The sequence below is a fragment of the Megalobrama amblycephala genome, linkage group LG2 (genome assembly GCF_018812025.1).
Source record: "Megalobrama amblycephala isolate DHTTF-2021 linkage group LG2, ASM1881202v1, whole genome shotgun sequence".
In the NCBI taxonomy this organism is placed as follows: Eukaryota; Metazoa; Chordata; class Actinopteri; order Cypriniformes; family Xenocyprididae; genus Megalobrama; species Megalobrama amblycephala.
The window spans coordinates 13,483,590-13,627,768 of record NC_063045.1 but is presented as its reverse complement, the minus strand read 5'-3'; the positions used below and the strand labels follow the sequence as shown (position 1 = coordinate 13,627,768).

General features: G+C 37.6%; 6 protein-coding genes, 1 long non-coding RNA gene and 1 pseudogene across 11 annotated transcripts; 6 read left to right on the top strand and 2 right to left on the bottom strand.

The window, feature by feature from the left end:
* Window positions 1-3,042: 3,042 nt before the first annotated feature.
* LOC125263725 (calpain-2 catalytic subunit-like) lies at window positions 3,043-16,404 on the top strand. The gene is made up of 21 exons (XM_048182869.1): window positions 3,043-3,366; window positions 6,349-6,418; window positions 7,902-8,020; window positions 8,891-9,024; window positions 9,228-9,396; window positions 10,412-10,495; window positions 10,579-10,664; window positions 10,743-10,817; window positions 10,898-11,058; window positions 11,152-11,321; window positions 11,759-11,770; window positions 12,280-12,491; window positions 12,746-12,782; window positions 14,493-14,558; window positions 14,643-14,700; window positions 14,825-14,889; window positions 15,368-15,436; window positions 15,616-15,694; window positions 15,810-15,926; window positions 16,040-16,098; window positions 16,183-16,404. The coding sequence occupies exons 1-21, from the start codon at window positions 3,130-3,132 to the stop codon at window positions 16,204-16,206; spliced, it is 2,103 nt and encodes a 700-aa protein (XP_048038826.1). The 5' UTR covers window positions 3,043-3,129; the 3' UTR covers window positions 16,207-16,404.
* A 13,292-nt stretch (window positions 16,405-29,696) lies between these two features.
* On the top strand, window positions 29,697-41,912 carry LOC125263728 (calpain-2 catalytic subunit-like). The gene is made up of 12 exons (XM_048182871.1): window positions 29,697-30,017; window positions 35,264-35,333; window positions 36,935-37,053; window positions 37,469-37,602; window positions 38,085-38,253; window positions 39,537-39,620; window positions 39,704-39,789; window positions 39,868-39,942; window positions 40,023-40,183; window positions 40,277-40,446; window positions 40,981-40,992; window positions 41,513-41,912. Exons 1-12 carry the CDS (start codon window positions 29,781-29,783, stop codon window positions 41,741-41,743), a joined length of 1,548 nt encoding a protein of 515 aa, XP_048038828.1. The 5' UTR covers window positions 29,697-29,780; the 3' UTR covers window positions 41,744-41,912.
* Window positions 41,913-52,511: 10,599 nt separating this feature from the next.
* On the top strand, window positions 52,512-66,619 carry LOC125262644 (annotated as a pseudogene).
* A 6,243-nt stretch (window positions 66,620-72,862) lies between these two features.
* Window positions 72,863-88,241, top strand: LOC125263726 (calpain-2 catalytic subunit-like). Of its 2 annotated transcripts, none has more exons than XR_007183882.1 (21): window positions 72,863-73,154; window positions 74,623-74,692; window positions 77,434-77,552; window positions 78,720-78,823; window positions 79,027-79,195; window positions 80,355-80,438; window positions 80,522-80,607; window positions 80,686-80,760; window positions 80,841-81,001; window positions 81,095-81,264; window positions 81,783-81,794; window positions 82,497-82,708; window positions 84,436-84,472; window positions 86,341-86,406; window positions 86,491-86,548; window positions 86,669-86,733; window positions 87,218-87,347; window positions 87,462-87,540; window positions 87,656-87,772; window positions 87,886-87,944; window positions 88,030-88,241. XR_007183882.1 is itself a non-coding variant. In XM_048182870.1 (21 exons), exons 1-21 carry the CDS (start codon window positions 72,918-72,920, stop codon window positions 88,051-88,053), a joined length of 2,073 nt encoding a protein of 690 aa, XP_048038827.1. In that variant the 5' UTR covers window positions 72,863-72,917; the 3' UTR covers window positions 88,054-88,241. The 2 variants fall into 2 exon arrangements, 1 of the variants encoding a protein (XP_048038827.1); XM_048182870.1 differs by having other exon boundaries at window positions 87,218-87,286.
* Window positions 88,242-95,020: 6,779 nt separating this feature from the next.
* capn8 (calpain 8) lies at window positions 95,021-109,152 on the top strand. Its single transcript, XM_048182868.1, has 21 exons — window positions 95,021-95,339; window positions 96,375-96,444; window positions 101,266-101,384; window positions 101,579-101,712; window positions 101,923-102,091; window positions 103,658-103,741; window positions 103,825-103,910; window positions 103,989-104,063; window positions 104,144-104,304; window positions 104,398-104,567; window positions 105,078-105,089; window positions 106,728-106,939; window positions 107,180-107,216; window positions 107,309-107,374; window positions 107,464-107,521; window positions 107,637-107,701; window positions 108,183-108,251; window positions 108,353-108,431; window positions 108,547-108,663; window positions 108,777-108,835; window positions 108,924-109,152. The coding sequence occupies exons 1-21, from the start codon at window positions 95,103-95,105 to the stop codon at window positions 108,945-108,947; spliced, it is 2,103 nt and encodes a 700-aa protein (XP_048038825.1). The 5' UTR covers window positions 95,021-95,102; the 3' UTR covers window positions 108,948-109,152.
* LOC125263729 lies at window positions 96,353-98,418 on the bottom strand. The gene is made up of 3 exons (XR_007183883.1): window positions 98,226-98,418; window positions 96,655-96,739; window positions 96,353-96,487 (listed from the first exon to the last, which is right to left on the bottom strand). It is a non-coding gene; the product is annotated as an uncharacterized LOC125263729 (long non-coding RNA).
* Window positions 109,153-113,244: 4,092 nt separating the features above from the next.
* On the top strand, window positions 113,245-124,980 carry capn2l (calpain 2, (m/II) large subunit, like). The gene is made up of 21 exons (XM_048182867.1): window positions 113,245-113,537; window positions 115,837-115,906; window positions 116,802-116,920; window positions 117,985-118,118; window positions 118,207-118,375; window positions 118,530-118,613; window positions 118,692-118,777; window positions 119,662-119,736; window positions 119,860-120,020; window positions 121,304-121,473; window positions 121,608-121,619; window positions 121,763-121,974; window positions 122,067-122,103; window positions 122,186-122,251; window positions 122,341-122,398; window positions 122,758-122,822; window positions 122,950-123,018; window positions 123,132-123,210; window positions 123,299-123,415; window positions 123,488-123,546; window positions 124,862-124,980. Exons 1-21 carry the CDS (start codon window positions 113,301-113,303, stop codon window positions 124,883-124,885), a joined length of 2,103 nt encoding a protein of 700 aa, XP_048038824.1. The 5' UTR covers window positions 113,245-113,300; the 3' UTR covers window positions 124,886-124,980.
* Window positions 124,981-135,116: 10,136 nt separating this feature from the next.
* Window positions 135,117-142,457, bottom strand: LOC125263722 (beta-1,3-galactosyltransferase 1-like). 4 transcript variants are annotated; one of them, XM_048182866.1, is made up of 4 exons: window positions 142,306-142,457; window positions 142,088-142,178; window positions 136,717-136,794; window positions 135,117-136,556 (listed from the first exon to the last, which is right to left on the bottom strand). In XM_048182866.1, exon 4 carries the CDS (start codon window positions 136,535-136,537, stop codon window positions 135,524-135,526), a length of 1,014 nt encoding a protein of 337 aa, XP_048038823.1. In that variant the 5' UTR covers window positions 136,538-136,556; window positions 136,717-136,794; window positions 142,088-142,178; window positions 142,306-142,457; the 3' UTR covers window positions 135,117-135,523. The 4 variants fall into 4 exon arrangements, with proteins under 4 accessions (XP_048038823.1, XP_048038821.1, XP_048038820.1 ...); XM_048182864.1 differs by lacking the exon at window positions 136,717-136,794 and having other exon boundaries at window positions 142,306-142,456; XM_048182863.1 differs by lacking the exon at window positions 136,717-136,794 and having other exon boundaries at window positions 142,088-142,343.
* Between the last annotated feature and the right edge of the window lie 1,722 nt (window positions 142,458-144,179).

The following is a 144,179-nucleotide window of genomic DNA, read 5'->3' as shown; positions in this document are numbered from 1 at the left end:
TTGTATCCAGCTGTTTTGAGTTCTGTAATTAGTGTCTGTCTATTTAGTCTGTGTTTGTTCTGTTCTTGTCATGTTGGTTTAATTTACTGTCACGGAGTTCTGTTTGTTTTCCCTGCTTTTGACATGGACTGTTTTGTGGATTATGACCTTTGCCTGGACGACTTTGTTTTTGGTTTTTGCCTATTAAAAAGCTGAACTTATTGCCTATTTCTGTGACTCCCCATGACAGAAGGTGGACGTTTTCTGAAATTCAATGCTACGATTATTCCTTTCTTTATGAAAACAAAAAGGTGGACCAGATATATTGATGACATCTGTATGATTTTTGAAGGAAATGAAACCGAATTACAAATTTTTCATGCATTTTTGAACTCCATAAATACATGCACTGAGTCTTGAATATAATCAGGATAAAATAATTTTTTTAGACATTACTATTTATAAAGACCAAGAGGGACGTCTACGTACTTCACTTATCAGAAAGAATACAGACCTAACACCATCCTTCACGCAAAGAGCTTTTATCCCAAACATCTGACAGAAAGCATTCCACTGGGTCAATTCCAAAGATCAAGATGGATATGTGATCAAGATTTTATTTGTCTGACTGTGTCATTGGAACTGTTTTTATGTGGGCCAGACTAAGTGTAGTCTGCAAGATAGATTATGGGATCACAAAAATGCAATTTGTACAAGAAACAAAGATTACCCCATGGCAGTACATTATGCATCTGTACATGATTCTAATACGTCTACTTATTATTATTATTATTATTATTATTATTATTTCTCTCTCTTTTTTGATACATGTGATTACTGATTATAATTTGAAATATTTAATGATATTATTGGTCCCCCTGTTATGGTCTTTTTGGTTTCTCCCATTTCTACTGAGCAACTGATTATACCTACACCTGTGACTAATTTTGTACCTGACGCACTCTGAGGAATGCTGGATGGCCGAAATGCATCAGTGTGCAGTATTTTAGTCATTTTTTTAGAGTGAGCCATGTTTGAATAAAGGCTTTTTTAAAATTTTGGAACCGGAAGAAGTGCCTTGGATTCTTATTTATTATAGATACAAGCTTGAACCCAACCAAAGAGAACCTTCTGGGACTATTAAATATATGTATTAATATATATATTTAATATATATTTAAATAAAACATTAAATACATTTGTGTCATGACAACTCTTGAAGTATTTGGCATGGCAATGGGTATGACATGGTTGATGTGTTTGGTCTTGGTGGAATAGATCTGCTATGCTGCTGCTGTTGTACAATATACGTGAATTACCCGTAGCAGTTCTATACAGGTGGAGCTAGGGAAGGTGGATGGTTTCTGAAAGCATGCTGCAACTGCTACAGCAACTGCAGACCAGTATTTAAAGGTTGAGCAGCAAGATCATTGGCTACTGATACAGCAGGGACCAATCAGCTGTGCCCTATAGACAGGGCTGAGTTGTCCTAATGGGCAACATGGGCTGCAGCCCAGGGCTCCGAACACTAGGGGGCCCCCGAGACAATTCTCTTTTGCATTTTAAAATGCATCGTTGTCACACACCCTAATCAAGGGTCACAGGCACAGCGGACACACATGCAGGCATACAACCAGGACATTATCACCTCAACATGTCAAACGAAAATGTAAGAAAATATGACAGTGGCACCACATTAGAAAGCCAAAAGTTTGTTAATCAAGACATCAAGAACCAGCATATGAATATCAACAATGGTGATTAAAAAAACGCTTCACGCTGAAATGCATGCTGAGTATCACCATAGAACAAAACTCCAATTATGCACTGCAGTATGAATAATTATTGTCACCACTGTTGAGGATTGTATGCTACGTTTTCATCTATAAGCATGAGGGGTAATAGTTGCTTATTTTTAGTACTGAAGCATTATGTTGGAATTTGTTTGATGGATTTTTGTCAAGAGCCCAACTAAAACCAACCCTGACCACCATGATGGGTGCATAATTTTTGGACCAGTAAAACACCAACATCTAAACTGGGCCAGCCACAGTGAGCGGTAGGGAGACGTCCCTTCCGCTGCTCCACCACCAAGAGATGTTCTGAGATTAATGGGGCGAAACATCTGTGATGGGTAGCTCCCAGCTGATGACCTTGTGGCTGGCCCATTGGCACCGGCAGAGGTGCGACAGGCAAAAATGCCTTGCAGGTATTAAGGACCTGTGCTTCTATCTATCTTCAGTTGATTTCATCTAAGGCTGTGGCTGAAGTAAGTTGTAGTTCTTGTGTTTCTCTTTTCTTCAGTGATTCTGCTTGTTAACAGCAGGTGTTCATCATTAATGTTCAATCATCACTTAAATAACTGCTTAATTATCTCATTAACTTTAACTCTGCTTCAGTGTTACTTTAACACTATTTAGAGAGGGACCATATGTACTCTGAGCAGAGTTGATATAACTCTGGGGATTTTACTGTGCATGTCCTGAAACATCAGGTTATTCGGTACAACTGCTATAAAACATGGAAAATGTTGTAATATTTTAAAAAGTGTAATTTGGTAAAAACAAAATTTTGGTTAAACCAAATTAATGGTGACAAATGTTGTAAAAAAATGACAAAAACAGTGTTAATTGATTATAAAAACCACATAATCTCATTATTAACACTTAATAAAACTTCAAAATAAATGATCAATTATCTTGATTATGTTTTTTGAAATATTCACTGGACTAAAATTCTGAAAACCAGCTCTGGTCTCCCAACGAATAAAAAAAGAACAATAGAAACAAAAGAGGTCTGCATTTAGAGTATTGTAAGAGTGTATTGAGTCACACTTTACAGGACTCATGTTACAGTGCAAATACATTGGTAAGTACTAAAGTAGAGAAATGAATATACTTTAAAAATCATATGAAGCAATAAAGTAATGAAAAGTATAGACTTAAATTGCTTAAGTTTTCTTTGCAAGGTTACATGATGCTAAACCAGTGTGAAAGCAACACCTGCCCCTATGTGCTGACAGGTGAGTGTGACTCCACCCTTATGTTTATCATACAGCGGCTCTCAGTATAAAATCAGCATCAGTTTCACACAAACACTCACACACTATAGACAAGCTTCAGAGACACTTGAGGACGACTACAGGGCAGCATGTCTAATATTGCAAAGGTTCTTTCTAGGAGGCAGGACAGAGGAGAAGGAGTGGGAACAAACAAGAATGCGATTCCCTACAACAAGCAGGACTATCAGAGACTGAAGCAGGAATGTCTGGCAAAAAAAACCCTGTTCTGTGACCCTACCTTCCCTGCTGAATCCGACTCTCTGGGATACAATGAACTTGGGCCTCACTCCTTCAAGACCAGAGGAGTGGAGTGGAAGAGACCCAAGGTACTGTGATGTCCTCTGTGTGAGTCTGTGTGTGGTTCTGGTAAACCCTACACGTTATAGGGGCAAAATGTCCCCATGAAGATGGCAATATTCAAAATCCTTGTCCTTGTGGGAACACTTTTTGGTCCCTGTGAGGAAAACAGCTTATAAATCATATAGATTGATGTTTTGTTTTTTTTGAAAATGTAAAAATGCAGAAAGTTTTCTGTGAGGTTTAGGGTTAGGGGATATATTATACAGTGTGTTATTTTGTTATAATAATATTAAATGTTAATAATATTTTTCATAAGTTTTTTTTCATCCTTGTGTTTTATCTAACTGATTCACATTCACAAGGAACAATGGGAAGTGTTTTTATAATTAATAATACTAATAAATAAATCATTTTAAAAATGGTATAATTGCATGTTTAATTGCTGCATTTAAATTTTGATAAACCCAAAGTGGAACAAAAATTTCAATAGCTTAAAGTAAAAAGTTAATTGCACTTTTTTTAACTACTTAATAATAAAATAATAAAAAGAAATATAGCTGCAAGCAGCAATGATGGGCCCAAGCCTGGTGGCACTGCCAATCCGTCATTGAATACACCACATTTAGGTGCAGCAGTTGGTGCCCATATCATCACAAACCACAACAGCCTCATCCATGAGAGTGTTTAAATTTAGAATAATTTCATGTCATAGAATGTCATAGGTCAATTTCAAATGAGTGCAGAATATCATCCTAATCTGCAATGTGTGTGTTTTTCTCACATAACCTCTTTAAAAATTCCAGAGCAAATTACATATTGCTATTTGCACAAATTCAACAATACTCTTGAGAAATGTAATCCAGTCTTAAAGGGTTAGTTCACCCAAAAATGAAAATAATGTAATTAATTACTCACGCTCATGTCGTTCCACACCCGTATGACCTTTGTTCATCTTCGGAACACAAATTAAGATTTTTTAATAAAATCCGATGAGGCCTCTCTTGAGAGCAAAGTCACCGTCTCCTCTCAAGATCCATAAAGGTATTAAAAACATATTTAAAACAGTTCATGTGACTACAGTGGTTCTACCTCAATATTATAAAGCGACGAAAATACTTTCTGTGCTCCAAAAAAATAATAAAATAAAAATAACAACGACTTTTCAACAAAATCTAGTGATGGCTGATTTCAAAACACTGCAATGAAGCTTCACGAATATTTTGTTGTCCGGCTTAAAGGGATAGTTCACCCAAAAATGAAAATTCTGTCAGTAATTACTCACCCTCATGTTGATACAACCATGTAAGTCTTTCTTTCATCTTCGGATCACAAATTAATATTTTTGTGATTAAATATGAGCGGTGGAATACTCCTCCATTGGCTTTAAGGGGGCCCAAACTTGACCCTGAGAACTAAACTGACGACGATCTTCTTCTACTACTACTTGTTACTGGCTGCTCACTCCTTAGGAGTATTACCGCCACCTAGTGTTCAAGATGAAGTGCTGGCATAGCCGGAAGCGCTAAACTTTGTTTACAAGCAGGTGAACGCGCGCGCTGTATGTAATCTATTGAATTCGACATTGATCGTGCTTTTGGTCTCGCTCTAAGTAATTGTTTACAATGGTTAGAAAGTGTGCACTTCCTGGATGTCCGAATCGTGAAAAACTAACGAGTAAACGTAAAGGTGCCTTAACATTGCCACAAAATGAACGGCTTACCTTTCACCGTTTCCCATCAAATGATCGTGAGCGACTGAATCTATGGCTGCTGGCTGTTCAACGGGATGTTAATTTAACGATTAATTTCGTCAAGCACATGAAGTTGTGCAGTGAACATTTCTCTCCAGACGACTTCAAATCAGTTCAACAAAAAAGATTACTGAAATCAACAGCTGTGCCCAACTTGTTTATACAGACCAACAAGGTAAGTGGAAGCAGTATGTGGTAATTGTTAAAGTCATGATACATATGTTATGATATGTTCACCTGCTTGTAAACAAAGTTTAGCGCTTCCGGCTATGCCAGCACTTCATCTTGAACACTAGGTGGCGGTAATACTCCTAAGGAGTGAGCAGCCAGTAACAAGTAGTAGTAGAAGAAGATCGTCGTCAGTTTAGTTCTCGCGCATGCGTCATGGAGCTCTCGTGAACTAACGTCAGAGGCCTACAAGAGAGAAAATGAATAGTTGAATAAAGTCGTTCTTTTGTTTGTTTTTTTTCGCACGAAAAGTATTATCGTCGCTTGAGAAACGTACGGTTGAGCCACTGTAGTGGCATGGACTATTTAAACATTTTCTTCACTGACTTTCTGGACGGACAAGTTTGGGCCCCCTTAAAGCCAATGGAGGAGTATTCCACCGCTCATATTTAATCACAAAAATATTAATTTGTGATCCGAAGATGAAAGAAAGACTTACATGGTTGTATCAACATGAGGGTGAGTAATTACTGACAGAATTTTCATTTTTGGGTGAACTATCCCTTTAATGAGAACAATATGTGTACTGAGTTTGGTGACTAGGTTAAACTAACCCCCCACTTTTGTCAAAAGGTGGCACTATAGAGGCCCTCCTCCCCACCCATTTCTAAGGCTTTGCCCATATCTACTGGATGACAATCCTGACATGTCTGTCGAGTTTCATGCAATTTGAAGCATGCTAAGAGTCTCAAAAGCATCCAAAACAAATATTGAATTTTGATCTGTTGCTATGGCAACAGTGTTCGAAAAATATCAAAAATCTTTTCACAGGTCTACATTCGCCCGTGTCTTGACATTATTCTAATGAAGTTTGAAGCAAATCTGGTAAAGATAAGAGGGTTGATACCTACAACAAGCATACTCTCTGCTCATTGGTATCTCTATTTTTGTATACACTAGCCACCACACAATTGTTCAAATGAACCTTTTAAATGCACTGTTTGCTAATAAAATGTATTGTTACTCATGTGTACCATTGCATAACGTAATAATATTAGCTCTAATTGTGCTCAATTTTCTATTTTTAAAGGAGCTGTGCTCAAACCCTGAGTTCATTGTGGATGGCGCAAAGCGGACGGACATCTGCCAGGGAGAAATAGGTGAGAAAAGATCGTTTTGGTCACATTAGTGTTCAGGTGTGGCCTGTAGAGAAATACAGTCAATCATTTATGATTTTTGCTAACGTGGTGGGCAGTATAGGTGAAGACATTATTACTGATTTCAGCATCGAAAACAAGCTGAATATGGCATTTCAGGATCAGTTTAATTATGTATTATGATATGAAATGAGGTGTTTAGTTACATGTATCAGCTGGTGTGTCTGCTTTATGTTGACATGAGTACACTTGTCTTCCACCCCGAACTCACATAGACTCGTACTGTGCAGAGCTAACCACCATGACAAATGAATGTAAACTATATCAGAAAAGATGTGACACTTGAGCCATTAACACTATGGACCTATTTTGTTTGTTCAAACAAAAAGAGACATAAAATTGTACAGAGCCTCCATAAGGACATGCATGGAAGAAATAAATTATATTTTTTAATGCATTTGCATTCGCTCACAAAACTTTTTTGTTCCCCAAGAAATTCCCAGCAAATTAAGTTTCTCTAGGAAACGCAAGAGAACTTGTTTAGCTATAGATATCTTTTTGCAAGAGAACGCAAAAGTTGCGTGAGTGAATGCAACGTTTTTTCAAGAGAACACAAAAGTATGTAGCCCCTAAAGCAGGGGTAGGCAAGTTCGGTCCTAGAGAGCCGCTGTCCTGCAGAGTTTAGCTCCAACCCTTCAGCTGCCTATAGCCTTAGTAATCCTGAAGAGCTTAATTTGCTTGTTCAGGTGTGTTTGATTAAGGTTGGAGCTAAACTCAACAGGACAGCGACTCTCCAGGACCGAACTTGCCTACCCCCTGCACTAAAGGGACATCATGGTGGATGGGAGGAAAAACTATATGTCAGTGCTTTTGCATTCTCTTGCAAAATGTTGGCATTCCCCCGAGAAAGAGCTCAAAGGTTTTGCGTGTTGGGGGAATGCAAACATAATTTTTTTTCTTTACCATGTGCTTTTAGGGGCTCCTTCCTTACAAAAGTTGTGTGAGCAAATTAAAAGTTTCTCTGGGGAACATAATTGTTTTGCAAGAGAACACGCTTTTGTGCGAACAAATTAGAGTTTTTTGGGCGAATGTAAAATCTGCAAGAGGACACAACAATTTGTGAGTAGATGAAATACATGCTCAAGTTTTAGTAGTAAGTGGTTAACAACAAAGCATGAGCAACAATATGAGTGATTCTAGTTTTAGCAACCACTGATTAAAGTTACCTCACACTACAAGTGCTGTGGAAAAAGATGGGAGTGGTCAAGTCTTAAGCTTGAAGGTTGTAGGTTCAAACCCCACAATATTTGATCCATGAACCATGACTATTGAGCAAGACACATACACCCAGGATACTCCTTGAGCAAAACACTGAAGCCCAGGTTGATCCTTCAAGACTATCACTGTAATAAGTGTACTAGAAGTTAGTTTGCATAAAATGATCAGCTCAAGGCAAAATAAATAACTATGTTTGATACATTGGCAGGTGACTGCTGGTTGATGGCAGCCATTGCATCTCTGACTCTGAATAATGAGATTCTGGAACGTGTAGTTCCACATGGACAGAGTTTTACGGAGGACTATGCCGGCATCTTCCACTTTCAGGTCAGAACATACAAACAGACTGAGTTCACATTGAAGATCTGGGATTTAATTTAAACCTGGGGGGAAAGTCTTAATTTTAGGATAAAAACAAACAAACAAACATTCAAAGTGCTTTAAATCATTTTAATCAATAATTTTATAGGATTAGTTCACTTAAGAATTAAAATTTCCTGAAAATTTACTTAACCCCATCCAAGATGTTCATGTCTTTCTTTCATCAGTCGAAAAGGAAATATGGTTTTTGAGGAAAACATTCCAGGATTTTTCTCCATATAATGGACTTCAATAGCAACCAACAGGTTGAAGGTCCAAATGTCAGTTTCAGTGCAGCTTCAAAGGGCTCTACATGATCCCAGCCGAGGAAAAAGGGTTTTGTCTAGAGAAACGATCGGTCTTTTTCTAAAAAAAATAAAAATTGATATACCTTTTAACCACAAATGCTCGTCTTGCACTGCTCTGCGATGCGCCATGCATTACGTAATCACGTTGGAAAGATTTTTTTGCTTGACAAGACACTTATTCCTTGGCTGGGATCGTGTAGAGCCCTTTGAAGCTGCAATGAAACTGCAATTTGGACCTTCAACCCATTGGTAGCCTTTGAAGTCCATTATATGGAGAAAAAATAAATATTTATTTAAATATAATTTTAGCTAATATAAAATATTAGCTAATACTATATTGCAATAATTTTATTAAATGTAATTAAATGTAAAAATTGTATAATTTATTTAAATTTAGAAAAGTGGTAGGCAAGTTTGGTTTCAGACGTTTGGACTTCAAGTACTTCTAAAGATGCAAGATATGATCATATTATAATTTCAGTGATAAAGCTACACTGTCAGACTGATGGTGTTGTTCTCGTCTCTCCAGTTCTGGCAGTATGGTGAATGGGTGGACGTGGTCATTGATGACCGCTTGCCCACCAGAAATGGGAAGCTGCTGTTTGTTCAATCCGCCGAGGGCTCTGAGTTTTGGAGCGCTCTACTGGAGAAGGCCTATGCAAAGTGAGTGTGCGTGTTTATTCATCATAAATTACCTGCTACTACTTACCTGAACTGCAGTAGTGAACAATATTATACGGAGTCATCCGAAACGCTTGGTAAACACTGTGCCTACTGTACAACCACAGCCTTCAAAACACACAATGTTCATACAACATGTCACATACATACCAACCGGTGATGCAGATTTCTACCATATTTTGAAGGGTAAATGGCTCATATGAAGCTCTGGATGGAGGTTTGACCTCTGAGGGTTTTGAGGATTTCACCGGAGGCATTGCTGAGAAGTATGAGCTGAGCAAAGCTCCTCCGTACCTGTTTAAGCTCATGCAGAAAGCACTGACGCTGGGCTCATTACTGGGCTGTGGCATTGATGTGAGTCTCATTCCACTTCTGTTGGCTTTCTTTTTGTTGCATTTTGTTACATCTTTTTGTCTGCTATAGCTTCTCTATGGCAATAATAAATAGTGATTAATACATAATAATGCGCAAGTCTTCAGATAAATGTTTTGTTGGAGCTGTGGTCTACTTAACAAACACACTTTACAAATATCCAGATGAAAGGACACTAATTAGCTTTTGAGACCGAACAATTTGCATGTGCTTCAAGGATATTTTGCAGGTGATTTACTAAGAATACTTGCCACATATGCAAATAGGTTGGACTTTTTGTGTGGAAATATGAAATGTTAGCTCACTTGTGGCTCACACTAAATACCAGGAGTTTCAAGTGTGACTATTGATATCATTGCTGTAATAGATAATAATGAAGGATGTCAATGGGTGACATGTCCGGTCAGTATGCTGGCCATGCAAGAACTGGGCAGATGGCACTAACACAGATTTAGACAGATTTGTGAACAATATTTGAGAGAAATAGGCCTTTTTTGTACATAGAAAAAGTCTTAGATCTTTGAATTCAGCTCATGAAAAATGGGGGAAAAAACAAGTGTTGCATTGATAATTTTGTTCAGTGTAATAAGTAGTCTTATAATTTAAAATGTTTTATTAGAATATATGTTCATATGTAATTTATGTAAAGCTGAATTTTCAGCATCATTACTCCAGACTTCAGTGTCACGTGATCATTCAGAAACTATTCTAATATGCTCATTTGATGCTCAAGAATCATTTCTTATTATCATTGTTATTTTTTCATGAATAAAAAGTCCAAAAGAACAGCATTTATTTGAAACAGAATTATTTTGTAACTTTATAAATGTCTTTCTGTCACTTTGATTAGTTTAATGCATCCTTGCTGAGTAAAAGTATTCATTTCTTTAAAAAAAATAAAAAGTCTTATGGTAGTGCCATTGCTCTCATGTGGGAAATACAGGTTTAAATTAGCTACAGTTTTTATCATTAAAATGATATTTTAATTATTGAGCAGATTACCAGCTCATATGAGACGGAGGCGGTGACGAGTCTGAAGCTGGTGAAGGGTCATGCCTACTCCATCACAGCCGCAGAGGAGGTCAGATATCGCCATTGATGCTGAAATATGGATTTGATAGGAATAATCTGAAGAAGCTCTAATTATTGTCACCTTTCATGCAGGTTCACTTCATAGACAATCCGGTTGAACTGGTGCGTATCAGGAACCCGTGGGGTCGTGTGGAGTGGACGGGCGCTTGGAGTGATAAGTGAGTTCCCTAAACAGATCACACTCCTTCAACATCGGTCTTGAGAGTCCTGTAAAATGTTTCCCATCTCTTCCTCAGTTCCAAAGAATGGGATAGCGTCAAACCAGAGGAGAAAGTGAAACTGAATCATTCAGCTGAAGATGGAGAGTTCTGGTAAGAAAACTTGGGCTTTTTAACCTTTTAACCCTAAACAACGTAACAAACAACTTGACTAATCTTCCTCGTCCTGTTAGGATGGCGTATTCTGACTTCATACAGCAGTTCTCGAAGTTGGAGATCTGTAATCTGACTCCAGACACTCTTTTAAGTGACACTGTGAGCCGCTGGAACTACAACCAGTTTGAAGGAAACTGGAGGGTGGGCTCCACCGCAGGGGGCTGCGGGAACAACCCAGGTATATCGAATCAACATGAATGTGCTTGAAACCAAATTTGGTTTTAAAGTTGTTTTTGTTCCACCGTCCGACCATTTGGTTTTTCCTCTCCAGCTACATTCTGCTCAAACCCTCAGTTTGTGATCAAGCTGGAAGATGCAGATGATGATCCCTATGATGGCGAAGATGGATGCACATTCCTTGTGGGTCTGATGCAGAAAGATGGTCGTAAAGAAAAGCGGTTTGGACAAGAACTGAACACCATTGGCTTTACTATCTATAAGGTAATTGGTTACATACAATCAGTAATACCATTGAAACTAGAAACAACTTTATTCTCAACACCAAAAACAATTTCACAACCAACAGTACCACTGGTTCTAGAAGTGTCTTTCCAAGTCATTTTCTCCATAGAAATTAAAAACAAGTTCATGAAAGATTCATTAACCAAACCAACCTGTCAAGATTAATCACAAAATTACAAAATTTGATTTGAAACTGTATAATTGGCCTATTTGAAAATCATGGGTAGTGCAGTTCTTCACCTGTTTGACTACTTTTTTTAGAGAATTTTTTTCTGAAATGATGTTGAAATATTGATTAATAGCCTCTGAGCTCATGGTAGGTCTGTATTGAAATGCAAAAAAAAAAAAAAAAAAAAAAAAACACAGAATATATATATTCTATATTGAATAATATAATATTCTTTGATGTTTTTCAGGTTCCAGATGAGGTGTGTATGAGCTCTATATGTTTTGTACATAAGAGTAGCTGGACAACACAAATGTAAGGCAAGGTGATGCTAAAAAATGAGACTGGAGGAAAAAATTACATTTCAGTGTATCTCAATTCTTTTCAAAATTCTCTCCTTTTGGAGAGAATGCAAAGTTTCTTGGGTGAATGCAATCCTTAGAAAGAGAATGCAATTTTTTGGAGGAACACAGTCCTTTGGGAGAGAATGCAAAGTTTCTTTGGGGAACGCAATCCTTTGGGAGAGAAAGCAGAGTTTTCCGGGGATCGCAATTCCTTGGGAGAGTGCTCAGAAGTTTCTTGGGGGAACACAATCCTTTTTTGAGAGAATACAAAGTTTTTAAGGGGAACACAATCCTTTGTGAGCAAACACAAAAGCACTGAAATACAACTGTTCATCCAATTTTATATTTTTTCCATCACCAAACATTTATTTGGAATAAGCTGTGCAAGTTTTCAGATACAATTTATCCATCTGTGTTTGTGTTGCAGTTAAAGGGTCGCAACAATATTCATTTCGGTCCTGATGTACTGTTGTATCAGCGGCCTGTTGCAGGGAGCAAAACCTTCATCAATCTGCGAGAGATAAGTATGCGCTTCAAACTGCCTCCTGGTGAATACGTCATCATCCCCTCCACTTTCGAGCCGAATCGCAAGGGAAGCTTCATACTCCGTGTGTTCACAGAGAAAGAGGCTGCTGCCAGGTTAGTTCCAAGCGTGTAAAAATCATGGGTTTAAATAGTTCTAGTTTTAGACCACATGGTGACGATGTTGCACAGGTTCTGTTTTGTCTACTCTAGAGTTGATAGTAACACTAAAACATCTGTTTGTTCTGTGTTTGTGTCTGTTTAAATCAGAACAAATAAATCCTAACAAATAAATCATAATTGTTCTTTAAACATTCTTGTATTTGCACCCAAATGCATGATGGATGTAATTCTGACTCTCGTCCCTGCAGCCCGATGGATGCAGAGATCAGTGCAGATATAAAAAAGGTGAATTTAAGTTATCATTTAAACATAGCATATACTGTAATATTGTGAAATATTATTACAATTTAAAATAACTGTTTTCTATTTGAAAATATTTTAAAATGTAATTTATTCTTGTGATGGCAAAGCATCATTCCTCCAGTCTTCAGTGTCAATGTGTACAGTTGTACAAAATACTTGTGTAAAATATGTATTTTTTTCAGGATTCTTTGATGAATAGAAAGTTCAAAAGAACAGCGTTTATTTGAAATTTAATTGAAATATAATCTTTTGTAACATTATAAATGTCTTTACTGTCACTTTTGATCGATTTAATGCATCCTTGCTGAATAAAAGTATTAATATATTTTCAAAAAAACAAAAATTCTTACTGACACCAAACTTTTGAACGGTAGTGATAATGTTACAAAAGCTTTGCATTTCAGATAAATGTTCTTCTATTCATCAAGGAATCCTGAAAAAATTTACACAACCTTTTATTGATAATAATAAGAAATGTTTCTTAAGCAGCAAATCAGCATATTAGAATGATTTCTGAAGGAACATGTGACACTGAAGACTGGAGTAATGATGCTGAAAATTCAGCTTTGCCAACACAGGAATAAATTACTTTGTGAAATATATTCAAATAGAAAAGTTATTTTAAAATGTAATAATATTTCACAATATTACTGTTTTTACTGTATTTTTAATTAAATATTTGTGAGCAGATGAAACTTTTTAAAAACCTTAAAAATCTTAACGATCCCAAACTTTTGAATGGTAGTGTGTGTGTGTGTGTGTGTGTGTGTGTGTATACACTGCGTTCCAAATTATTATGCAATTGACATATCAGTAAGATTTCAGTACAATAAACATTCAGATTTTAGTTTTTCTAAGAAAATGTTTGTTTGTTTATTTATCCATGTCTTTTTAGATAACTGGTATCAATCTCAGACAAAATAATTTGCCAGATCTATGGAAACCCTACTTAGAGGTTGTTTCACATTATTAAGCAAGTCACAGTTCTCATGCAATATGGGGAGGAAGAAAGATCTTTCTGAAGATGAAATGCATGAAATGATGCAATGTTGTGCAAAAGGCATGAAAACAACTAATATTGTGTGAAACTGAATGGAGATTATCGAATTATCATAAGATTTGTGAGTGATTTAGAGCACAGCAGAACTCGGTCAGAAAAAGGCTTATTAATGAAAGTTCCTATCAAAAAAATGTATTGTATTAAAAGGGCAGCTATAAAAAAAGCCAGTGTTAAGCAGCAAACAGGTATTTGAAGCTGCTGGTGTCTCTGGAGTCTCAAGAAGCTCTTCGTGAAGGCTGGCAGTTGTGCATAAAGATGCATTTCAGCCACTCCAAACCAAACCTCACAAAGAGAAACAATATTAGTTGTTTTCATGCCTTTTGCACAACATTGCACCATTTCATGCTTTTCATCTTCAGAAAGATCTTTCTTCCTCTCCATATTGCATGAGAACTGTGACTTAGACCTGGCAAATTATTTTGTCTGAGATTGATACCAGTTATCTAAAAAGACATGGATAAATAAATGAACAAACATTTTCTTAGAAAAACTAAAATCTGAATGTTTATTGTACAGAAATCTTACTGATTTGTCTCTTGCATAATAATTTGGAACGCAGTATATATATACTATATGTATATTTATTTAATTATTTTATTTTTTTCATTTAAAGAACACTTTTTCTTTTCCAGCAATACATATCCGAGAGTGATGTGGACCCAGATTTCAAACCCCTTTTCAATGAGTTTGCTGGAAACGTAAGTCACATGACATCATTTTCAGTTTTGGGTCATTATCATTTTATTTTTCCCAGTATGCATGATCTTGTCTTTTCTCTGCAGGACTCAGAGGTATCTGTGACTGAACTCCAGAAGATCCTGGACAGTGTTATCTCGAAACGTAGGAAAAGACTTTTCCACTTTTATTCACATAAATATATAGATATTTGCATTTAAAAGCCCCTTGAAATAGTTTAACAATCTGTTCTGTTCATTCTCACAAAGTTTTGTGCTTTTTCACACAGGAACTGATCTGAAGACAGATGGATTCAGTATGGAAACCTGTCGCCAGATTATCAGCCTGCTAGATGTATCCTTACCTCACTGGATGATATGAATAGATAGATAGTTTTTATCAGCCAAACCTCTTTGTCCCTAAATATTTTCTTGAACTACCCCCCAACATTTTAACTTATATTTCGATAATTCTTATATTCTTATATTTCAGCACATTTGCATGTTCACGTTTCTCTGATTTCGGATGACTATTTTCTTTCGTGAATATTTTCATATAAAAATATTTTAAAAATATAGTTGTGTTATTTTGATTGTTTTTATTTTAAAAATATTTATTAATTTTATTGTACATTTTATCATTTAATTATTAGCTTTTCGTCAACTCACAATATGCCTGCGATTTGCAAACCTCATTTTGGAATTTAAAATACGGATTATCTAAATGTTTTAAGTGTGCTTTAAGATTCTCAACACTAGCATTCTTCCATTGGACGACTGCAGCAAACAAATTAATCATCATAATCCTGCTATAACCTTTGACCTCAGTTCAGAGAGATGGCAATGGCAAACTTGGCCTTGTGGAGTTTCACGCACTGTGGACAAAGATCCAGAAATATTTGGTATAATATATATTTTGGTAAAATAATTCAGATCAATCAAAAAAAATCTCAAACAACAAGACAAGGTACAGATATATCGTGCATCCCTATTACGACAGAGCAACAATTTTGTTCAGATCAATTCTTCATTTTTAGTGATGTTTATTATTGAATGTGGATTTTCTGTCGTACCTCACCAGGAAATTTTTAAGAACCATGATACAGACAACTCGGGCACTATGAGTTCCCATGAGATGAGAGATGCTGTGAAAGAAGCAGGTAATGAGTCTATGGTTAGACAGTGAATTAAGAATACATTTCTTCTAAAAGTGTGTAATAGCATATAGATCATAATATAGAGTGAAGTAATGCTTGTATGTGTTTTCCTCTACAGGGTTCCAGCTGAAAAACGAAGTACTTGAGGTGATAATCTTACGTTATGCCAATCAGCAGTACGCCATTGACTTTGATTGCTTCGTCAGCTGCCTGATTCGCCTGGAGATGCTCTTCAGTAAGTTTTACTGGAGATTATCCAGAATGTTTTAAATGACTGGAAATAAATAGAATTATGACAGTTTGTTTATAAGTGTTTTACTGTAATGTTTTCACCTGTGCTCTACACAGAAATGTTTAAAACGTTCGATAAGAAGAACACCGGGAAAATCGAGCTGGATATCCTGCAGGTGATGCACAAGTGTGACCATGGACGGTGATTTCATTTCTCAATGTAGCGTTATCATTTACAGATGTGTTGTTTTGTGTTGCAGTGGCTCTGCTTGGCTCTCAGTTGAAAATCCACTTACCAAAATTGCAGCAGAAGTCCATTCATTTCCTGCAGTTAAACTGAGGAGGACACAGCAGACCAGGAATACAGGGGTTGCTTAAGTAAAATCAGCTATACGGGTATTAGCTAAACTTTGCATTGCTTTCAAAATGCAATTTGTTTATGGTGCTTATCTGCTGAAAATAAAATCATTTGCAATAATAAAGATGACTAAATCACATTTTTCATATTCACAAAGTCTGATGATTTGATGTACATGATTTGATTTATCTGTTTACAAATAATTACCATAGTGTCCACCAAAATAACATTGTTTTTAAACTAATGACATTGAATTATACCATGGTATTTATTTACATGGTAGTACAATGGTACTTTATTGTTAGTGCATATACAGGTGCTGGTCATATAATTAGAATATCATCAAAAAGTTGATTTATTTCACTAATTCCATTCAAAAAGTGAAACTTGTATATTATATTCGTTCATTACACACAGACTGATATATTTCAAATGTTTATTTCTTTTAATTTTGATGATAACTGACAACTAAGGAAAATCCCAAATTCAGTATCTCAGAAAATTTGAATATTGTGAAAAGATTCAATATTGAAGACACCTGGTGCCACACTCTAATCAGCTAATTAACTCAAAACACCTGCAAAGGCCTTTAAATGGTCTCTCAGTCTAGTTCTGTAGCTACACAATCATGGGGAAGACTGCTGACTTGACAGTTGTCCAAAAGACGACCATTGACACCTTGAACAAGGAGGGCAAGACACAAAAGGTCATTGCAAAAGAGGCTGGCTGTTCACAGAGCTCTGTGTCCAAGCACATTAATAGAGAGGTGAAGGGAAGGAAAAGATGTGGTAGAAAAAAGTGTACAAGCAATAAGGATAACCGCACCCTGGAGAGGATTGTGAAACAAAACCCGTTCAAAAATGTGGGGGAGATTCACAAAGAGTGGACTGCAGCTGGAGTCAGTGCTTCAAGAACCACTACGCACAGACGTATGCAAGACATGGGTTTCAGCTGTCGCATTCCTTGTGTCAAGCCACTCTTGAACAACAGACAGCATCAGAAGCTTCTCGCCTGGGCTAAAGACAAAAAGGACTGGACTGCTGCTGAGTGGTCCAAAGTTATGTTCTCTGTTGAAAGTAAATTTTGCATTTCCTTTGGAAATCAGGGTCCCAGAGTCTGGAGAAAGAGAGGAGAGGCACACAATTCACGTTGCTTGAGGTCCAGTGTAAAGTTTCCACAGTCAGTGATGGTTTGGGGTGCCATGTCACCTGCTGGTGTTGGCCCACTGTGTTTTCTGAGGTCCAAGGTCAACGCAGCCATATACCAGGAAGTTTTAGAGCACTTCATGCTTCCTGCTGCTGACCAACTTTATGGAGATGCAGATCTCATTTTCCAACAGGACTTGGCACCTGCACACAGTGCCAAAGCTACCAGTACCTGGTTTAAGGACCATGGTATCCCTGCTCTTAATTGGCCAGCAAACTCGCCTGACCTTCTATGGGGTAAAATCTAAAATCTATGGGGTATTGTGAAGAGGAAGATGTGATATGCCAGACTCAACAATGCTAAAGGCCACTATCAGAGCAACCTGGGCTCTCATAACACCTGAGCAGTGCCACAGACTGATCAACTCCATGCCACGCCGCATTGCTGCAGTAATTCAGGCAAAAGGAGCCCCAACTAAGCATTGAGTGCTGTACATGCTCATACTTTTCATGTTCACACTTTTCAGTTGGCCAAGATTTCTAAAAATCCTTTCTTTGTATTGGTCTTAAGTAATATTCTAATTTTCCGAGATACTGAATTTGGGATTTTCCTTAGTTGTCAGTTATAATCATCAAAATTAAAAGAAATAAACATTTGAAATATATCAGTCTGTGTATAATGAATGAATATAATATACAAGTTTCACTTTTTGAATGGAATTAGTGAAATAAATCAACTTTTTGATGATATTCTAATTATATGACCAGCACCTGTAAACGGTCAAAGATTAGGCTATAGATAGGGACTTTGTGAAAGCTCAATACTCGTTCAGCTACACAAAAGCGCCACCTGTCTGATTTTAAAGGCGGTGCAGACAGAGCGTTGATTTATACACATGATGTATATGTTTTGATTAATGTTTATAAAATTACATGTCAATTAAGCAGATTTATTTTATTGCTTGAGCACTGAATTATATTTTTCACATATAGCACTCCTGGATACACCCATAGACTGTAAAAAAAAAAAAAAAAAAATAGGAAAGACCATGAAAATCCTCAAATTAAGTTTTGCTTTCCCTTGGGTGGAGCTTTAAGTCCTGCTCCCCTCACTGGATGCAATGGGTGGAGTTAGACGGTCCAACCACACCCTAACCCTACCCATAACCATATCGCTAAACATAACTCCACCCATAAGGTCGACAGAAGTGGAGCTTGACGTCATTTGGCTCTTCACAGTCTCTTGGCTCGTCATTGTGCCACTTCACAATCCCAACAAGGAAACGAAATTAGACTATGACAACACTTTATGTATCTATGTGGGAGGAGAAGTTAGTGTTTCAGCTGTGAAAGTAGTTAACCCTATACCAACAAAAATGCAATATGCATAATATAGCCTATAAAACAACCCAGAAAATTGGAAATCCCAAATGAAAAAACGTTTGATGTAATTTAAGCATATGATTAAGTATTTGGAATTTGTTAGGACAGCACAGTTTGTAGTAGGCTATCCATTAGGTTTTGAATCTGCATAAAGACATAAAACGCTTGGCCATGTCTATGGACACCCTTTTAATGGTTTTGCCCAGGCCCCTTAATTCCAATGAAGACAAATCTTGTTTCCTTCTCTGTCAATCCACAAATAAAGGTTTATATAGAAATGGTTACTGAATCCCACCAAATACCTTTAGGGTGAATTGCAAGTCAGTGTTGCGATCTAATTTTCAGGGGAAGTTGCTGAAGGAGGGTCGATTTGTTGCTGAATGACGTTGTGATGTCATTGCCTTATGACGTCAAACCATGACGCAAAACTGCGTTATTGCTTAGAATACACATAAAAATATGATTTGAAATATGTTAATATGGATTTGTTCATAAAAAATAATATAAACATTTTATTTGTAAAAGTAATATAAACAGATAAGATTTTTAAAAATGTTTTGAAATAGAATGTTGACTTATTGAACAGTTACACGTTTTAACAATTACATTTTATGTGTAGGCCTATTTTCTTATTAACTAGTAAAACTACACCTTTTTTTTTTTTTTTTTTAAATATAGTTTTAAGCAGTGTATTGGTAGTTAGTGTGCTACACTCTAAGGGCACACTGTACTGTGCTAATATGAAGGAATTATCCGTACTGATTTTTCACAGGTGTTTTAAATTACACATTTCATTTTGTGTTTTAGGGTTACACAGGATCACAACTTAATGGATAAGGTCCTAGCAGAAAATTACCAGTACCTTTTCCATTTTTCTGCAATTTGTTTCTTAAAGTGCATCTAACTGAACAACAACTTACATGCTGTATCATAAACAATTATTATTGAACAATTGCAACTATCAACTGTTAGGTTTCTTTCTTCAGCTCTCTCCAGGCTGACGTGCTGCTTGGCCTGCTATAGCTGTTCAGTGGTTTCCTCTTTTTGTGCAATTTATATGAAAATATGTGCCTTTTTAATAGATTGCATCACTGTGTTTGTTTTTTTGTTTTTTGTTTTTTAAAAAAAGTTGCTAGGGTAGTCTGAAAAGATGCTACAACTAGCAACAAAATTGCCTAGTTGGCAAAACTGCAGCAAGAAGAAGCTGTTAGGAAGGACTAACTGTCATGGCCTGTGGTTTTGACTTTAAATGTTTCACAAACATATATGGGTGTGATGTATGGGTGGTGTAGATCCAAACATAGTTTCACAACTTTTTGCTATAGTACTGGGTAAACAAGGGAACACAGTGAGTGAAGCCATTCGAGTCAACTATATAATGACGACTATATAATGACGACTAAACAACTTAACTTGGACCCACTGTGCAAACTGTCTCTTTAATACCATGTGGTTTATATACATGTTGATGCTGATTGGGCTGACATTTTTGACACACCCACCAAACAAGAGAAAATGTATCTCAAACCCCATTGCACACCATTTCCAGGAAACCTGTAATTCAACCCGGAAACCTGAGCAAAACATTCCACACCGGTTTCTGCTTGAACGTGCCCCAGTATTTGTAGGTTGAGCAGCGAACCCATTGGCTACTGATAGCGCAGGAACCAATCAGCTCTGCCCTATAGAGAATGATGTGATTGCAAGCAGGGGCACGTTCAAGCTCAAACCGCTGCGCAACATTTTGCTACGTTTTCCGGGTTGAACAACATGTTTCCTGGAAACGGTGTGCAACGGTGTGCAACAGGTTTGAGATGCGTTTTCTCTTGTTTGGTGGGTGTGTCAGAAATGTCAGCCCAATCAGCGGCAAGATGCATATAAACCACGCGGTATTAAAGAGACAGCTCGCACAATGTGTATTAATGTAACAGAAAAATACTATACTTATATATTTTGCTGTTGTATTGTGAAGTGACACTTTCATAAACTTTTCTATACTCCTCTGATTATATAATGGTAAATATTACAATATCATTGCACAACAACAAGATCAACACAGTCTCGGAGGTAAGAAGTGGACTATCCTTCACCTGAAATGTTTGTCTTTTCATGCTGAAATGCAAGGCAAGATCACAATAATAATTAGAAGTTCCCACAAATGCCTTCACTTGATTTGGGATGTTCTGTTTTATTCTGGATGACTGTAACATCAAGTGTATTTTGTAGTATACGTATTTATACCGACTGCAGGCTCCGAAAATTCTTCAAACAGAACACAAAGAATGGCCTTCTCAGCTGCCATAGTTGCAACTCTTGCGTCATCAAAACAGGGTGTTCAACGCACCACCGTTTCAGTTTAAAAAACGTTTTGCAACGTTTTGTCGGGGCTGAACGCAGCCCAGGTTTCTGTTTCATGACAGTTTCACGACAGAATTTTGTATTATATCTCAAAAATATTCATATAATAGTCACAAAAGGTCAATGTGTATTAAATAAACTGTATGTTTTGAGGGGGAAATAATGTTTACAAGGTATACATAGAATCTGCATTTCAAAAAGAAATATTCGCTTGCCTAAAATTGTAAAAACCAACCCTCCTGGTCTCCGAAAGAACAAAAAAAAAAAAAAATAGAAACAAAAGTGGTCTGCATTTAGAGCAGTGGTTCTCAACCTTTTTTGGGCCAACGCCCCCCTATCCATTATTCAGGTCCTTTACCGCCCCCCAAACACCATTAGCCTACATCATGAATCCATTTTCCAAACTCTGTTTTTGTCTTATCCTGAATCACTATGACACACCTATAATAAGAGTTTATATTATTATTATTATTATACGTTTATTTAACCAGGGAAGAAAATCACATTGAGATAGATATCTCATATACAAGTATTTTATATTTATATTGGGACTATTAGACTGGTTCGAGTCTGCAACGCTGCGGAGTACAGTACCTGCAAGACGCCTGCAATTTTGGTTATTTACCACTAGAGTCCAAAAGTTACGGACTGCAGCTTTCATAATTAAAAATGTCACTGAAAGCTAAATAACAGAACAGTGGCAGGCATCCGGGACAAGCTGGAACCGGAACCTCCGAAATCTGATCCCCTCTCATATAACACCAAAAGTGGTCCGTGCCGGGTTTTGTGTTTTCCAACAAGCAACATATAAAGCAGTGGCTTTTTTAAATTTTTTTATTGATGCGACCAAACTAAGTCAAGTCAAGCATAAGAATATTAGAATATATAATATACATATACAGAACAAGAATAAAAACTTGTAAGTAGCTATAAACAAGCCCAAACGAATTAATTTGAAGCAAAACTGAAAGTAAAAACGGGTGTTCTCAAGCAGCCTACCTCTCTCGTTCGGCACGAATTCAAATGTTTCCATATTAGCAATGTATCTGGATGCTGAACTTTTATTTATTGTGTCAAATAGGATTTGTACTTCACTCCCGTTTCAATATCAACGAAAAAAATCATCCTCTTCAAATGAGCAAAAATGTGTTTGGCAGGACCAGTTTCAGCGGTCACGCTGAACGGCACAGATAGGATTCTACGGAGTATGTAAAATGAGCAGTGTAATTTTTTATATGTTTGGCTATTTTATTTTGATAATGAACAGGCTGCAATGTCAAGTTTGCAACGAATATGTTGAGTGCGCACCAAGCGGCAACCTCCCCCTGTTTCTCGTGAAGCCAATACGGAAGTGAATTAAACTGCAATTCATCGACTGGCCGCTAGGGACAGGCTGCAGAAGTGAGCAGAATCTCATTGACCATCATGTTAAATTAGCCAAGTTTACAGCAGAAAAAAACATGTTTACAGTCTGGTTCATATTGTGGTTTTGGTCTATACTGCGAATTTGCCCTTCATGACAACTCTGAGGGGGGTGAATTTTTTATAGCTCATCCGTTTAAATTATATTAAGCCTTAAAGTTCTGCATAATTAAGGGCGTGGTCACTTGAGTGACAGGTATGCCGCTGCTGTCTGTGAGCCGTCATGTTACCTCAGCAGCTCATTTCAGCCGCTGAATTTGGCATCTCACTCGTATTTGTGCTTTTTTCTGTATTATTTTATACAATATATGGCTTGCTGCATACTCGAGACAGATGTCAGTCTGTGTACATGTGCTCGCATGCGGAACACACGTTGTTGGATCGTTGTGGCATTGGCTAAAAGTTTTGTTCCTGACATTTACTACAATGACAATACCAGGATAACGTATACAACTCCGACAGCACTGCTTGGATATAACTAAAACTGCTGCACTATTTTGAAAAATTATACTTTGGATACGTGCTCATTAGTTTGAGAGAACATTTGAGAGATATACATCTGGTACATATATATATATATTTTACCCAAGTGCCACGGATTGGATTCATCTCGCGATCTCATTATAAAGGTATGAAATCCCATTTGATTTGTGTTATTTGCACACCCCACACAAATTAATTAGCCTACTGGTGTTGGAGCATCTATAACGTTATCGTAAAAAAAAAAATCACCGTAGATTGACAGTAATCCTTTAGTACTTTCTAATGATATTGCTATCTTTATTAATATTTTAGATAGATAGCTAGGGCGGGCGTGGTTTCAGCAACAAGTCGTATGGGCTCCAACTTCGTCCCGCCTCTTTGCCCATTTTCAGTTATCCGTGAGTGACGTGCGGTCACGTGCAGCTAAGATGGCCGCGGCCTCATTTGCGCGTCAAAACTGCTATTCAGAACTCTATGGGTGACGTCACGGACACTACGTCCATATTTTTTTTACAGTCTATAGTGCGCACGCGAGGCGTCAGCGCGATCATTCAACTGGGCTGCGTTCAGCCCTGGCAAAACGTTTTTTTAAACGGAAACGGTGGTGCGTTGAACACCCTGTTCTGATGACGCAGGAGTTGCAACTATGGCAGCTGAGAAGGCTATTCTTTGTGTTCTTTTTTAATAATTTTCGGAGCCTGATGAAGTTGGTATTTAGGGTTTAATACTCCAAAATACACTCGATGTTACAGTCACTGCCCTTGCCGTCCGGAATAAAAGAGAACACCCCAATCGAGTGAAGGGATTTGTGGAATCTTCTAATTATTTTGATACAACACTTGCCTTGCATTTCAGGATGAAAAGACAAACATTTCAGGTGAAGGATAATCCACTTCTTACCTCCAAGACTGTTATGATCTATATTATTTTATTGTTTAATAGGCTTATCATTATTGCTGATCACTGTTGTTGTGCTTTGATATTGTAATATTTACCATGATATAATCAGAGGAGTACAGAAAAGTTTATTAAAGTGTAACTTCACAATACAACAGCAAAATATATAAGTAAAGTATTTTTATGTTACATTAATACCCAGTGTGCGAGCTGTCTCTTTAATACCGCGTGGTTTATATACAGGTTGCCGCTGATTGGGCTAACATTTCTGACACGCCCACCAAACAAGAGAAAACGCATCTCAAACCCGTTGCACACCGTTTCCAGGAAATGTGTCGTTCAACCAGGAAAACGTAGCAAAACGTTGCGCACCGGTGTGAGCTTGAACGTGCCCCAGTTCTAAATTTGGACCAGCGACCAGAAGATCAGACTCGCTCAAGAGACTGTGTTAGCAACAAGGGTAGAAGGAAATGACGACAACACTGGCTTCATCAGAAACAGGTAAGATGTATTAAAGGATGTCAATAATGCAATAATAAAAGGGAAAAAATAAAAATAAATAAATAAATAATAATAATAATGTCAGAGATTCAATACATCATCAAAACCAATAAACAAAAAAAAAACAAAAAAATGAATATAGTGACCAAAGGGGGGTAATGGAGGATGAAATAAATGAAGAGAGTAAAATAAATAAATGTATTTCTTCTTATAACCCTTATTTAAATTTTCTATTTATTTATTTTTCTATCTTATTAATTATTTGTTTATCTCTTTAAACCTATTTAGATTCAACCTAATAAAGCTAACAGACTCTTATTCTGCTAATATGGAATATAGATATATATAATAATATAAAATTTATTTTCACCTATTTATTCAATTTGTTTCTAATTGGCTTATTTAATATAGATAATAACTTTGAATTTGACTGGACACAATTCTTCCAATGACACTTTGAAATACCTTTTTCACTCTTGTTCTTCAGAAAAAACAACAACAACAAAAATAAAATAATAAAAACAAATAATTTGACAGTGGCAATTTGAGAGTATAAAATCAGTAGAGGAGAAAAAAAAAAAAAGGAAAACAAAAAGGAAAAAGAAATTACAATGGATAAACCTTAATGCTCACAATAAGAGTCCCAATGTGGATTAGGGTTTCACCAAACTTTAACTCAGTTCAGTGCTGCTTACACGAGATCCGTCTTCCGCCATTTAGTTCTGAGCAACACAGTTCAGTCAGAAAAACGAAGGAAAAGCGTGTGCACAATCCTACCACTTTTTTGATTCACGTAGCTCGATCCTTATATGGGCATTGGCTCGCCAGTTCCTGCTCGCAGGCTCTTTCTAGTGCAATGCAGGGACAGTTCAAGTTCAAAGTCTTCTTCGACGATCGTCCGATTCCAGAAAATATGCTGCACTCGACTCAAGAGATGATGGAAAACAGAAGATAGGGAAAAGAAGGACAGAGATGGGAAGGAAAAAAAAAAACAATCTTGCAAAAGACAAGGCCAAAAATACAATTAGACATTCCGTTCAAGATATACATCATTACAGCAGTTAATCTGCGAATAAACAAGATTTCAACATATTTAACTCCATGTTCATTTAACATTAACACATTGAAATTTGCATAAACATGCAAAGAGCATTTTTTTAAATGACGCACTTAGGCCTCATCTGCCCGTATCGCATGTGCGTCACGATCAGCCATTTCTCATAGCTCGAATACACGACAAAAACCCATTAAAATAACACTTGTAACTGCTTAAAGTAACTTTTAAATCTGAACATTAGTTATTTAACACATTCACTCGATATTCCTCCCGTTTTTTAACAGAGGATTAGCTTTTATACATCTTTTATATATATTACTGCACATAATACAACCGCATTTGATGGTTAAACACCATTTACAGAACATTTATACAAAACTACCTGTGTAATTGAGGATTTAATTACTTTACTCACCAAGAGAATTCTACTTTTCTAGTTATGAAGTTTCCAGACAGGCAAAACTCCAACCTCCGGAAGTTTCTCTCTCCTCTATAACAGTTTGCGCTAGCATCAACCCTGATAATCGACTGACGATGATCAATTCACATTTCTTCTCTCAAAATCTGTTATTTTTCTTAACACAACTGCTGATTTATATGTTCTAATTCTGTCTTCTTCTTCTTTTTCAGGACCGTGTCGTAACTGCTGCTTCTCTCTCTTGCATTCGCGCGTTCTCGCTCGTACTCTCTCTCGCACAGCTCCGATCATAGGGCGGGGCTAACTCCTCGCTCTCCTCATTGGACCAAATTTCACTTTGTTTCTATTTGAATAATTTTTCAAATTAGTTTTATTTCTTTTTGAATTTATGCATTTTCCTATTTTCTATTTCACAAATGTTATTAAAATAAAGTGCTGATTTACAGATTCACGAGTGTTATGGTTTTTATTCCCTTTTCTATTTTACATTAACAGGTCTCTCAGTAACCTGGGTTACACCAGTGTAATATTTACCATTATATAATCAGAGGAGTATAGAAAAGTTTATGAAAGTGTCACTTCACAATACAACAGCAAAATATATAAGTATAGTATTTTTCTGTTACATTAATACACATTGTGCGAGCTGTCTCTTTAATACCGCGTGGTTTATATACATCTTGCCGCTGATTGGGCTGACATTTCTGACACACCCACCAAACAAGAGAAAACGCATCTCAAACCTGTTGCACACCGTTGCACACCGTTTCCAGGAAACATGTAGTTCAACCCGGAAAACGTAGCAAAACGTTGCGCACCGGTTTGAGCTTGAACGTGCCCGTGTTGTTGGCAGGCCTGGACTGGTAATCTGGCATACCGGGCAAATGTCCGGTGGGCCGACGCACTTGAGGGCGGGGCCGCTATATGATATGATTTTTTTAATAAACATAAAATTGGCCAACGACCGGCCCATAAAGCAGGGACAGCGGCCCATTGGTTCATTTTCCATACTGACACTGGGCTGGCCCAATCACATCTCTTAACAGACTCCACCCCGTCCCCTCTGTTTCGCCAGAACATCTGTGGATTAGGAGGATGGAGAAACAAAAGCGCAAGTGCAAGGGGGTGCGGAGAAGTTGCGGGCAAAAAATAAAAAAATTTAGAGGTTGATGCCTCAACGTGCAAAAATTACTGGCATGTTTAGTGCGGTTACTGTAGCTTCAGTTTCCAAACCTACAGTACCTGACGTGCAAAAACAGGTGAACATAGAAGAACATGGAGGAGACACCTGTAAGGCAGAGGAGCAGCAGGTGTCTGACAGTGAAGCCAATGAGGGGCAGAGTAAGCAGGAGAGTATAATAGAAGCGGTAAGCAGGGTAGTTACATGTTTAACAGCGAGGGACTCATGATGCGACGACGACGACGATGATGCTTAAATTAATGAATATTATAAGACAACATAATCGTCGCCGTTATTATAAAGTCAGACTGTCACCTACTGCACTGGTCACTCAGTCAGCTAAAGTCAAATAGCACAGCAAAAGTTATTTTGCACTGTTTTTTGTAGTTAGCAGTGCCCTTGTAGCTATCAGAGTTCACTTATGCAGTAACGGCCCTTCTCATAGAAAATCCTGAAATGATGCAATTTGATTTTTCAAAAAAAAATTCAGGTTATTATTATAATGTAATATTACTGATGATGTGTTTATTTCACAACGAGACTATAGGTGTCTATTTATAGCTGTTAGTCGTGATGATGGTCTACTAGATCTCACTTTTCAGCTATAAAAAGTTATGTTTTGTAGCTCTTGTACCCTATTACTCTGGTATGAACACTTGGTTGTTTATGGCAAGTGAATAACATGAATATCATTTTATTAGGACGTTTTTGTGAGTAATTTGGTAGTATAGTTTTCTTTTTCATTGTTTTTAATGGAGAGTATCTAAACAATGAGAGGTAAATGTTTGACACTTAAACAGGGGTTTGTGCTCTTTAAAACAAAGTATTTTTGTAATTGTAAATTATAGTTTTTCTGCTGTCTGTTTCATTGAAAAAAAAAATAAAAAAAATTCTTTATAGAATTATCAGTATTCTACATCCACGTTCTAAGGGTTAACTAGCTTTTATATCATGGAGCACATTGTCCATCTAGAAATCCTACTCTTACTAAGTGTATTTTTAATAACTCTACCAATTAATTGTAATACTCTGGTGGGTGGTGTCCGACCGATTGTGGTGGGCCGGTCTGAGCAAAAATGCCAGGGCCATTTTTTTGTCCCAGTCCAGCCCTGGTTGTTGGACATCGTTTTATTGCAATGCTGTGAGGAGACGCAGAAGAACTGATGAAATACTGGTTAAACAAGTATATGCCCATACACTGGCAGTTTCCACATGAAACTGATGTCATCTGATGTCATTTAAACATCTGATGTCGAGGGCTGTTTGTCAGACTTTGTTGGGCCTAATACATAATGCCATGGTGTTTAACACACAAACGGTCACTACACACCACGAGTATGCCAATGGTTTCCATCACCTTAACGCGCATTTGAACTAACACAAAAGTCAAGATAATCTGCGTCTGCCTATTGAATTTCTTTGATAATTCTGGACAGTAAAAACGACCGTAGGCTGCTATACGGTCATTTCAGCGCTAATGTGTGCACTTAGGTTTTATTACGCATTTAGGAGAGTATTGCAAGAAGCTGCTTACATTAATCTTACTTTGGAAACCAAATAAATAAATACAATCATGATTTTTCATAAAGAATTATGTTATAATTATAGGCTTAAATACCGTGGTATCATCTTATTGTTATCATCAATGGTATAATTAATTCAATTCAAATTTATTTGGTTTGTCATGATTAATTTGTGTCCATAATAAGTAAAATAAAAAATATATATATTCTAACAAGAATAAACACATATGAACAATTATTAAATTATTAATGTATTATTAATTATTTTTAACTAGCCTATCTTGACATTATCCAAGCAGCGTTTTGCGCTCAGATGTGACGGCGAAATTACTTAAATGTGATTACAGAATATATTTAAATTAATTATCCATCAAATTGTCATTTTCTCCTTACAGTCTTGCGAGTTAACAATAATGCCAAGTAAATTACTTTGTGAACAAAGAAAACATTTTGGCATTAGGCATTAAAAATGTAAAAGTTTTACCTTACAAATAGAATTTAGTTTCATTCATTTTAAAATTCGTCACCGGAGTGAATGGGAACATGATTTATTGAAAATATTTGAAAATTTAAGTGGTTCTTAAGTCGGTACTTTTTTAAATGGCTTGTCAACTTTCTATTCCTATGCTGTGTGATTCTAGTCAGCGCTGAATTCAAGCCACCACCGGATAGTTGTCAGCGCGAAACACATTTTTGTGCACGTGAATTCTTGTCAGCGCTTGTTGAACGCCCCCGTTGAGAAACACTAATTTAGAGTATTGTAAGAGTGTATTTAGGCACACAGACTTACCAATGTAATTGCACTGTAACATGAGTGCGAGTCACACTCATGTTACAGTGCAATTACATTGGTAAGTACTAAAGTAGTGAAATGAGTATACATTGAAAAGCATATAATGGAATAAAGTAATGAAAAGCATATACTTAAATTGCTCAAGTTTTCTTCGCAAGGTTACATGATGCTAAACCAGTGTGAAAGCAACACCTGCCCCTATGCGCTGACAGGTGAGTGTGACTCCGCCCTCACGTTTATCATACAGCGGCTCTCAGTATAAAACCAGCATCAGTCTCACACAAACACTCACACACTATAAACAAGCTTCAGAGACACTTGAGGTCGACTACAGGGCAGCATGTCTAATATTGCAAAGGTTCTTTCTAGGAGGCAGGACAGAGGAGAAGGAGTGGGAACAAACAAGAATGCGATTCCCTACAACAAGCAGAACTATCAGAGCCTGAAGCAGGAATGTCTGGCAAAAAAAACCCTGTTCTGTGACCCGACCTTCCCTGCTGAATCCGACTCTCTGGGATACAACGAACTCGGGCAGCAGTCCATCAAGACCAGAGGAGTGGAGTGGAAGAGACCCAAGGTACTGTGATGTCCTCTGTGTGTGTCTGTGTGTGGTCCTTGTTAACTAGTGTTGCAAACCTTTTTGGAAATCGATATATAATCAGATTGAATGGAAAGAGGTCTGGAGTTTACCTAGTAAATACTGCCTCACTAATAAAGTTATAGAAATTACATATAAGGTTATTCATTTGATTTATCCGGCGAGACAAGTAGTCTCAAGATTTTTCAGAGACATGGAGACTACATGTGTCTTTTGTCATTCAGAAGAAGAATCCATTAAACAATTATTTTTTGAATGTGTATTTGCCCCGTCGTTTTGGATTGATATTGGATATCTAATAGGGGTGTGACGAGATCTCGTGAGACTAAACTGTGACGAGATTTCTCGTCGAGGCGAAAAGTAGTCTCGTGATATTGCCATGACAGAGTGGTTAGGATGATTAGGAAAGAATATGCCACCGCTACATTTACATTACGCCTCCACTGTCGTTTTGCTATGTATTTAAATAAAAAATATTTAATTCAGTTGGATAACGGACGCCGCCGCTCCATATTTACAGAGTTACGCGCGATCGCTGAAAGTGAAAGTAAACAGGAGCGCGCATTCAAACGCGATCTCAATACCCCGCATTTTGAAAGCGGCTCCCTGATGAATACAGATATCTCTCAATATGAAAGCTATTTTAGGCTGGGCAGTGTAGTTGTAACCATCTCTTAGCTCTGTATCAAAGAAAAATTGGTCTTATTTGCACTTTGAATATTGAGAGAGTGTGATTATGGTTGCACTTATTGTAAAGTGTTACCATGAAAACGAATAACAGTTTTCTCTTAATCTTATTAAGCACAAACAATAAGGTTTCATTTGTTAACATTAGTTAATGCACTGTAAACTATGAACTAACAATGAATGACTATTTTTATTAACTAACATAAACAAAGATTAATAAATACTGTAGCAAATATATTGCTCATTGTTAGTTGATGTTGGTTAATACATTAATGTTAATAAATGAGACCTTATTGTAAAGTGTTAACATTTTTATTTATGCTGTTTTTATTTCTATGATCAGTTTGTGGAAAGGAGTTCAGTTAGGAGGTCAAAAGTTGTAGAAGCTCATAAATCATGTACAGTAAGGTCTGAAGAGACTGAAATCATACAGAAGAGAAGTCAGTTGAGTTAGTGGAAAAACCTTTTATAGTGCTTTAAGTATTGTTGTCTTTTACTGCATATGATAATTCACACTCAGAAAGTAGAACTGAAATGACATTCATTACAAGATGATTAGTTAAAACATTTCAAATACACCTGCAGAATATTTTTTCTAGTCATGATTTCACCATTGAGGATTTCTTAAAAATAGTGTGTAAAAATCTTGTCTCGTCTAGTCTCGTGAACTCAGTCTCGATACCTGTCTCGTCACACCCCTAATATCTAATATTCAAATTAACAAAATTAAAGATTCAATTATCTGGTATTTTGTTATATAAAAATAGGATTTTGGAGCAAAATTTGATGATTAACTTAATAATTATCTATGGAAAATATCATATACACAAACAGAAATTGAATAATAATAAACCCAATATTATATTATTTAAAATTGAATTGAAGCATTATATTGAGGCCATAAAAGATGCAAGAAATAAAAAAGCAATACGGATGTATAGAATTTTTGAATCCTTTTCTTTTTGGAACACCCTGTAGGTTTTTTTTTTTTCCCCTGTATTTTATTTGATTTATTTTCTTCTTAGTTTTTTTTTCTTTTTCTTTCTGGTGTTTCCTTTGTTGCTATTATGAATGTATTACATAACAGTTGAACACATTGTGATCCTCTGTATGTATATTGTTCTTGTTTTGTAATAAAAAAAAAAAAATAATAATAAAAAAAAATCTTAACTAGTGTTTCTCAACGGGGGCGTTACCGCCCCCCAGGGGGCGTTCAGAGAACAACGGGCAAGATTTTTAAAAGGGGTGCGTTCAGGTGTTCTTGGGGGGCGTTCACGAGTTTACACCAAAGATCCAGGCAAGACAAGATTAAACGTGTAATTACTTGCAAAAGAATTGCCTCCAACATTCTCAAATCTGCCAGTTTAATGCAATATGTAAGCTAGGCTATGTATCGTTTCTTTTGCAACGATTATTTTTCCAGCGCTCAAGCGCTGACAAGAATTCACGTGCACAAAAATGTGTTTCGCGCTGACAACTATCCGGTGGTGGCTTGAATTCAGCGCTGACTAGAATCACACAGCAGAGGAATGGAAAGTTGACAAGCCATTAAAAAAGTACCGACTTAAGAACCACTTAAATTTTCAAATATTTTCAATAAATCATGTTCCCATTCACTCCGGTGACGAATTTTAAAATGAATGAAACTAATTTCTATTTGTAAGGTAAAACTTTTACATTTTTATAATGCCAAAATGTTTTCTTTGTTCACAAAGTAATTTACTGGGCATTATTGTTAACTCGCAAGACTGTAAGGAGAAAATGACAATTTGATGGATAATTAATTTAAATATATTCTGTAATCACATTTAAGTAATTTCGCCGTCACATCTGAGCGCAAAACGCTACTTGGATAATTTCAAGATAGGCTAGTTAAAAATAATTAATAATACATTAATAATTGTTCATATGTGTTTATTCTTGTTAGAAGATTTTTTTATTTTTATTTTACTTATTATGGACACAAATTAATCATGACAAACCAAATAAATTTGAATTGAATTAATTATATCATTGATGATAACATTAAGATGATACCACGGTATTTAAGCCTATAATTATAACATAATAATTATAACATAATTTTTTATGAAAAATCATGATTGTATTTATTTATTTGGTTTCCAAAGTAAGATTAATGTAAGCAGCTTCTTGCAATACTCTCCTAAATGCGTAATAAAACCTAAGTGCACACATTAGCGCTGAAATGACCGTATAGCAGCCTACGGTCGTTTTTACTGTCCAGAATGATCAAAGAAATTCAATAGGCAGACGCAGATTATCTTGACTTTTGTGTTAGTTTAAATGCGCGTTAAGGTGATGGAAACCATTGGCATACTCGTGGTGTGTAGTGACCGTTTGTGTGTAAAACACCATGGCATTATGTATTAGGCCCAACAAAGTCTGACAAACAGCCCTCGACATCAGATGTTTAAACTCGTAGTTATTTTGTGCGCGAGCGCGTTCATGTGGAAACTGCCAGTGTATGGGCATATACTTGTTTAACCAGTATTTCATCAGTTCTTCTGCGTCTCCTCACAGCATTGCAATAAAACGATGTCCAACAACACAAATAGCTCTCTCTGTAGTCACAAGTTCCCTTCATAATGCAAAGCATGCGACTTGCACGCTTAAGTTTCAGAAAACATCGTCATCGAAGTTTATATGTCTATAATTTATGTAATCATATAATTTATATGTATTCTTTATATCACAGGTTTTCAAACCCTGTGTCGCGAGACTTAAAAAATGGGTTGGCATTTTCATAAAAGCATAGTCTAAAATGAATAAATAAACAAAATATATTTGACTTAATATATTAACAAAGCGAAAGAAAAAATTGTGCCCAATAGTAGCCTATATACTGCTGAGTTTGATTCATTTTTGAGAGGGGCGGGACTCCACAAACAAGTTCAAGGAAAGGAAACCGAGATGGCAAAAAGCGCATCCTGTTTTCTTTATTTTGCAAAAACACAATGTTCTGTTTTAGTGTGAGTGTATAAAAGTAAACTTCGCAGTATCGAATAATGTCTTACTCATATCTGTAAATTACGGTATTTAAGTTGTTTCTGCTGGTAGGAAACCAGGGGCACGTTCAAGCTCAAACCGGTGCGCAACGTTTTGCTACGTTTTCCGGTAGGTTGAGAACCACTGTTGTAAACCCTACACGTTATAGGGGCAAAATGTCCCCATGAAGATGGCAATAGCCAAAATACTTGTTTTGGTCCCCATGAGGATAACAGCTAATAAATCATATAGATTGATGTTTATTTTTTGAAAATGGAAACATGCAGAAAGTTTTCTGTGAGGTTTAGGGTTAGGGGATATATTATACAGTTTGTACAGTATAAAATCATTATGTCTATGGTAAGTCCACATAAAACTTGACCATTACCTAAACTCTAAGTTTAGGTAAATATAAAGGCGTGTTTTTGTGATCTTTGTTTGTTTCTTTTATTTCTTTCTTTCTTTTTTTTTTTTTTTTTTAAATATCTTAAAAAGTACTTTTGTTATATTGTTATTTTGTCATAATAATATTAAATGTTAATAATATTTTTCATACGTTTTTTTGTTATCTTTGTGTTTTATAGAATCTAACTGATTCACATTCACAAGGAATAATGGGAAGTGTTTTTATAATTAATCATTATAAATGTAGTCATATCCATGTGATCGGACTCCTACAACAAACACAGTTGAAGTTTCATAAAAATCAATCAATGTATGCAGATGTTATAACACACTTCCTGTTTCCCTTTTCTCACCATAAATTCATTGCCTCACCATGGCCAAACCGTTTGAGATATCAAAAACCTGCTCGCATTACCAAGTTTGGTGGTGATCGAATTAATCTCCTAGGAGGTGTATATCAAATTCCAGAGCATGCGTTTTTCAAACAACCCATAATAGCTGACTTCCTGTTGAGCTGGCGTATAACTTAGAGCACGAAAGTTGTTAGGCCCGATGACGTATATATGTGTACCGAGTTTCATACCCCATTCAAGGGGGTGCTGTCAAGCCCCTGTGCCACGCCCGCGTACCAGCTTCTGCGGCGTCCTAATGGCCACAGATTCCAATGTGTGTGCCAATTTTCAAGAGTTTTTGAGCATGTTAAGGGCCCCAAAAAGTCCTGGATGGTTGAAAAAAATAAACATCCTTAGAAAAACAACAGGGCCCTGAGCCTTAGTGGCTTGGGCCCTAAAAATGTTGACACAATATAAAACATTTTTTACAGTTTAGCTGAGATGCAAAACATGTATTGTTCTGTCAATGTGCATGCATAGATATGCTCACTATGGTAACCGACGGAAGCTCAGGTTAGTCTTCAGGTGTGAGGAGGATCTTTGTATTTCTGTATTTGTGTTGATACTTACAACAAGCGTACTCTCTGCTCATTGGTATCTCTATTTTTTCTTTTATGTATACACTAGCCACTACACAATTGTTCAAATGAACATTTTACATGTGCTGTTTGCTAAGAGCAAATAAAACGTATAATAATATCTGCTCTAATTGTGTTCAATTTTCTGTTTTTAAAGGAGCTGTGCTCAAACCCTGAGTTCATTGTGGACGGCGCCAAGCGGACGGATATCTGCCAGGGAGCTTTAGGTGAGAAAAGATCCTTTTGGTCACATTAGTGTTCAGGTGTGGCCTGTAGAGAAACACAATGAATCATTTATGATTTTTGCTAACATGGTGGGCAGTATAGTGAAGACTTTATTTTACATCGAAAACAAGCTGAATATGGTATTTCAGGATCAGTTTAATTATGTATTATGATATCAAATGAGGTGTTTAGTTAGCTGTATCTGCTGGTGTGTCTGCTTTATGTTGTTTAAGTACACTTGTCTTCCACCCCGAAACTCACACAAACTCGTATTGTGCAGAGCTAACCACCATGACACACGAATATAAATACTATATCAGAAAAGATGTGACACATGAGCCATTAACACTATAGACCTATTTTGTTTGTTCAAACAAAAAGAGAGATAAAATTGTACAGAGCCTCCATAAGGACATGCATGGAAAAAATAAATTGTATTTCAATGCTTTTGCATTCGCTCACAAAACTTTTTTGTTCCCCCAAGAAATTCCCAGCGAATTAAATTTCTCCAGAAAACGCAACAGAACTTGTTTAGTTATAGATATCTTTTTGCAAGAGAAAGCAAAAATTGCATGAGTGAATGCAACGTTTTTTCAGGGGAATACAGTACTTTTGCAAGAGAACACAAAAGTATAGCCCCTAAAGGGACATCATGGTGGATGGGAGGAAAAAATATATGTCAGTGCTTTTGCGTTCTCTTGCAAATGTTTGCATTCCCCTGAGAAAGAACTCAAAAGTTTTGTGTGCAAACAATGTTTCTTGGGGGAACGCAAACATAATTTTTTTCCTCCCATCTCATATTTTTTTTCCATCACCATGTGTCTTTAGGGGCTCCTTACAAAAGTTGTGCGAGCAAATGAAAATGTTTCTCTGGGGAACATAATTGTTTTGCAAGAGAACACATAAGCTGAATGAAAAGCTTCTCCACCAAATGCAATTTTTTTCAAAAAAACGCAAATGTTGTGCAAGCGAATGAAAAGATTCTTCAGGAATGCAATATTTTTGCAAGAGAATGCAAAGACTGTGAGAGCAAATGAAAAGTTTCTCCAGGAATGCAATTTTTTGTAAGAGAACACAAAACTGAAAAGAGCAAATGAAAAGTTACTCTGGAGAACACAAAATTTTTGCAAGAGAACGCAAAAGTTGTGCGAACAAATTAAAAGTTTCTTCGGAGAAAGCATTGTTTTTGCAAAAGTTGTAAGAATGAATGCAAAGTTTCTTGGGCGAATGTAAAATCTGCAAGAAAGAGAAATACATGCCTAAGTTTTATTGGTAAGCAGTTTACAAAAAAGCATGATCAACAATATGAGTGATTCTAGTAATGGCTAATTAAAGTTACCTCACACTACAAGTGCTGCGGAAAAACATGGGAGTGGTCAAGTCTTAAGCTTGAAGGTTGTAGGTTCAAACCCAACAATGGTTGATCCATGAACCATCACCATTGAGCAAGATGCATATGCCCAGAATATTCCTTGAGCAAAACTCTGAAGCCCAGGTTGATCCTGCAAGACTATCCCTCTAATAAGTGTACTAGAAGTTAGTTTGCATAAAATCATCAGCTGAAGACAAAATAAATATCTAATTACGTTTGATACATTGACAGGTGACTGCTGGTTGCTGGCAGCCATTGCATCTCTGACTCTGGATAATGAGATTCTGGAACGTGTAGTTCCACCTGGACAGAGTTTTACGGAGGACTATGCCGGCATCTTCCACTTTCAGGTCAGAACATACAAACAGACTGACTCACACTGAAGATCTGGGATTTAATTTAAACCTGGGGGAAAAGTCTTAATTTTAGGATGAAAAACAAACAAACAAACATTCAAAGTGCTTTAAATCATTTTAATCACTAATTTTAAAGGATTAGTTTTCCATTATATGGAGAAAAAATAAATATTTATTTAAATATAATTTTAGCTAATATAAAATATTATCTAATACTATATTGTAATAATTTTATTAAATGTAATTAAATGTAAAAAATGTATTTAAATTTAGAAAAGTGGTAGGCAAGTCTGGTTTCAGACTTTTGAACTTCATTCAAGTACTTCTTATGATGCAATATATGATCATATTATAATTTCAATGATAAAGATACACTGTCAGACTGATGGTGTTGTTCTCGTCTCTTCAGTTCTGGCAGTATGGTGAATGGGTGGACGTGGTCATTGATGACCGTTTGCCCACCAGAAATGGGAAGCTGCTGTTTGTTCACTCCGCCGAGGGCTCTGAGTTTTGGAGCGCTCTGCTGGAGAAGGCCTATGCAAAGTGAGTGTGCGTGTTTATTCATCATAAATTACCTGCTACTACTTACCTGAACTGCAGTAGTGAACAATATAATACAATATGGGGGCAGTCGTGGCCTAATGGATAGAGAGTCGGACTTGTAACCCAAAGGTCATGGGTTCGAGTCTCAGGTCCGGCAGGGATTGTCGGTGAGGGGAGTGAATATCCAGCGCTCTCTCCACCCTCAATACCACGACTGAGGTGAGACCCTTGAGCAAGGCACCGTACCCTCAACTGCTCCCCGGGTGCTCCAGGTGTGTGTTCACGGTGTGTGTTCACTGCTGTGTGTGCACTTGGATGGGTTAAATGCAGAGCACAAATTCCGAGTATGGGTCACCTTTAAATGATACTGAGTCATCCGAAACGCTTGGTAAACACTGTGCCTACCATACTAACACACAATGTTCATTCAACATGTCACATACATACCAACCGCTGATGCAGATTTCTACCATATTTTGAAGGGTAAATGGCTCATATGAAGCTCTGATAGGAGGTTGGAGCACTGAGGGTTTTGAGGATTTCACTGGAGGCATCGCTGAGAAGTATAAGCTGAGCAAAGCTCCTCCGTACCTGTTTAAGCTCATGCAGAAAGCACTGACGCTGGGCTCATTACTGGGCTGCTCCATTAAGGTAAGTCTCATTCCACTTCTGTTGGCTTTCTTTTTGTTGCATTTTGAGCTGCTATAGCTTCTCTATGGCAATAATAAATAGTGATTAATACATAATAATGTGCAAGTCTTCAGATAAATGTTTTGTTGGAGCTGTGGTCTACCTAACAAACACACTTTAGACACCTAAGCTCTTATTTACAAAATATCCAGATTAAAGGATACTAATTAGCTTTTGAGACCGAACAATTTGCATGTGCTTCAAGGAAGTTTTGCAGGTGACTTACTAAGAATACTTGCCACATATGCAAATAGGTTGGACTTTTTGTGTGGAAATATGAAATTTTAGCTCACTTGTGGCTCACACTAAATACCAGGAGTTTCAAATGTGACTATTGATATCATTGCTGTAATACAGAATAATGAAGGATGCACTGATATGAACATTTGGGCCATGATGATAGTACCAATATATTGTCTAGTATATGTACACACACACTGCTGTTCAAAAGTTTGGGGGCTGTCAGATTTTTAATGTTTTTGAAATAAGTCTCTTATGGTCATGAAGGCTGTATTTATTTGATCAAAATACAGTAAAACAGTCTTATACACTAAAAAATTATAAACGCAGCACTAATTTTTATGAGATGAACTCAAAAATCTAAGACTTTTTCTATGTACACAAAAGGCCTATTTCTCTCAAATATTGTCCACAAATCTGTGATAGTGATCACTTCTCCTTTGCCAAGATAATCCATCCACCTCACAGGTGTGGCATATCAAGATGCTGATTAGACAGCATGATTAGTAGTCTTATAATTTAAAATGTTTTATTTGAATATAGTTCAAATGTAATTTATGCAAAGCTGAATTTTCAGCATCATTACTCCAGTCTTCAGTGTCACATGATCATTCACAAACTATTCTAATATGCTGATTTGATGCTCAAAAATAATTTCTGATAATTATCATTGTTGAAACTGTTGTACGGCATAATATTTTTAGACATTTTTTGGACTTTTTTCTCAGGGTTTTTTGTTGAATAAAAAGTCCAAAAGAACAGGATTTATTTGAAACAGAATTATTTGGTAACTTTATAAATGTCTTTCTGTCACTTTTGATTAGCTTAAGATTAGTTCATCCTTGCTGAGTAAAAGTATTCATTTCTTTAAAAAAAAAAAAAAAATCTTATGGTAGTGCTATTGCTCTTATGTGGGAAATACATGTTTGAACCTGACTAGCTACAGTTTTTATCATTAAAAAAGTCCAAAAGCCAAAAGAAATCATATTTTATTTATTGAGCAGACTACCAGTTCAAATGAGAAGGAGAAGAAGACGAGTCTGAAGCTGGTGAAGGGTCATGCCTACTCCGTCACGGCCGCAGAGGAGGTCAGATATCGCCACTGATGCTGGAATATGGATCTGATGGGAATAATAAGAAGCAGCTCTAATTATTGTCAACTTACATGCAGGTTCACGTCAGAGGCAATCCAGTTGAACTGGTGCGTATCAGGAACCCGTGGGGTCGTGTGGAGTGGACAGGTGCTTGGAGTGATAAGTGAGTTCCCTAAACAGATCGTACTCCTTCAACATCGGTCTTGAGAGTCCTGTAAAATGTTGCCCATCTCTTCCTCAGTTCCAAAGAATGGGATAATGTCGAACCAGAGGAGAAAGCGAAACTGAATCATTCAGCTGAAGATGGAGAGTTCTGGTAAGAGAACTTGGGCTTTTTAATCTTTTAACCCTCAACATTGTAACAAATAACTTGACTAATCTTCCTGGTCCTGTCAGGATGGCGTATTCTGACTTCATACAGCAGTTCTCGAAGTTGGAGATCTGTAATCTGACTCCAGACACTCTTTCAAGTGACACTGTGAACCGCTGGAACTACACCCAGTTTGAAGGAAACTGGAGGGTGGGCTCCACCGCAGGGGGCTGCAGGAACAACCCAGGTATATCGAATCAACATGAATGTGCTTGAAAGCAAATTTGGTTTTAAAGTTGTTTTTGTTTCACCATCCTATCATTTGGTTTCTCCTCTCCAGCTACATTCTACTCAAACCCTCAGTTTGTGATCAAGCTGGAGGATGCTGATGATGATCCCTATGATGGTGAAGATGGATGCACGTTCCTTGTGGGTCTTATGCAGAAAGATGGTCGTAAAGACAAGCGGTTTGGACAAGACCTGAACACCATTGGCTTTACTATCTATAAGGTAATTGGTTACATACAATCAGTAATACCATTAAAACTAGAAACAACTTTACTCTCGACACCAAAAACAACTTCACAACCAACAGTACCACTGGTTCTATTAGTGTCTTTCCAAGCCATTTTCTCCATAAAGATTAAAAACAATTTCAAGAAAGATTCATTAACCAAACCAACCTGCTAAGATTAATCACAAAATTACAAAATTTGATTTGAAACTGTAAAATAGGCCTATTTGAAAATCATGGCTAGTGCAGTTCTTCACCTGTTTGACTACTAAAGAATTTTTCTTAAATTATGTTGAAATATTGATTAATAGCCTCATGGTAGGTCTGTCTGGAAATGTAAAGAAATAAATTTCTATGGAGGATGTGATTTTACTCCCAGAACCTGACTGTTGTACAACACATTATGCAACACATGTTTTCCATTAACATAACCATCAACATTACAACATTACCGAGAAAAAAAAAAAAATTGTGTTGAATATGTCTGAATTTGAACATTGAATAATATAATATTCTTTGATGTTTTTCAGGTTCCAGATGAGGTGTGTATGAGCTCTATATATTTTGTATAAGAGTAGCTGGACAACACAAATCTAAGCCAAGGAGGAAAAAATATATTTCAGTGCCTTTGAATCTCAGTTTGTTCTTTTCAAAATTCTCTCCTTTTGGAGAGAATGCAAAGTTTCTTGGGTGAATGCAATCCTTAGAAAGAGAATGCAATTTTTATTTGGAGGAACACAGTCCTTTGAGAGAGAATTCAAAGTTTCTATGGGGAATGCAATCCTGTGGGAGAGAACGCAGAGTTTTCCAGGGAACGCAATTCCTTGGGAGAGTACTCAGAAGTTTCTTGAGGGAACACAATCCATTTTTCGAGAGAATACAAAGTCTCTAAGGGGAACGCAATCCTTTGGGAGAGAACGCAAAAGTTTTGTGAGCAAACACAAAAGCGCTGAAATATAATTGTTCATCCCATTTTATATTATTTCCATCACCATACATTTATATGGAACAAGCTTTGCAAGTTTTCAGATACAATTTTATCCATCTGTGTTTGTGTTGCAGTTAAAGGGTCGCAACAACATTCATTTCGGTCCTGATGTACTGCTGCGTCAGCGGTCCATTGCAGGAAGCGACGCCTTCACTAGAATTCGAGGGATGAGTACACGCTTCAAACAGCCTCCCGGTGAATACGTCATCATCCCCTCCACTTTCGAGCCAAATCGCAAGGGAAGCTTCATACTCCGTGTGTTCACAGAGAAAGAGGCTGCTGCCAGGCTAGTTCCGAGTGTGTAAAAAACATGGGTTTAGATAGGCTAGTTCTATTTTTAGACCACATGGTGGCGATGTTGCACAGGTTCTGTTTTGTCTACTCTAGAGTTGATAGTAACACTAAAACATCTGTTTGCTCTGTGTTTGTGTCTGTGTTTAAATCATAACAAATAAATCATAATTGTTTCTTAAACATTCTTGTATTTGCACCCAAATAATTCCGATAATACTAATACCAAGAAAGTGGCAAGATGAAAACCACTATTTTCTGTTTCAAACTTTCACATAGCATCTTTTGGTTATAAAAACATTAAAAATTCAAATCTATCTATTTTAAAAAGTTTATTATAAAAACGTATTCTTTTTCCCCAAAATGCAATAAATCCATGACTTTTTTTTTTTCAAAATGCAAATAATCCATCAATATAAAAGTTATTTTTCAAACTGAAAATACACAACAATATAAGTTGATTCACATATATGACGGAGTCTAAACTTTGCCAATATTTATCTTATATACAGGCATTTTACTAAAAATACATTCAGCCGTGAGCCGTCACTCCCAAAATGAATTCAACGGGTCATCTTAATGTTATAATGTTAATGTTATAAATTTTTTGTCATTAATTATTAAAGAGTATCTGGCGCCACCGCACAGTTAAATAAACACATTTGCCGAGTACATTGGTATTAAAAACGGCTTTTAACCCTTAATTGGCTCTTGGGGTCCAGCTGACCCCGACGAGGCTGAATCCAGCTTCTTATTCGCAGCTTCTTATTGACGCTATCCGGTGTTACAATATATTCGGCTCCTGAAATATTCTGTTCCACTGGGTGGCGCTTACGCGAATATTCATGATATCCTCATTTTGTGGGCGTGTCCTTGAGAGAACGCGCAAGCGTATGGAACTGAAAATATTAGTAGACGCTTCTCAAATCGCATCGGTTTAATGGATTATTTCGAAAAGGTAATAAAATATTCAATGTTAGTCAACAGTTCACATGTTCAAAGCAATGCATAGTTTGTGTAATATGATAAATCATCTGAGCTATTTTGCCTGATTGAGTGCAGGCATTCAGATAAACAGAAGGATGCAGCAGAGCAAATATAAGCGAATAACCTTGTTTTACACCGATGTGTTTTCTATTTAGCGTTTTTATTTGTGAGGCTTTAAAAAGTTTTTGAATAGTTTGATTAGTTTGCTTCCTTTGTTGTCATTCTGTGACTAGCTACTGCATAGTGTTGACATCTTGAAATAAACCTCTACAAATGTATCTGTGACCTAATAAAAAAGCTATAGCCATGGTGTGAATATTCTGTCATCCTTAATTTCTTGATTATTTTGATATTTTCAGTGTTTATCAACACAGTAAGGCTACCCTTATCAGCTCTAAACTACAAATATTTCCTGTTTTCTCATATTTTACTGGATATCATGACAAATTATCATTAAAGTCAAACAAGTAAATGCACACTTGATGTTATTTGTCACATATTTTTGTTGCAAAGCAACAACAAAATGTTTCGAAAAATTAGTTTTTCACTTTCAGCAATTTTTTTCCCCCAGCAAATTTCTTAAAAAAATATTTGTACAACCAAAAAGATTCAACAACTGAGACATAAACTGAACACATTTCACAGGCGTTTGATCAACAGAGTATTTGAAAGTCTGATGTGGCACCAGCTGCTTTAGAGCATCTCATCCTCAGCACCAGATTTGCAGATCTTGCTGTGAGATGTTACTCCACGCTTCCATCAATGCATTTCACATTTTCAAACATGTCTGGTGGGACTTATGTGGTTTGGCACTGGAAGGACAATCAGCTGTCCTACTGTCTCCCTTTACCAGTGTCTCAAGCATCTTACAGACATTGCTCTTTATTGCTCTGTTCACATTTGCAGGCCTCTTGTCTCCTGCAGCAGGACTAAGGCACGTTCACATTCAGAGACCCTGGACATCTTTATTCTGGTGTTTTTCAGAGTCAGTAGAAAGGTCTCTTTAGTGTCCGAAGTAATTGTAACTGACCTTGATTGACCTATAGGTGCATGTGAAATAATTGAAAAACATGACAGACATTGTTAAAACCCTTTCTAAAGATCTGTAAAGCTTTTGGATTGTGCTAAATTATCTTTAAAATATTATCCTGAAAATTGACTTTTCTTTTTTGGTGTTTTTTTTTAAACAAATCATATAAATACTAATTACATTAAATGTTATAACAAGTACAGAAGTAATTGCTCTATGAATGTAACTCAAATTGAAAAGACATTCAAAACAGTATGTGAAAAGAAGAAATGCTAAATGTGAGGGTCTGAGGTAAATATTAAAACGGGGCCTTGGCACTCGAGAACAGCCTTCATTATGTCTGGATCACACACTGCCAGAGCTACCCAATAGTTTATTTAAACTGTTTATTTTTTTGTGCTTTTTGTCTGTATTACCTCACAGAAATAAATTATATTATTATTATCAGAATTATTTTATTTGACTGCTTTTTAAATTGTTTTAAATAAGGTAGGCCTACATAAGGTTGTTTGAGTATGTGTTATGTTTGACACATTTCAGGGTTTTGTGCTGCAATGTCCTGCCTTGTCAAACTTTAAATATAATGAAACTAAACTATAATTTCCTATCATAATTATAATATTTTGAACAAAAATAACATTCTTTAAGTAGCTGCTGTCATGAAGACGGTCATCAAAACAAAGTTCCAAAGGTATATTCCAAAGGAATATTTTATTACCTTTTCGAAATAATTCATTAAACCGATGTGATTTGAGAAGCGTCTACTAATATTTTCAGTTCCATTTGCTTGTGCGTTCTCTCAAGGATACGCCCACAATAGGAGGATATCATGAATATTCGCGTAAGCGCCACCCAGTGGAACAGAATATTTCAGGAACCGAATATATTGTAACACCGGTTGTGGTCCATAAACAACGCCTTCTCCAGACAAAGAGGGAACTGCTCCATCTTTCAAGAATAATCTTTGTGCGAATCCGGCATTAAACTGATTGAGATTGAGGAAGCTGTCCTCAGCAAAATGTGCTGCACATAGTTTTACATGTGGATTATAATTTTCGGGAACCGAGTTAAACATAAATTGTAACCATTGATCTCTAAGTACAGCGTCCCTGGGAAGGCCAAACAAAGGTGATTGGACTGCGGGATGAAAATAACAGCGTTTCGACGACATGGCGACAAACACACTCTACAAACGCAACTCTTGCTCTTCTCCGTGGGAGCGCAACAAGACCACGCCCCCTTTTTTGTGTATTCCTGTGTGCGGAGGTTAGTCAAAAAACTGTTTTAGTGACGTCATTAAAGAAGGAAGTAGAGGGATGTAGTCCAAACTGGCCGTTCGATGTAGGCGACTTCTGTTAAATAAAATATCTCGCTTGGCATTGAACTTTGAGCTTTAAAATGTTACAGATTTTATTTATAGGCCTACTCTAACAACATTACACACTAACTAAAGTTTGAAACATGGGATCACGAAGAACGGGACCTTTATAGAAATGGTTACTGAATCCCAAATACCTTTAGGGTGAACTCCAAGTCAGTGTTGCGATCTAATTTTCAGGGGAAGTTGCTAAAGGAGGGTCGATTTGTTGCTAAATGACGTTGTGATGTCATTGCCTGATGATGTCAAACCATGATGCAAAATTTCCTTTTTTTGAGTAGAATACACATAAAAATATGATTTGAAATATGTTAATATGGATTTGTTCATAAACATTTATATAAACATATTTTAAATGTAATATAAACAGAAAATGTTGACTTATTGAACAATTACACATTTTTTAACAATTACATTTTATGCGTAGGCCTATTTTCTTATTAACTAGTAAAAGTATACATTTTTTTAAAACAAAATATATTTTTAAGCAGTGTATTGGTAGTTAGTGTGCTACACTCTAAGGGCACATTGTACTGTGTTAATATGATGGAATTATCCGTACTGATTTTTCACAGGTGTTTTAAATTATACATTGCATTTTGTGTTTTAGGGTTACACAGGATCACAACTTAATGGATAATAATGTCCTGGCAGAAAATTACCAGTACCTTTTCTGTTTTTCTGCCGTTTTTTTCTTAAAGTGTAAACCTAATAACCTGCTGTATCATAAACAATTATTACTGAACAACTATCAACTTAATTCACGTTTGATGTGTGTACTGTTAGGCATCTTTCTTCAGCTCTATCCAGTGCTGCTTGGCCTGCTATAGCTGTTCAGTGGATTCCTTTTTTGTGTCATTTAGATGAAAATATGTGCCTTTTTAATAGTTTGAGTCACTCTTCAAACGGTGCCAAATTATAGAAATAATTAAATTTGTTGGTAGGTGCTTTTTGAAAGGAAAAAAAAACACAGCAAGTAGAAGCTGTTAGGAAGGACTAACTGTCATGGCCTGTGGTTTTGACTTTAAATGTTTCACAAACATATATGTGTGTGATGTTTGAGTGTCTGGCTATAGTGTAGCTCCAAACATAGTTTCACAACCTTTTGCTATAGTAGTTGGGTAAACAAGGGAACAATAGTGAAGCCATTTGAGTCAACTGTATGATGAAGGGTTTAATTCTAAAGTGACAATGTTTTATTAAAGGCAATTTTACATGTTTCAACTCAATTACAATATCTGGTTTTAAGTAAAACAAATACATTTCTATCATGACAACTCTTGAAGTATTTGGCTTGGTAATGGGCAAGGCCATAACCATGTCTTGAACATTTGGAGGGGACCACAACAGAACAGTGAAGGAAATTCTAGGTCTAATTCTAGTTGGGAAATAATCAACTATTTGCAAATAAGATTTGCATTAAAATATGCAGACATGTACTTTTATTTTTTATGCCTGTTATGTCTAAGTCAAAAATGTTTCTTGTCTCGTCACACTCAGTTTGGAATTACATGAATCACAAAACCTAAATGCATATTTTAAAATTCAAAACATTTGAGAAAAAACATATTTGGGAAACATATTTCAAAACATATTTGAGAAAAAGTTTGAGTAGTTTTCATCACTGGATGTTTCTGTCAGTTCTATCGCAAAACAGCTGACATGTATTAAATGTTTTGCTATACCTCATCCTCTTTTTTTCGGCTGGTACAGTAAACCCCACCTTCTTTGATTTGATTGGCCATCTCAATCATTTTGACATTGACGAGTGCTGTTAGACTGCTGAGGCAGACCAGTCACCAGACTAAAAAAATGTAACTTTTAAACCTTTTTGTCATCCTAAAAACACAGAGCGCTGCGTAATGAAGTGCAGCAGAGCTGTGCAAGAATTTCACCTATTGGGGACATTTATAATTATTCAATGTCTATGGTGGTTACGGCCCTGGTAATGAGTATGACAATGTTGATATGATTACCCGTAGTAGATTTACAGGTGGAGCTGGAAGGTGGAGGGTTTCTGAAAGAGCGCTGCAACTGCTACAGTAAATGCTGACCAGGAACCATGCAGGTTGAGTCAAGGACCTATCAGCCTGTGCCATCTAGAGTTTCATGACAGAACTTTGTATTTATCTAAAAAATATTTATATAATTAGTCACAAAAGTTCAATGTGTATTCAATAAACTATGTTTTGAGGGGGACTTTTTTATAGCCAAGATTTTAAGGTATACATAGAAACTGCATTTCCAAAATAAATCTATTCACTAGACAAAAATTGTAAAAACCAGCCCTGGGGTCTCAATTATAAAGCGTGCGTACGCACAAAACGGGGCTGGAAACGTGTGTACGCCAGTTCCCACGCAAAGGTTGTGATCTATAAAAAGAAACTTGACGGGAGAATGTGCGCACCTTTAAGCAAACTTTGAGCTGTGCGTACGCACATTCTGGAGACAAAAGTGATATGAATTGAGATAGAAGATGTGATTCTTTGGATCACTTTTCCCCTGACACGCTGTTTTAATGACAGTGAGGAGCGCTGGGAGCACAATAATCCCTCTTTAAACTAAACTGCAGATGTTATGACAAAATATTTTTTGGAGAATGACGATCAGTGATGCACACTTAACTTAGATATTATGGAAGACACTGCTGGATTCGGTGGTCGATCGGTCCGTTGTCCAGTTTGAATAGGTCCAATAATATCTTACTGTACCACAGCTGCAGGAGGTGTTGATGTCTTGTGAAGGATTTTCAAACAATTACCATTTGAAGGATATAATTTGAGGAAAACGGTAAGATTTGCACGTTTCCTTTTTAAAATACTTCAGTGAAGCGCCGAGAAAGACAATTGTATTTACACTGCAATAAATAAGTAGGCCTATCTGTTTCCACTAAAAATAGCCTATAAACTTCCTAAAAGATATGTTCACCTTATCAGCAAAACTGCATAAATTTGATTTGAATTGTTTTATACTATTAAAATACTATTTGGCCAGTGGAAATGAATAAATCAACTGCATAATAAAACCTTTATCTTAAGTATTTAATACAATTTTGTTTTAATGGATATTTTGATATATTTATTCTAAAACATAAAGAGGATATTGGATGATTTTTTTATCAATGTAGTGTATGGCACAAATGGCATTTATAGTCTGTATCTAATATTTTCCAATATCTTGTACCTTTGACGGTGTTAACTATAGTGTCACGTGGATGGGAATATGCATGGAAATTATATGCAGATGAGGTTAGGCATAGTAAAACTAGGCGTCATAATCTCCATATATGGTGATTTCGGGGAGGAGACAGGGTGGAGATGCACGTACGCACAATCTTCTGCTGACTGGGATTTATAAAGGGATTTGTGCGCAGGTTCTGGCGTACGCATGGTTTTATAAATCTGAATTTTTTTGTGCGTACGCAGAATTTAGCTTTTGCGCGTACGTACAATTTTAGTAGGGATCCTACGCACAGTTTTATAAATGAAACCCCTGGTCTCCCTACACTGTAAGAAAAAATACACCATATCTACTCAATAAAAATGAGGCAACAGATTACAAGCAATATTATTAATTAAATTTCACAAGGTTTGGTATTGAGTAAATATTAATTAAATGTGACCCTTAATAGTTATCCATTTAATATTAGTAGATCTGAAAAGAAAACAATACAGAATTAATTAGAACCTAAACAAAAATATTGAGTTGATTTGAAAAAGATAAACTCCTTAATGTGTAAATAGTACTAATAAAAATTAATTTAATTCTACATTCTACTCAAACAAGAATTTTATTAACAATTCACTTTTGTGCTTTACACAGCAAAAAGTGCAGTGTTAAATTAACTCTCCTGGGAGTACATGTGAGACCATACTCAAGAGTGTTAAAGTGTTTAAATAAGAGTGTTAAATGAACACTGAAGCGACATCAAGAATCAGCCTGTGAATCTCAACGACGGTGACAAGTAACATATTCTGATCAACAGATCAACTCTGAACATTAGAAAACAAGCTACTAAAAAGTCGCATAAACAGAACAAAATAAAATATGAGAATAAAGGAAATTACTAAGACAATTCAGTTCATAATTTATTCATGCAGCAATGCATGATGGGAGCCATGGATTAATTTTGATTGGTGGCACACAGAATGCATGCGTTCTTCTTCCTAGCCCAGTGATAACAATAAGTTTTCTTACCTAAAGTCAACCAGTTAAATTTTGCAAGATGAGCAATGTAGAAGAAAACGAACATTCACTGTCTGTAGCCTAACGTTACTCTCTTCAAATGTCTTGTAGGCCAGCTGCATAAAAAAGGTGCACTTTGACAGGAAGTGCTTTTCAATTAAAAATTGCCTGATACATTAATTTGAATTCACTCAATATTCTCTCCATTTGGGATTAGGTAAATATAATGCTTAAGTTTTATTTAACTACAATGGGTAGATTTTATTCCAACCATTTTTATTTGAAATTTAATTAAATATTTGCCTCAAAATCATAAACACAATTATATTTGAATACATTTTAACCAAAAACATTAATTCAAATCTACATGACCACTGAATCATTTCGTACAGTGTAAGAACAAAAAAAGAAAAGAACAATAGAAACAAAAGAGGTCTTGTCACAGAGACGAACTCCGTGATTCCCTCCTCTGGCCATCGGAGGGAGCCCTCACCTGAGTACTAACATTTTTGCACACTACACTTCCCATCAGCCCTTGCTCTGGACTAATTAGCCTCCAGCTGTATCTTGTTAACTGGACTATAAAAGACTCTCATTTACCACAGTTAGACGTGAAGTCTTGTATTGCTGTGGTGTACAATTCTGAGCGTTATTCATCTGTCTGACTGCTTACCCGTTGCTGTATCTGCTGTTTATCGTTTACGAACCTCTGCTGCCTATCCCTGACCTGAGCCTTGTATTCTGACCTGTGAGTGTATTCTGCCTGCCCTGATCTGTGCCTGTTATCTGACTACGACTTTGCCTGCCCTGTATTATACCTGTCTGCTCCTGATCTACCCTGCCTGTATGACTACAATCTTGTCTAATAAAGCATGCAAATGGATCTCAGCCTGAGTGACGATTCATTACAGAAGACTTCGCCAGCACAAGATCCAGCTGCTTTCACCCACCTGTGCGCGACCATGTCAGCTCAAGCCAGCCAGCTCGCCGCCCATCAACATCAACTCAATCATCTCACCACTCTCACCGAGGAACTGGTAAAAGCACTGCAAGGGCTACAAACACCCGCTCCACCACCACGTGCTGCCGTCGCCATTAACCATGCGGCTGAAACGCCACCCTCGAACCATCCGCGCTTGTCTCTGCCAGAAAAGTTTGAAGATGATCCTTTGAAGTGCAAGGGCTTCATGTTACAATGCTCCTTGTATATCAACCAGCAATCTGCTCTGTTCTCTACTGTTCTCTACTCTTGAATGGATAACTGCTGTGTGGCGGGACGATGGTACCGCATTTCCCTCCTTTGAGTATTTTGTGCAGAGGTTCAGAGAGGTTTTCGATCACCCCAGTGATGGCAAAGGGGCTGGTGATCGACTGCTGGAGCTGAAACAGGGTCATAAGACCGCCGCCGAATATGCTTTGGCATTCCACACCCTTGCTGCACAAACAAACTGGGTAAGCGAGACTTTGAAGACATGTTTTCTGAGAGGTTTAACACACGATCTACAAGCTGAACTCGCCTGCCGGGACGAAGGTAAAAGCTTAGACCAGTTTATCGAACTCACCATACAAATTGATAACCTCCTCCGTTCTCGCAAGTCAGCTACCCTGCCCGGGGCTCGTACAGTCCATTCTATTGAACCTGATAATGCTGAAACCATACAGATTAACTCTTATCACCTGTCCGAAACAGAGAGAAGCCATAGGATGGCTCATCGCCTGTGTCTATATTGTGGTAGTCCTGGACACGTACGGAACAACTGCCCCGTCCGATCACGCCCCGAAGATCCACGATCGATGAGTGACAACAGTACAGGCTATCAACCTGACATGTGTGTTTCTGTTCCCATTACTCTACAACTTGATCAGTTGAAGTTCAACACTCACGCTTTGCTGGATTCAAGAGCAGCGGGGAACTTTGTGTCACAGCAGTTCGTTCAGCAGAATCATATTCCTATAATCACATGCTCTTCTTCTCTCACAGTGGAAGCAATAGATGGACACCCGCTGGGCACTGGAAACGTGAAGGCCATCACCCAACCACTCACCATGCAAATTGGTCTCTTTCACACAGAGAGAATTCAATTCCATGTCTTACCCACCTCCACATCCTCCGTCATCCTGGGGCTCCCTTGGCTACGCCCTCACAACCCACAAATCTGCTGGAGAGAAGGTCAGATAACTCATTGGAATGAACAATGTCAGTCTAATTGCCTGTGTCGTACTCCTTCATTATGAGGAAATACATTGAGGAAGAGCTTGAAAAGGGATTTATATGGCCGTCTACATCAACTGCTTCAGCGGGCTTCTTCTTCGTGGGTAAAAAGGATGGTGGTCTGCGACCTTGCATGGATTACCGTGGACTGAATGAGATTACTGTCAAGTTTCGATACCCACTTCCCCTCGTGCCTGCTGCTCTGGAACAATTTGGCACATCCAAATATTTCACGAAACTGGACCTTCGCAGCACTTACAACTTAATCCGTATCCGGGAAGGGGATGAGTGGAAAACGGCTTTCTCTACTGCTAATGGACACTACGAATATTTTGTTATGCCCTTCGGCCTGGTCAATAGTCCGTCAATATTCCAAGCTTTCATCAATGATGTATTCCGTGACATGCTAAACAAGTTTGTGATCGTTTACACTGACGACATCCTGATCTACTCTGACACCCTGGAGACACACATTCAACAGGTCTGGGAAGTACTGAAACGTCTGATCCAGTATCAACTCTATGCTAAAGCCAAAAAATGTGAGTTTCATCAGACTTGTGTATCCTTCCTGGGTTACGTGATCAGCCCCGACGGGGTAGCCATGGACGAAATAAAGGTTTCCACGATTCTGAACTGGCCACAACCCAAAACACTAAAAGTATTACAACGTTTTCTGGGATTCTCGAACTTCTATCACAGATTCAGCCACAATTTCAGCACCATCGCCTGTCCACTTATTAGCATGGTGAAAAAAGGTAATTCTGTTCTGAAATGGTCAACCTCTGTCACCCAGGCTTTTCAGGATCCCAAGAAACCCCTGACCCCTCTAAACCTTTCATGGTGGAGGTAGACGCATCCAGCACAGGCATCGGGGCCGTACTCTCGCAAAGAGAAGGTAACCCACCTAAACTGTATCCTTGTGCCTTGTATTCCAGGAAACTCAGTGCAGCAGAACGCAACTATGACATTGGGGACAAAGAGCTGCTGGCCATGAAGGCCGCATTTGAAGAATGGCGACATTGGTTGGAGGGGGCAACTCATCTGTTCACAGTACTCACGGACCATAAGAACCTCGAATACTTCAGAACCGCAAAGAGACTGAATCCCTATCAAGCCCACTGGTCACTTTTCTTCTCCCGTTTCCATTTCACCGTCACATACAGACCTGGCTCAAAGAATGTCAAGGCTGACACCCTCTCACGGCAGTTCGAAGGTGAGCTTGTACCTAAAACTCCAGAAACTGTGTTACCTAAATCTCTCATTGTTGCTCCCATACAGTGGGATATCACGACTGAACTCGAAGAGGCCAATTCCCACGCAGAAGTTCCGCCAGACTGTCCTCCTAACAGAACTTTCGTCCCGGAGAACTACAGAACCTGTGTATTAGAGATGGTACACAACTTACCTGCTTCTGGTCATCCTGGAATCACAGCAACCATACATCTCCTTCAGAACCGCTTCTGGTGGCCATCGTTGAACAAGGACACCATCAAATTCATCCATCGCTGCACCAACTGCAATGTTAACAAGTCTTCCCACCAGTCACCCGCTGGTCTTCTCCAACCGCTGCCGCTGCCTCAACGCCCTTGGTCCCATATCGCCATAGATTTCGTCACAGACCTGCCACCATCCAACCAATACACCACCATACTTACCGTGATTGACCGCTTCTCGAAGGCTTGCCGACTCATTCCTCTATCCAAGCTTCCAACTGCTATGCAGACTGCAGAACATTTATGCAACTGGGTGTTCCGTCTATACAGCTTACCTGAAGACATCGTCTCCGATCGGGGTCCCCAATTCACCTCCCGTCTGGGGTCAGCCTTCTGTCAATCACTCAAGATCAACGTCAGTCTCACCTCCGGCTATCATCCACAATATAATGGACAAATCGAACGTCTTAACCAAGAACTCACCCGCTTCCTTCGATCGTACTGCAACCAGCATCAGAACGATTGGGCCCGATTTCTCCTGTGGGCAGAATATGCACAGAACTCACTTCGAAAACCAGCAACAGGTCTGACTCCATTTCAATGTATCCTGGGATACCAACCTCCTTTGTTCCCGTGGTCAGGAGAACCTACCAATGTCCCCGCCGTAAACAATTGGATGAATCGTAGTGAGGACACCTGGAACAGAGCGCATACTCATCTACAGCACGCAGTCCGCAGGACTCAAGAACAAGCAGATCGCCACCACCGTCCCGGTCCCGCTTATCGTCCAGGTCAATGGGTATGGCTGTCAACAAGGGATCTACGTCTCCGGACACCCTGTCGAAAACTTAGCCCAAGGTACGTTGGCCCATTTCAAATCACTCGCCAAATCACACCAGTTTCATTCCGTTTATCATTGCCTGACCATTTCCGTATCTCTCCCACTTTCCACATGTCTCTGCTCAAACCCGCCGATGGCCCCTGCGAGGAGGGAGACGAGGTGTCCGGTGACCAGGGCCCCTACCCGTCATTATCGAAGGCGAGGAGGCTTATCGAGTCCGGGAGGTGTTGGACTCGAGACGCAGAGGAAGGGTCCTGCAATACTTGGTGGACTGGGAGGACTACGGTCCTGAGGAATGCTCGTGGGTCAATGCGGATGATATCCTCGACCCGAATCTTGTGAAGGAATTCCACCGAAGCCATCCTGAAAGACCAGCACCGCGACCCCGCGGTAGACCTTGGCGTTGCTTGCCTCCATGCGCCAGGAGGTGCTTGCGGGGGGGGGGGGCTCTGTCACAGAGACGAACTCCGTGATTCCCTCCTCTGGCCATCGGAGGGAGCCCTCACCCGAGTACTAACCCATCCCATCAGCCCTTGCCCTGGACTAATTAGTGTTTGATACATTGGCAGGTGACTGCTGGTTGCTGGCAGCCATTGCATCTCTGACTCTGGATAATGAGATTCTGGAACGTGTAGTTCCACCTGGACAGAGTTTTACGGAGGACTATGCCGGCATCTTTCACTTTCAGGTCAGAACATACAAACAGAGTTCACACTGAATTTAATTTAAACCTGGGGGTAAAAGTCTTAATTTTAGGATAAAAAACAAACAAACAAACATTCAAAGTACTTTAAATCAGTTTAATCACTAATTTTAAAGTATTAGTTCACTTCATAATTAAAATTTCCTGATAATTTACTCACCCCAAAGTTATCCAAGATGTTCATGTCTTTCTTTCATCAGTTGAAAAGAAATTATGTTTTTTGAGGAAAACATTCCAGGATTTTTCTCCATATAATGGACTTCAATAGTAACCAACAGGTTGAAGGTCCAAATGTCAGTTTCAGTGCAGCTTCAAAGGGCTCTACATGATCCCAGCTGAGGAAAAAGGGTTTTGTCTAGAGAAACAATCTGTCATTTTCTAAAAAAACAAAGTTATATACCTTTTAACCACAAATGCTCATCTTGCACTGCTCTGCAATGCGCCATGCATTACATAATCACTTTGGAAAGGTCATGCGTGACGTAGGCAGAAGTACTGCGTTAGGGCAAAAATCTAATTTTCTTCAACTTCAAAATCGTCTGACATCGTTGATTTACCTTTTTTTGTAAAGGCCGTTTGACTTAGTTTTGCACATTGGCTTTGTAAACACTTGCTCGGTACTTCCACCAATGTCACGTGTGACCTTTCCAATATGATATCGCAATGCATGGCGTATCACAGAGGTAGTGCAAGATGAGCGTTTGTGGTTAAAGTATATTAACTTCTTTTCTTTTCTTTTTTTGAAAATGACATTGTTTTGCTTGACATTCCTTGGCTGGGATAGTGTAGAGCCCTTTGAAGCTGCACTGAAACTGCAATTTGGACCTTCAGCCCATTGGTAGCTGTTGAAGTCCATTATATGGAGAAAAAATAAATATTTATTTAAATATAATTTTAACTAATATAAAATATTACCTAATACTATATTGTAATAATTTTATTAAATGTAATTAAATATAAAAAAATATATTTATATTCTAAATATATTTAGAAAAGTGGTAGGCAAGTCTGGTTTCAGACTTTGGACTTTTGGACATTTTGGACAAGTACTTCTTATGATGCAATATATGATCATATTATAATTTCAGTGATAAAGCTACACTGTCAGACTGATGGTGTTGTTCTCGTCTCTTCAGTTCTGGCAGTATGGTGAATGGGTGGACGTGGTCATTGATGACCGTTTGCCCACCAGAGATGGGAAGCTGCTGTTTGTTCACTCCGCCGGGGCTCTGAGTTTTGGAGCACTCTACTGGAGAAGGCCTATGCAAAGTGAGTGTGTGCGTTTATTCATCATAAATTACCTGCTACTACTTACCTGAACTGCAATAGTGAACAATATGAAAATGGGTCATCCAAAAAGCTTGGTAAACACTGTGCCTCCTGTACAACCACATGTCAGGGTTCTGTCACTTCTGTCTAGTTTATTTCTTGGTTTTGTGACAGAGCTCTGACACTCCCGTTTTTTGTCCTGTCCTTGTGTGAGCGTACGGTCTTGAGTGTTCTCGGGCCGTGCGCTCTCTTCTCTGCGTGCCTCGTTTCATGTTGGGAGCGTGGCGTTCGGATCCCAGAACTCATGTCTAGTTTGGTTTCGGTTTCGTGTCGGGATTCGGACACTCGCGCTCCCAGTCCTGTCTTTTTTGTGAGCGCACGGTCGAGTGTTATTTCACTTGCCGTGCGTTCTTGTCTCATGTTGTTTAGCGCCTGGTCGGTTCTTATCAGCCAGGCGGCTCTTGTATTGTCATGTTTTGTGTAGCACGCAGTCTGTGTTTCACGGGCTGCGTGCTCTCATGTTGTCTTGTTTTGTGTGACCACGTGGCTTATGAGTTTTCATAGTTGCGTGTTCATGTCTCGTCTTGTGTAAGCAGATGGCTTGTAATTTGTCTTCATTGGCCATGTGCTTGTGTTTTTGTTATGTTTGGTGTGAGCACATGGCTTGTCATGTGTTTCTTTGTGCCATGTGCTCTCATGTCCATTGTCTTGACCCAGCCCATCTTGGAACCTTGTTATTGGTTGATTTGCCCCACCTGTCCGCCCTCGTTACCTGCCTTGTTTGCTCTCCTATTTATTCTCCTTGTGTTTGCAGTCCTATGCTGGATCGTTGTCATTAAATGTTACCTTGTGTGTTTTCCAAGTCAAGTCTAGTCTGTTTTCCCCTCGGGGTAGTTTTTGTTGTGTTTTTTGTTTTATTTTTATCATTGAATAAAGCCTTTTCTTTCCTGCATTGAGTCGTCGCTCCTTCCACCACCACAACCTGACAGAACGATCCAGCCAATAGAGGACTCCGCAGAAGGATGGGCATCTTCCTATTTCCATCTCCTAGCCCCTCCGCTCAGCTGATGGTGGATCAGCGCAGCAAGCTCCTTTCTCTTCGGCAAGGCGGAGCCAGCGTGAAGGAGTTTGCTTACCTGTTCGTGTTCACAGCGGAGGGGCTCAACATCAGCGACGCAGCGCTCAAGGACATTTTAAACAGCAGCCTTAATGAGCCCATCAGCGCCTGGGAGATGGGAATGCTGGGGATTTTGTCTTTCTGGCAGTTTGTGGGGTTTGTTTACAACCGCGGAGAGGAGGGTGGTCTTCCCCCTCTTGGCCCACCTCCCATTCCCCTCACAAGCTGCCAAGTCCCCAGTCCTCTGATGACCCCTTCGGGGAGAGGGAGGAGGAAGAACAGGTCAGCCTCATCTGCCACCTGCCCAGAGGTGGCTGAACCCACTGTAGCCCTTCCAGTGATGGCCGTGACCGCTGCAGTCTCTCCTGAGGCGACCAAGGATGCTGCAGCACCCCCAGAGGCGACCAAGGAAGCCTCAGTGCCCACAGAGGTAGGCACAGTGCCACCTCCTCGCCCACATAAACGGAGGAAGAAGAGGAAGAAGTCTTCCTCCATTCCTGTAGGCCCGGAGGCCTTTCCAGAGCCCGCTGTAGGCCCGGAGGCCTTTCCAGAGCCCGCTGTAGGCCAGGAGGCCACCCCAGAGCCCGCTGTAGGCCCGGAGGCCACCCCAGAGGCCATTCCTGTGCTGCTTCTACATTATTGAGTCCTCGCTCCTTCCACCACCACAACCTGACACCACAGCCTTCAAAACACACAATGTTCATACAACATGTCACATACATATCAACCGGTGATGCAGATTTCGACCATATTTTGAAGGGTAAATGGCTCATATGAAGCTCTGACAGGAGGTTCGACCACTGAGGGTTTTGAGGATTTCACCGGAGGCATCGCTGAGAAGTATGAGCTGAGCAAAGCTCCTCCGTACCTGTTTAAGCTCATGCAGAAAGCACTGACGCTGGGCTCATTACTGGGCTGCTCCATTAAGGTAAGTCTCATTCCACTTCTGTTGGCTTTCTTTTTGTTTGCATTTTGTTACATCTTTTTGTCTGCTATAGCTTCTCTATGGCAATAATAAATAGTGATTAATACATAATAATGCACAAGTCTTCAGATAAATGTTTTGTTGGAGCTGTGGTCTACTTAACAAACACACTTTACAAATATCCAGATGAAAGGACACTAATTAGCTTATGAGACCGAACAATTTCCATGTGCTTCAAGGATATTTTGTCTGGTGAGTATGCTGGCCATGCCCATACCATAACCCCACCGCCACCATGGGCCACTCGATCCACAACGCTGACATCAGCAAACCGCTCGCCCACATGATGCCATACACGCTGTCTGCCATCTGCCCTGTACAGTGAAAACCGGGATTCATCCGTGAAGAGAACACCTCTCCAAAGTGCCAGACGCCATCGAATGTGAGCATTTGCCCACTCAAGCTGATTTCGATGACGAACTGCAGTCAGATTGAGACCCCGATGAGGACGATGAGCATGCAGATGAGCTTACCTGAGATGGTTTCTGACAGTTTCTGCAGAAATTCTTTGGTTATGCAAACCTATTGATGCAGCAGCGGTCTGGGTGGCTGGTCTCAGATAATCTTGGAGGTGAAGATGCTGGATCTGGAGGTCCTGGGCTGGTGTGGTTACATATGGTCTGCAGTTGTGAGGCTGGTTGGATGTACTGCCAAATTCTCTGAAACACCTTTGGAGACGGCTTATGGTGGAGAAATGAATTTTCAATTCATGGGCAACAGCTCTGGTGGATATTCCTGCAGTCAGTATGCCAACTGCACGCTCCCTCAAAACTTACAACATCTATGGTATTGTGCTGTGTGATGAAACTGCACATTTTAGAGTGGCCTTTTATTGTGGCCAGCCTAAGGCACACCTGTGCAATAATCATGCTGTCTAATCAGCGTCTTGATATGCCACACCTGTGAGGTGGATGGATTATCTCAGCAAAGGAGAAGTGCTCACTAACACAGATTAAGACAGATTTGTGAACAATATTTGAGAGAAATAGGCCTTTTTTGTACATAGAAAAAGTCTTAGATCTTTGAATTCAGCTCATGAAAAATGGAGACAAAAACAAAAGTGTTGCGTTTATAATTTTGTTCAGTGTAATAAGTAGTCTTATAATTTAAAATGTTTTATTTGAATATATGTTCAAATGTAATTTATGCAAAGGTGAATTTTCAGCATCATTACTCCAGACTTCAGTGTCACGTGATCATTCAGAAACTGTCCTTACAGTCCTTTGTTCTCAAACTTAGGGATTTTGGTCTGAACTTTGAGAAGTTAATTTTGCTGGTTCAAAAGTCATACATCTTACATAAATCAATTTTGCATCAAAATACTGGAAAGCATTCATCCATCACAACCATACCAAACAGTACACACTTGTATGGCATATTTTTAGACATTTTTTGGACCTTTTTTTCAGGACTTTTTCATGAATAAAAAGTTCAAAAGAACAGCATTTATTTGAAATTATTTTGTAACTTTATAAATGTCTTTCTGTCACTTTTGATTAGTTTAATGCATCCTTGCTGAGTAAAAGTATTAATTTCTTTAAAAAAAAAAAAAATTATGGTAGTGCCATTGCTCTTATGTGGGAAATACATGTTTGAACCTGACTTGCTACAGTTTTTATCATTAAAAAAGTCCAAAAGCCAAAAGAAATAATATTTTATTTACTGAGCAGATTGCCAGTTCAAATGAGGAGAAGACGAGTCTGAAGCTGGTGAAGGGTCATGCCTACTCCATCACAGCCGCAGAGGAGGTCAGATATCACCACTGATACTGAAATATGGATTTGATAGGAATGATCTGAAGAATCTCTAATTATTGTCACCTTACATGCAGGTTCACTTCAGAGGCAATCCGGTTCAACTGGTGCGTATCAGGAACCCGTGGGGTCGTGTGGAGTGGACGGGCGCTTGGAGTGATAAGTGAGTTCCCTAAACAGATCACACTCCTTCAACATTGGTCTTGAGAGTCCTGTAAAATGTTTCCCATCTCTTCCTCAGTTCCAAAGAATGGGATAGCGTCAAACCAGAGGAGAAAGTGAAACTGAATCATTCAGCTGAAGATGGAGAGTTCTGGTAAGAAAACTTGGGCTTTTTAACCTTTTAACCCTCAACAACATAACAAATAACTTGACTAATCTTCCTCATCCTGTTAGGATGGCATATTCTGACTTCATACAGCAGTTCTCGAAGTTGGAGATCTGTAATCTGACTCCAGACACTCTTTTAAGTGACACTGTGAGCCGCTGGAACTACAACCAGTTTGAAGGAAACTGGAGGGTGGGCTCTACCGCAGGGGGCTGCAGGAACAACTCAGGTATGTCGAAACAACCTGAATGTGCTTGAAACCAAATTTGGTTATAAAGTTGTTTTTGTTGCACCATCCAATCATTTGGTTTCTCCCCTCCAGCTACATTCTACTCAAACCCTCAGTTTGTGATCAAGCTGGAGGATGCAGATGATGATCCCTATGATGGCGAAGATGGATGCACATTCCTTGTGGGTCTGATGCAGAAAGATGATCGTAAAGAAAAGCGGTTTGGACGAGACCTGAACAGCATTGGCTTTACTATCTATAAGGTAATTGGTTACATAATACCATTGAAACTAGAAACAACTCTCAACACCAAAAACAACTTTGCAACCAACAGTACCACTGGTTCTAGAAGTGTCTTTCCAAGTCATTTTCTCCATAAAGATTACAAATACGGTGGCCTAGTAGTGCACAACACAACGAAATTAAAAAAGTAAACATAAGTTCACAACACAACGAAATCGAGCCACAACACAACGAAATTGAGCCACCACACAACGGAATAAAGCCACCACACAACGGAAATGCTCCCGACCACTAGGGGGCTCTCAGAGCTCAGTAAAGTTAGTTTTCCTTGCCAATGTTCTATAGAGTCGGCAGTAATATCAATACCACGATTAGTTTTAACAGTAGGCCTATGTAGCCACCGTATATCGACATGAAATATTAATTCAAAATCACCTACGTGCAAAATAGCTTCATATTTATACCTGTGAATGATTTGACGTGATACCATGGTGCATGGTGAAGGGAACGTCTGCCAATTCCACCAAGTGGTTAAAACGTATAATTTGTATTAATTAAAATTACTTATAACATTTAAAAACAGACATATTCAAATTCCAAAGCTTGTCAGTCTTACCAACAGGAACTAACAAGCTTTGGAATTTGAACATGTCTGTTTTTAAATGTTAAAAGTCAGTAGGCGTTTCTCAATGTCAAGGAAGGATCCTCGGAAGCCAGAATTTTGAGGATGCTACGTCATCGACATCCGTCGAAGGACTGTTCCAATGTCGAGGATCCTTGGAATTTCAAACAAGGACTGAGTCCTTCGTTCGAAAAATATCCTATATACAGGAAAGGATGCATATGTGTAGCCTTCGCGCTCTCAAATCACCCACAATCCTATGCGCGCAGCTTTGCGATCTTGTTAAAAAAGATGTCGGACGTTAGCGGGCAATATGCTTTCAAATGTAAGTATATTTACGTTACCAAACATTTGTTATAACTGTAGTAAATATGTCAGATAAATAAAGTTTAACGTTTAAATGACATTACAAATTACCACCATATTGATATTATAAATGATACAAATACAAATACAAATACAAATTACGTTATTGATGGCTAACTGAACCGGACCGTCATTTAACAATTGTTAGCTTGGTTGCCATCACCAGCATTTCTTTTATAAATAACTAGTTAAGTTGTCCAAAGTAATTTAACTTTAATATTATACCATTCACAGCATTATTCATAGCTTTCTCGTCTTTTTTAACAGGGACGTTCATACGTCTCTGTGTAGAAAACAAGCAGCTGTTTACCGAAAGCGGACCTTTTCACTGACGTAATGACACAATGATGTGCACTTGCTAGTCTGTTCCATTTACGTGTTCTCCGAATGCTAAAGAGGAGCCTCGCCTAGCCTCTGAAGGAAGTGACTTGGAAGGACCAGTCCTGCCAAGGAAGTATCCTTGACATTGAGAAACGCCTATTGTAATGAATACAAATTATACATTTTAATGACTTGGTGGAATTGGCAGACGTTCCCTTCATCATGCTTCGTGATATCGCGTCAAATTGTTCACAAGTATAAATATGAAGCTGTTGTGCACGTAGTTGATTTTTAATTAATATTTCATGTCAATATACAGTGTTTACATACTTAAAACTAATCGTATTGATATCTTTGTAAGACTGTCAACTTTATAGAACAGTGGCAAGGAATAACTTACTAATATCACCGAGCTCTGAGAGCCCCCAAGTGGTCAGGAGCAGTTCCGTTGTGTTGTGGCTTTATTCCGTTGTGTTGTGGCTTGATTTTGTTGTGTTGTGGCTTTATTCCATTGTGTTGTGGCTTGTTTTCGTTGTGTTGTGGCTTTATTCCGTTGTGTTGTGGCTTGATTTCGTTGTGTTGTGGCTTTATTCCATTGTGTTGTGGCTTGATTTCGTTGTGTTGTGGCTTTATTCCATTGTGTTGTGGCTTGATTTCGTTGTGTTTTGAACTTATGTTTGCTTTTTTAATTTTGTTGTGTTGTGCACTATTGGGCCACCGTATAAAAACAAGTTCAAGAAAGATTCATTAACCAAACCAACCTTCTAAGATTAATCACAAAATTTGATTTGAAACTGTATAATTGGCCTATTTGAAAATCATGGGTTCTTCACCTCTTTGATTACTAAAGATTTTTTTTCTTAAATGATAATATTGAAAAAAAAATACTGAAATATTGATTAATAGCCTCTAAGCTCATGGTAGGTCTGTCTGGAAATGGGAAAAAAAAAAAACAAAAAAAAAAAAACAGAATGAATATATATATATATATATATAAAATATTCTATATTAAATAATATAATATTCTTTGTTTTTCAGGTTCCAGATGAGGTGTGTATGAGCTCTACATATTTTGTACATAAGAGTAGCTGGACAACACAAATGTAAGGCAAGGTGATGCTAAAAAATGAGACTGGAGGAAAAAATTACATTTCAGTGCCTTTGTATCTCAAATTTTTCTTTTCAAAACTTTCTCCTTTAGGAGAGAATGCAAAGTTTCTTGGGTGAATGTAATCCTTTGAAAGTTAATGCAATTTTTTTGGAGGAACACAGTCCTTTGGGAGACAATGCAAAGTTTCTTTGGGGAACGCAATCCTTTGGGAGAGAAATCAAAGTTTTTGGGGGGAGGGCAATCCTTTGGGAGAGAGCGCAACGTTTCTCTGGAGAATGCAAAGTTTCTCGGGGAAATGCAATCCTGTGGGAGAGAACGCAGAGTTTTCCGGGGATCGCAATTCCATGGGAGAGTACTCAGAAGTTTCTTGGGGGAACACAATTCTTTTTCGAGAGAATACAAAGTTTTTAAGGGGAACACAATCCTTTGTGAGCAAACACAAAAGCACTGAAATACAACTGTTCATCCCTTTTTACATTTTTTTCCCATCACCATACATTTATTTGGAATAAGCTGTGCAAGTTTTCAGATACAATTTTATCCATCTGTGTTTGTGTTGCAGTTAAAGGGTCGCAACAATATTCAGCTCGGTCCTGATGTACTGCTGCGTCAGCGGTCCGTTGCAGGGAGCAACACCTTCATCAATCTGCGAGAGATAAGTATGCGCTTCAAACTGCCTCCTGGTGAATACGTCATCATCCCCTCCACTTTCGAGCCGAATTGCAAGGGAAGCTTCGTACTCCGTGTGTTCACAGAGAAAGAGGCTGCTGCCAGGTTAGTTCCAAGCGTGTAAAAAACCTGAGTTTAAATAGTTCTAGTTTTAGACCACATGGTGGCGATGTTGCACAGGTTCTGTTTTGTCTACTCTAGAGTTGATAGTAACACTAAAACATCTGTTTGTTCTGTGTTTGTGTCTGTTTAAATCAGAACAAATAAATCCTAACAAATAAATCATAATTGTTATTTAAACATTCTTGTATTTGCACCCAAATGCATGATGGATGTAATTCTGACTCTCTCTCTCTCTATATATGAAGAGTTTCGTTGCAAAACGAGATAAATCCGTTTTTTTAATTTTTCAAAAATCTTGTTTTTTGGTTGTGCATTCCAATTAATATCAATTCAACTGCAGTTGGTTTGTTTTGATTTAAACCTTCATAACTTAAAAAATACAGCTAAGTAGCACCATAAAACAAAATAATAACATGATAACATAATAATAAACATGTTTTGACAAAAATTTTAAAAACGGATTTATCTCGTTTTGCAACGAAACTCTTCATATATATATATATATATATATATATATATATATATATATATATATATATAAATGTCTTAACTGTCACTTTTGATCGATTTAATGCATCCTTGCTGAATAAAAGTATTAATTTATTTTCAAAAAACAAAAATTCTTACTGACCCCAAACTTTTGAACGGTAGTGATAATGTTACAAAAGCTTTGCATTTCAGATAAATGTTCTTCTATTCATCAAGGAATCCTGAAAAAATTTACACAACCTTTTATTGATAATAATAAGAAATGTTTCATAAGCAGCAAATTGGCATATTAGAATGATTTCTGAAGGATCATGTGACACTGAAGACTGGAGGAATGATGCTGAAAATTCAGCTTTGCCAACACAAAGAAATAAATTACTTTCAGAAATATATTCAAATAGAAAACAGTTATTTTAAATTGTAATAATATTTCACAATATTACTGTTTTTACTGTATTTTTAATTAAATAAATGTGAGCAGATGAAACTTCTTTTAAAAACCTTAATCTTACCGATCCCAAACTTTTGAACGGTTGTGTATATATATATATATATATATATATATATATATATATATATATATATATATATATATATATATTATATTTAATTAATTTTTTTCATTTAAAGAACACTTTCTTTTCCAGCAATACATATCCAAGAGTGATGTGGACCCAGATTTCAAAAACCTTTTCAATGAGTTTGCTGGAAACTTAAGTCACATGACATCATTTTCAGTTTTGGGTCATTATCATTTTATTTTTCCCAGTATGCATGATCTTGTCTTTTCTCTGCAGGACTCAGAGGTATCTGTGACTGAACTCCAGAAGATCCTGGACAGTGTTATCTCGAAACGTAGGAAAAGACTTTTCCACTTTTATTCACATAAATATATAGATATTTGCATTTAAAAGCCCCTTGAAATAGTTTAACAATCTGTTCTGTTCATTCTCACAAAGTTTTGTGCTTTTTCACACAGGAACTGATCTGAAGACATACCTCACTGGATGATATGAATAGATAGATAGTTTTTATCAGCCAAACCTCTTTGTTTCTAAATATTTTCTTGAAATACCCCCCGACATTTTAACTTATATTTCAATAATTCTTATATTCTTATATTTCAGCACATTCGCATGTTCATGTTTTTATTTTAAAAATGTTATTAATTTTATTGTACATTTTATGATTTAATTATTAGCTTTTCATCAACTCACAATATGCCTGCGATTTGCAAACCTCATTTTGGAATTTAAAACACGGATTATCTAAATGTTTTAAGGGTGCTTTAAGATTCTCAACACTAGCATTCTTCCATTGTACGACTGCAGCAAACAAATTAATCATCATAATCCTGCTATAACCTTTGACCTCAGTTCAGAGAGATGGCAGTGGCAAACTTGGCCTTGTGGAGTTTCACGCACTGTGGACAAAGATCCAGAAATATTTGGTATAATATATATATTTTGGTAAAATAATTCAGTTCAATCAAAAAAAATCTCAAACAAGACAAGGTACAGATATATTGTGCATCCCTATTATGACAGAGCAACAATTTTGTTCAGATCAATTCTTCATTTTTAGTGATGTTTATTATTGAATGTGGATTTTCTGTCGTACCTCACCAGGAAATTTTTAAGAGCCGTGATACAGACAACTCTGGCACTATGAGTTCCCATGAGATGAGAGATGCTGTGAAAGAAGCAGGTAATGAGTCTATGGTTAGACAGTGAATTAAGAATACATTTCTTCTAAAAGTGTGTAATAGCATATAGATCATAATATAGAGTGAAGTAATGCTTGTATGTGTTTTCCTCTACAGGGTTCCAGCTGAAAAACGAAGTACTTGAGGTGATAATCTTACGTTATGCCAATCAGCAGTACGCCATTGACTTTGATTGCTTCGTCAGCTGCCTGATTCGCCTGGAGATGCTCTTCAGTAAGTTTTACTGGAGATTATCCAGAATGTTTTAAATGACTGGAAATAAATGGAATTATGACAGTTTGTTTATAAGTGTTTTACTGTAATGTTTTCACCTGTGCTCTACACAGAAATGTTTAAAACGTTCGATAAGAAGAACACTGGGAAAATCGAGCTGGATATCCTGCAGGTGATGCACAAACGTGACCACAGACGTTGATTTCTGTATCTTTTCAATGTAGCGTTATTATTTACAGTGTTGTTTTGTGTTGCAGTGGCTCTGCTTGGCTCTCAGTTAAAAATCTGCTTACCATAATTGCACGAGAAGTCCATTCATTTCCTGCACTTCAAATGAGGACACAGCAGACCAGGAATATACTAAAGGGGGGTTGCTTGAGTAAAATCAACTATATGGGCATAAGCTAAACTTTGAATTGCTTTCAAAATGCAATATGTTTATGGTGCTTATCTGCTGAAAATAAAGCCATTTACAATAATAAAGATGACTGAATCACATTTTTCATATTTACCAAGTCTGATGATTTGATATCCTGTTTACAAATAATTACCATTGTTTCCACCAAAATAACATTGTTTTTAAACTAATAGGTATGACATTGAATTATACCATGGTATTTATTTACATGGTAGTACAATGGTACTTTATTGTTAGTGCATATAAACAGTCAAAGATTAAGCTATAGATAGGGACTTTGTGAGAGCTCAATACTCGTTCAGCTGCACAAAAGCGCCACCTGTCGAATTTTAAAGGCAGTGCAGACAGAGCGTTGATTTATACACATGATGTACAGGTGTTAGTCATATAATTAGAATATCATCAAAAAGTTGATTTATTTTATTAATTCCATTCAAAAAGTGAAACTTGTATATTTTATTCATTCATTACACACAGACTGATATATTTCAAATGTTTATTTCTTTTAATTTTTATGATTATAACTGATAACTAAGGAAAATCCCAAATTCAGTATCTCTGAAAATTAGAATATTACTTAAGACCAATACAAAGAAAGGATTTTTAGAAATCTTGGCCAACTGAAAAGTATGAACATGAAAAGTATGAGCATGTACAGCACTCAATGCTTAGTTGGGGCTCCTTTTGCTTGAATTACTGCAGCAATGCGGCGTGGCATGGAGTCCATCAGTCTGTGGCACTGCTCAGGTGTTATGAGAGCCCAGGTTGCTCTGATAGTGGCCTTCAGCTCTTCTGAATTGTTGGATCTGGCATATCGCATCTTCCTCTTCACAATACCCCATAGATTTTCTATGGGGTTAAGGTCAGGCGAGTTTGCTGGCCAATTAAGAACAGGGATACTATGGTCCTTAAACCAGGTACTGGTAGCTTTGGCACTGTGTGCAGGTGCCAAGTCCTGTTGGAAAATTAAATCTGCATCTCCATAAAGTTGGTCATAAAGTGCTCTAAAACTTCCTGGTATACGTTGCGTTGACCTTGAACTTCAGAAAACACAGTGGACCAACACCAGCAGATGACATGGCACCCCAAACCATCACTGACTGTGGAAACTTTACACTGGACCTCAAGCAACGTGGATTGTGTGCCTCTCCTCTCTTCCTCCAGACTCTGGGACCCTGATTTCCAAAGGAAATGCAAAATTTACTTTCATCAGAGAACATAACTTTGGACCACTCAGCAGCAGTCCAGTCCTTTTTGTCTTTAGCCCAGGCGAGACGCTTCTGACGCTGTCTGTTGTTTAAGAGTGGCTTGACACAAGGAATGCGACAGCTGAAACCCATGTCTTGCATACATCTGTGCGTAGTGGTTCTTGAAGCACTGACTCCAGCTGCAGTCCACTCTTTGTGAATCTCCCCCACATTTTTGAATGGGTTTTGTTTCACAATCCTCTCCAGGGTGTGGTTATCCATATTGCTTGTACACTTTTTTCTACCACATCTTTTCCTTCCCTTCGCCTCTCTATTAATGTGCTTGGACACAGAGCTCTGTGAACAGCCAGCCTCTTTTGCAATGACCTTTTGTGTCTTGCCCTCCTTGTGCAAGGTGTCAATGGTCATCTTTTGGACAACTGTCAAGTCAGCAGTCTTCCCCATGATTGTGTAGCCTACAGAACTAGCCTGAGAGACCATTTAAAGGCCTTTGCAGGTGTTTTGAGCTAATTAGCTGATTAGAGTGTGGCACCAGGTGTCTTCAATATTGAACCTTCTCACAATATTCTAATTTTCTGAGATACTGAATTTGGGATTTTCCTTAGTTGTCAGTTATAATCATCAAAATTAAAAGAAATAAACATTTGAAATATAACAGTCTGTGTGTAATGAATTAATATAATATTCAAGTTTCACTTTTTGAATGGAATTAGTGAAATAAATCAACTTTTTGATGATATTCTAATTATATGACCAGCACCTGTATATGTTTTGATTAATGTTTATAAAATTGTCAGTTAAGCAGATTTATTTTATTGCTTGAGCACTGAATTATATTTATTACATATAGCACTCCTGGATACACCAATAGACTGTAAAAAAAAAAAGAAAAAAAAAAAGGATAGACCATGAAAATTCTCAAATGAATTTTTGCTTTCCCTTGGGTGGAGTTTGAAGTCCTTCTCCCCCTTGCTGGATGCAACCACACCCTAACCCTACCCATAACCCTATCGCTAAACATAACTTTACCCATAAGGTCGACAAAGGTGGAGCTGGATGTCATTTGGCTCTGCACTGAGTGAGTGCCACTTCACAATCCCAACAAGGAAACGAAATTAGACTATGACAACACTTTATGTATCTATGTGGGAGTAGAAGTTAGTGTTTCAGCTGTGAAAGTAGTTAACCCTATACCAACAAAAATGCAATATGCATAAAATAGCCTATAAAACAATCCAGAAAATTGGAAATCCCAATTGCAAAAAACATTTGGTGATGTAATTTAAGCATATGATTAAGTATTTGGAATTTGATAGGACAGCACAATTTGTAGTAGGCTATCCATTAGGTGTTGAATCGGCATAAACACATTAAACGCTTGGCCATGTCTATGCACACCCTTTTCATGGTTTTGCCCAGGCCCCTTAATTCCAATGAAGACAAATTTTGTTTCCTTCTCTGTCAATCCACAAATCAAGGTTTATATAGAAATGGTTACTGAATCCCACCAAATACCTTTAGGGTGAATTGCAAGTCAGTGTTGCGATCTAATTTTCAGGGGAAGTTGCTAAAGAAGGGTCGATTTGTTGCTAAATGATGTGATGTTATTGCTTGATGACGTCAAACAGAATACACATAAAAATATGATCTGAAATATGTTAATACTGATTTGTTCATAAAACTTAATATAAACATTTGAAAAGTAATATAAACAGATCAGATATTTCTGTTTTTAAATAGAATGTTGACTTATTGAACAGTTACACATTTTTTAACAATTAGATTTTATATGTAGGCCTATTTTCTTACTAACTAGTAAAACTACACATTTTTTTAAAAAACAAAATATAGTTTTAAGCAGTGTATTGCTAGTTAGTGTGCTACACTCTAAGAAAAATCTGTAAAAATAGGGCACATTGTACTCTGTTAATATGAAGGAATTATCCGTATTGATTTTTCACAGGTGTTTTACCTGTGTTTTAAATTACACATTGCATTTTGTGTTTTAGGGTTACACAGGATCACAACTTAATGGATAATGTCCTGGCAGAAAATTACCAGTACCTTTTTCGTTTTTCTGCCGTTTTTTTCTTAAAGTGTAAACCTAATAACATGCTGTATCATAAACAATTATTACTGAACAACTATCAACCTAATTCACGTTTGATGTGTGTACTGTTAGGCATCTTTCTTCAGCTCTATCAAGTGGTTTCCTCTTTTTGTGTCATTTAGATGAAAATATGTGCCTTTTTTCAATAGTTTGAGTCACTTTTCAAAAGTTGCCAAATGCTTTTTGAAAGAAAAAAAAAAAAAGTTGCTAGGGTAGTCTGAAAAGATGCTAAATAGCAACAAAATTGCTAAGTTGGCAACACCGCAGCAAGTAGAAGCTGTTAGGGAGGACTAACTGTCATGGCCTGTGGTTTTGACTTTAAATGTTTCACAAACATATATGGGTGTGATGTTTGCAAATAAGATTTGCATTAAAATATGCAGACATGTACTTTTATTTTTTATGCCTATCATGTCAAAGTCGAAAACGTTTCTTGTCTCGTCACACTCAGTTTGGAATTACATGAATCACAAAACCTAAATGCATATTTTAAATTCAAAACGGCCATATTTGAGAAAAAGTTTGAGTAGTTTGCATCACTGGATGTTATTGTCAGTCTTTTATCATTTCTATCGCAAAACAGCTGACATGTATTAGATGTTTCGCTGTTTACATCTATTCTCTTTCAAAGTTAGATGGCTGGAATTCACGTTCTGCTTCTGTGAACAATAAGCCCCGCCTTCTTTGATTTGATTGGCCATCTCAATCATTTTGATGATGACATTAGACTGCTGAGGCAGACCAGTCACCAGACTAAAAATGTAACTTTTAAAGGTGCTACAGAGGATCTTTTCATCGACTGAGAAACCAAAGACTGTTACTGAGTTTTTGAAATGAGCGCATGCGTAAGAACAACCCCCCTCCTTCACAGCTCATTTCGAGGGAACGCCTCCCAAAACTCGTGCACGAGTATTGGAACATGAGTGTTTACCACCGGCATTCGCTGTGTCGTGTTAGTGGATTCATTATGTTGGACTCACCGCAGGTAACTCATAATCTGCAGTTGTTACTCCTGTCTCCTGACAAAAACATTGAACGCGGCGCCTGTAGAGTAGAGCCCTGCGCGGGACTGATTTCCTTAACCCGCACCCGCCCGCTCCCGCTGAATGTCTGACCAGGACCGCCCGCTCCCGCAACCCGCGTGTTCCACTCCTGCCCGCGCCCGCAATGTTTGTGTCCAAACCCGCCCGCTCCCGCGGACTTTCTCTCAGAGCTTGTGAAAACAGGCCTAAACAAATACTCTCAGACTAAATTCGTTCAAGTTAACATCCAGAATAACAGACTTTAAACATGATTGCGTTTATCAGAAAGTAGCCGCAAAAACAAAGCACCACACGTGATAAAAACATTGGGTATTTTTCTTTATTAGCGTTATAAAACATTAACCGTTAAAACGAAACCACAACTAGCGCCACCTCAGTTTTTGAACGCAGGCTACTGCATGCACACTCACTGAACGATTAACTAAACAAGCAGTTTAAATAACAGTTTAAGTAAATAAGCCAAAGCACAAAACGAAATAACTTTAACTTATTAAATAAACACCAGTACATAGGACTTACAAAGTAGACTAGATGTAGCCTACTTTAAACAAATTAAATATAAAACGAAATAAATAAAATAAATAGAATGCCTTAACAGGCTATTGCAAAAAAGAAAATAAATAATACTAATAAATAAATAAAAATAACGTAGCCTACTTAAACTAATGATCACTGGGCCTTGCATTAGGCTACTTACTCCAGGAAAAGTATATTACTGACTGACTGCGGTCGCAGACTTGTGCGTCTTTCTTCCATGATCCGCCCACACACACTGAATGCCCTCTCTGATGGTGCACTAGATCATGCGAGAATGCTCAAAATAGAACGCGCGAATTTTAAGAATTGTTTCCAAGTGTCTGACTTGTCTTGCTTTGCTTTTGTCATTAAAGAGCCGCTTTAATTTTCCTCTCAACTTAATTTGTTGACCGTTTCTATTACCCGCCAAATTCCACCATTCCCCGCGGGTCTCCCGCAAAGTTTTCTGACCGCCCACTCCCGCCCGCAGCAAAGGTAAAACCGCCCGCTCCCGCGAGATTTGCGTTGGGTCCCGCGGATCCCGCGGGAGCCCAAACCCAATGCAGCCCTCTACTGTAGAGTGTGGAAAGTTACTGTAGCACACAGCCACGCACGTCTCGCACAAGGAACGTCATGGCAGTGATTGACAAGCCAGAGGGCCAATCCAGGCACGTCTTTCACAAGGAATGTAATGGCAGTGATTGACAAGCCAGAGGGCCAATCGTTTACACAATGATTGCGTGAACGATTGGCTGATGTTTTTAAGGCCTTACCTCGTGCACAGATGATGTATATTAATATTATTCCTTTCAGTGCACCTAATAAATCTTTTATCAGTTAGTAAAGACAGTTTCAAGTAATATTGCAAAAATGTATGAAACAAAACATCCTCTGTAGCACCTTTAAACCTTTTTGTCATCCTGCAAGCAGGTTGAGTCAAGGACCTATCAGCCTGCGCCATCTAGAGTTTCATGACAGAACTTTGTATTTATCTAAAAAATATTTATATAATTAGTCACAAAAGGTCAATGTGTATTCCATAAACTGTATGTTTTGAGGGGAAAATAATGCTTTTTTTTTTTTTTGTAGCCAAGATTTTAAGGTATACATAGAAACGGCAGTTCCAAAAGAAACCCCCAAAAAATCTATTCAATAGACAAAAATTGTGAAAACCAGCCCTGGTCTCCCAAAGAACAAAAAAAAAAAAAGAAAAGAAAAGAAAATAACAATAGAAACAAAAGAGGTCTGCATTTAGAGTATTGTAAGAGTGTATTGAGTCACACTTTACAGGACTCATGTTACAGTGCAGTTACATTGGTAAATACTAAAGTAGTGAAATTAATATACTTTGAAAACTTAAATTGCTTAAGTTTCCTTCACAGGGTTACATGATGCTAAACCAGTGTGAAAGCAACACCTGCCCCTATGCGCTGACAGGTGAGTGTGACTCCACCCTCATGTTTATCATACAGCGGCTCTCAGTATAAAACCAGCATCAGTGTCACACAAACACTCACACACTATAGACAAGCTACACTTGAGGACGACTACGGGGCAGCATGTCTAATATTGCAAAGGTTCTTTCTAGGAGGCAGGACAGAGGAGAAGGAGTGGGAACAAACAAGAATGCGATTCTCTACAACAAGCAGAACTATCAGAGCCTGAAGCAGGAATGTCTGGCAAAAAAAACCCTGTTCTGTGACCTGACCTTCCCTGCTGAATCCGACTCTCTGGGATACAACGAACTCGGGCAGCAGTCCATCAAGACCAGACGAGTGGAGTGGAAGAGACCCAAGGTACTGTGATGTCCTCTGTGTGAGTCTGTGTGTGCTTCTGGTAACCTACATATTATAGGGACAAAATGTCCCCATGAAGATGGCAATAGCCAAAATCCTTGTCCTTATGGGAACATTTTTTGATCCCCATGAGGATAACAGCTTATAAATCATATAGATTGATGTTTATTTTTTGAAAATGAAAACATGCAGAAAGTTTTCTGTGAGGTTTAGGGTTAGGGGATATATTATACAGTTTGTACGGTATAAAATCATTATGTCTATGGTAAGTCCACATAAAACTTGAACATTACCTAAACTCTAAGTTTAGGTAAATATAAAGGCATGTTTTTGTGATCTTTGTTTGTTTCTTTTTTTTTTTTTTAACAATATCTTAAAAAATACTTTTATTATATTGTTAATTTGTTATAATAATATTAAATGTTAAAAATATTTTTCATAAGTTTTTTTGTTATCCTTGTGTTTTATAGAATCTAACTGATTCACATTCACAAGGAGCAATGGGAAGTGTTTTTATAATTAATCATTATAAATGTAGTCATATCCATGTGATCGGACTCCTACAACGAACGCAGTTGAAGTTTCATAAAAATCAATCAATGTATGCAGATGTTATAACACACTTCCTGTTTCCCTTTTCTCGCCATAAATTCATTGCCTCGCCACGGCCAAACTGTTTGAGATATCAAAAACCTGCTCGCAATATAGCATCCTCAATGTCTTGACTTCATGCTGACTGAGTTTGGTGGTGATTGGATTAATCACCTAGGAGGTGTATATCAAATTCCAGAGCATACGTTTTTCAAACAACCCATAATAGCTGACTTCCTGTTGAGCTGACCATAACTTAGAGCATGAAAGTTGTTAGGCCCGATGAGGTATATATGTGTACCGAGTTTCATACCCCATTCAAGGGGGCGCTGTCGAACCCCTGTGCCATGCCCGGGTACCAGCTTCTGCGGCGTCCTAATGGCTGCAGATTCCAATGTGTGTGCCAATTTTCAAGAGTTTTTGAGCATGTTAAGGGCCCCCCCCCAAAAAAAAAAATCATCCTTAGAAAAACAATAGGGCCCTGTGCGTTAGTGCCTTGGGCCCTAAAAATGTTGATGCAATATAAAACATTTTTTACAGTTTAGCTGAGATACAAAACATGTATTGTTCTGTACGTGTGCATGCATAGATATGCTCTCTATGGTAACCGACGGAAGCTCATGTTAGTCTTCAGGTGTGAGGAGGATCTTTGTGTGTATTTCTGTATGTGTGTTGATACTTACAACAAGCATACTCTCTGCTCATTGGTATCTCTATTTTTTCTTTTATGTATACACTAGCCACCACACAATTGTTCAAATGAACATTTTACATGCGCTGTTTGCTAAGAGCAAATAAAATGTATTGTTACTCATGTGTACCATTGCATAATGTAATAATATCAGCTCTAATTGTGGTCAATTTTCTGTTTTTAAAGGAGCTGTGCTCAAACCCTGAGTTCATTGTGGACGGTGCCAAGCGGACGGACATCTGCCAGGGAGCTTTAGGTGAGAAAAGATCCTTTTGGTCACATTAGTGTTCAGGTGTGGCCTGTAGAGAAACACAATGAATCATTTATGATTTTTGCTAACGTGGTGGGCAGTATAGGTGAAGACATTATTACTGTCACGATCACCGTCTGCTCCTGTCAGTTCCCGGACTACACTTCCCACAATCCTCCCTGCCAGTCACATGTTCACTCCACACCAATCACCTGTTGCCACATACAGCCTAGCACACTACACTAATCACCACACCCAGCTGCAGCTCATTACCAGGACTATAAAGGACTTCCATACACTCCACCTCACCGCGAAGTCTTGTTTCACATTGTGTACAATTCCGAGCATTTATTTCCTGCCTGTTACCCGTTATTGACCCGTTGCTGCCTGTCCTTGACCCTTGCCTTGTCTGCTGTTCTGTGAGTGATATCTGCCTGCCTCGATCTACTGCCTGTACCCTGACTACGACTCTGCCTGTCCCTTGCTGTTCCTGTTTGCTCCTGATTGACCCTGCCTGTATGACCACGCTCACCTTTAATAAAAGCTCGCAACTGGATCCCTGCCTGAGTCCCCATTCGTTACAATTACTGATTTCAGAATCGAAAACAAGCTGAATATAGCATTTCAGGATCAGTTTGATTGTGTATTATGATATGAAATGAGGTGTTTAGTTACCTGTATCTGCTGGTGTGTCTGCTTTATGTAGTTTAAGTACACTTGTCTTCCACCCCAAACTCACATAGACTCGTATTGTGCAGAGCTAACCACCATGACAAACGAATGTAAATACTATATCAGAAAAGATGTGAAACTTGAGCCATTAACACTTTAGACCTATTTTGTTTGTTCAAACAAAAAGAGAGATAAAATTGTACAGATCCCCCATAAGTACATGGTCATGGAAGAAATAAATTATATTTCAATGCATTTGCATTTGCTCACAAAACTTTTTTGATCCCCCAAGAAATTCCCAGCAAATTAAATTTCACAGGAAACGCAACAGAACTCGTTTAGCTATAGATATCTTTTTTGCATGAGAACGCAAAAGTTGCGTGAGTGAATGCAACGTTTTTTCAGGGGAACACAGCACTTTTGCAAGAGAACACAAAAGTATGTAGCCCCTAAAGGGACATCATGGTGGATAGGAGGAAAAAATATATGTCAGTGCTTTTGCGTTCTCTTGCAAATGTTTGCATTCCCCTGAGAAAGAGCTCAAAAGTTTTGTGTGCAAACAATGTTTCTTGGGGGAACGCAAACATAAATTTTTTCCTCCCATCTCATATTTTTTTTCCATCACCATGTGTCTTTAGGGGCTCCTTACAAAAGTTGTGCGAGCAAATGAAAATGTTTCTCTGGGGAACATAATTGTTTTGCAAGAGAACACATAAGTTAAATGAAAAGTTTCTCCGGGAACGCAATATTTTTGCAAGAGAACACAAAACTTGTTAGAGCAAATGAAAAGCAGGGGTCTCAAGTGTCACGCATTGAGCGTGACAGTCACTCATTTCGGTCTTTTGTCACGCACTCCCGCCACACATTGTATTTCTCACGCAGAAAAACTATTTATCATATATTTAATATGCCGCAGCGCCCAAAATGTATCTGGCCGCGCCGCTCTCTCTGGAACCGGGAAGGAATCAAGCGCGTCTCAAAACCTGCCACTTATCAGCCAATCAAAAAAAAAGAAAGAGGCTACACAATAGCCAATCAGAAAATAGCACTATTGTATCTGGGTAAGATTTAACGCAACAACCAATGAAAAAAAAGCATATCCTGGAATTGTTCATCATCATCCTCGTTCACCCACAGAAGAAACCACTGGAGCTCTGAGCATCACTTTGAGCACAGAGTAAGTCATGATCTCCTGTTTTAACGTTACAACAAATTCACAACTTGTTTGACACAAACAATGACAACTTGACTGCTGTTAGATAATCAGATAATCAGCATCAGTTTTTCATGTGTCTGAACTTAGCCAACAGTTTTACAGCCTGTTCATTGACACCTGCTCAGAACAAGTAGTCTAGGCCTAGTTATATTTTGCTATCACACGATGACACGATGCCTGTCTCCAAAACTTGAGAGCCCTGGAAAAGTTACTCTGGAGAACGCAAAATTTTTGCAAGAGAACGCAAAGGCTGTGAGAGCAAATGAAACGTTTCTCCGGGAACGCGATTTTTTTGCAAGAGAACGCAAAAGTTTTGCAAGCAAATGAAAAGTTTCTTCGGAGAAAGCATTATTTTTGCAAAAGTTGTAAGAACGAATAAAAAGTTTCTCTGGGAACAATATTTTTGGGCAAGAGAACACAAAAGTTGTGCGAACAAATGCAAAGTTTGAACGTAAAGTGCGAACAAATGCAAAGGCGAACGTAAAATCTGCAAGAGAACGCAAAAGTTTTTCGAGCGGATGAAATACATGCCCAAGTTTTAGTGGTAAACAGTTAACAACAAAGCATGAGCAACAATATGAGTGATTCTAGTTTTAGTAATGGCTAATTAAAGTTACCTACAAGTGCTGTGGAAAAACATGGGAGTGGTCAAGTCTTAAGCTTGAAGGTTGTAGGTTCAAACCACACAATGGTTGATCCATGAACCATCACCATTGAGCAAGACACTTACACCCAGAAAACACATCCTTGAGAAAAACGCTGAAGCCTAGGTTGATCCTGCAAGACTATCAGTGTACTAGAAGATAGTTTGCATAAAATAGGCATAATAAATATCTAATTATGTTTGATACATTGGCAGGTGACTGCTGGTTGCTGGCAGCCATTGCATCTCTGACTCTGGATAATGAGATTCTGGAACGTGTAGTTCCACATGGACAGAGTTTTACGAAGGACTATGCCGGCATCTTCCACTTTCAGGTCAGAACATACAAACAGACTGAGTTCACATTGAAGATCTGGGATTTAATTTAAACCTGGGGGGGAAAGTCTTAATTTTAGGATAAAAAACAAACAAACAAACATTCAAAATGCTTTAAATCATTTTAATCACTAATTTTAAAGGATTAGTTCACTTCATAATTAAAATTTCCTGATAATTTACTCACCCCAAAGTCATCCAAGATGTTCATGTCTTTCTTTCATCAGTCGAAAAGAAATTATGGTTTTTGAGGAAAACATTCCAGGATTTTTCTCCATATAATGTACTTCAATAGCAACCAACAGGTTGGTCCAAATGTCAGTTTCAGTGCAGCTTCAAAGGGCTCTACATGATCCCAGCCGAGGAAAAAGGGTTTTGTCTAGAGAAACAATCTGTCATTTTCTAAAAAAACAAAAAGTTATATACCTTTTAACCACAAATGCCTGTCGTGCACTGCTCTGCGACGCACCATGCATTACGTAATCACGTTGGAAAGGTCATGCGTGATGTAGGCAGAAGTACTGCGGTAGGGCAAAAATCTCATTTTCTCCTCCAACTTCAAAATCGTCTGACATCGTTGTTTTACCTTTTTTTGTAAAGGCCGTTTGACTTAGTTTTGCACATTCGCTTTGTAAACACTTGCTCGGTACTTCCGCCAATGTCACGCGTGACCTTTCCAATGTGATCTCGAAATGCATGGCGCATCGCAGAGCTAGTGCAAGACGAGTGTTTGTGGTTAAAAAGTATATTAACTTCTTTTTTCTTTTTTTTTTCTTTTTTTGAAAATGACATTGTTTTACTTGACAAGACCCTTATTCCTTGGCTGGGATCATGTAGAGCCCTTTGAAGCTGCACTGAAACTGCAATTTGGACCTTCAGCCCATTGGTAGCCGTTGAAGTCCATTATATGGAGAAAAAATAAATATTTATTTAAATATAATTTTAACTAATATAAAATATTATCTAATACTATATTGTAATAATTTTTTTAAATGTAATTAAATGTAAAAATTGTATAATTTATTTAAATTTAGAAAAGTGGTAGGCAAGTCTGGTTTCAGACTTTTGGACTTCAAGTACTTCTTATGATGCAATATATGATCATATTATAATTTCAGTGATAAAGCTACACTGTCAGACTGATGGTGTTGTTCTCGTCTCTTCAGTTCTGGCAGTATGGTGAATGGGTGGACGTGGTCATTGATGACCGTTTGCCTACCAAAGAGGGCTCTGAGTTTTGGAGCGCTCTACTGGAGAAAGCCTATGCAAAGTGTGTGTGTGTGTTTATTCATCATAAATTACCTGCTACTACTTACCTGAACTGCAGTAGTGAACAATATGAAAATGGGTCATCCAAAAAGCTTGGTAAACACTGTGCCTCCTGTACAACCACAGCCTTCAAAACATACAATGTTCATACAACATGTCACATACATACCAACCGGTGACGCAGATTTCTACCATATTTTGCAGGGTAAATGGCTCATATGAAGCTCTGGATGGAGGTTCGACCACTGAGGGTTTTGAGGATTTCACCGGAGGCGTCGCTGAGAAGTATGAGCTGAGCAAAGCTCCTCCGTACCTGTTTAAGCTCATGCAGAAAGCACTGACACTGGGCTCATTACTGGGCTGCTCCATTAAGGTAAGTCTCATTCCACTTCTGTTGGCTTTCTTTTTGTTTGCATTTTGTTACATCTTTTTGTCTGCTATAGCTTCTCTATGGCAATAATAAATAGTGATTAATACATAATAATGCGCAAGTCTTCAGATAAATGTTTTGTTGGAGCTGTGGTCTACTTAACAAACACACTTTACAAATATCCAGATGAAAGGACACTAATTAGCTTTTGAGACCGAACAATTTGCATGTGCTTCAAGGATATTTTGCAGGCGACTTACTAAGAATACTTGCCACATGTGCAAATAGGTTGGACTTTTTGTGTGGAAATATGAATCAGTGACATGTCCGGTGAGTATGCTGGCCATGCAAGAACTGGGATGTTTTCAGCTTCCAGGAATTGTGTACAGATCCTTGCAACATGGGGCCATGCATTATCATACTGCAACATGAGGTGATGGTTGTGTATGAATGGCACAACAATGGGCCTCAGGATCTCGTCATGGTATCTTTGTGCATTCAAAATGACATCAATAAAATGCACCTGTGTTCATTGTCCATAATATATGGCTGCCCATACCATAACCCCACCGCCACCATGGGCAACTCGATCTACAACGCTGACATCAGCAAACCGCTCGCCCACATGATGCCATACACGCTGTCTGCCATCTGCCCTGTACAGTGAAAACCGGGATTCATCCGTGAAGAGAACACCTCTCCAAAGTGCCAGACGCCATCGAATGTGAGCATTTGCCCACTCAAGCCGGTTTCAATGACGAACTGCAGTCAGGTTGAGACCCCGATAAGGACGATAAGGATGCAGATGAGCTTACCTGAGACGGTTTCTGACAGTTTCTGCAGAAATTCTTTGGTTATGCAAACCGTTTGTTGCAGCAGCGGTCCGGGTGGCTGGTCTCAGATGATCTTGGAGGTGAAGATGCTGGATCTGGAGATCCTGGGCTGGTGTGGTTACACGTGGTCTGCGGTTGTGAGGCTGGTTGGATGTACTGCCAAATTCTCTGAAACACCTTTGGAGATGGATTATGGTGGAGAAATGAACATTCAATTCATGGGCAACAGCTCTTATGTGGGAAATACATGTTTGAACCTGACTAGCAACAGTTTTTATCATTAAAAAATTTCAAAAGCCAAAAGAAATAATATTTTATTTATTGAGCAGATTACCAGCTCAAATGAGACGGAGAAGAAGACGAGTCTGAAGCTGGTGAAGGGTCATGCCTACTCCGTCACGGCCGCAGAGGAGGTCAGACATCGCCACTGATGCTGAAATATGGATTTGATAGGAATAATCTGAAGGAGCTCTAATTATTGTCACCTTACATGCAGGTTCACTTCAGAGGCAATCCGGTTGAACTGGTGCGTATCAGGAACCCGTGGGGTCGTGTGGAGTGGACGGGCGCTTGGAGTGATAAGTGAGTTCCCTAAACAGATCACACTCCTTCAACATCGGTCTTGAGAGTCCTGTAAAATGTTTCCCATCTCTTCCTCAGTTCCAAAGAATGGGATAGCATCAAACCAGAGGAGAAAGCGAAACTAAATCATTCAGCTGAAGATGGAGAGTTCTGGTAAGAAAACTTTGGCTTTTTAACCTTTTAACCCTCAACAACATAACAAATAACTTGACTAATCTTCCTCATCCTGTCAGGATGGCGTATTCTGACTTCATACAGCAGTTCTCGAAGTTGGAGATCTGCAATCTGACTCCAGACAGTCTTTCAAGTGACAGTGTGAGCCACTGGAACTACAACCAGTTTGAAGGAAACTGGAGGGTGGGCTCCACCGCAGGGGGCTGCAGGAGCAACCAAGGTATATCAAATCAACATGAATGTGCCTGAAACCAAATTTGGTTTTAAAGTTGTTTTTGTTCCACCATCTAATCATTTGGTTTCTCCCCTCCAGCTACATTCTGCTCAAACCCTCAGTTTGTGATCAAGCTGGAAGATGCAGATGATGATCCCTATGATGGCGAAGATGGATGCACGTTCCTTGTGGGTCTGATGCAGAAAGATTGTCGTAAAGAAAAGCGGTTTGGACAAGACCGGAACAAAATTGGCTTTGCTATCTATAAGGTAATTGGTTACATACAATCAGTAATACCATTGAAAACTAGAAACAACTTTACTCTCAACACCAAAAACAACTTTGCAACCAACAGTACCACTGGTTCTAGAAGTGTCTTTCCAAGTTATTTTCTCCATAAAGATTAAAAACAAGTTCAAGAAAGATTTATTAACCAAACCAACCTGCTAAGATTAATCACAAAATTACAAAATTTGATAATAATTGGCCTATATTTGAAAATGGCCTATATTTGAAAATCACGGGTAGTGCAGTTCTTCACCTGTTTGATTACTAAGATTTTTTTTCTTAAATGATGTTGAAATATTGATTAATAGCCTCTGAGCCTCATGGTAGGTCTGTCTGGAAATGTAAAAAAACAAACAAACAAACAAAAAAAAACAACCACAGAAAAAAAAAAAAAATATATATATATATATATATATATATATATATATATATATATATATATATATATATATATATATATATTTATATATTGAATAATATAATATTCTTTGTTTTTCAGGTTCCAGATGAGGTGTGTATGAGCTCTATATGTTTTGTACATAAGAGTAGCTGGACAACACAAATGTAAGGCAAGGTGATGCTAAAAAAATGAGACTGGAGGAAAAAATTACATTTCAGTGCCTTTGTATCTCAAAATGTTCTTTTCAAAACTTTCTCCTTTAGGAGAGAATGCAAAGTTTCTTGGGTGAATGTAATCCTTTGAAAGTTAATGCAGTTTTTTTGGAGGAACACAGTCCTTTGGGAGACAATGTAAAGTTTCTTTGGGGAACGCAATCCTTTGAAAGTTAATGCAGTTTTTTTGGAGGAACACAGTCCTTTGGAAGAGAATGTAAAGTTTCTTTGGGGAACGCAATCCTTTGGGAGAGAAAGCAACGTTTTTTGGGGGAGGGCAATCCTTTGGGAGAGAGCGCAACGTTTTTCTGGGGAACGCAAAGTTTCTCGGGGGAATGTAATCCTGTGGGAGAGAACGCAGAGTTTTCCGGGGATTGCAATTCCATGGGAGAGTACTCAGAAGTTTCTTGGGGGAACACAATCCTTTTTCGAGAGAATACAAAGTTTTTAAGGGGAACACAATCCTTTGTGAGCAAACACAAAAGCACTGAAATACAACTGTTCATCCCATTTTACATTTTTTCCCATCACCATACATTTATTTGGAATAAGCTGTCCAAGTTTTCAGATACAATTTTATCCATCTGTGTTTGTGTTACAGTTAAAGGGTCGCAACAATATTCAGCTCGGTCGTGATGTACTGCTGCGTCAGCAGTTCGTTGCAGGGAGCAAAACCTTCACCAGAATGCGAGAGATAAGCGAGCGCTTCAAACTGCTTCCTGGTGAATACGTCATCATCCCCTCCACTTTCGAGCCGCATCGCAAGGGAAGCTTCGTACTCCGTGTGTTCACAGAGAAAGAGGCTGCTGCCAGGTTAGTTTCAAGCGTGTAAAAATCATGGGTTTAAAGGGATAGTTCACCCAAAAATGAAAATTCTGTCAGTAATTACTCACCCTCATGTTGATACAACTATGTAAGTCTTTCTTTCATCTTCGGATCACAAATTAATATTTTTGTGATTAAATATGAGAGGTGGAATACTCCTCCATTGGCTTTAAGGGGGCCCAAACTTGTCCGTCCAGAAAGTCAGTGAAGAAAATGTTTAAATAGTCCATGCCACTACAGTGGTTCAACCGTACGTTTCTCAAGCGACGATAATACTTTTCGTGCGAAAAAAACAAACAAAAGAATGACTTTATTCAACTATTCATTTTCTCTCTTGTAGGCCTCTGACGTTAGTTCACGAGAGCTCCATGACGCATGCGCGAGAACTAAACTGACGACGGTCTTCTTCTACTACTACTTGTTACTGGCTGCTCACTCCTTAGGAGTATTACCGCCACCTAGTGTTCAAGTGCTGGCATAGCCGGAAGCGCTAAACTTTGTTTACAAGCAGGTGAACGTGCGCGCTGTATGTAAAAACCATTATTTGTAAATATGTCGGCAGATTTTGACGTAGATGAAGACTTGAATTTTTTTAACCAACCTTACTTATTCGAACCTGAATACACAGACATTGAAATGCAAGAGATGGAAGAGGCTGCCGCTGCAACACAACCACAGTCTCAAGCTTCCGAAAGACAGAGAGCATTGGAGAGCTGGTGGTGTAAATGTAATCAGTGCCAGGCGATGCCAACTGAACAGGAGAGCATGTGCTGCATCGATTGGGACATTGTCATGCCACAGCTTGAAAGTTTGGATAATGCAGACAATGGGACAAGTGTATTTCGCTGTATAACCGAGGATCCTGGTTTTCCGCCCCTGCTAAGTCGAAGTGTTTTAGTGCACACTTTCTAACCATTGTAAACAATTACTTAGAGCGAGACCAAAAGCACGATCAATGTCGAATTCAATAGCTTACATACAGCGCGCGCGTTCACCTGCTTGTAAACAAAGTTTAGCGCTTCCGGCTATGCCAGCACTTCATCTTGAACACTAGGTGGCGGTAATACTCCTAAGGAGTGAGCAGCCAGTAACAAGTAGTAGTAGAAGAAGACCGTCGTCAGTTTAGTTCTCGCGCATGCGTCATGGAGCTCTCGTGAACTAACGTCAGAGGCCTACAAGAGAGAAAATGAATAGTTGAATAAAGTCGTTCTTTTGTTTGTTTTTTTCACACGAAAAGTATTATCGTCGCTTGAGAAACGTACGGTTGAGCCACTGTAGTGGCATGGACTATTTAAACATTTTCTTCACGGACTTTCTGGACGGACAAGTTTGGGCCCCCTTAAAGCCAATGGAGGAGTATTCCACCGCTCATATTTAATCACAAAAATATTAATTTGGGATCCGAAGATGAAAGAAAGACTTACATGGTTGTATCAACATGAGGGTGAGTAATTACTGACAGAATATTCATTTTTGGGTGAACTATCCCTTTAAATAGTTCTAGTTTTAGACCACATGGTGACGATGTTGCACAGGTCTGTTTTGTCTACTCTAGAGTTGATAGTAACACTAAAACATCTGTTTGTTCTGTGTTTGTGTCTGTTTTTAAATCATAACAAATAAATCATAACAAATAAATCATAATTGTTCTTTAAACATTCTTGTATTTGCACCCAAATGCATGATGGATGTAATTCTGACTCTCGTCCCTGCAGCCCGATGGATGCAGAGATCAGTGCAGATATAAAAAAGGTGAATTTAAGTTATCATTTAAACATAGCATATACACTGCATTCCAAATTATTATGCAATTGACATATCAGTAAGATTTCAGTACAATAAATATTCAGATTTTAGTTTTTCTAAGAAAATGTTTGTTTGTTTATTTATCCATGTCTTTTTAGATAACTGGTATCAATCTCAGACAAAATAATTTGCCAGATCTATGGAAACCCTACTTAGAGGTTGTTCCACATTATTAAGCAAGTCACAGTTCTCATGCAATATGGGGAGGAAGAAAGATCTTTCTGAAGATGAAAAGCATGAAATGGTGCAATGTTGTGCAAAAGGCATGAAAACAACTAATATTGTGTGAAACTGAATGGAGATTATCGAATTATCATAAGATTTGTGAGTGATTTAGAGCACAGCAGAACTCGGTCAGATAAAGGTTTATTAATGAAAGTTCCTATCAAAAAAAAAAAATTGTATTAAAAGGGCAGCTATAAAAAAAAGCCAGTGTTGAGCAGCAAACAGGTATTTGAAGCTGCTGGTGTCGCTGGAGTCTCAAGAAGCTCTCCATGCAGGTTGTGGCAGTTGTGCGTAAAGATGCATTTTAGACACCACTAACCAAACCTAACAAAGAGAAACATTTACAGTGGGTGTAGAAATACATTTTCAAACAGTTTTATTGCTGTGGTGGTTTTTTTGCAGCATGGGATAGTGCATAGTGCATTGTACAATAGTGCATTGTACTATGCACTATCCTCCTTTTTATATCATAGCTGAAAATGGCCAGTTATAAACTCCATATATCTTGCAAAAGTCATTTTAATACCCTCCATCTCACCTCCCAGTATTCCAGCCCAAATCATCACCCACCAGCTCCTTGCTGACGTCACAGTCTTGTTGGAACGTGGTGGCCATTCACCAACCATCCAGAAATCCATCCATTTAGACCATCCATTGTAGTACGGCATTAGTCAGTGAATAAAACTATTTAAAAATTAGTCTTCATGTATTTCTGAACCCACTGTAAATGTTTCTCTTTGTGAGGTTTGGTTTAGGGTGGCTGAAATGCATCTTTACGCACAACTGCCAGCCTGCATGGAGAGCTTCTTGAGACTCCAGAGACACCAGCAGCTTCAGATACCTGTTTGCTGCTCAACACTGGCTTTTTTATAGCTGCCCTTTTAATACAATTAATTTTTTTGATAGGAACTTTCCTCAATAAGCCTTTATCTGACTGAGTTCTGCTGTGCTCTAAATCACTCACAAATCTTATGATAATTCGATAATCTCCATTCAGTTCTCACACAATATTAGTTGTTTTCATGCCTTTTGCACAACATTGCACCATTTCATGCTTTTCATCTTCAGAAAGATCTTTCTTCCTCCTCATATTGCATGAGAACTGTGACTTGCTTAATAATATGAAACAACCTCTAAGTAGGGTTTCCATAGACCTGGCAAATTATTTTGTCTGAGATTGATACCAGTTATCTAAAAAGACATGGATAAATAAACAAACAAACATTTTCTTAGAAAAACTAAAATCTGAATGTTTATTGTACAGAAATCTTACTGATTTGTCTCTTGCATAATAATTTGGAACGCAGTGTATATATATATATATATATATATATATATATATATATATATATATATATATACCCACATTTTTAAAGAGACTTCTTTTAAAAACATTATTTCTATTAGAAAATATTTTAAAATGTAATTTATTCTTGTGATGGTAAAGCATCAATACTCCAGTCTTCCAGTGTCACATGATCCTTCAGAAATCATTCTAATATATCATTCTATATATATATAATTTATTTAATATAATATTTATTTATTTTTATTTTTTTTTCATTTAAAGAACACTTTTTCTTTTCCAGCAATACATATCCAAGAGTGATGTGGACCCAGATTTCAAAAACCTTTTCAATGAGTTTGCTGGAAACGTAAGTCACATGACATCATTTTCAGTTTTGGGTTATTATCATTTTATTTTTCCCAGTATGTATGATCTTGTCTTTTCTCTGCAGGACTCAGAGGTATCTGTGACTGAACTCCAGAAGATCCTGGACAGTGTTATCTCGAAACGTAGGAAAACACTTTTCCACTTTTATTCACATAAATATTTAGATGCATTTAAAAGCCCCTTGAAATGGTTTAACAATCTGTTCTGTTCATTCTCACAAAGTTTTGTGCTTTTTCACACAGGAACTGATCTGAAGACAGATGGATTCAGTATCGAAACCTGTCGCCAGATTATCAGCCTGCTAGATGTATCCTTACCTCACTGGATGATATGAATAGATAGATAGTTTTTATCAGCCAAACCTCTTTGTCCCTAAATATTTTCTTGAAGTACCCCCCGAGATTTTAACTTATATTTCAATAATTCTTATATTCTTATATTTCAACACATTCGCATGTTCACGTTTCTCTGATTTTGGATGACTATTTTCTTTCGTGATTATTTTCATATAAAAATATTTTAAAAATATAGTTTTTGTAAGTGTTATTTTGATTGTTTTTATTTTAAAAATGTTATTAATTTTATTTTACATTTTATGATTTAATTATTAGCTTTTCATCAACTCACAATATGCCTGCGATTTGCAAACCTCATTTTGGAATTTAAAACACGGATTATCTAAATGTTTTAAGGGTGCTTTAAGATTCTCAACACTAGCATTCTTCCATTGGACGACTGCAGCAAACAAATTAATCATCATAATCCTGCTATAACCTTTGACCTCAGTTCAGAGAGATGGCAGTGGCAAACTTGGCCTTGTGGAGTTTCACGCACTGTGGACAAAGATCCAGAAATATTTGGTATAATATATATTTTGGTAAAATATTTCAGATCAATCAAAAAAATCTCAAACAAGACAAGGTACAGATATATCGTGCATCCCTATTATGACAGAGCAACAATGTTGTTCAGATCAATTCTTAATTTTTAGTGATGTTTATTAATGAATGTGGATTTTCTGTCGTACCTCACCAGGAAATTTTTAAGAGCCGTGATACAGACAACTCGGGCACTATGAGTTCCCATGAGATGAGAGATGCTGTGAAAGAAGCAGGTAATGAGTCTATGGTTAGACAGTGAATTAAGAATACATTTCTTCTAAAAGTGTGTAATAGCATATAGATCATAATATAGAGTGAAGTAATGCTTGTATGCGTTTTCCTCTACAGGGTTCCAGCTGAACAACGAAGTACTTCAGGTGATAATCTTACGTTATGCCAATCAGCAGTACGCCATTGACTTTGATTGCTTCGTCAGCTGCCTGATTCGCCTGGAGATGCTCTTCAGTAAGTTTTACTGGAGATTATCCAGAATGTTTTAAATGACTGGAAATAAATGGAATTATGACAGTTTGTTTATAAGTGTTTTACTGTAACGTTTTCACCTGTGCTCTACACAGAAATGTTTAAAACGTTCGATAAGAAGAACACTGGGAAAATCGAGCTGGATATCCTGCAGGTGATGCACAAGTGTGAACACGGACGTTGATTTCTGTATCTCCTCAATGTAGCGTTATTATTTACAGTGTTGTTTTGTGTTGCAGTGGCTCTGCTTGGCTCTCAGTTAAAAATCCGCTTACCATAAAGTCCATTCATTTCCTGCACTTCAAATGAGGAGGACACAGCAGACCAGGAATATACTAAAGGGGGGTTGCTTGAGTAAAATCAACTATATGGGCATAAGCTAAACTTTTAATTGCTTTCAAAATGCAATGTTTATGGTGCTTATCTGCTGAAAATAAAACCATTTACAATAATAAAGATGACTGAATCACATTTTTCATATTTACCAAGTCTGATGATTTGATATCCTGTTTACAAATAATTACCATTGTTTCCACCAAAAAAACATTGTTTTTAAACTAATAGGTATGACATTGGATTATACCATGGTATTTATTTACATGGTAGTACAATGGTACTTTATTGTTAGTGCATATAAACGGTCAAAGATTAAGCTATAGATAGGGACTTTGTGAAAGCTCAATACTCGTTCAGCTGCACAAAAGCGCCACCTGTCGGATTTTAAAGGCGGTGCAGACAGAGCGTTGATTTATACACATGATGTACAGGTGCTGGTCATATAATTAGAATATCATCAAAAAGTTGATTTATTTTACTAATTCCATTCAAAAAGTGAAACTTGTATATTATATTCATTCATTACACACAGACTGATATATTTCAAATGTTTATTTCTTTTAATTTTGATGATTATAACTGACAACTAAGGAAAATCCCAAATTCAGTATCTCAGAAAATTAGAATATTACTTAAGACCAATACAAAGAAAGGATTTTTAGAAATCTTGGCCAACTGAAAAGTATGAACATGAAAAGTATGAGCATGTACAGCACTCAATGCTTAGTTGGGGCTCCTTTTGCCTGAATTACTGCAGCAATGCGGCGTGGCATGGAGTCGATCAGTCTGTGGCACTGCTCAGGTGTTATGAGAGCCCAGGTTGCTCTGATAGTGGCCTTCAGCTCTTCTGCATTGCTGGGTCTGGCATATCGCATCTTCTCTTCACAATACCCCATAGATTTTCTATGGGGTTAAGGTCAGGCAAGTTTGCTGGCCAATTAAGAACAGGGATACCATGGTCCTTAAACCAGGTACTGGTAGCTTTGGCACTGTGTGCAGGTGCCAAGTCCTGTTGGAAAATGAAATCTGCATCTCCATAAAGTTGGTCAGCAGCAGGAAGCATGAAGTGCTCTAAAACTTCCTGGTATACGGCTGCATTGACCTTGGACCTCAGAAAACACAGTGAACCAACACCAGCAGATGACATGGCACCCCAAACCATCACTGACTGTGGAAACTTTACACTGGACCTCAAACAACGTGAATTGTGTTCCTCTCCTCTCTTCCTCCAGACTCTGGGACCCTGATTTCCAAAGGGAATGCAAAATTTATTTTCATCAGAGAACATAACTTTGGACCACTCAGCAGCAGTCCAGTACTTTTTGTCTTTAGCCCAGGCGAGACGCTTCTGACGCTGTCTGTTGTTCAAGAGTGGCTTGACACAAGGAATGCGACAGCTGAAACCCATGTCTTGCATACGTCTGTGCGTAGTGGTTCTTGAAGCACTGACTCCAGCTGCAGTCCACTCTTTGTGAATCTCCCCCACATTTTTGAACGGGTTTTGTTTCACAATCCTCTCCAGGGTGCGGTTATCCCTATAGCTTGTACACTTTTTTCTACCACATCTTTTCCTTCCCTTCGCCTCTCTATTAATGTGCTTGGACACAGAGCTCTGTGAACAGCCAGCCTCTTTTGCAATGACCTTTTGTGTCTTGCCCTCCTTGTGCAAGGTGTCAATGGTCGTCTTTTGGACAACTGTCAAGTCAGCAGTCTTCCCCATGATTGTGTAGCCTACAGAACTAGACTGAGAGACCATTTAAAGGCCTTTGCAGGTGTTTTGAGTTAATTAGCTGATTAGAGTGTGGCACCAGGTGTCTTCAATATTGAACCTTTTCACAATATTCTAATTTTTCTGAGATACTGAATTTGGGATTTTCCTTAGTTGTCAGTTATAATCATCAAAATTAAAAGAAATAAACATTTGAAATATATCAGTCTGTGTGTAATGAATGAATATAATATTCAAGTTTCACTTTTTGAATGGAATTAGTGAAATAAATCAACTTTTTGATGATATTCTAATTATATGACCAACACCTGTATATGTTTTGATTAATGTTTATAAAATTGTCAGTTATGCAGATTTATTTTATTGCTTGAGCACCGAATTATATTTATTACATATAGCACTCCATAGACTGGAGAAAAAAAAAAAAAGAAAAGAAAAAAAAATAGGATAGACCATGACAATTCTCAAATGAATTTTTGCTTTCCCTTGGGTGGAGTTTGAAGTCGTCCCCCTTGCTGGATGCAACCACACCCTAACCCTACCCATAACCCTATCGCTAAACATAACTTTACCCATAAGGTCGACAAAGGTGGAGCTGGATGTCATTTGGCTCAGTGAGTGCCACTTCACAATCCCAACAAGGAAACGAAATTAGACTATGACAACACTTTATGTATTTATGTGGGAGGAGAAGTTAGTGTTTCAGCTGTGAAAGTAGTTAACCCTATACCAGCAAAAATGCAATATGCATAAAATAGCTTATAAAACAATCCAGAAAATAGGAAATCCCAATTGCAAAAAAACATTTGGTGATGTAATTTAAGTATATGATTAAGTATTTGGAATTTGATAGGACAGCACAATTTGTAGTAGACTATCCATTAGGTTTTGAATTGGCATAAACACATTAAACGCTTGGCCATGTCTATGGACACCCTTTTAATGGTTTTGCCCAGGCCCCTTAATTCCAATGAAGACAAATTTTGTTTCCTTCTCTGTCAATCCACAAATCAAGGTTTATATAGAAATGGTTACTGAATCCCAACAAATACCTTTAGGGTGAATTGCAAGTCAGTGTTGCGATCTAATTTTCAGGGGAAGTTGCTAAAGAAGGGTCGATTTGTTGCTAAATGACATTGTGATGTCATTGCCTGATGATGTCAAACCATGACGCAAAACTGCGTTATTGCGTAGAATACACATAAAAATATGATTTGAAATATGTTAATATGGATTTGTTCATAAAAATTTATATAAACATATTTTATTTGTAAAAGTAATTTAAACAGATAGAAATTTTTGTTTTTAAATAGAATGTTGACTTATTGAACAGTTACACATTTTTTAACAATTACATTTTATGTGTAGGCCTATTTTCTTATTAACTAGTAAAACTACTTTTTTTTTTAAATGTAGTTTTAAGCAGTGTATTGCTAGTTAGTGTGCTACACTCTAAGAAATGTCTGTGAAAATAGGGCACATTGTACTGTGTTAATATGAAGGAATTATCCGTACTGATTTTTCACAGGTGTTTTACCTGTGTTTTAAATTACACATTGCATTTTGTGTTTTAGGGTTACACAGGATCACAACTTAAAGGGTTAGTTCACCCAAAAATGAAAATTCTGTCATTTATTACTTACCCTCATGCCGTTCCACACCCGTAAGACCTTCGTTAATCTTCGGAACACAAATTAAGATATTTTAGTTGAAATCCGATAGCTCTGTGAGGCCTCCATAGGGAACAATGGACACTTCCTCTCTCAAGATCCATAAAGGTACTAAAAACATATTTAAATCGGTTCATGTGAGTACAGTGATTCAATATTAATATTATAAAGCGACGAGAATATTTTTGGAGCACCAAAAAAACTAAATAATGACTTATTTAGTGATGGCCGATTATAAAAGAATACTTCAGGAAGCATCGGAGCACAGATGAATCAGTGTGTCGAATCTGCTGTTCGGAGCACCAAACTCACGTGATTTCAGCCGTTGGCAGTTTGACACGCGATCTGAATCATGATTCGACACACTGATTCATTTACGCTCCGATGCTTCATGAAACAGTGTTTTGAAATCGGCCATCACTAAATAAGTCATTATTTTGGTTTTTTTGGCGCTCCAAAAATATTCTCGTCGCTTTATAATATTAATATTGAACCACTGTACTCACATGAACCGATTTAAATATGTTTTTAGTACCTTTATGGATCTTGAGAGAGGAAGTGTCCATTGCTCCCTATGGAGGCCTCACAGAGCTATCGGATTTCAACTAAAATATCTTAATTTGTGTTCTGAAGATTAACGAAGGTCTTACGGGTGTGGAACGACATGAGGGTAAGTAATAAATGACAGAATTTTAATTTTTGGGTGAACTAACCCTTTAATTACCAGTACCTTTTTTCTGTTTTTCTGCCGTTTTTTTCTTAAAGTGTAAACCTAATAACATGCTGTATCATAAACAATTATTACTGAACAACTATCAACTTAATTCATGTTTGATGTGTGTACTGTTAGGCATCTTTCTTTAGCTCTATCCAGTGCTGCTTGGCCTGCTGTAACTGTTCAGTGGTTTCCTCTTTTTGTGTCATTTAGATGAAAATATGTGCCTTTTTAAAGGTGCCCTCGAATGAAAAATTGAATTTATCTTGGCATAGTTGAATAACAAGAGTTCAGTACATGGAAATGACATACAGTGAGTCTCAAACTCCATTGTTTCCTCCTTCTTATATAAATCTCATTTGTTTAAAAGACCTCCGGAAAACAGGCGAATCTCAACATAACACCTACTGTTACATAACAGTCGGGATCATATATGTACGGCCCCAATATTTGCATATGCCAGCCCACGTTCCCAACATTATCATTATGAAAAGCATTAGACAAGGGCAGCCAGTATTAACGTCTGGATGTGCACAGGTGAATCAATAGACTAGGTAAGCAAGCAAGAACAATAGCGAAAAATGGCAGATGGAGCAATAATAACTGACATGATCCATGATATCATGATATTTTTAGTGATATTTGTAAATTGTCTTTCTAAATGTTTTGTTAGCATGTTGCTAATGTACTGTTAAATGTGGTTAAAGTTACCATCGTTTCTTACTGTATTCACGGAGACAAGAGCGTCGCTATTTTCATTTTTAAACACTTGCAGTCTGTATAATTCATAAACACAACTTCATTCTTTATAAATCTCTCCAACGGTGTGTAATGTTAGCTTTAGCCACGCAGCATAGCCTCAAACTCATTCAGAATCAATGTAAACAATATAACAGTATACAATACTCACATAATATTATTATATGCTGCATGCATGACGAACACTTTGTAAAGATCCATTTTGAGGGTTATATTAGCTGTGTAAACTTTGTTAAGGCACCGTTTAAGGCAAGCTCGAGCTCTGTGGGCGGAGAGCACGGGATTTAAAGGGGCCACAGCATAAATCGGCGCATTTATAATGATGCCCCAAAATAGGCAGTTAAAAAAATTAATTAAAAAAAATCTATGGGGTATTTTGAGCTGAAACTTCACAGACACATTCAGGGGACACCTTAGACTTATATACATCTTTTAAAAACATAATCTAGGGCACCTTTAATAGTTTGAGTCACTCTTCAAACGTTGCCAAATTATAGAAATAACTAAATTTGTTGGTAGGTGCTTTTTGAAAGAAAAAAGAAAAAAAAACTTGCTAGGGTAGTCTGAAAAGATGCTAAATAGTAACAAAATTGCTAAGTTGGCAACACCACAGCAAGTAGAAGCTGTTAGGGAGGACTAACTGTCATGGCCTGTGGTTTTGACTTTAAATGTTTCACAAACATATATGGGTGTGATGTTTGAGTGTCTGGCTATAGTCTAGCTCCAAACATAGTTTCACAACTTTTTGCTATAGTAGTTGGGTAAACAAGGGAACAATAGTGAAGCCATTCGAGTCAACTGTATGATGAAGGGTTTAATTCTAAAGTGACAATGTTTTATTAAAGGCAATTTTACATGTTACAACTCAATTACAATATCTGGTTTTAAATAAAACAAATACATTTCTATCATGACAACTCTTGAAGTATTTGGCAAGGCCATAACCATGTCTTGAACATTTGGAGGGGACCACAACAGAACAGTGAAGGAAATTCTAGGTCTAATTCTAGTTGGGAAATAATCAACAATTTGCAAATAAGATTTGCATTAAAATATGCAGACATGTACTTTTATTTTTTATGCCTATCATGTCGAAGTCGAAAATGTTTCTTGTCTCGTCACACTCAGTTTGGAATTACATGAATCACAAAACCTAAATGCATATTTTAAATTCAAAACGGCCATATTTGAGAAAAAGTTTGAGTAGTTTGCATCACTGGATGTTACTGTCAGTCTTTTATCATTTCTATTGCAAAACAGCTGACATGTATTAGATGTTTCGCTGTTTACATCTATTCTCTTTCAAAGTTAGACGGCTGGAATTCACGTTCTGCTTCTGTGAACAGTAAACCCCGCCTTCTTTGATTTGATTGGCCATCTCAATCATTTTGACATTGACGAGTGCTGTTAGACTGCTGAGGCAGACCAGTCACCAGACTGAAAATGTAACTTCTAAACCTTTTTGTCATCCTGCAAGCAGGTTAAGTCAAGGACCTATCAGCCTGCGCCATCTAGAGTTTCATGACAGAACTTTGTATTTATCTAAAAAATATTTATATAATTAATCACAAAAGGTCAATGTGTATTCCATAAACTGTATGTTTTGAGGGGGAAATAATGCTTTTTTTGTAGCCAAGATTTTAAGGTATACAGAGAAACGGCAGTTTCAAAAGAAACCCAAAAGAAATCTATTTAATAGACAAAAATTGTGAAAACCAGCCCTGGTCTCCCAAAGAACAAAAAAAAGAAAAGAACAATAGAAACAAAAGAGGTCTGCATTTAGAGCATTGTAAGAGTGTATTGAGTCACAGTTTACAGGACTCATGTTACAGTGCAATTATATTGGTAAGTACAAAAAAAAAATAGTGAAATGAATATACTTTGAAAAGCATACTTAAATTGCTTAAGTTTCCTTCACAGGGTTACATGATGCTAAACCAGTGTGAAAGCAACACCTGCCCCTATGTGCTGACAGGTGAGTGTGACTCCGCCCTCACGTTTATCATATTGCGGCTCTCACTTTAAAATCAGCATCAGTCTCACACAAACACTCACACACTATAGACAAGCTTCAGAGACACTTGAGGTCGACTACAGGGCAGCATGTCTAATATTGCAAAGGTTCTTTCTAGGAGGCAGGACAGAGGAGATGGAGTGGGAACAAACGAGAATGCGATTCCCTACAACAAGCAGGACTATCAGAGCCTGAAGCAGGAATGTCTGGCAAAAAAAACCCTGTTCTGTGACCCGACCTTCCCTGCTGAATCCGACTCTCTGGGATACAATGAACTCGGACGGTACTCCTTCAAGACCAGAGGAGTGGAGTGGAAGAGACCCAAGGTACTGTGATGTCCTCTGTGTGTGTCTGTGTGTGGTTCTGGTAAACCCTACACGTTATAGGGGTAAAATGTCCCCAGAAAGATAGCAATATTCGAAATCCTTGTCCTTGTGGGAACATTTTTGGTCAGAACAGAAAAACAGCTTATAAATCATATAGAATGATGTAAAAATGCAGAAAGTTTTCTGTGAGGTTTAGGGTTAGGTTTAGGGGATAGAATATATAGGTTGTACAGTATAAAAATCATTATGCCTATGGAAAGTCCCCATAAAACATGGAAACCCAACATGTGTGTGTGTGCTTTCTTTACACAGGTGCAGTTTAGGTAAATATAAAGGCGTGTAATCTTTGTTTGTTTTATAGAATCTTTTTTATAGAATCTTAAAAAATACTTTTGTTATATACCTAATTTTGAAAAAAGTAAAATAAAAAAAGTTGTCGGGTTAATTCAAGACTATTAAGGTTAATTGAAAATATTAATATTAAAAAATTGCTTTAGTTTTACCCAGTTACCTAAATGTAATAAAAAAAAATAATGTTTTAAGGTTAATTCTATATTACATATTTTAAATAATAACAGTATTAAAAAAATAAAAACCAGTTAATTTAGATGCTACCACATGAAACACATTTTTAATTACATATTTTTGTAGTACATACAAAACATGTATTGTTCTGTGTGCGTGCATAGATATGCTCTCTATGGTAACCGACAGAAGCTCAGGTTACTATTCAGGTGTGAGGAGGATCTTTGTGTGTGTTTCTGTGTGTTTCTGTGTGTGTGTGTGTGTGTGTGTGTGTGTGTGTGTGTGTGTGTGTGTGTGTGTGTGTGTTGATACTTACAACAAGCTTACTCTCTGCTCATTGGTATCTCTATTTTTTCTTTTATGTGTACACTAGCCACCACACAATTGTTCAAATGAACCTATTACATGCGTTGTTTGCTAAGAGCAAATAAAACATATTGTTATTCATGTGTACCATTGCATAATGTAATAATATCAGCTCTAATTTTTCTCAATTTTCTGTTTTTAAAGGAGCTGTGCTCAAACCCTGAGTTCATTGTGGACGGCGCCAAGCGGACGGACATCTGCCAGGGAGCTTTAGGTGAGAAAAGATCCTTTTGGTCACATTAGTGTTCGGGTGTGGCCTGTAGAGAAACACAATGAATCATTCATGATTTTCACTAACATGGTGAGCAGTGTAGGTGAAGACATTATTACTGATAAAAAAAATAAAATAAATTAAAAAAAAACATTCTGAATATGGCATTTCAGGTTCAGTTTAATTCAAATATCAAATGAGGTGTTTAGTTACCTGTATCTGCTGGTGTGTCTGCTTTATGTTGACTTGAGTACACTGTCCTCCACCCCAAACTCACACAGACTCGTATTGTGCAGAGCTAACCACCATGACACACGAATATAAATACTATATCAGAAAAGATGCGACACATGCAGCTTCAATGATATTCAACACTATTAATATGACAAATCAACACCATAGAGCCATTTTGTTTGTTCAAACAAAAAGAGATGTAAAATTGTACAGAGCCCCCAAGAGGACATGGTCATGGAAGAAATATGAGGAGGGAAAAAATTATATTTCAATGCAATGGAACTCTTTTCGTAATAGATCTCTTTTTGCAAAAGAACGCAAAAGTTTGTGCGAATGCAACATCATAATTTTGACACAAAAAGTAGGGCTGGAACTAACGATTATTTTGAAAATCGATTAGTTAGCTGATAATTTCTTCGATTAATCGATTAATAAAGAGCACAGTTTTCTTTTTTAAAATTTTTATTGACAAAACACACTATTCCACATCCTGCCCAATGTTGTCATTCAAACAAACATACCAACTGAATGCTATGAAAACATATTGGTTATGAATATGTCTTTATGCAAAAGAGCTATAACACAGTTTAAATCCCTACATTAAAAATGAAGATAATAATAAAGATGATAAAGAAAAACAAAAACAAAAACACAAACTCAGTGTTAACAGATAAGAGGAATGTCCTGCAGGAACACACACATTCACTCTGGACACAGTAACCTGTTACTGTCATTTCTTTATCCTGTAAATGTAAGAAACGTCTTACAATTATATTCAATTACACACTGTTATCCCTTTACAGTTACCACTCTCATAAAATACTTGAATTACATGTTGACTTCTAAACCTAAATTTAACGTCCAACGTGCTGAATCAAAGACTACAGAATAACACAAGACGCGTCACTCATATTGTTTTGATGGGAGGAAGCGCAACGCGCAATATGGCGGAATAAGCCCCACCTTCTAAATAAGAGCCAATCGCCGATTGGTAAAGTCATCGCGTCACTGCAGTGGCCGTTAGTACCTCCGCAAGTGACGTCACTGTCGACCGTTAAGACTGCGGGCACGTCCACTGAGAGGCAAAAGACTGAGCGGCAGCAGTGGTTTTCAGCGTGAATGTCGCGAAAAACACACAAAACACATCCAAAACGGGAAAGAGCTTTGTAATTGACTGTACAAATAGCTTTGACACAAAACCGGAGGCATATATTTAAAAAAAAAAAATCAGAAAGCAGAAAAAAAGCAAATGGATCACTGCAATTCACAGAAACATCTGAACTCCAGGCAGAGAAACATGGATTTGCAGTTATCATTTTGTGTCAAAATGTTGGATTTTGAGGTAAAATCATACCGTATATACTGTATTGTTATATATTATGTTGACAACTCATCAATTAAATATTTTCGATCTTATATTCTGCATAATTGTGTGTTTTTAAATAAACAACACTGACAAAAACTATACTATAAAATTATATATATGTTTTAGGGCTGGACAATATGACGATATAACATTGATATAAGTGATTACGCGGATTTAAACCTACCTATATTGTAGTTATATAAAATATTCACAGGCAGATTTGCTTTATGTGTCTCCCCGGCGTTGAAATCAGGCAAATATAAATGTCAGGAAACACGACTCCTGGCAGCATGTCAATATCCATGGATTAGGTTTATTTGACAAGTTGTAAGAAACACTTTCGAGTCCAACCTTTAGTATTCGTTTGTTTTACTCGCGTTTTCGCAGTTTCCCCTATTAAATCCAGTCACGCAGCAGCTTCTTTTGCCACTCAGTCCAGCTGAGGGAGCGCGTTTTCGGCGGGAAAGTGACGTCGATGCATACCCTCTATAGAAATAGTCAGACGCGCGCCTCCGAAATGAGACACAAGAGACGCGCGTTTAGGACTGCGCATGCGCATTAGCTTGATCCATCCTGAAAAATACATTTTTTTGTCATGATTCGAGCTTTTAGAAACAAAATTTATGAGACAGTTGTTGTCATATTTCATTGGTGATTTCAAATATGAAATTTAATCGAAAGCTTGTCAAACAGCTTTTGAGAAGTTGATGTTTCTCCATTCAAATAAATATGAGCTGCACTTCAATGCCCGAGAGGCGTTTCAAAGATGGCCGCCGAGTAAAATGACTTGTCTTAAAGGGACTTTGGCTGAATTTTAAATGTCTCCCTTTCTATGCATCTGGTCTGTTTGATACGGTGGCCCAGTAGTGCACAACACAACGAAATTAAAAAAGCAAACATAAGTTCACAACACAACGGAAACAAGCCACAACACAACGAAATAAAGCCACAACACAACGGAATAAGCCACAACACAACGGAATTAAACCACAACACAACGGAATAAGCCACAACACAACGGAATCAAGCCACAACACAACGGAATAAGCCACAACACAACGGAATTAAACCACAACACAACGGAATAAGCCACAACACAACGGAATCAAGCCACAACACAACGGAATCAAGCCACAACACAACGAAATAAAGCCACAACACAACGGAATTAAACCACAACACAACGGAATCAAGCCACAACACAACGGAATAAGCCACAACACAACGGAATCAAGCCACAACACAACGGAATAAGCCACAACACAACGGAATTAAACCACAACACAACGGAATAAGCCACAACACAACGGAATCAAGCCACAACACAACGGAATAAAGCCACAACACAACGGAAATGCTCCCGACCACTTGGGGGCTCTCAGAGCTAGGTAATATTACTATTCCTTGCCACTGTTCTATAAAGTCGACAGTTTTACAAAGATATCAATACCAAGATTAGTTTTAAGTATGTAAGCATTGTATATCGACATGGTATATTAATTAAAAATCAACTACGTTCACAATAGCTTCATATTTATACTTGTGAATGATTTGACGCGATACCACGGCGCATGATAAAGGGAACATCCACCAATTCCACCAAGTGGTTAAAACGTATAATTTGTATTCATTAAAATTACTTTTAACATTTAAAAACAGACATGTTCAAATTCCAAAGGTTGTTAGTTCCTGTTGGTAAGACTGACAAGCTTTGGAATTTGAATATGTCTGTTTTTAAATGTTAAAAGTAATTTTAATGAATACAAATTATACGTTTTAACCACTTAGTGGGATTGGCAGACGTTCCCTTCATCATGCGCCGTGGTAGCGCGTCAAATCATTCACAAGTATAGGCCTAAATATGAAGCTATTTTGCACGTAGGTGATATTGAATTAATATTTCATGTCGATATGCAGTGGTTACATACTGTTTAAACTAATCGTGGTATTGATATTACTGCCGACTCTATAGAACAGTGGCAAGGAAAACTAACTTTACCGAGCTCTGAGAGCCCCCTAGTGGTCGGGAGCATTTCCGTTGTGTGGTGGCTTGATTCCGTTGTGTTGTGGCTTTATTCCGTTGTGTTGTGGCTCGATTTCGTTGTGTTGTGGCTTTATTCCGTTGTGTTGTGGCTCGATTCTGTTGTGTTGTGTCTCGATTTCGTTGTGTTGTGAACTTATGTTTGCTTTTTTAATTTCGTTGTGTTGTGCACTACTGGGCCACCGTAGTTTGACGCACATACGCATTAAACACACAAACACATTAAACAGCACATGTATCTGTCAAAGCACCTGACAGGGCAAGCCATGTTTAACATTACGCTAATGCATTAGCTTGAAACTTAAACAGAATTCTCATGTTTTGGGCAGCTTGGATCACGTACCTTTCCCGCAGCAGCTCACTCCATTTCCTCCACTATTTTTAGATGCATTTTGTCCATGGAAATGCGTTATTCGGTGCTGTAATTTGACGCGACTGGTGGAAGTTTTCCGTGCACGGTGGGCAGACACAACCATAATGACATACATTGTCGATGATTTTCATTATCGATTATTATCAATTAGTTGTTGCAGCCCTACACAAAAGTTGTGCGAGTGAATGAGAAGTTACTTTGGAGAACACAAATTTTTTGCAAGAGAATGCAAAAGTTGTGTGAGCGAATGAAAAGTTTCTTCGGGGAAAGCAATATTTTTGCAAAAGAACACAAAAGTTGTGAGAACGAATGAAAAGTTTCTCTGGGAACACAGGTTTTTTGCAAGAGAACCCAAAAGTTGTGCGAACAAATGCAGTTTCTTGGGCGAACGTAAAATCTACAAGAGAACGCAAAGGTTTTGCGAGCGAATGCAAAAGCATTGAAATATGGAGAATGTGATGTGGGAGGAAATACATTCTTAAGTTTTAGTGGTAGCTCAAGCATGAGCAACAATATGAGTGATTCTAGTTTTAGTAACGGCTAATTAAAGTTACCTCACACTACAAGTGCACATCTCCTGTTGTGGAAAAACATGGGAGTGGTCAAGACTTAAGCTTGGAGGTTGTAGGTTCAAACCACACAATGGTTGATCCATGAACCATGACCATTGAGCAAGACACTTACACCCAGGATACTCCTTGAGAAAAACGCTGAAGCCTAGGTTGATCCTGTAAGACTATCAGTGTACTAGAAGTTAGTTTGCATAAAATAGGCATAATAAATGCCTAATTACGTTTGATACATTGGCAGGTGACTGTTGGTTGCTGGCAGCCATTGCATCTCTGACTCTGGATAATGAGATTCTTGAACGTGTAGTTCCACCTGGACAGAGTTTTACGGAGGACTATGCCGGCATCTTCCACTTTCAGGTCAGAACATACAAACAAACTGACTCACACTGAAGATCTGGGATTTAAAATCAAATTTAAACCTGGGGAAAAAAGACTGGTTTCAGACTTTTAGACTTCATTAAAGTATTTCTTATGATGCAATATATGATCATATTATAATTTCAGTGATAAGCTACACTGTCAGACTGATGGTGTTGTTCTCATCTCCTCAGTTCTGGCAGTATGGTGAATGGGTGGACGTGGTCATTGATGACCGTTTGCCCACCAGAGATGGGAAGCTGCTGTTTGTTCACTCCGCCGAGGGCTCTGAGTTTTGGAGCGCTCTGCTGGAGAAGGCCTATGCAAAGTGAGTGTGTGTGTTTATTCATCATAAATTACCTGCTACTACTTACCTGAACTGCATTGTTGAACAATATGATACTGAGTCATCCGAAACCCTTGGTAAACATTGTGCCTATTGTACAACCACAGCCTTCAAAACACACAATGTTCATACAACATGTCACATATCCATGACATACTAACCGGTGACGCAGATTTCTACCATATTTTGAAGGGTAAACGGCTCGTATGAAGCTCTGACAGGAGGTTCGACCACTGAGGGTTTTGAGGATTTCACCGGAGGCATCGCTGAGATCTATGAGCTGAGCAAAGCTCCTCCGTACCTGTTTAACCTCATGCAGAAAGCACTGACACTGGGCTCATTACTGGGCTGCTCCATTGATGTAAGTCTTATTCCACTTCTGTTGGCTTTCTTTTTGTTGCATTTTAAGCTGCTATAGCTTCTCTATGGCAATAATAAATAGTGATTAATACATAACAATGTGCAAGTCTTCAGATAAATGTTTCGTTGGAGCTGTGGTCTACTTAACAAACACACTTTAGACACCTAAGCTCTTATTTACGAATATCCAGATTAAAGGATACTTGTGAGACCAAATAATTTGAATGTGCTACAAGGATGTTTTGCAGGTGACTTACTTAAAATACTTTCCACATATGCAAATAGTCTCACCAATATTTAAGGGAGGATTTTGTGTGTGGAAATATGAAATGTTAGTTCACTTGTGGCTCACACTAAATACCAGGAGTTTCAAAAGTGACAATTAATATCATTGCTGTAATAGATAATTAAGGATGCACATATATGAACATTTTGGCTGATAATGATGAAAATACTAATATATAGTATATGTACATGTACATGTAGTAATATATATGTACACACACTGCTGTTCAAAAGTTTAAAATCTAAGATTTTTAATGTTTTTGAAAAAAAGTCTCTTATGCTCATGAAGGATGTTTTTATTTGATCAAAATACAGTAAAACAGCAATATTTAAATAATAGTATTAAAATCAAAATAACAGTTTTCTATTTGAATATATGTTAAAGTCCCCCTGTAGTAAAAATCAAGTTTTTAATATTGTTTATATGTCTGTGGTGTTTTTAATATGCTTTAAGACAAACCATGTGCAAATTCATAAGTCAACACCATTGCTAAGTATTTTGTCTTTAAAACTGCAGTGATCTAAAGACAGTTTCAAAAATACGATTTGAAATCGCTGGTGTTTCTGACATCACACACTCCCATGTAACCAATCATGTCAACGTACTGGCGGGCTTTAACATATCATTAACTATCACCGCTCTGAGCCAAGGGAGTCGTGTAACATTAGCAACACATTATTATCTGTTTGATAACATAGTCAAGCAAATGATGTTACTTACTGTTATGTGTCCGACGTTGTAAAAAGCGATACCATTGTGCAGCGTTTACCTCAGTAAGTTGACCGAGTGGATCACTGAGCTCGTGCGAGTGAGAGGGGGTGGGGCTAATTAGCATATTCCTTTAAAAAACATATAAATATGTCATTTTGGAGTTTTAAGGGATGAAATTATTGACTACGGGGGACTTTAAAATGTAGTTTTTACTCCAGTCTCCAGTCACATGATTCTTCACAAATCATTTTAATATGCTGATTTGATGCTCAAGAAACATTTCTGATTATTATCAATATTGAAACTGTTGTACGGTATAATATTTTTGTTTAGAAATATCTTAGACTATTTTCTATTCTTTGATGAATAGGAAGTTCAAGAATTAACACTTTTGTAACTTTATAAATGTCTTTCTGTTACTTTTGATTTGTTTAATGCATCCTTACTGAATAAAAGTATTCATTTCTTTAAAAGAAATCTTATGGTAGTGCCATTGCTCTCATGTGGGAAATACAGGTTTGAACTAGCTACAGTTTTTACCATTAAAATAATATTTTATTTATTGAGCAGATTACCAGCTCATATGAGACGGAGGCGGTGACGAGTCTGAAGCTGGTGAAGGGTCATGCCTACTCCGTCACGGCCGCAGAGGAGGTCAGATATCGCCACTGATGCTGAAATATGGATTTGATGGGAATAATAAGAAGGAGCACTAATTTTTGTCACCTTACATGCAGGTTCACTTCAGAGGCAATCCGGTTCAACTGGTGCGTATCAGGAACCCGTGGGGTCAGGTGGAGTGGACGGGTGCTTGGAGTGATAAGTGAGTTCCCTAAACAGATCGCACTCCTTCAACATCAGTCTTGAGAGTCCTGTAAAATGTTTCCCATCTCTTCCTCAGTTCCAAAGAATGGGATAGCGTCAAACCAGAGGAGAAAGCGAAACTGGATTATTCAGCTGAAGATGGAGAGTTCTGGTAAGAAAACTTCAGCTCTTTAGCCTTTTAAACCTCAACAACATAACAAATAACTTGACTAATCTTCCTCATCCTGTCAGGATGGCGTATTCTGACTTCATACAGCAGTTCTCGAAGTTGGAGATCTGTAATCTGACTCCAGACACTCTTTCAAGTGACAATGTGAGCCGCTGGAACTACACCCAGTTTGAAGGAAACTGGAGGGTGGGCTCCACCGCAGGGGGCTGCAGGAACAACCCAGGTATATCGAATCAACCTGAATGTGCCTGAAACCAAATTTGGTTTTAAAGTTGTTTTTATTCCACCATCCAATCATTTTGTTTCTCCCCTCCAGCTACATTCTGCTCAAACCCTCAGTTTGTGATCAAGCTGGAGGATGCAGATGATGATCCTTATGATGGCGAAAATGGATGTACGTTCCTTGTGGGTCTTATGCAGAAAGATGGTCGTAAAGACAAGCGGTTTGGACGAGACCTGAACACCATTGGCTTTGCTATCTATAAGGTAATTGGTTACATACAATCAGTAATACCATTGAAACTAGAAACAACTTTACTCTCAACACCAAAAACAACTTCACAACCAACAGTACCACTAACCTTGCAAACACTTTTTCAGCTGTCTTGGTTCTAAAAGTGTCTTTCCAAATCATTTTCTCCATAAAGATTAAAAACAAATTCAAGAAAGATTCATTAACCAAACCAACCTGCTAAGATTAATTGGAAAATTACAGAATTTGATTTGAAACTGTAAAATAGGCCTATTTGAAAATCATTAGTATTAGTTCTTCACCTGTTTGATTACTAAAGATTTTTAGTAATGTTAAAGATTTTTGTGATGTTGAAATATTGATTAAAAACTTCTATGGAGAATGTAATTTTGCTTCCAGAACCGGAACACATTATACAACACATTTTTCCATTAACGTTATTTATTTATTTATTTATTTTATTTTTTTGTGAAAATGTATGAATTTGAACATTGAATAATATAATATTCTTTGATGTTTTTCAGGTTCCAGATGAGGTGTGTATGAGCTCTATATGTTTTTTACATAAGAGTAGCTGGACAACACAAATGTAACCGGTCGTTCTTTCATTTATCCATTACTATGGAGCCCCTGAAGGGGCAAGTTGATGCTAAAAAATGAGATTGAAGGAAAAAACTATATTTCAGTGCCTTTGCATTCCTTGCAAAACTCTCTCCTTTTGGGAGAGAACGCAAAGTTTCTTGGGGGAAAGCAATCCTTTTTCCAGGAGAATGCCAGTTTTCTTGTGGGTACGTAGTCCTTTGGAAGAGAATGCAAAGTTTCTTGGGGGAGCGCAATCCTTCGGGAGAGAATGCAAAATTTCTCAGGGAAACGCAAAATTTCTCTGCGGAGCACACTCCTTTGTTAGAGAACGCAGTTTCTTGGAGGAGCGCAATCCTTTGGGAGAGAACACAATGTTACTCTGGGAACGCAAAGTTTCTTGGAGGAACGCAATCCTTTGGGAGAGAACGCAAAGTTTCTCTGGGGAATGCAAAGTTTCTTGGAGGAGTGCAATCCTTTGGGAGAGAACGCAATGTTTCTCTGGGGAATGCAAAGTTTCTTGGAGGAGAGCAATCCTTTGGGAGAGAATGCAATGTTTCCTGGGGAACGCAATTCTTTGGAAGTTTCTTTTGGGAACACAATCCTTTTTTCGAGAGAACGCAAAGATTATTGGGGGAATGCAATCCTTTGGGAGAGAACGCAAAGTTTCTCTGGGGAATGCAAAGTTTCTTGGAGGAGCGCAATCCTTTGGGAAAGAACGCAAAGTTTCTCTGGGGAATGCAAAGTTTCTTGGAGGAACACAATCCTTTGGGAGAGAACGCTAAGTTTCTCTGGGGAATGCAAAGTTTCTTGGAGGAGCGCAATCCTTTGGGAAAGAACTTGGAAGTTTCTTTTGGGAACACAATCCTTTTTTCGAGAGAACTCAAAGATTATTGGGGGAATGCAATACTTTTGGAGAGAACGCATAGTTTCTCTGGGGAATGCAAAGTTTCTTGGAGGAGCGCAATCCTTTGGGAAAGAACGCAAAGTTTCTCTGGGGAATGCAAAGTTTCTTGGAGGAACGCAATCCTTTGGGAGAGAACGCTAAGTTTCTCTGGGGAATGCAAAGTTTCTTGGAGGAGCGCAATCCTTTGGGAAAGAACTTGGAAGTTTCTTTTGGGAACACAATCCTTTTTTCGAGAGAACTCAAAGATTATCGGGGGAATGCAATCCTTTGGGAGAGAACGCAAGTTCTCGTGGGAGCACAATCGTTTTGGAGAGAATGCAAAGTTTCTCTGGGAAACACAAAGTTTACCGGGGAACGCAATTCTTTGGGAGAGTACTCAGAAGTTTTTTGCGGGAACACAATCCTTTTTTCGAGAGAACGCAAAGTTTCTTGGGGGAGTGCAATCCTTTTTTCAAGAGAAACCAGTTTCTCAGAGGAGCGCAATCCTTTGGGAGAGAACGTAAAGTCTCTACGGGGAACACAATCCTTTGGGAGAGAATGCAAAAGTTTTGTGAGCAAATGCAAAAGCATTGAAATATAATTGTCCATTCCATCTTACATTTTTTCCATCACCATACATTTATATGGAACAACCTTTTCAAGTTTTCAGATATATTCAGAATTTTATCCATCTGTGTTTGTGTTGCAGTTAAAGGGTCGCAACAATATTCAACTCGGTCCTGATGTACTGCTGCGTCAGCGGTCCGTTGCAGGGAGCAACACCTTCATCAATCTGCGAGAGATAAGCGAGCGCTTCAAACTGCTTCCTGGTGAATACGTCATCATCCCCTCCACTTTTGAGCCGCATCGCAAGGGAAGCTTCGTACTCCGTGTGTTCACAGAGAAAGAGGCTGCTGCCAGGTTAGTTTCAAGTGTGTAAAAATCATGGGTTTAAATAGTTCTAGTCTTAGACCACATGGTGGCATGCTGCACAGGTTCTGTTTTGTCTACTCTAGAGTTGATAGTAACACTAAAACATCTGTTTGCTCTGTGTTTGTCTGACAAATAAATCATAACAAATAAATCATAATTGTTCTTTAAACATTCTTGTATTTGCACCCAAATGCATGATGGATGTAATTCTGACTCTCGTCCCTGCAGCCCGATGGATGCAGAGATCAGTGCAGATATAAAAAAGGTGAATTTCATTTATCATTTACAAACATAGCGTGTTTACATATGTATATTTATTTATTTATTTCATTTTAAGAACACTTTTTTCTTTTCCAGCAATACATATCCGAGAGTGATGTGGACCCACATTTCAAACACCTTTTCAATAAGGTTGCTGGAAACGTAAGTCACATGACATCATTTTCAGTTTTGGGTCATTATCAAAAATTATATATTTTCCCAGTATGCATGATCTTGTCTTTTCTCTGCAGGACTCAGAAGTATCTGTGACTGAACTACAGCAGATCCTGGACAGTGTTATCTCGAAACGTAGGAAAAGACTTTTAGTCACATAAATATATAGATTAAAAAAAGCCCCTTGAAATGATTTAACAATCGGTTCTGTTCTGTTCATTCTCACAATGTTTTGTGGTATTTCACACAGGAACTGATCTGAAGACAGATGGATTCAGTATGGAAACCTGTCGCCAGATTATCAGCCTGCTAGATGTATCCTTACCTCACTGGATGATATGAATAGATAGTTTTTATCAGCCAAACCTTTTTGTCCCTAAATATTTTCTTGAAGTACCCCCTGAGATTTTAACTTATATTTCAATAATTCTTATATTCTTAAATTTCAACACATTCGCATGTTCACGTTTCTGTGATGTCAGATGACTATTTCCATTTCTGATTATTTTCATATGTCTTTTTTTTTTTTTTTTTTTTAAATATAGTTTTTGTTAGTGTTATTTTGATTAAAAATATTTTTTTATTTTGATTGTGTGATTTTTCATTTAATTATTAGCTTTTCATCAACTCACAATATGCCTGCAATGTGCAAATCTCATTTTGGAATTTAAAACACGGATTATCTAAATGTTTTAAGGGTGCTTTAAGATTCTCAACACTAGCATTCTTCCATTGTACGACTGCAGCAAACAAATTAATCATCATAATCCTGCTATAACCTTTGACCTCAGTTCAGAGAGATGGCAGTGGCAAACTTGGCCTTGTGGAGTTTCACGCACTGTGGACAAAGATCCAGAAATATTTGGTATAATATTTCAGATCAATTTTGGTATAATATTTCAGATCAATTCTTCATTTTTAGTGATGTTTATTAATGAATGTGGATTTTCTGTCGTACCTCACCAGGAAATTTTTAAGAACCGTGATACAGACAACTCGGGCACTATGAGTTCCCATGAGATGAGAGATGCCGTGAAAGAAGCAGGTAATGAGTCTATGGTTAGACAGTGAATTAAGAATACATTTCTTCTAAAAGTGTGTAATAGCATATAGATCATAATATAGAGTGAAGTAATGCTTGTATGTATTTTCCTCTACAGGGTTCCAGCTGAACAACGAAGTACTTCAGGTGATAATTTCACGTTATGCCAATCAGCAGTACGCCATTGACTTTGATTGCTTCGTCAGCTGCCTGATTCGCCTGGAGATGCTCTTCAGTAAGTTTTACTGGAGATTATCCAGAATGTTTTAAATTACTGGAAATAAATAGAATTATGACAGTTTGTTTATAAGTGTTTAACTATAACGTTTTCACCTGTGCTCTACACAGAAATGTTTAAAACGTTCGATAAGAAGAACACCGGGAAAATCGAGCTGGATATCCTGCAGGTGATGCGCAAGTGTGACCATGGACATTGATTTCTGTATCTACTCAATGTAGCGTTATCATTTACAGATGTGTTGTTTTGTGTTGCAGTGGCTCTGCTTGGCTCTCAGTTGAAAATCCACTTACCGTAATTGCACCAGAAGTCCATTCATTTCCTGCAGTTAAACTAAGGAGGACACAGCAGATCAGGAATACACTAAAGGGGGGTTGCTTGAAAAAAATCAACTATACGGGTATTAGCTAAACTTTGAATTGCTTTCAAAATGCAATTTGTTTATGGTGCTTATCTGCTGAAAATAAAAACATTTGCAATAATAAAGATGACTGAATCACATTTTTCATATTTACAAAGTCCTGTTTACAAATAATTACCATAGTTTCCACCAAAATAACATAGTACATTGTTTCTAAACTAATAACTCAGCCCAGTGGCCCAGATCTGAATTAAAGACAAGGGGCCACACATGAGCCATAACTGGCCCGTGTCTCAGCCAACTACTAACCCATAACTGGCCCATAACTAAAGGTTTGATTATTGGTACTCATTCTAAGCCTTAAGTAAACCAGAACCCCCAAAACTGAGCCGCACTTGAGCTTTATCTACTGTTAAAGGGGACCTATAATGCCCCTTTTACAAGATGTAGTATAAATCTCTGGTGTCCCCAGAATGTGTCTGTGAAATTTCAGCTCAAAATACCCAACAGATCATTTATTATAGCTTGTCAAATTTGCCCCTATTTGGGTGTGAGCAAAAACACACCATTTTTGTGTGTCCCTTTAAATGCAAATGAGCTGCTGCTCCCGGCCACTTTCCAAAAGAGGGCAGAGCTTTAAAAGCCTTAGCTTCAGTTGCTCAACAACAACAAAGCTGGAGAATCTCACACAGCCAAAATGACTATTGTCAGTAACGGTGTTCAGCCTTACACTGTTCAAACCAGAGTTGACACTGATGGAGAGACTCAGGAAGAAGTTACAACTTTTAGAATGCAACTGGACGTTTCTGAATGGTTAGTGGATACATGCACTGTATGTAGTTGCTGTGGAGTTGATTCAACTCATCAACTAGCACGTGCCGTCATGTTAATCTTTTGTGCAAATCCAGCATTGAATTGACTCTTGTTTGTGAAGCAGTCTGGCCTAAAATGACGGCATGGCAACAACACTCTACTACAACAACTCTTCCTCTTCTCTAAAGCAGCCCAACATGGCCTCACCCCCTTTGTCGCATGTTTCCGGGGGCAGGGAAACTTGTTGTAGTCCCTGTTGTAGTCCTTAAACAGCAAATTATTTAAAAGAAAATATCTCACATTGCATTGAACTTTGTATATGTTGTTTAAGTTCCAACAGCAACATTACACACTAATTAAAGTTAAAAAAAAAAATCATAATAAACCACCCTTAAAGGTCCCGTTTTTCGTGTTTTTTTGAAGCTTTGATTGTGTTTATAGTGTGCAATATAACATGTGTTCATGTTTCGCGTGTAAAAAAACACAGTATTTTTCACATAATTTACTTATCTGTATACGGCTGTTTCCACTGTCATAAAAACGGGCTGATGACTTCCTTGTTCTATGAAGTCCCTCCTTCAGAAATACGTAACGAGTTCTGATTGTGCCAGCGGTTCCTGTGTTGTGATTGGACAGCAGCTTGCCCGGAAAGGTCACGCCTCTTACCATAAAGTGGAGATGCACGCACTCAGTGTTATTGTAAACATGTCTTTAATTTTACCCTATCAATTTGAGCCGGAATCAGACCCGGACAAACACACTCTACAAACGCAACTCTTGTGTATTCCTGTGGGCGGAGGTTAGTCAAAAAACTGTTTTAGTGACGTCATTAAAGAAGGAAGTAGAGGGATGTAGTAGGGCTGGACGATTAATCGAAAAGTAATCGAAACCGAAATTCAGAACCTCTAACCGACGTAATTTTCCCATGTCGGTTATTTCGTTTTTTTAATCCTGTTAATACTTCCCCCTTAAAAACATAACTGCGTGTGTAGCCACGTGACTCCGCCCAGTCCAGTCAGTGGCATAAAAGCAAAACATGGAGGTGAACGCCGGTTCAACACATAGTGATGGCGCGCGAGCGGTGAGCCTTGCGTCTTGACTAAACTTTGTCAGTTGTATTTGTTTTATGGTTTGGACATTCAAGCGATTAGACGATCGGATGTGTATTATTATATCGAGCTACCGCGCTCGCATAGATATATACATATATCTATGCCGCGCTCGCACAGCTGCATGTGGCACGAACACTCATACAAACAGCTGAGCAAAACGTGAAGATCGCGTGCACACAGAGGAACGCAGAAACTTGTTGTCAGCGCTGTCCTGTGATTTATCACTAAAATAGCTTAGAAACTCAAAAGTTATAGCATCTATTTTTTATACTTTTGAAGGAACTATTTACAACCCACAGCTTCACAATTAATAGAGAGACGGTATGACTAATTCACACACGCAATCACTACTGGTACTGTGCTAATTTATCTTTATCTGATTTACAACGAGCAGAAACCTGTAAGAAATGTTACAAACCATAGATAAAATAACTGCTGATAGTGAGCTATGATGTCAGATCACTCTTTCAACAGGAAAAAAAATATCCCACCTTAATAGTCAATCATAGGCTAATTACAGTACAAACCTTGTCAGTGAACTATGAGGGCAAAAAAAAAAAAAAAAAAAATCAGAAATAAAATAATCGTTCATTAATCGTAATCGAGGTCAAATGTTCAATTAATCGAGGTTTTGATTTTAGGCCATAATCGTCCAGCCCTAGGATGTAGTCCAAACTGGCCGTTCGATGTAGGCGACTTCTGTTAAATAAAATGTCTCGCTTGGCATTGAACTTTGAGCTTTAAAATTTTACAGATTTTATTTATACTCTAACAACAACATTACACACTAACTAAAGTTTGAAACATGGGATCACGAAGAACGGGACCTTTAAGTGATGGCGTAGTCATCATTTAGTGGCCTGATTCACTGATACTAGAGTCTAATCTCTAATTTCACATGCCAATACTACTGCAGAAATTCCTGCAGTGACAGATTGCACAATATCACAAGACTAAATCATGTGAAATGAACTGCTAATGTACTCAGAGATCTGACTTTAAGTGATATCAATGAATCAGGCCACGTAATGATGACGATATCATCACCAGTATGTGAACTTCATCTGATAAAATTCTCTCCTGCATTTTTTTTTTTACCTTAACAAACGTGTATCAGAAACACCCACAGTTAAAGCAGGAAAAGAAAAACTTATGTTAACAAGTCAAGTGTCAAGAGCTCAACTAAAACAAACGCTTTGCTTTTAGTTTGTTAGAAAATGTATGTATTATTTAAAATAATTTATAAAGGACTTATGGTTTACAAAAAGCCCACTTCTTCTTATATTTTGTTATTTCACTAATAAAATAAATAATTGCATAATGTAGGGCTATTTTTTTAATATTACTTTTTTACATCTCAAAATGTGATTCTAAAAACAAAAACACAACAAAACAAAACAAATAGGCTACACAAATTTTCATCGCCGTTTTTTTTTTTTTCTAGTAATACAGGTTTATAAATACTTAAAAAATATTCTTGAATAAATATAACAAAAAAAAAATACAAATAAAAATAAACATGAAGAATTGTCCATAAAATGTGCAAATCCTAATTAATTGCAAATCATTTCAGATAGATTTCCAATTTGAACAGTCCACTTACACTCCAACTCATTTAGAGCAGTTTCACAATAAAACAGGATAGTTTATAACGCATGGTAAACATTTAATATAGTAACCTCTCAGTACCATAATAGGCCTATATCAAAATATTAGCATCCATAATGCCACCACAGTAGCATATTTTTGCAAGATAATTTTTTAAGAATTACCTGTCACACGTTTAGTCTGAAGATTCTGAAGCTGGCTTTTTTTCTTTTTTTTTCTTGTAATACAGGTTTCTAAATATTTAAAAAATAATCTTGAATAAATATATATATATAAAAAAAAAAACATAAAGAATTGTCCATAAAATTCACCTCTTTTTTTTTTTTTTTTTTTACCTCTAACTATCATAATAATCATAAGATTTTTTTTTTTTTTTTTTTTTTTTTAAGGATACTTCTTTAATTTTGTTAGTGATACAAAATTTGTTTGCCATTTTCCATGGCTTTGTCCCAGTTATGTGTAAAAAGTTGTCATGACATTAAATGCGTTTTTATGCGTTCATCAATTTTAAGGTGGTGACCTTTAGCTTGTAAATTATGTTTTACGCCGATAATATGTAGTGAAATCATATAGGCAAATCCCATAGTTAGATTAATGCAAAACAATATAGGCCGATAGAAAAGGTTTTTTTTTTCACACTGCCCTACTGACAAAAGGCTAGTAACGCCCCCTGGCCTCGCCCTCTACATTTACCATGTTGTGAGCTAAGATGTGCTGTTTGTTGTGACGGACGTGCAGAGATGTCAGGAATTGCGGCGAAGCTCCAGCAAAACAGGGCGCGAGCAGCGGGCATCGGTACCAACGCTCAAGCGGTCAAATTCCTCAATCAGGACTATGAAGCGCTCAAGCGAGAGTGTCTGGAGTGCGGACGCTTATTTCAGGATGACATGTTTGAAGCCAATACATCTGCGCTCGGGTTCAAGGAACTGGGACCAAACTCATCTAAAGTGCGCGGGGTTGAGTGGCTGAGACCAAAGGTGGGTGTAATACAAATCGTTTTATATTTAAAATATTTAATTAAGCATTATGGTCTAAACATTATGGTCTATATATATATATATATTTTATTTATTTTTTTTTATTTTTTTTTCAGTATTCATACCCATAGTGACACATACTGTACATTCTTCTCAGTCCAAGTTCACTTCTTTTCTTACTCTTTTGCTCTAGGCCATCTTACCTTGCTCATCTTGATTAGTTGTTCTGTGTTCAGTAATTACTCTGAAGCTTCCTGAATTTGGGTTCACCATCATTTGTTTTTGAGGCACTATGATCAGGAAGCTGCACTTGTAGTTATTATAGGTCAGTCAGATCATTGTAAGGTAAATCTGATTTCAGAAAAACAAATGCATATCAGTGTTTTACTGTGTTTTCAAACATCATCCAGGCAGCCAAGAAAGAACATAATGTCTACACTAATGACTATGTAAAGCCATTGCATGTTAGTCTTAAATTGACAAACTGCTTCAGTGCAGTTCAGACCTGGAAATTATGGGAACATATACTCCCCCAGCAGCATTATCTCTTTAAATGCTGCATACTTATGCTTTGTGAGCGCCATTATGCATTACTCCTTACCAGAAGCCCTTTTAGAGTCAATTAGAGTGAATATGATCCTTACAGCTGGTATGATGAGTGGTTATTGTTGTATTCAAGAATGTTGTCAGTTGGACTCACAGCTTTTTTTCATGGGTATTCAAACAATTTTTAGAACAAATATACTGTAGGATATGAGTGATAGGAAAACCTTTGAGATTTCTTGAGCTCTTTGGCTAGGAAACAAGATGCAATTGGTACTTTCCACAAATAGAGTACACTTTCATGTCCATATAGGCTACTTCAGAAAACTCCCATATTTTTTTGTAAAAACTATTAACATTTATTAGACAAACTAATTATATAACAAACCTAGCATAAAAAGTAGCTTGTCCATCAAAGCTTATGACCTTGATAGTATCCAACAGTTAAAATCTAACAAACATATAATACATTTGACAATGAGTTGAATATCTCAAAGAAAAAAAACCATAAATTTTTTCAACCCTGTTATCGCATGATTTGCCCCATTATAGAAAATGTAACATTCAATAAAATCAAAACACCCAAGAAGAAACATCATTTGGACCCTTCCCATGGTAGGAGGACAAAATAATCTAATTTTTATTGTAATAACCATTCAGCCCTGTTACTCTGGTTGTTGTAATGAAAATTATCAAGTAAATATCTTTCTTTAAGGTTAATCAATAACTAGGCTATACACCAACAAAATAACCTCAAGATTTCTTGCTCGTACTGAGTTATGTTTTTTGATTGAGCTAATTTTGCAGCCCTGTTACTGCATTTGCCCCTGTAATAGAAAATATAACTTAAACTTGTAACCCCCAAGAAGAAACATTATTTGGACCCTTCCAATGTCGGGAAGACAAATAACTTCATTTTCATTGTCAATTTTTACACAAATTTCAGTGTTGACTGCTCAACCATTCAACCCTGTTTCTCAGATTATTGTAATAACAATAATCAAGCAAATATGCTTCTTATGGTAAATACAGGTTAATCGGTAACTACAAATCAATAAAATAACCAGAAAAGCATCTACTGAGTTATGTGTTATTTAAGCAAATTTTGCAACCCTGTTACTGCATTTCCTCCGTTATAGAAAATGTAACTTAAAATTGTGACCCTGAAGAGGAAATATGTTTTGAACACTTCCAGTGGCTGGAAGACAAAATAACTTCATTTTCAGTGTCAGTTTTTACACAAATTTCAGAGTTGACTGCTTAACAGCATTCATCCCTGTTACTCAGATTATTGTAAAAAAAAAAAAGATTGAGCAAATATATGTTTTTAATTTATGGTAAATAAAGGTTCAAACAGTAACTACAAATGACCACAAAATCTCTAGCTCCTACTGAGTTATGTGTTATTTAATCTAATTGTGCAACTCTGTACTGTAAGTACTGACCTGTACTTCCCCCCTGTTATGGATAACTAGTTTTTAAACAAATTTCAGAGTTGACTGCTCAACCATTCAACCCCGTTACTCAGGTTATTGTAATAAAAATGAGCAAGAAAATATTAAAACAACCACAAAATATCTAGCTTCTACTGAATTATATGTTATTTAAGCTAAATTTTCCAACCCTGTTACTTGGCCCTATTTTGTATATTGTATGGAAAGGACCATGTGTTTGATCATGTTGGTTCAGCAATTAACTCATCTCTTGTTAAGGTAAACCTGTGATTCATGTTTCTGGAATGTGTTTTGTCATCCAGCAACTGACGTCCAACCCAACGTTCATTAGTGGAGGAGCGACTAGAACTGACATCTGCCAGGGTGCTTTGGGTGAGTCCATTTACCTGTAATATTAGCCCATTGTTGAGCTGGTGAAACTTTAGAAATGTTGATAACAAAAGATGTTTTACAGAACTGTCCCATATAGAATGGCCATCAGAAGTCAGCCACTGAAATACTGAGACACAATAGCAGTTTTTCTGGTTGAGGGAGTTTCTTTGAAGGGCGGATAGAGGACATTGAAAATCATCAAAATTGTAAAGGGAAACACCCTGTTTGAACACACTAATTCATTCTGATCCCTTTTTTATATTATTAGAATGTCTGTTTCTCATATCTGGGAATTTTATTAATTGCATATGTTCTTAAAGAACCATTCTGAAAATGACTACCAGGCTGTGGAATGGAATTCCTGTTGTAAAATATGGAAAAAGCAAAACCTGTCTAGGTTACAACTCTTATTCCCAAACAAACACATATACACACCCTGCCAAACCTGCTTTACTCCATACAACCCAAACACGGGTGTGCTTTTATCCTTTCCTGGTTAAAACGCAACTGTTTTCTCTCATGCAAACATGTCCTAGGGGTCTTCAGTTTTCCACTGTAGCTGAAAATGTTTGGTACGAGCCCTGATCAGAATCACAATCACTTTTTGAAGAGTTTTTGATGCCATTGACTTTACTGGCTATAAAGGAAACGTCCGTGATGCAAATGAGTTTGCAAAGTGAGTAGGAAAAATAGGACAGGTGTTGTCCTGAAGCTTGGCAGAGCAACTTAAAGCATAGGTTTATAGGTAGTTATGTTTTACCAATGATATAGTAGGATGTCACTGTTGAAGTTTTGCTTACAATAGTCAGTTGTAGGTAACGTGATACAATGCAGTAAATCAGCTCATTTAGATTTGAACACAAAATTATACCACATTTTCCTACTGGTTTCCCAGGTGACTGTTGGCTTCTAGCTGCCATCGCTTCTCTTACCCTGAACCAGGACGTGTTCGCCCGTGTGGTCCCACCTGGTCAGACCTTTGACGGTGACTATGCTGGAATATTTCATTTCCAGGTTAATAGCCTCTCGTTCACTTAAAAGCCAGCCAACCAAAAATATTACAAATAGTATGAATGATATTTTGCGTTTTTATGGCCACTACCAATACAGATTATTTTAATGTTTAAGTGCCTGCTAACCGATTATTGTTTTCTTTGTTTTTTTGACATAATATTAATAACATACTTATACAAATATTTACTTATTTCATTATTTTCTTATTAATTTATTTCTTTGCAGTATTACTGTTGTTGTAATGTATGCAAAGTTGTCTTCCGATCTAAAAGTCAGGTTTATTTTCATTGTTATTTTGGGCTCATTATTAAGCTATTTAATTTCCTTTATTTAACCAGGGGAAGTCATATTGAGACTATAGTCTCTTTTTCAAGCTATACATTTCTCTGTTAAAAATTAAATGGATTACCATACATTCAGAAACAGCATTGCTGTAATATTTAATTGGCATTTTGTCAAACATTAACCATAACCATCATGTCATTCCAAACCCGTAAGACTTTCGTTCATCTTCAAAACACAAATGAAGATATTTTAAATGAAATCTGAGAGATTCCTGTCCCTCAAATGACAGCCTATGCAACTACCACATTGTGGCTTTAAAAAGTTCATAAAGAGATTGTAAAGTCCACATTTTCTGAAGCGACACGATTGCTTTATTTGATAATCAGATTGAATTTCGGCTTTTTTTTTTCACATATTAACATTAATTATCGAACATAAACAGAAGCTCAACTGAACCTGCTTGACACTCGAGAGCAAACCTCTTGCAGAAGCTCAAACATGATGCATAACACAAGAATGAACCTCAGTGTCTCGCACATCAAGCAAACATGCTTGAGCTTCCGTTTACCAGATCTGATGTGTGCGCTGATAAATGTTTATATGTGAACAAAAGGTGAAATTCAAAGTTATATGGTAGTTCTCAGTTCTCAATCTCTCAGATTTCATCAAAAATATCTTCACTGGTTTGGAATGACATGAGGGTGAGTAATTAATGACAGAATTTTCATTTTTGGGTGAACTGACTCTTTAATGCTTACATACATTGACTGTCTCTTCAGTTCTGGCAGTATGGTGAATGGGTGGACGTGGTCATTGACGACCGTCTGCCGGCAAGAAAAGGAGAGTTGCTGTTCGTCCACTCCGCCGAGGGCTCTGAGTTTTGGAGCGCTCTGCTGGAAAAAGCCTACGCAAAGTGAGTGTTTGCTTATCAGCTCGGTAGATTAAAAGTCCTCAAACACTTCCTTGGAAATAATAGTGAAAAACGACTTCCTTGTCCTCAGGCTGAACGGCTCATATGAAGCTCTCTCTGGTGGCACCACCACAGAGGGTTTTGAGGATTTCACAGGAGGCATCGCTGAGGTCCATGAATTGGCGAAAGCAGGTCCAAATCTCTTCAAAACCATCCAGAAGGCTTTGAGCTGGGGCTCACTGCTGGGCTGCTCAATTGATGTGAGAAACTTCATATTTATGTGTGTTCAATTGTTGAACCTTGTAATTACTAGCAGTTTGTAACCGGATCTGTTGTGCAACCGTCAGTGAACTATAATAAACAGTCGTGTGTAACCGGTTCTGTTGTGTAATGTTTTATTTCGGTTTGCATTAGATCACAAGCTCTGCTGATTCAGAGGCAATTACTAGTCAGAAACTGGTGAAAGGACACGCCTACTCACTTACAGGAGCCGAAGAGGTTAGTGTTGACTAGTATTTTAAAATTTATATTTTATTGGTTTGCTTAGATCATAAATGTTACCTGGTGTCTGCACAGGTGGAGTACAGGGGCGAGTTAACCAAACTGGTCCGGATCAGGAACCCCTGGGGGCAGGTGGAGTGGACTGGACCCTGGAGTGATGGGTGGGTAAGCCTTTGTTGGCTTCAAAACACATCTGCAAATTGTTTAAAGCTATAATTCTGAGATATGTTTGAGGTTACGCAGGTGGTGTTGCAGAATGTAACCACACCCACCTGTGGCTCCTATCAAACATGTTGTCTGGGAGAGACCTGAGTTGCTATGGGAACTCTGTTTAAGCCCTTAGGTGTAGGAAGAACAGGTTCAGTGCCACCCATCCTTCTTGTCACGCAGTGTATGCCTAACAAACGCAATAAAGCTGTTCCTCGTTTCACAAAAAAATCTACAGATTTTGAACATGCTTAACCTATTCACACTTAACCTATTCATATTATATATATATATATATATATATATATATATATATATATATATATATATATATATATATATATATATATAGTGTTGTATTATATATTGTAATATATATATAAGAAATTAAGCAAGGATGCATTAAATTCATCACAACTGACAGTAAAGATATTTTATATTTTAAAATAAATGCTGTTCTTTTGAACTTTCTATTCATCAAATAATCTTGAAAAATGTTTCTTGAGCAGCAAATCAACATATTTGATTTCTGAAGGATCATGTGACATTGAAGACGGGAGTAATAATTCTGAAAATTCAGCTTTGCATTACAGGAATAAATTATATTTTGTAATATATTCAAATAGAAAACAGTTATTTTAAATTGCAATAATATCTCACAATATTGCAGTCTTTACTCTATTTATGATCAAATAATTGCAGTCTTGGTGAGAGTAAGAGATGTTTTTCAGAAAATAAATATATCTTACAGACCCCAAAACCTTGAACAGCAAATTTAACAGCAAATTAACCTTTAATAACCTGGAAATTCACTGAATGTCATGTGATTGGCCTGTAGGTCTACAGAATGGCGTCAGATCAGTGACAGTGACCGTGAGAAACTGAACTCCAAAGCAGAAGATGGAGAGTTCTGGTAATCTGCGAATGTTTTATTTATTCATTTTTTTTCTACATCTTTATTTAGCATTTTTCCTACATTTTAGTTAAGGTGTTTTGCTTTCTAAGATCACTGATAGAATATTTATCTGTATCCCAGGATGTCATACTCTGATTTCCTGCGTCATTACTCACGGGTGGAGATCTGTAATCTGACCCCTGATGCTCTCACAGATGAGAGCGTCAATAAGTGGGCGCTGTCCAAGTTTGATGGCAACTGGAGGAATGGATCTACTGCTGGAGGCTGCAGGAACTTTCCAAGTAATTAAATTATATTAAAGAAAAAATATTATATTAAAGTAAATATTTTACAAAGAATATATTAAATATCATCTAAAAGCAAAAAAACAAAATAATAAACAAAGATAAAAATAAAAACACCAATCAAAAGCAACAGCACAAAACAAAACAAAACAAAACAAAAGAATAGTAAACAAAAACAGCACAAAACAGAAGTATAATAAACAAAAACAACAGCACAGAACAGAAGTATAATAAACAAAAACAACTGCACAAAACAAAAGTGTACTAAACAAAAACAACAGCACAAGACAAAAGTATACTAAACAAAAACAACAGCAAAACACTGTCACCCTGCATGGTTGTGGGAAACACACGCGGACGATGGAGATTCAAAGACTTTAATGGCAAATGTAGGAGATCAATACATAAGGCACAACACAGACAATACAGCGACGTGAAACAATGACGTGCTACAATGACGTATAACAGAGATGAGAACTGACCGAGACTGAGGGAATATATACAAGTCAAACAAAGGGGCAAACAAGGCTAATTAATAGGACACACCTGGGACTAATGAACTCAAATCAGGGAAACCAAGGGAACAAACTAGTGGAGGGAAAACTGAACAAAAGAACACAGGAAAACATACACAGAACACTGACAAAAACAAAACAGAAGTCAACTAAACAAAAACAACCACACAAAACAAAATTATTCTAAAGAAAAACAACAGCACAAAACAAAACAAAAGGATAGTACACAAAAACAACCTCACAAAACAAAAGTATACTAAACAAAAACAACTGCACAAAACAAAACAAGTATACTAAACAGAAACAACAGCACAAAACAAAACAGAAGTATATTAAACAAAAACAACTCAAAACAAAAGTATACTTAACAAAAACACAAAAGTATACTAAACAAAAACAACAATACAAAACAAAAGGGTTACACTTTATTTTAAGGTGTCATTGTTACCGTGTAGTTATATATTTAAGTACAGATTAATATTATTTAACAACATGTACTTATTATAGGGTTAGGGTAGGATAAGGGTTTGGTTGAGAGTTAGTTGCATGTAATTATGCATAATTTACTGTTATTACTATGGTAAGTACATGTAACATATGTAACAAGGACACTGTAAAATAAAGTGTTACCAAAAGGATAGTAAACAAAAAACAGCAATAAATATCAAAACAAAAAAATACTAAACAAAAGCAGCATTTTTGTTTAATATTACTATTTATTACAACAAAAGCCATATTGTTTGCCCTTCGTTTTGTTCCCGGCAGACTCGTTCTGGATGAACCCTCAGTTTTTGATCAAGCTGGAGGAGGAGGATGATGATCCAGCTGATAATGAAGTGGGATGCAGCTTCGTTGTGGGTCTGATCCAGAAGAACCGTCGCAAAATGAGAAAGGTCGGAGAGGACATGCACACCATTGGCTTCGCCATCTATGAGGTGAGCAGTTTGAAGCACATTCACACAGACAGACAGATCTTATTCTGGCCAAGAACTGTCAGAAGTGATAAGAATTATTTTACAAACATAAAATAAATTATAAATATCTATATCTCTCTTATTGTCATCCACAGGTTCCTCAAGAGGTATGGACTGCTCATACTAAAGCACAAAATGTCCAGAAATACAGTACAAATTCCACTAGTGTCTTCATCTGATCCTCTTAAAGAGATATTTCACCTCAAAATTAACACCAATATCAAATTCCTATTGAAACATTCTGTTGTAGTTTGTCGGGAAGAGGAACGTCCATCTGGATCGTAACTTCTTCGTGCGACATGCCTCAGCGGCCCGCTCCGAGACCTTCATCAACCTGCGGGAGGTGTGCTCTCGATTCTGTCTGCCCCCCGGCGAGTATCTCATCGTGCCATCCACCTTTGAGCCCAACAAAGATGGAGACTTCTGCGTGCGCGTCTTCTCTGAAAAACAGGCAGAGTTCCAGTGAGTTCCTGGACAGATTCTGGCCCACAATAAGTAGATTAGTCCTAATGAAAAGTTTATGTCTCCTCACTGAAATGTGTTTGTTTTTTTAGAGAGCTTGATGACCCTGTCAAGTGCAATGTTCCAGAGGTATATTTCTCCACCATGTCCAATATGAATATAATACTGTATTATGACATAAACATGCATTATTTCAATTTTAATCTTGCAGATTGATGTGAAAGAGAGTGATATTGATAGTCGGTTTAAGAATCTGTTTGGACAGCTTGCTGGGGCCGTGAGTATTACAGGATAATGATTTAATTATGCTATTTTTGTTCATATTAATTTTAATAAAACGTATTCAATCACATTTCCTCCCACAAGGACTGTGAGATCTCACCATTTGAACTGCAAAATATCCTGAACAAAGTGATATCTAAACGTAAGTGGGCCATTTTTACATGCTTTTATATCAGATACAGATTACATTTTTTAAATATATAGTAAATAATTAATTAAATAATATTTTAGAAATATAAAAATTTATAACAATAAATGTAAGTAAATAATAATTTACGTAAAATTGCTGCTGCTGCATGAATAGACATAAATCCTGTAGCAGATCTAGGCAGGTGGAGCTGGGGAGGTGGTGGGTTTCAGAGGAACTCTGATAGCGCTACAGGACTAGCTCACAGCAAACACTGAACCAGTAAATGTTGAGGAAGCAATCTCACTGGCTGCAGGATCAGGATCATCTCTTTTTTTTCATTATTAACCTTTTATAATAACTTTTTTTTAAAGGCAAAGACATTAGAACTGATGGATTTAGTTTGGACACTAGTCGCAACATGGTCAACTTACTGGATGTATCCTTTTGAAGAAATACACAAGATGTGATGGACCAGATGACTCAAAGAACATTTAAACTATGTATTTCTACTCCACTATGCTCTAGCTTTGTCTATTCTATTCTTTCCTTTATTGATGTCTCAGAAAGACGGCAGTGGCAAACTTGGCCTGGTTGAATTTAAGATTCTCTGGACTAAAATTGAGATGTACCTGGTATGTTTTCATGCTTCTATCATTTTCATTATTTGTACAATCCAACTTTAAATGTGGTAGATAGTTATAAAATGTCATAACATTGCAGTCCGTCTGTGTTTGTGTTCTGTCAGGACATCTACTGTAAAATTGATAAGGACAAGTCAGGCACAATGAGCTCTATGGAGATGAGAGAGGCAGTAGAGAAAGCAGGTCAGATGATCTTAAAAGTACAGTTTAAACAAAAATGAAATTCTGTTATCATTTAATCACCCACATGTATTTTTTTTTTTTTGTACAGGCTTCTCTCTGAGCAACCCTCTACACCAGATCCTGGTAGCACGCTACAGCGACTCCAATCTCACCATCGACTTTGACAACTTTGTGGGCTGTATTATGCGTCTTGAATGCATGTTCAGTAAGTGTCCGAATTTTGAATAAAGACTCATATGTAAATTGTGCATTTACATATCTAAATTCTCATTTGCAGAAACATTTAACATGCTGGACAAGGACAAGAATGGCACAGTAGAGCTGAACATGGCGGAGGTTAGTGTCTTAGTGAGAATGTTAGTCATGCGACCAACAGTGAAGCTTCTAGATTGATCTTGAATCGTGGCATGTTTATGAAGGAAAACTTTTTTGTTTCCATTTCCATTTTTGAATTGTACTTTGTGAAAATTTTATTTCACCAAATTATCTCAAAAATAGTCAAAAATGACTATTACTTTATGACTGCAATTCTGATTCACCACACTACTCTTAGAAAAGAAGGTTCAACCCTAGGGTTCTTGACCCTTTATGCCAAAAAGGTTCTTTACAAGGAGAAATGTCTTAAATGATTGAATAATACTTTACGAGCGGCTTAATTAATACAATTTAATCAAAATAAAAAATTAATTAATTAAAACTAAATCCATACAATGATACCATGATGGAACCCCTAAAAGGTTCTATATATGAAGCGCCTGACAGAACCTGATAAGGTTCTATATAGAACCTTTTCTTCTTTCACACCAAGGACGATAACTATAACAATAATGATTAGATAGTTATAGTTCTAAAAATCTTTCTAAATATAAAAGAATAGCAGAGTCCACACAACAACTGTAACGATAACAGCACAGAGAAAAAATATCGTTGGAATCCCTTTCAGAACTTTTTTTTTTTTTTTTTTACAGCTAATGAGTGATAAAAACATTGACAGCCAATCAGAATCCATCCTGCTTTAAAGGGGCAGTGTGTAAATTTTAGCGGCATCTAGCGGTGAGATTGTGAATTGAAATATAGAGAAGCTATGGTGGCCAACAAAGGACAAAACCATTGTCGTCTGAGACAGCAGAGAGTAGTCAGTCAAGTAAATGTGCTCTGTAGATCAGTTTGTCCATTTAGGGCTACTGTAGAAACATGCCGCCGCAAAATGGCGACTCAACATGTAAGGGGATCCGCGGTGTATGTAGATACAAATGGCTCATTCTAAGGTAATAAAAACATAACGGTTCATTATGTAAGGTCTTTATACACCACAGTTATGGATATCATATTGCATTTAAAGTGGCAGATGACAAAACTGCAGCGCATGCTTATAATAAACAGAACAGTATCTTCCACTGGTGTGGACGCTGATATAGTTATCATTTTTGGTGTGATTAGGCCTTAAGAGTGTAGAAATGGAAGGTCAAGTTGAGCGCATTCCATCATGAGATACATTATTCCATCTTTCTATTCAATGCACCATACTGTTAATGTGCATACTGAGCCCAGTATACATATAATATGCTGCAGCAACCATTGGAAAATTATGCTTTGCTCTTCTTTCATTCCCAGTCGTTTGACTGTAAAAATGTATTTTGTCTCCCTCTAGTGGCTGAATTTTTCCATGCTTTGAGGAAAATTAGCAGATTCTGGACCACTGGGAGGAATCAGACCTGCATCAAACTGATCACCATCTTCATATGCTAAATAAATAAATAAATAAATAAATAGGTCCCTGTGCAGTACATAGATTTCATTTATTGGTGGTTTAGCTAGTTTATTATTGCTTATTTTGTTGTACAGTTCATAGAAGGCTATCATAAAACGATAGTACGATAGATGACAAAAATATGTTAGATACAAACAAACCGTTATGTGTGTTTCTTTTCTAAAAATGTAATGGACAAAAATTAATTGTTTAATTTAAGGACTGTTTATGACAGCAGTGGCAGGTATGTGTTTTCTTTCTCTCTCTGTATGTCTACACTGTAAAAAATATATATATATATTTTCATGATTTATCATCAAAATACTTTCTTTTGTCAAATCAACTTAAATAATTAATGTGGTTCAGATAACATAATATTTTGAGTTTCTGTTGATTAAAACAATTGCCTTCATTGTATTAATTCAAATTTTTAATTTCAATTAACTCAAAATTTTAGGGCAACCAGGTAACTTAAATTGAACAAACAATTCTTTTTTACAGTGTATATACACTTCTTTTAAAAACAAACAAACAAACAAGCCTTACTTTATAATACTTACTTTTGAGAGATGAACTAGGGATTTTGAGCAAGTTACAGGCTTTTGCAGGTAATATATTGTGTGGTGCTGTTTATACGAATTGTTTTGAGAAATGCACTTACTGGTTTGCAAATCTTATAGATGATTCAAGAAATATACCAAAGCAACTGAGGAAAAACTGTAAAACTTAAATGCCAATTACAATTTCAACAGATTGTAACATTTTGATTGTAATTACAATAAAAAAATCAAAAAGCCACCCATCCAATCCTCTCTAGGGTCCAGGGACATGCAGAGAGTTCCTCAGGGGCAGGGGCTCAAATGTAAAAAAAAATGTATATATATGTATGTGTGTCAAAAGTTTGGATACATCACTATTTTATGTTTTTGCAAGAAGTCTCATCAAGCCTGCATTTATTTGATCAAAAATACAGAAAAAAAAAACTAATATTGTAAAATATTATTAAAGTTAAAATAATGGTTTTCTGTTTTAACTCAACTATATTTTACTTCAAAATATAATTTATTTCAGCATCATTACTCTAGTCTTCAGTGTCACATGATCCTTCAGAAATCATTCTAATATGCTTATTTATTATCAATGTTGGAAACCGTTGTGCTGCTTAATACTTTTTATAACCTGTGATACTTTTTTTCCGGGACTCCTTGATGAATCAAACGTTAAAAAAGAACAGCATAAATTGTAGGAATAAATTATATTTAAAGTATATTCAAATAGAAAACCATTATTTTAAATTGTAATAATATGTCACGCTATTGCTGTTTTTGATCAAATAAATGCAGGATGAGATTAATTGACTGTTTTTCATGCTGCATAATTATGGTACAAAAATGGTAATATAATAAAGTCCTTTCACGTCACTATTTCGCCAGCATACACTTCACATAATAGGCTTGTAGGTGGCACTTGGGATTCATTAATGATAGTTTCATCAACTAGTAAACGGTGTATCCATGGGCGAGGCTAGCCCCTTTTTAGGGGTGCTTCAGCACCCCTAAAAAGGAGCTCAGCACCCCTAAAACTTCGAGTAAGAAATGTTATTCTAAAATTTTTGTTCGTCTTTTACAAGGTTAAATAATGTCCAAAACATACTCTGTAGATTGTGGTTTAAAATGCATGTGTTAAGGATGAAAATGAAAACATCCCCCTTAGCAAATTATGTCATCCTCTTCTCTTCTTCTACTTCTCCTCTGTACCTGCACCGCTCAGCACGACCGATTCCGATTCCGAAACCATATCGGTGAGTAGCCTACTGGAGTCAGTATAAAAAAAATATCCCCCCTGGGTGATGCTACTCCTCAAACCACCAACAGAGCATATAAAATACCAAAAATATAAATCTTTTTTTAAAACATCGCCAAGTAAAACGCTGCGTTTATATAGAACTGTCTCTTTACGACCACAACAAACGGGACACTTTTCAGACGCGCGTTCCGACCTCGCCTCAGTGCCAGGCGCAAGTCAAACGAGCGCGGAAAAGGTGCAGGTGACGACGAGGGAGCTTCAGTTGAACAACAGTGAACTGCAGTCAGATGAGATGTTGTCAGGCTATGTCGGTAAAACTCAGAAAAATGAACACGACTGTCCAATCAGCCGTTATACTGTGCCCGTGGCGCGCACTCAAGAATTGCATGCGCAAATGCGCCGGCGCGTGCTGCATAATTACTTTATTATAGCTTAAATAAAGCGCAAAAGAAACTACGAGCAATGACCGTCGTTGTTCTGTTGTAAGTTAAGTCATGAAATTACCAAACATGCGATTAAAGCTGCCTCAAAACTGTGCAGGCATGTATTTGTTGACATGGTTTTAAAGCTATTGTTATCCAATTTGTTGGCCTTAAAACGTCTTAAAATGCACATATGTACACCAGGGAAATCTAAATTTTCTCGGGGGAGCATGCCCCCGAACCACCTTAGCATACTACATTTTCTGACCTCGGTAATTAAAACCCGGCTTATTCTATCTAATGAAATCTGAGGTAAACGTGCATTTCTCCAAATGTGCGCACTTTTGGACTAAAAGTTTTGTGTGTATGCACTGTGATAAAAAATAAATGGGACCAAACACGATTGAATTTGTGTCTCGTTATTCAATTAATAACTAGGCTAAAAAAAATGAATGAATCAATGTTAAAATGATAAAGTTATTTTTCAATAGACATATTTTTTGTTTTTGTGTGAAAAGAGGGTGGGTGGTGGCAGTGGGGCTCATTGGGTGCTCAGCACCCCTAAAGCTCTGACCCTAGAATCGCCCCTGGGTGTATCAATATACATAAATACGCTAAATGAAATGAACACTACTTACTTACCATTAACGCGGCTTTTGGTGCTGCATGGTTGTAGTCAGTTTACATTCATTTCGTCAGCGACGCAATTTGATTTGTGAGTCATTCTACGAAACGGATTTGGGTCCGCAACGTTTGATCAGATGCATAAGGCACAAAAAATGTCCCAAAGTCTGTTTCCAAAGCTTAAAATTATTAATTCAAGTGTTCTTTTTAACATGATATATGATAAAATGCTTTTTTTTTTTTTTTGAAGATTATTAGCATACTATTTTTAATCATTTGTCATTATTACATAGCCAAATTCACTTGTCCGTGTTAACCAACATGACATTTGCATCTAAAATATCACCAAATAAGTTATATATTTTTTTCAAACATACTATTTTCAGGATTATATGTAGCTTGCTCAGCTTCATCTGCCGGTTTATGCTTCGCTCTTCATAGCTCTGCTGCCGCCATGTTTCCAACACCTGGCCCCGCCTTGACGCAGTGATTGACAGGGCGGGGCGGGGACGTGATCGGCTCGAAATGCATTTTCAAATCCACATTGAATTTTGCTACATTCATTGCGGGACATTTCATGAAAATGCAATAAAGAAAAATAACATTTAAATGATCATTTTGCGACAATTTTTGCTTGAACGTGTTAAACATATATAATAATTTCATTTTAATTTTGCAACTTATAAAGCATTAAAATATATGTTTAAATTATATGTTAACAGTAGTGTAGGAAATGGCAAATGTAAATTATATTATTGAATTTGAATTATCATTTTGGTCCAAACATTGCGTATGGAAAATGTAAATTTAAATACAGAAATGCATTGCCATTTTACATATTGCATATTACATTTCAAACTGAAAATTGCTACACATAAGCTTCCATAGGTGAGAAGCCACTCAGAACTATCATAAATGACCTGCAGAGGGCAGCAGATGAGATCTGATTAGAGGTCCGCACAGGCCCGGCCCGTACCCGAGATCGTTTGACCCGACCCGAACCCGAGCATTACTGTTATATCTGTTATAACCTGTTAACCCTGTTAACAATCCATTGCTATAGAGATGTACCATTCTTGCTATCATAAGTCAAGACAGCTTTGTAAGACTTACACTGCACGTGACCGCTGAGCTATTTATTGGTTGAATGACAAGATCATACCATACAACGTTTAAATAGACAGAAACATCTAATTTCTAAGTAGTAGAAAAGACGCACAGAGGTCATTTGCATGCTATGTTTTTCCAAGTTTTCTTGATCTGTCAGTGTAATGAAAACGAGTTTAAGCAACATGAGCGAGAGTTAGAGACAAAGAGCATTTAGGCCACGCCCACAGCGGGGGTGGGGGTGGGGTGTAAAGACAATCCAACCCTCTCCATTTACTTTGTATTGTGTGAAGCTGCTTCCTTGTCATTTCTTCCTTCTAACAAAAAACAGAACAAAAAACCCAGGCTGAAAAACCCAAGGAGGCAGCTTCGCGCAATACAAAGTCAATGGAGAGGGTTAGATTTCCTGCATGACATTAGGCTCATTTGAGATGTCCCTTTCAAGAAAAGTCTGTTCACTCGGCGGCCATATTTGCATCGCCTCTGGGCAGCTATTTCAGGCGTCCAAGACCTAGGCTACGTTCCAGTTCGTTTTTTAAATGCCCTTCCCTCGCTAACTTCCCTCAGTCTCGTTGACTCGGATATACGTCATTGCTTATGTAGCATGAGTGCCCACTACTGGCGGAACCTTTGCAATGGGCTAAGCCCTTGATCACTTGGAATCTGCAATGGAGCTGATTTATTATTTATTTTTTCCCCTTACAAAATTGTTTAATGCAGTATTCTACATGCATATATGTGTATTTTAAATATTTAAAAAATTAATTAATATATCATAGAGTTGTTTGTGGTGGGTAAATTAAATGCGATATGTGGTGACGTCACGATCGTGTTGCATTGTGGGTTATGGAGCTGCCTGAAGTGTACATATGAAGTAGACAGTAGGGTCTGTCCATATAAACTTCCCTCGTCCACTTCACAAAGTGGAACACACTTCAAACTGGCGGCAGGGATTCCCCCGAGGGGAAGTGCTTAGGGAAGTTTGCGAGTGCGTGTCTAAAACTGGAGTGGAACGCAGCCCAAGTCCTACCTATTTGAATGACGGAATCCTGAAATCTCAAACACTACTTGGCGAACTCCCAATTAAATTATTTCAAATCAGCAACAAAATCTGACATGAACTGTTCCATAAATGTTGTTTCCTATGCTAGCATAGCATTAAAACAGCTTATTTTTCAGGCTAGACATGCAGTCCTATGCTGGTCCTATTTTTTTACCAAAGCAGCTGATATTGCCATAGCAACTAGTGGACTGCGACTCGCTTTCACCACAAAATGGTGGAAACGCAGGGCCGCTGCTGGGCGCTGGTGTTGCAATGGAATGTTCTATTGAGTTTCGCTCCTTGTTAGTGTATTCTTTGGCTGAGCCCTCAAGTCTGCGAGCTACGCAGACGACTTTACCTGGCATTCAAAACGTCATTATGTCACGAAAGTGCGGACTCAGAGGAAGACCACAAGGGTTTAGGGTGCCATTTGGGACCGGGCCTTTCTATATCTATGGGCTGAGATGTTACACAAGGGCAGTGACTGTAACATCGAGCGTATTTTGCAGTATTAAACATGTATTTATACCGACTTCATCAGGCTCTGAAAATTCTTCAAAAAGAACACAATGAATGGCCTTCTCAGCTGCCATAGTTGCAACTCTTGTGTCATCAGAACAGGGTGTTCAACGCACCACCATTTAAAAAAAAAAAAGTTTCTAAAGTTTAAAAAATTCAAATTCAAATCTGTATAAAATGGCACTTACTATTCAATTCTGTTAAATGACACTTGTCAATAATTCAAATTTACACAATTCAAATTCAGATCATTTTGTCATATTTCTGGTGACCGGTCTTTCTTACAAAACTAGTTCAGGAGTGTTTGCTTTGTAGCTGCTCTCACAAAGAGGTAATTCCCTTTTACCTGTTGACAGTAACAGACATTTAGGCATACCAATGTTTAAACACCACCGCCGGGCCAAACCATTCTCATTAATTATTTGATATTTCCATGAATAACTGAGCTGATAACAATTTACTAACATACTCTAACAAGTCCACTGGAGGCCAGTTGTAGTTGAGAACCCGTGTGTATGGAGTCAAATTAATGCCTTAAAGTTTTGCACAAAAATAAAGTTTTGCAAAACACAAAAAAGAACTGAGCAATAAAAAAAATGTTTTGCAAGCAAAAATAAAGAATTGCAAAGGAAAAATAAAGTATTGAGCAGAAAAAAATAAGTTTTGCAAACAAAAATAATAAATTGCAAAATAAAATAAAGTAGTGCAAAAATAAAAATATAATCAATCACAAAAATCAATGACAGCTGAAATCCTATTTTATCTTTGCCACATATTTTTCATGCTCAAACCTACTAAATCATTTGCAACACTCATTTTATTCTGCGTTTCAGTCAAGCGTGTGCTCACGATACCGGTTTTCTTTTGCGCTGCACTTTTCTGCGCAGATCTCTTTATGGCACTGGTTTGACGTGGGGGTGGAGTCAAGAAACGGGGGCACGCCCCCGCAAAATACATTGGAGGGAAGCGTAATCGGCAACAGGTGAAATAATTCTTTGACATGGTTAAAAATAATGAATGGTTTGTTTTTGTTGGTTTGTTTAGCATTATGTTGTCGCCGATTACGACCCCCTCCAATGCTTTTCTTATAGTAATATGATCCGTTGCGCTCTGTCTCACTGCCTGTGTCCACTTGTGTATCCTTAAACATTCGTTTTTTGGGGTCGACAGCTTATAAAAACTTATTTCTGGGTTTTTTAGCTTGTTAGCTGTACACCTTGTCACACAGCAGCTTTTAGGCATTGTTCTGTTTTTTGTAATGAGTCAGAAAAGACAAGGCGGCAGCCTGGAGACGGTTGGATTGTTTTTCCCCGGTGGTTTTCAGATTAATAAATAAATGCGCTCTGTCTCTATCATAGACAGTAAAAGAAATGGACACAGCGACCCCATTGGAACTCAATTGAGACAAGTGAAGCCCATTTTTAGCGATTTTTAGCACTTCCGTTTCTGACGCGCAGACTCAAACTAAGCTTGATGACGTCTGCAACCTGTCTGACAGATGTAAATCTTCTAGTAGCTGTGCGTGAAAACTGCCATCGTTAATCTTGCAGAGACAGCGAGCTTGAGCGGGGAGTTCTTTGGCGTGAGTAAGCAGGAGTAAGTATTCTGATTAATTATTTTGTATAGTATTTTAAAATGTAACGCCAGTACGCCATCTCTCTTGACATCTCCCCGATTGCCTGCGAGCTTCTCCTCCTGTCTGTACGGTAATTTCTCTACTGTGCGACAGAGAGTAGAGTGGTTATGACGCAATCGTTAGCCTATTTTTACAAAAACTGTATCTACGGGGCCATAATGTAACATAGAAGGTAATGGAGCCCTTTATACATTGTCGTGTATCTTTAGAAATAAATAATGGACAAATGGAGTCTTTAAACGCCTCAGATGTAAAGTTATTCACTGTCAAAGTGACGCCAAAATGAATGGGAGTCAATGGGGATGCTAACGCAAGTGAAGTTCTGCTACAAGATGGCGGCACCCGGCCGACTTCAACTTCCGGTCGACTTCCTTGGGCACTGGTCTCTATGCTTGATCTGTTCTGTTCCGATCTACGTCTCCTGCCAATGACGTTTTCGCGGGGGCGTGCCCCCGTTTCTTGACTCCACCCCCACGTGAAACCAGTGCCATAAAGAGAACCGCGCAGAAAAGTGCAGCGCAAAAGAAAACCGGTATCGTGAGCACACGCTTGACTGAAACGCAAAATAAAATGAGTGTTGCAAATGATTTAGTAGGTTTGAGCATGAAAAATATGTGGCAAAGATAAAATAGGATTACAGCTGTCATTGAATTTTGTAATTGATTATATTTTTATTTTTGCACTACTTTATTTTATTTTGCAATTTATTATTTTTGTTTGCAAAACTTATTTTTTTCTGCTCAATACTTTATTTTTCCTTTGCAATTCTTTATTTTTGTTTGCAAAACATTTTTTTATTGCTCAATTCTTTTTTGTGTTTTGCAAAACTTTATTTTTGTGCAAAACTTTAAGGCATTAATTTGACTCCATACGTGTGCAGTTTATTTAAAACGTGAACAGATACAAAATAAACAGAACTAAGCAATGACCTGAGCAAACCTGAAACTCGGCTTGAGCATGAACAAGAAAACAAACTAAACAGCAGTTACCCAAAACAAAGCTAGACATAAGACAATGGTAACATGAGAGCTATATATACACAAGAACTAAGGAGATAAGAAAAAACTGAACAGTAACAATGAACCAATCAAAACGTGACACATAAGACAATAGGAACCAATCGGAATATGACATGACAGGATCACAAAACGGGATAAGGGAATCACATAACAAACAGTAACCATGATTATGAAAACTACAAAATAAAAGACAGAAAAACATAAACGTAAACGTAAACCAAAACCCAAAACCAAACATGATGCATACAAACCTGAAACACGGTGGAAAATTAAATCAGACTGATCAGAATCAAACAGTCCAGATAGCAAACATTTAGTTTCTTCATCAATTAAATGATGGCCATGAAGTACTTTAAGTAGTTTAAAACATCTTGAAGGTCTTTTTTTTTTTAAAAGGTTTAATTATTTAGTAAAAATATTTCAGAGTCAGCTACTTTTCTAGGTGGATGAATGTCTGGTTATATAAATCCTGTGGGAGTTTCCATGTAGGTTTATATGACCCATGAGTTGAAGGAAATTCAAATTAGCACAGGCTATTCAGACAGCGATTGTTCAGAAAAAGATTTGATCATGTAAGTTAATACTTCATATTTAAAGTTACCATGAAATCGAAACTGACAATTCTCATTTTTGATGGAATATTGCAGAGTTTATAATTATGGGTTTCGCGTTTCATGACACCTGCAGTTCCACTAATGCTCATAAATCTGTATTTTTTTAAACAGTAAAAACTCTTTTCATGTAGACGCAATGTTATATTGTGTCATGTTTATCAAAATAAAACTAATAAAAAACATAGACCCCACATTAATGATATTTAAATAGTATAGGCTTATGTTGTACTTTATTCTTGTGCAAACAGATGCTGTATTAAGCAGTACATGAAGTATTAAAGGGTTAGTTCACCCAAAAATGAAAATAATGACATTAATTACTCACCCTCATGTCATTCTACAGCCATAAGACCTTCGTTTATCTTCGGAACACAAATTAAGATATTGTTGATGAAATCCGATGGCTCAGTGCGGCCTCTATTGAGAGCAAAGCCATTCAAACTCTCAAGGTCCATAAAGGTACTAAAAACATTAAAACAGTTCATGTGAGTTCAGTGGTTCTATTTTAATATAGCGATAAGAATACTTTTTGTGCGCCAAAAAAATAAATAAATTACGAATTATCAACAATATCTATATGGGCCGATTTCAAAACACTGCTTCATGAAGCTTATGAGCTTTATGAATCTTTTGTTTCATTTAGTGATTCGGACGCTCCGATTCATTGATTCGATTCGTAAAGCTCCGAAGTGGTGTTTTGAAATCGGCCCATATAGATATTGTTAAAAGAAAAGTTATTTTGTTTTTTTGGCGCACAAAAGTATTTTTGGCGCTTTATAATATTAACAACTGAACTCACATGAAAGTATGCAGCGCCGATCAAAATCTGGAAAAAAAATTCTAACCAGAAAGCATTGGTTCATTCAGGCGGCAGCCGATATTTGCAGCGCCGCATGAAGTCAAACAAGCCTACTATCTCATCCCTGATGACGTGTTTACTGCCGTGAGGGCAGGACAACCTCTCACTCACATGAGACTGACTAACAGCAAACCACAATCATTCAATCAATTCCAAACAATTAGACAAAATCAAGTCGGGCTCTACATTTGTTCTTGTTCGACAAACATTTGATCTTGTTCGACAAGCTGTTTCACTCGGATATTCGTCACAGTTGGAAGAAAAGATTATCGCAACTTCCGACATTGATAGTGATTTAGTTTAATCTTTTTAACATTTATTCTAATGCTTTCAATTGCGAGATAGACCTCCGTTGTAAAGTGCATTACTGTAAAATATAGTTTACAAGAAATCGTTTTTTTGTTTGTTTTTACAAATGAAGAATGAGTCTAGAATACTGAAAAAATGTTTTACAGTTTTCAGTTAATGCTGATTTAAATAAAATTACATCATTTTTTTACTTAAGTAAAAATTATTGTATTACAGGATTGAAAATCTACTAACATTACCATTGAGAATAATGGGAATTACAAACAAACAAAAAACTCAAATGTTAAACAGACATATTAAGAGTAATTTCTTCTTTATTTTTCTCTGTCAAGCATGACATAGGTGAGGTTGAAAATACACATTTATTTGCAGGAAATCCTTTTACATGTTTTTATATGTAATACTTGTGTCATTGTTCCTGAGCAGGATATGTTCATGATGCAAATGGTTTCACTTGAAACAAATGAAATGCTTACACACACACACACACACACACACACACACACACACACACACACAAAAGGAATGATTTAATTTTGTAAACTGATGTAAAGTGAACCCGTACACCAAGTTAACAAGTCTTTTATTGGTTGGGATGTTTCCACCTCAGCATGGTTGGCTGGATGAATGAATATCTAACCAATAAGAAGTCATCTGATTTGTGTTTGCCGTAAGTACTGCTATCAGTCCAGAATAGTAACAACGATTGTACTGCGGTGGATTCACCACAAACTGTTCCATATTTGGTGGTTTGATAGGGACGATACCCAGACGCTCCAAACACATTCCAAGATATGCATCCTCAATATATATGGGCTTAATATGCTTTGATTCCTGTAGGAGCTTTTGTGGGAGGTCCATTGAAATAATGTAACACATGCCCAGAGGATATGGAGGATATGTATTTTTGGAGTACACGTCATATGGCAGGAAAAACTTGTTGGACGGGTCTCGTATGACAGGGCTTTCGTACCACACTAACCCAGTCATATAGTTGCCTTGTATTGTGTTCAGACTCACAAGCATATTTATTAGGTTGTTCATGTTGAGCAGCACGTCTCCGTCCACTTTCATCGCGTAGGTTGCCTGTTGACACTTTTTGCTGAGCCATTCCATCATCACCATGGTTTTAATGGTCAGATTCCTGTAGGAATCCTGAAAGTTGCTCTGCAGAAGGTCTTTGTATTGTTGGCTCTCATTCTGGAGTCGCTTCTGCAGCATTTCTTCATCGTTTCCACTGTGTAAGCCCACAAGAAACAGAACCAGCACCACTTTGTCACCAAAAACCTTTTGCTTACCCCACGTTTTCCTGATGCCATTGCGTGCGTCAACATCCCAAGGGGGCACGGGGACAATAACCACCAAATAGGGCTTTTGTTGTTCACATATCTCTGGCTGATCAATGATGAATTTGTATTTTCTGGGGTAAGCAACATAGTACATCCCTGGTTCTTCCTGAAAAAGTTCCTCAGTTGGTTCTTCTGTGTTTGGACTTTTCGCAACAGAGTACATTTTTGTTTCTTTTAACACTTGTAACCAGTTTGGGCTACAAGTGAGATAGATCAGTAAAGAAACTCCAGAAACCAGGAGACAAACCAGTAAAGACTTCTTACAGGACATCTGAGTGAACGAGGCACAGCTGAAAGAGCACAAAAAGAGACTGGGTCATATTTTAAAATGAAAAAGTATTTGTTGCAAATATCATTATAATTCATGCATACCATTGCATTTTAGGGAAGTGCCACATGATATTTTACATCCTGAACTAATCTTGCCTTGTCATAAAAATTTCAAATTACCTGATATTTTAAGAAACTAAGTGACCTCGACACATAGTCATGAGGGTCTGCAGGTGTCACACCCCCAAACTTTATCTTCTGAAGGCAGACATAAGACTGCAAGGTGTTAAGCAGTAAACTTACTCCTGCATGTGAGATGATGGCTGAAATTCAATGCCTCTCATTAAAAACTCAAGGTTTCGAGTATGACGACATAGACCTTATTCACAGCAGAGCCATCTTTGATTTTTAAAGGGAATGAAAGCGAGGATGTGAAGGATAGACATACATCTCTTCAGTGGGTTGTACTGTTAATGTGTTTTTGGATTGTTCTGAAGACGAAACACTCCAAAAATATATTTCCAAGAAATTTCAGTAGAGAAAAAACTCCAGACAATGTGAGCTGTGGAAAATTATAAGTGATCTAGGACATTTATACAGCTTTACACAGGGGATAGATACCATTGAAAACACACTAAGTCTATCTCTCAACGCCTCGCCTTCATACCTGTCATGGTGCTGCTCCAAATAAGATCTATAGGGTGAATACAGGTAAAGTGAGACATTTTCTCATACAGGGTTATTCCGTGTCAAATCAAACAAATTTTGGAAACTTCCCCATCTCTTTGTTGCTTTATGTTGAAGAAAGTGAAATGTGTGACACACACACAAGCATGCAAATTTCATGCAAATTTGAACACCTATAACCTTTACTGTCAAAGTGGGACATTTAGTACTTTTAAATATTAGTTGTAGTCCAGGTGATGTAATTTTTTTTTCTTTCATTTTTTCATAAAAGCATGAAATTTGGTAAACTTGTACAGTTTGGGGCCCTGAACATTTTCAGAAATGAAGCCATCACAAAAACACCTCATGGTCACCATGGCGAGCATTTTACTTTCCGCCATAACCAAATTATGTATTTTGCATCATATCTTCAAGGATTACAATGATACCATTTAAAACATCATAAACTTTTTAGGTGAATAGTTAATGGTGAATTCAGTGATGCGAGAAGGAAATCAGTTTCTGAGAACCTAGACAAGACCTCACCATTTGACTGAAAACTGGCTAGATCGCAAAATGATCATGACAGAAGTGAACATTTGGCCTTTACTTAAAGACTTTAGATTCAAACATCAATGTTTGACCGATGTTTTACAATAAAAAAATGTCACAGTAACAGTAATTTATTAATTTGTGTTAGGAGTTCACATCATTCATGCTGAATCAAACTGGTTTTTACCATTTCACATAAAAGAAAACACATACCTATTCAGTTGCACCTGCTGCTTCCATTTATTTACGATCACAAGAATGCACAAAACAATTCCAAACAATTCTGTGGAAGTGTTGACCACAATGGTCTCCGGTCGCTTGGGTCCACCCAGACTGAGATAGCATATTTGGTGCCACCTCAAGTGTTTGTCCCCAACAACATCTTCCTTGGTACACTGCTCTTTTGAGGTGCTTGCACCAGTGCATCCTTATGCCTGGCTCACACTACAGGAGTTTTTAAATCCTAACCGAATATGAAATCTGGTTGCAGCACACACATAAGGAGAATCTTCACAGATTTTATTCTCACAAATCTCAAACATGCACACACTACAAGATTTGAAATTTGTAGCGCAGCACACACTACAGGATATTATTAAGGTTATCATACCCAGAAGAGCACCTCATGTGATTTCATTGGGAAGTGGAAGTAAACATATTTGTCGCTGACATAAACAGGTATGTTTACATTTGCCAGCACCTTTCTACACTCACCCGGTATGTTCAAAACCAAAGCGATTTCTCCTTAGCTTGTCTCTTTGTCCGTACGGTTGTGTCATGTTTTTGAAGACGTGTTATTCAAGGAGTTGTGTTGTTGCAACACTTCAATGCGCCGTTCCGCCATCTCCACTGTCCAACGGACCCATACAGCAGCTGGTTTTGTGGCCGCAATTTCAAAAGCACTCTCATTCACTTCTCTCATTGGCTGTTGTTAAAGAACTGACGTAATCTTCCCGATTTAAAATCCTAAATATCAAACGTGTTTGATATGATCAGGGCGGCCCCGATTTGTGTGAGAGCAGATCGGGAGGTGCAAGATTCAATCTGTGAACGCCTCACATTACCAGATAATCTGCGCCAAACATCGGAGCCGATTGAGGTCCTCGACAAGATTTTTTCGCTGATTCTCAGGAGGGGAAAATCGGGCATAAATCAGGCATAATTCGGACTAAAACCCCATTGAAGGCCTCTGTTGTCATGTCATCTGCAGTCCAGGTATCTCCTGCTGTCTTCTTGCCCGTGGTTGCAAATGTAGATGCTGTGTCACAGCCAGTGAGGGCATGGAACACAGGAAGAGCCTTGGATTTGTCAGGACTTGGCAGTCTCATGGGCAGGTATGTAGTTCTTGCCAGTACCGAATGCCACCCACATCTCCTCAGTGTCCAGCTCTGACACATATGTAATGGCTAGGACCATGACATCTGTGTCCACAGTGCACAGGGTGATCATTTTAAATCTTTTGCTTGTTGAATCTGCCACATAGAGTAGCATTCTTGTATCTGCCTCTTCATGCATGCAAGAGGCAATCTGATTTGATTCTTGTGCAGGCCAGTGTGCCATAACAGAAACTGAGGACTTTCTTGGGTAACACTTTATTTTACAGTGTCATTGTTACATATGTTACATGAAGTTACTCCAGTAATAACTATAAATTATGCATAATTACCCTAAACCAAATCAAACCCTAATCCTAACCCTATGGTAAGTAAATGTAGTTACTAAATATTACTCAGTGCTTAAATGTATAATTGCAGTGTAACAAATAAAGCGAAACACTTTCTTGCAGTCTCAAGGTACACCAGTTGTCAATGGTGATTAGCAGGTAGTCTTGTTCTGGTTGTAGGCCCATGTCATCAGGATATGGAGATTACTGGCAGTTATAAATCCAAGGCCCTTCCTGTGTTCTGTGCCTTCACTGGCTGTGACACAGTATCTGCATTTGCAACCAGGGGCACGAAGATAGCATGGGATACCTGGAATCGAGATTACATGACAACAGAGGCCAAATCCCCCCAACTAATGCTGAGTTCAGACTGCACGATTTTCAAAGCAGTCGGGTCACTGTTCTTTTCACACTGCATGACTATCTTGGCCAGCATTCAGTCGCTGCTGTGTTCAAACTGCACGATGGATCGGTGACAGAAGGTTTCACACTGCATGACTTTACAATAGGAAGAATCGCCGACAACTCTGTCTGGCATGCAAACTACGTTTCACAACCAAACACACGCGAGATGTGACAAGGAAACAACGCGACATCACGCGTTCAAGACCGGAGTTCTCACGTGAGACTGGCCCTGCGTCTCAATCAGCTCCCTAGCTCCCTAGGTCGTGAATCAGTATATAATGAAAGTGAATGTGGCTGATACCCTGATCAGTGCCCTGACTATAACAAGGGAGCTGATTGAGACACACGGTGGGATTATTATTAAAAATAGTAGCCCGCAAGAAGCTTGAAATACAAATTGCCTGTGCGCTGATTTGCAGCGAAAACAACATAAAGAAAAGAAGAATATGGAGGAGGAAATGTTTGGGGAGACGTGAAGAACAAGGATTGTGTGTTCTGCAATGACAGTTGGAGCTAAATACATAATTTTTCAATGTGCTGCTGTTGCGGATGGTCAAGCAAATGTTTGTGCTTTGTTTCTGTTTGATAGAATTGTAATGTTTATGTGTACGAAGCCATGCTTGCTTATGTTGTGGTCTATAACTCCTCCCCGATCCCCGCTGCTCTGTATCTTGCTCTCTCATTGGCTGTCGGTCATCGCCGATGTAGTTTTCAGTCAGAACACTTTTCACACAGCAGGATTTTGAATCGCCGACAGGTCCAGATATTTAGCATGCCAAATATCTCACGGGCGTCGGCGACTCGTCGGCGATTCTCTCAGATCGCGTCTTTGCTCATTCACACTGCGTGATTGTCACTCACGTGAACGAGCAGCGATTTGCCTGTGATTTCGGGCATTTGTCTGCGATTTCTCAAAACCTGTCGGCGAGCCAAAATCGGGGCTAAAATTGTGCAGTCTGAACTCGGTTTAAGGATGTACTGGTGGCAACAGACTGGGGTTGGTTGGACCCAAGCATTTGGAGACCATTGTGGTCAACTCTTCCACAACCAAGCCAGACCATCCTTGAAATCTTAAGCTGTGGCTGCAAGAAAGGCTGGCGGTCGACACTGCAAGCTAAGGTTAAGCTTCCTTAAACTTAACAACTCTGTGTCAGTGTGGAAGAAGACTGAAGAATAGGTTCAACAACAACAACAAAACAAACAGATGTTTTGAAGTAAATCTTTGTGTATGACATTCTTAAGGTCATACTGAATATTCTACTCTTTACAGTCACTGTATTGTCAGGGTTTATTAACAAACAGGATTAAGCTTTTGAAACTCTACACAACATGCATTCAACACACATGATATTATAAAGTCTAGCGTAGGTTCTCAGATACTGTGATTTCCTTCTCACATCATTGAATTCACCATTAACTATTCACCTGAACAGTTTATGATGTTTTATATGGTATCATTGTAATCCTTGACCAACATAGGGGTATACATCACCTTTTCTGTGTTATAATATTTGATTCAGAACATATGATACAAAATACATAATTTAGTTATGGCAGAAAGTAAAATGGTCGCCATGTTTTTGTGATGGCTCTTTTTTTGAAAATGTTCAGGGCCCCAAACTGTTCAAGTCTACCAAATTTCATGCTTTTGTGAAAAAGTGAACATTTCACCCCAAACTTTGCACATATCATTTGGACTGTTCATATATTGATATTTTACAAATAAACAACGTATTTAGAAGAACAAATGCATAACACAAAAAAGTCAATTCTTACTCAAATATATTATATATATATATATTATATTATATATTATAATATAATATAATAATATAATATTATATTATATTATATCTTTTTAGACTGATTTAACATCTTCCCTAATTGCTGTCTTATTTCCTGGATTCTTAAATGGGTTATTATTAGCAGTAGTAGGCTAGTAGTAGTATGAACGGGTCAATACAATAAGCAAACAAGACATTTTAAGAGCAAATTACACATTACTCATGGAATTAACCATGTAAACTAACTTAGAATTAAGACTTTTTCTTATTTTGACCAAAATTCTGACTTAGGCTAGTACATGTCCGCAAAATCCGCCATTTTCCCATAAATTCTCACATTTTTTAGTTCATTATTAGTTCAAAGCGCTGCTAAAGCCCGCTACTAAAGCTAGACCACATGTTTCTTCATTACTAATGCACACTGTAAAGTACGACAAAGTGCATATGAATCAAACTCTCGAAATGAGGAAAATAAACTTACCTGCTTACATCAGCTGCGGTGGCGGCAGTAACACCTGGGGAACAGCTCTGAATCACGTAGCTATGATACCTGAGGGATGCGTTTCACTCCCCTAACGTTTCGACAACACAATAGCACATTAACATAAACATCCAATAAAGTATACCAATCGATTTTTATGCCAGCATACAGGAGCCTCTATCTGTTTAAACCCACACAACAGGTGTCTGTCTCCTCACCCTATAGCCACACCCGCGATCGAATATCTCTTCCACCTCAGTCTCCTTTTCATTTGTCAAGGTGGGACTCCTGGCTAGTTCTTTTAAATACGTCATTTAAGTGTAAATATGAATCTCTTTAAATTAATATGGGATAGGCTATACTTCGATCACTTTATGCCTTTAAAAAATCGCCTGATTTCTATTAACTAAATTTTACTTTTTTTTTTCTTGACAGCTTGACAGTAGGATAGCCTATCACTTCTTTTTTTTTTTTAAGATAAAAAAAAACTGTAGTATTATATTTGAAATTATATTTGAGCATCAAATTATGTTCATCATTATTAGCGCAATCTTAACAGAATAATCAGAGTTGTCAGTAAATATTTATTTTCATTATCAACAACCACTTAAACAGATTAGATAAAGTCCTGTTTGTTTAGCAGAGCTTTGCTGCCTTCTAGAGGCTATAGAGCAATAGCTGATAGAAAACCCATGTCAAGTTCCTGTTCTGACTCTAAAGGTAGTATGTTGTTCCTCTGTGTGTGTGTGTGTGTGTGTGTGTGTGTGTGTGTGTGTGTATACAGGTTTATATTACATTGTGGCCAAATGGTCCCCATAAGGATAGTTGAAATCACCTATTGTGGGGACCAGTCAGCAGTCCCCATGGGGGAAATGGATTAATAAATGATGTTTTTTGAAAATGTAAAGATGCCAAAAGTTTTATGTGATGGGTATGTTTAGGGGTAGGGTTAGGGGATAGAATATACAGTTTGTACAGCAACCATTACATCTATGGAGAGTCCCTACAAGGATAGTGGACCAGACATGCGAGTGTTTACAGGTTTAATTAACTATACTAATTCAGATGAGTACATTTTCCCTGACTATTATTTCATCTATCAGGCTTAACCAGGTTGAAGGGTTAGTTCACCCAAAAATGACAATTCATTAATTACTCACCTTAAAGCTACTGTCCGCAACTTTTTTTTGTGTTCAAAATTTACAAAAATTATATAATGAGAATGTACAACATGAATCCATTTTCCAAACCGTGTTTTTGTCTTACCCTGAATCATTATGGTACACTTATAATAAGTGTTTATATTCGGACTATTTCAGACCGGACTGGTAGGACCCACCGCAGAGTATCACAACTCGCCATAGACATACACGGAGAAAAGTAGCTCCGGCTACAATGTTCTTCTGCAAGACGCTTGCAGTTCTGTTTATTAACTGCTAGAGGGCCAAAAATCGCGACTGCAGCTTTAATGTCGTTTCAAACCCGTAACTTTTGTTCATCTTCGGAAAAACAAATGAAAATCATTTTAATGTCCCTCCATTGACAGTTTACGCAACTACCACTTTCAAGCCCCAGAAAGGTAGTAAAGACATCATTAATGTGACTATATATATATATATAAAAGTTTTCTATCATTAACCGTCCTAATAAATTGCTGCCTTACACTTCTAAAAGTTCTAAACACAACTTGACCTGATTCTACAGTTTTTATTGTGTGAATTTAAGAATAGTCTCGATCTCTATTAATTAACTTTTCTACTTACCGAGTGGAAAATCGCAATGGACCTTGGGATCGCGATCGCGCCATACGATGACGTCAGCGTTATTAATTTTGAGGATTTTTAATAAATAAATAAACAAGACATTGATTAATCGAACAAAAGCATACATATTTATTTATCAATACCAGAGTCCGATAAAAATACATTATCCTGTGACCAGAAAACGCTTAAACTTCTTACTACACGCACCGTGGAGCGTTGTTAAACTCACCTCTGAATGGTGTTTTACCTGCAGTTGAGCGTTGTTTTGGTTAAACTCACCTCTGAATGATGCTTTACCTGCAATGGGGCGTTGTTAAACTCACCGCTGA

Excerpts from the sequence above, each read along its gene's own strand:
- capn2l (XM_048182867.1), top strand. The coding sequence starts at position 113,301 with ATGTCAGGAATTGCGGCGAAGCTCCAGCAAAACAGGGCGCGAGCAGCG. Across the intron at positions 122,399-122,757 it reads GAACAAAGTGATATCTAAAC|GCAAAGACATTAGAACTGAT; the intron begins GTAAGTGGGCCA and ends TTTTTTTTAAAG. Across the intron at positions 123,547-124,861 it reads TAGAGCTGAACATGGCGGAG|TGGCTGAATTTTTCCATGCT; the intron begins GTTAGTGTCTTA and ends GTCTCCCTCTAG.
- LOC125263722 (XM_048182866.1), bottom strand. The coding sequence starts at position 136,537 with ATGTCCTGTAAGAAGTCTTTACTGGTTTGTCTCCTGGTTTCTGGAGTT.
- LOC125263725 (XM_048182869.1), top strand. The coding sequence starts at position 3,130 with ATGTCTAATATTGCAAAGGTTCTTTCTAGGAGGCAGGACAGAGGAGAA. Across the intron at positions 8,021-8,890 it reads CCGGCATCTTCCACTTTCAG|TTCTGGCAGTATGGTGAATG; the intron begins GTCAGAACATAC and ends TCGTCTCTCCAG. Across the intron at positions 15,437-15,615 it reads CAAAGATCCAGAAATATTTG|GAAATTTTTAAGAACCATGA; the intron begins GTATAATATATA and ends GTACCTCACCAG.
- LOC125263728 (XM_048182871.1), top strand. The coding sequence starts at position 29,781 with ATGTCTAATATTGCAAAGGTTCTTTCTAGGAGGCAGGACAGAGGAGAA. Across the intron at positions 37,054-37,468 it reads CCGGCATCTTCCACTTTCAG|TTCTGGCAGTATGGTGAATG; the intron begins GTCAGAACATAC and ends TCGTCTCTTCAG. Across the intron at positions 39,943-40,022 it reads GCTGAAGATGGAGAGTTCTG|GATGGCGTATTCTGACTTCA; the intron begins GTAAGAGAACTT and ends TGGTCCTGTCAG.
- capn8 (XM_048182868.1), top strand. The coding sequence starts at position 95,103 with ATGTCTAATATTGCAAAGGTTCTTTCTAGGAGGCAGGACAGAGGAGAT. Across the intron at positions 104,305-104,397 it reads GGGCTGCAGGAACAACCCAG|CTACATTCTGCTCAAACCCT; the intron begins GTATATCGAATC and ends TCTCCCCTCCAG. Across the intron at positions 108,836-108,923 it reads TCGAGCTGGATATCCTGCAG|TGGCTCTGCTTGGCTCTCAG; the intron begins GTGATGCGCAAG and ends TTTGTGTTGCAG.
- LOC125263726 (XM_048182870.1), top strand. The coding sequence starts at position 72,918 with ATGTCTAATATTGCAAAGGTTCTTTCTAGGAGGCAGGACAGAGGAGAA. Across the intron at positions 73,155-74,622 it reads TGGAGTGGAAGAGACCCAAG|GAGCTGTGCTCAAACCCTGA; the intron begins GTACTGTGATGT and ends CTGTTTTTAAAG. Across the intron at positions 82,709-84,435 it reads GAGAAAGAGGCTGCTGCCAG|CCCGATGGATGCAGAGATCA; the intron begins GTTAGTTTCAAG and ends TCGTCCCTGCAG.